The 127801-nt window shown below is 40.0% G+C and overlaps 1 protein-coding gene and 1 long non-coding RNA gene across 6 annotated transcripts; one reads left to right on the top strand and one right to left on the bottom strand.

The window, feature by feature from the left end:
* Positions 1–70426: 70426 nt before the first annotated feature.
* Positions 70427–114116, bottom strand: EMB (embigin). 5 transcript variants are annotated; one of them, XM_041120885.1, is made up of 11 exons: positions 113612–114116; positions 108577–108663; positions 106302–106391; positions 102329–102427; positions 99902–100076; positions 98594–98682; positions 94908–95035; positions 93464–93746; positions 92638–92671; positions 90572–90645; positions 70427–70450 (listed from the first exon to the last, which is right to left on the bottom strand). In XM_041120885.1, exons 1-10 carry the CDS (start codon positions 113697–113699, stop codon positions 90588–90590), a joined length of 1131 nt encoding a protein of 376 aa, XP_040976819.1. In that variant the 5' UTR covers positions 113700–114116; the 3' UTR covers positions 70427–70450; positions 90572–90587. The 5 variants fall into 5 exon arrangements, with proteins under 5 accessions (XP_040976819.1, XP_040976818.1, XP_029861350.1 ...); XM_041120884.1 differs by lacking the exon at positions 70427–70450 and adding an exon at positions 84800–89952; XM_030005490.2 differs by lacking the exon at positions 70427–70450 and adding an exon at positions 84800–89341.
* Positions 114117–114206: 90 nt separating this feature from the next.
* LOC115337490 lies at positions 114207–127086 on the top strand. The gene is made up of 6 exons (XR_005931578.1): positions 114207–114376; positions 114663–114780; positions 117958–118522; positions 119346–119513; positions 121742–121838; positions 126365–127086. It is a non-coding gene; the product is annotated as an uncharacterized LOC115337490 (long non-coding RNA).
* The last annotated feature ends 715 nt before the right edge of the window (positions 127087–127801 follow it).

Raw genomic sequence — 127801 nt, 5'->3', positions numbered from 1 at the left:
TTAACAAATCAACATGCCTATGAAATCTCTGCTACAGCTTGCTTTCTTAAAAGAGTACCTGCAAAGCTGAACTCTGATCTTTAGTGTCATCTCAAATCCTCCTTTTCTCTTTCATTGCATGGCATTTATCTTAGCCTTGTGAAGTGGGTCTCGGGTTTGCTAGTTTCTAGGTTTTCTCAGCGATCTATTATGGTTCACATTCGAAAACGGTTAGAATTGCTCTCTGGAGGTACCGTTCTGTCGTGGTCTAACCCCAGCCAGCAACCAAACACCACACAGCTGCTCGCTCCCTCCCCCTGGTGGGATGAGTGAGAAAATCAGAAGGGTAAAACAGAAAACTCGTGCGTTGAGATAAAGACGGTTTAATAGATAAAGCAAAAGCTGTGCACGCAAGCAAAGCAAAACAAGGAATTCATTCACTGCTTCCCATGGGCAGGCAGGTGTTCAGCCATCTCCAGGAAAGCAGGGCTCCATCACCTGCAACAGTTACTCGGGAAGACAAACACCATTGTGGGATATCTGGAAAGCAATGGACACATAGTGAACAATCCAGACACAATGGAACTGATTCATCTGTGAGCCAGAGGCCTCTGCAGGCAGCAGGCCTCAAGGATGTAGCGAAGGTCAACTGTTGCTACAAGTTTGATGAAACAAGCACAAAAAGTAGAACAAGGTTGGGTATACGTGACTGAAAGCAGGATTCAAGACAGGACACAGGCGGAGGGAACCATTCGCGTGATCAAAAGGCCTTATCCAATCAATCTATTGCTTTAGGCGCGTGGACAGCACATGCTAACCAATCAACAAATGGCTTGCACATGAGCAGGAACTAGAACTACTACTTAAACCAAGTTATTTGGGCAATAAAGTGGCATCTGCTTAATCACATTGATTGTGTGCAGTGTCTGTGACTTCCGCGTCGACAACCATCACTCCAAATGTCCCCCCCTTCCTTCTTCTCCCCCCAGCTGTATATGCTGAGCATGATGTCCTGTGGTCTGGAATACCCCTCTGGTCAGCTGGGGTCAGCTGTCCTGGCTGTGTCCCCTCCCAACTCCTTGTGCACCCCCAGCCTGCTCGCTGGTGGGGTGGGGTGAGGAGCAGAAAAGGCCTTGGCTCTGTGTAAGCACTGCTCAGCAGTAACAAAAATATCTCTGCATTACCAACACTGTTTTTAGCACAAATTCAAAACATGGCCCCATACTAGTTACTATTAAGAAAATTAACTCTACCCCAGCCAAAACCAACACACTTTTCCCGTGACTGTAGAGGGCAGGGGGTCTAGTTACTTAGCTTACACTAATTTGCTACCGTGTAGACAGCAAACATGAGGAGGGATGAAGCCTCCACTTCAAATTTGCAGCTAAATGTACTTTCTGATGGATAAAGGCTTTGTTTTTAAACATGGGAATAAGCATTCAGAGTTAGATGAAACTGATATGGTTGGAGATTTTTTTTTTCCTTTATTTGATAAGGGGATGCTCATTCTAAACCTGCAGATGTTTGGTAATGAGGTAAACTGGCATTCATGTGCTTTCCCAACAAAAGGAGCAAATTAAGTAGAATTTGCATCTCTCTGCTTGTTCATAGTGTTACCGTTCTGGATTTTTCTGTTGAGGTGGTAATGAGTGGTAAATGAGTCTTTTTTGCATGGTGGTTACTGAGAATCCACATTAAAGCTTCCTTCCAAATCCAGCTATTTCTGAAAGCTTTTTCAAACCTATTTAAAGACCTTGTTGCAAAATGAATGAGATAGATAAGTGACACAGTTGGAAGTACCCCAGTAGAGTTTCACAGCTATTGCATTTGTGAAACTGTAATGGTTCATCTCTACCAAGAAGACAAATTATAATGTAAAGCTGTTAGCATGGGAATAAAAAGCACTTAAGTTAAAATCATGATAACTAGTTATGACATAACACTATGCTTAGTTAATACAATCTCCAGAATGACCAGCAGTGGAATCCCACAGCTACCGTGGAACTGGGTAGTGTAGCCTCTGTTGTTTTCCTTTTTCCAAAATGCTGGAGTGCTTCGAAATTGTATTTATGACTGCATCAAGTTGCTGACCAGTATAAAGTAAAAACTCTCTCTAAACTGTAAACTCATAAATCCATGGAAAACAAGATTAAAATTCTTAATAGAGTTTAATGTTCTCAGCATAATTTTTTAAATAGAAAATGCTTTTAAAAAGAGGAACAGTGGATAAGGAACTACTCCACAATAACAGTAAGTTCTTTAAATCAGCTACTATGGAAATACTGTATAAATAAAATCAACTTACTGGATTCCTGTATTAGATAACTTCTAAGCAGCACATAAGAAATGAGGGAGGGAATGTTTTATTCATGTGATAGATGCAGCGTTCAGCTTTGGATAACAGGAAGGGGAAAAAAAAAGGTAAAACATTCCTTTGTTTCCAAAGCGAACATGTGGATGTAGACAATTCTTGCTGTAGTGCAGGAGTTTAGAAGCTGCTCAGATGATTTAAATGTCATGGAAAAATTCCTAAGAAAAATCTCCTTTTCAGTCTTCTAGCATGTGAGTTGTTTTTGAAGGATACTCCTGGGTGAGTATCACCAGGTGTGTTGCCAAAGGAGCATCAACAACACTCCAGGCAGGAGAAGGAAGTAATAATCTTGCTAAATTTGTTTCTGGACACACCAATTTAAAGTCACTGACTGTTACATACCTTCTGGTAAAACACATTTTTTGACTGCAGCTTCTTTTTGATGCTGTTTTCAGTGATCAACAGCATCAAACTGAGTACTGAAAGCTGGCAGAGCTTTTGCATATCTTTCCCTCTCACGCTATGACAAGAGGCTTTTTAAAGTACTTTCAGGGAAGTCCATTTGTATCCTTTAGAATGCAAGAGAAATCATTCTTTTGCTAGTATGCAGATAAATGCATGGTCCAATGTATAATCAGCCAAGAGACTTTTCCTATTCCCTAACTTATCTAGCCAATGCAACTTCTGTTAATTTGGGTTTCAGGAAGAGGAAAAGTTGAAGTCATGCTACATAACCAAGTCAGATAATGTCTATAAACAACAGCCCCCTTACCTGCCCTTACAACTCCCAACAGACTGTTTGCCCTCCTGGCTGGAACACTACCTGCTCTTCATACTCTTCACATTTGAATTGCAAATCTGGATGCTTTTTGCATGATAACAGTACTGGGAAAAATATTCTTTGCAGCTTTTTCAATCTTCTATGTACTCAGAGGCACTTGCAATTTAAGCTAGTAAAGAGTTGTTTGAAGGGTATTAACCAGACCAGTATGCCTGTTTGAGACTTGCTATTGAAAACTGAAGATGTGGCATTTTTGTTTATATATGGGTCCTTAAAATAATAGAAACGTTGGTTGAAAAAGACATGTGGGGCTATTGGACCTTACTTCTCCAAGTAGGGCTAGCTTCAAAGTTGGATCAGGTTGCTCAGAGTCTTGCCCACGTGAGATCTGAAAATCTCCAAGGGATAGAAATTATAAAAATCTTTGTGTAGACTTTTCTAACTGATAGGTTGCCATCCTAGTGAAGAACCTGTTTTTCTGATGTCCAGGCTGAGCCTTCCAAGCAACAGCTTGTGATTGTTGTCCCCTTTTAGTTCATCTGGCATTACCAAGAAAGACATTGGCTCTGACACCTTTGTAACTAGCTTTAAAATAGTTGCAGGGGCCTGTATAATTTACAATAAGATAGAATCCTGAAGGGTTCTATATCATCTTACACATGCCCATAGAGAATTTCAGAAAGAAACAGAGAACTGATAAATGAGGAAATGTGCACAATTACTTTTGAAGAGAACGAGTTTGATGGAATTTTTGTTGGGATATCTGCAACACCATGTAAAGGTTCCATTGTCTCATGGAATTAAAACTAATTAGAGTTATATAACTAGAGCTAAAAATAGAGAAGAGTTATTTCTTAAATTTTGGCTTTCATTAGAGGTTAATAATGAATTTATTTTATTCATTAGAGGTGGATATTGAATTTATTTTATTCATAGCAATCATGTGTTATGTAAGTTAACATATGATATGGAACCGCCTCAGATTGTACTGTAAGCTGATGTCATGTTCCTGAGCCAAGGGGATTTAGGTGTAAAATTCAGGCCAAAGTGAAAAAAAATGACTGTTCTGAATGCTGTTTAAAGGAATTTAGAGAAATGAAGGCAACTCAAAATTTCAGCTTGCTGGCTGCTAAGGATATTTTTAGTGTGCTCTGGTGAATTGGTTTGGTGAAACTCATGGTAGCTGATACTGGTTGTAATGAAAAGATACTAATAATTTAAAGATGTGTGGGGTACAACTGTGTATGCAATTCACTGTCTGAATGTATGAATAAGAGTCACCTGCAGGGAAAGTATGAAGTAAATGCTGTACGTGAAGAGCAAAAATAGTCAACACTTGGTAGGAAGATGGATGACCTCAGTGAAGTCAATATATATAATCAGCATAGAAATCAGCATCCAAGAAAAATACAGTCATTGCTCTGTGCAGACTACAAAACATAATGATGACAGCACAAAGCATTATGGCATTAAGTCATCTGAATATACATCCAACTCTAAGATCTTAATTTGATTTTACTTAAATAGGTAACTTTATAGGTTTTGTTTGGATGGAATGATGAGTTGGAATTTAGACTTGCTGAAATCTAAAGTTTTAGAATTTGTTTTATTAGTTTTTTTGGCATATTATCTTTAGCATAGATTTCAACAAAGTACTAGTTATAATGAACTATTTCTATTAACACTATAGAGCCAAACTTCCTCGTATTTGAAGCCCCCCAATGGAATTATTTGAATTAAGTTTTAAATCAGTACTCTGCTGCAAATCTTAAATTTTAAATACAAGGTGCCACATTTTTCTAAAAGCTCTATAGTCCTTTAACTTCTGCAGCTACAATTAGGAAAGTAATGATCAGCTATGATTACAGCTTCTCTTCATGGAGCAGACTTGTCTTAAAATCAGAAGATGAAATCCACGCATAGCCTACCAAACTGGCTCTCATAAGATCCAAGAAGGCTATCATTCAGGGCAAACAGTGCTTAAACAAGAGAAAACTTCAAAAGGATACAGCAGTTGCCTAAAGCTTACATTTCCAGTTATAAGGAAGTACAGATGAAAATTGGAGCAAAATTACAGATGGAATTTTTTTATAATCTGTTCATTTTGTGCTGACTCTTTTTCAAGAGCGAAGTGTTCTGAGGAATGAAATGTGTTAGTGCAGTATGGGATGAAAAAGTGACCTTGAACTAATGAGTTAGCTGGCTACAAATGAGGCCACATCTATAAGATCTGCCCAAACATATGTAACCTACAATGGAGCCAACACTGCTAGCTTGCTCCCTTCTGCTGCAATGAGCATTTAAGTTCAAACCCATACTAATCTGAAAGTGAATCTCAAATGTATTAGTGACATTTGCAATCACTTCAGTCAATGTAGTTAGATTTCAAACAATGTAAACTAGGATTAATTACATTTGGCCCAATGTAGTCTGTTAGATTTACGTAATATCTGTCACTTACGCTTTATATTATATATAAGGAGAATTAAGCTTTTTTGAAGAAAAATCCATCACTAACCAGTATGTTGAAGTACAATAAATATATTTACAGTTCAAACTTTCCAAGTTTTAGTTAAATGTAAACCATTGTTACTTTACCTGTAATATGTTCCACTCAGCCATTAATTATGTTAGTTTAGTAGCACACTTGAAATACTATTTAAAATAAATGCTGGCTGTTGCAGATTATCATGTAAAAGATGTTAAATATTGAATGGACAACACTGCATATTATTGCATATGAGTGAATGCACAATATTTTCCTGTCCTAAGCAGTCTTTGAATGGCAAAATAACATTCTGGTATTTTAGTTATTGAAAAAAAAAAAAAAAAGACTGGGATGCTAGAGATCATACTGTGACTTCCTTCTTTTCATCTCTTCCCTAATAAAAAATCTGCAAAAAAAGTTTGCTGAATCTATTCAAAGAGTAGCACACAGCCCCCCTGGTGAATGATTGTCATATCTGGGATTCCCTGGATACATTTTTCTCTGCTTAGAAATTTGGGCAGAATTTGAGGTTTATATGCACTTGTGCCTGAGTGCTTGTATTTGTGCTCACCTGGAGGTCCTTGTCAGCTGCAGACTCACAGAGGATTATTGTAGTGTGCACCAAGAGTGAATCAGATGCTTCTGGAAAGTATTGACACTCAGTGCCTATACTATACTATACTATACAATACATAAACACATATGGAAAAAACAAAGACAGAAATGCAATGAAACACCTTCTGCAGCTTCTCATCCTTGAACTCAACATGAATAAATGTCTGTGAGAGGCTGAAATGTAACTTGAGGCTGGAGAAAAGCTTTAGGGGAGTCAGTACTGCCCAAGTCCATCTGAGAGAGACACAAGGTGGTTTGGTTTTGTAGGAGATAAACTCCTTCTTTGGTTAGGTATGATAAGAATTGTTAAATGGGAGATTTGGGATGGGGTGGGGGAAATCAAGCTAGTCCTAGGTGGTTCAGAAGACTGAAACTAGCAGGAAATAAAATTTATTGAAAAATGGGTCTGAAGATATGTAAGTACTAATGGTTTAGTGTTTTGAATATTTAAGGATTACTTGAAAATTTTTTTCCTGGTTTCTGACGGTCAAGTTATGTCTTTGTTGCTGTGCTGCAGAGCATATATACACTCTCCGGACCCAGTTCAGTGAGAGTTTCCCCTCAGCAGCAGGTTCTGGACATCTCCTGGAGCTGTTGGCTTCCATTAGTGAATAGAACAGTTTGGAGACCATTTGTGAGCAGAATTGTGACTTAATATGAGTTACTTCTATCTTGGGAGCTTTTAAGTGTGCTTGTTAACATTGAAAATGGCTGTATGTAAACATAGGTAAGCTGATTCTTAATGCATTTATAAAGAGTGACTGCTCCTTGAGGGAGGCAGAACTTAAGAAAATATTCAGAGTAAATCTCCACTAGTAAAGCCTATTTTAATTTGAGGTTCCTTAGATCAGCATAAGAAAACATCTGCTCAAGTGGCGATCCCTCAAACTTCAGCTATCTGCTGCAGCAAGGCAAATACCTTTGAGCTTGTTTTAACTCAGTGCCTACCTTTTTGACTGTTCCGTGTGCTCCAGGATAATCAACACCAGGGCAGAAGTATAATTTTTATTGATAGAACTCATTATCTCCTTTTAACTGAATTTACATAAATGTCCTGTAATTGGTGTTGCTCTGTCTCAGCATGTAATGAGAACTTTGAGGGTCTCTATCAGAAGACACTGTTCTTTGTTTTCTAGAACATGTAACCCTGAAATTTCCTCTAGTCTTCTACCCATAGTAGTAAAAATACTGATAAAATGAAGCTAAAACACTGCTGCTGTCCAGACTGAAGCAGCATCACATTCTCTCACAACCTAGCTGTTCTTTAAGTGTGTCACCTGCATACTTTCCAATTACTCTAGCAGTGTGTGTTTTGTGTGTTAGGAAAACTTACTTTGATGCAGGAAGGTCTAAGACCTTTTAATCATAGGTATTGCTCATGAACAAATGAATCTGGCTGAGTAGCAAGTCTAACATAACCCAAATGCATTGGCTTGGCTTGCATGTATGTTCATCCATCATTTTTTGTTTAGTTTAGTTTAATAGTATATTTTAAATCACACAGAAGATAATTTTTGAAGTAAATCAGTAGTGGTTAGTAGCTCAACTATCACCCAAAATAAGATCCATTCTACAGTTACTAGGGAAGGTGTTTTCCTGGCAAAGTTTTAACAGGAGAGAAAATGTTAAGTCAAGTCATGCACTTCATGAATCAGCTGAGAATAAAACAGGCAAATTTCTGTGCAAATCCCACAATGGAGTGGTTGGGGAGACATAGTCAAGCTTCTCAGTCTGTGAGAAAAAGCAATGAATTGCAAAGGAGGGATCAAAGCGTGAGCTTAGGGGCATGACTGCTGTAGCAAAAATAAGCTTAACTTTATTTGATAGATCTTGTTTGGGGATTTTTTTTTAATAAATAGAAGCAGAAGCCATTATAACACTGTTGTGCCTTTATTCTGTTCTTTGTTTTTTAAATAGAAGTGTCCTGGTTTTGGCTGGGATAGAGTTAACTTTCTTGCTAGTAGCTGGTATAGAGCTATGTTTTGAGTTCACGAGAAGAATGTTGATAACACACTGATGTTTTCAGTTGTTGCTAAGTAGTGTTTAGACCAAGTCAAGGATTTTTCAGTTTCTCATGCCCAGCAAGAAGGCTGGAGGGGCACAAGAAGTTGGGAGGGGACACAGCCAGGGCAGCTGACCCAAAGAGGCTAATGGGGTATTCCATACCATGTGACGTCACATCCAGTATACAAACTGGGGGGAGCTGGCCTGGGAAGCATCGCTGCTCAGGAACTAACTGGGCATCAGTTGGTGAGTGGTGAGCAATTGCATTGTGCATCACTTGTTTTGTGTATTCCAATCCTTTTATTATTGTTATTATTATCATTATTAGTTTCTTCTTTTCTGTTCTATTAAACTGTTCTTATCTCAACCCACAGGTTTTACTTTTTTTCCAAGTAGTGAATGAACAGCTGCGTGGTGCTTAGTTGGTGGCTGGGGTTAAACCACCACAAGGTATTGGTAACTCGTGTCCCAAAAGGACTAGGAGTGCTGAATCACACTGGGACCCTCTTTGTTGGTATTCCTAACAGAGTAATAGTCCTGTCCTGTGAAGTTGCTAAAGACAAAGCAGCACCCAACAAGTGGGCTTAAGGAACAGGAGGGTGAGAATGGACAGCCAAGTTGGGGAAGAATGCCTTGGAAATTCCTTCTGGATTGTTGCAAGCATCTACCATAATAGGAAGTGTCTGGTAACGGAAAGACATCTCACATTTTATCACTTTTAAAACTTAACCTTCTTCAGTTCCTGTTCAAACACAGCATCTGTGTCCCATAGGTATTTGCATGTGACCAATCTGACTGCCGTTTGCAGTCAAGAGAGAATTCTCTTCTAAAAAAAAGTGAATTGCAGCCTTTTTAAACATTGCTGTACATTATGTACATCAGCAGCCCACTCCATATGGCTTTTACAATGGTGAGAAATACTGCTGGAATATGTAGTGTTTCAGGACCTGTACACTGTATAACAAAACGGTTTCTGCTACTTGTCATGTCTGATATAGAACACAAAGATGGGGAGCAGGAAGGACAGTAGAAGCTATGTTTCCTTCAGCAGCGACTTTTACCAGCTATAATTCCTTTTCTATGAAATGCTGGATACCCTCCTGTGTCTGACAACATCTCAAACTTGCTGATAATGTCCGAACTTTTGACACTTGCTGCCTCTGCAGGCAGCAGGTCAGTCTGGGCTGTGACCCTAAAAACCTGGGGCATGAGGCATGCTGGATGTGATCAGGACACAAATGTGGCTGAAATGCAAAGGAAGGGTTTGCTAGAGCTGATACAGAAGCCATCAGTAGATGTGCTCCAGAGGGCAGCAGCGACAGAAAGAAATGTGCAAGCTTTGAAGAACCAGGTCAATCTGGCTATATTCACTGAAGTTGGCAGATGTCACCATGGTATGTTTTTTTGTTCCTTTCCTGTGAAAACTACAGAATGGTCTTAAAAATGCCAAACCACTGCAGTCCAGATCGGTGGCTCTAGAGCAAGACCCCAGAATGCATAATCTTCATCCATTCCAGTTTTATTAAAAATTACTAGGGTTTTGTATATTGAGAATTCAGGACAGCATGTTTCTGGATGGGTATGTTCCCGGTTATCTGAGTTCATCTCTCTAGTGGATCTCTGAGATCAGCTGTAGACTAGAAGCAGTCAGCAGACTGTAATCTATGTAGTTTTCGGGTTGGAAGATTTTCAGAAGGGACATAGTGTTAGCTTCCATGGGGCTGTGGTTGAGGAAGTCCCCTGATGCTTGCAGGTATTTGTGCAGTGAAGTGCAGGCTCTCTGCCATACCACCTGCAACAAAGGAGGTTGTGAGTTGGGGGAACTTTTTTTTCTGAAAGAGGGAAAGTCTGTTACCATGTGACAGGATTCTTAGAAGTTAAAGCAATTGGATCAGCTTTACAGATTCAGCCTGAGTCCTGGTGAATACTTGCCTGAAAGGACAGAGGAAAGCTGTGAAGTCAGCTTAATTTGACACCTATGAAATTTTTGTTCACTGATCTTGCACATAATAGTTTAAAATAAATGCTCCAAACCAAAATTTATTCCATGCAGAATGAAGTGTATAATTTTCATTCTGACAAGAAACGCCTTGAAAAGGAATGATTTAAAATTATGGCTGTCAGTTATTTATAGGATGAAAACATACTTTTTTCTAGTAGCTCAGATATTTTTTTTGTAAAAAATGTTTGAGACCCTTCACGTCCCACATGTCAGAGAGACTTCCATTGTCATGATGCAGAATATCCATGCTTCCAGCTAGACCAGACTTTCTCTACAAATTTCATAGGTATTTGGCATATGAAATGGGAACTTAGATGTGATATCAAGGCCACATAAATGAAATTATGTAGAATAAGTACCATGATTATGCAGCTTTCAGATGAATAATGGATGAATATTAGCTTATAGCAGTAAAAAGAGGTTTTATCTCACAATATCTTCCTAAGGTATATTTTAGAGGTTCTGACTTGTCTACAGTACTTGAGTATTAATGACTTTCAGTGTGTGTTGGTTCCTAGTTTTACAAGTTATATAACATAGCTCTGTAAATGCAAAGTATCTTCAGACACCTGGGGGTTTGGATTTAAGCAGCTCTAGAATTAATCAAAGCAGCTCCAGAATTAATCAAACTCTGGTCATTTGGTGAGTTTTGCTTATGACATAGTCTCTAGTTACATGATTCAATACAGTCAAATGCTAAAAGCTAGATTATAGGAAGAGGTGAATGGTTTAGCACTGCTGTAAAAATAATAGGCTCAGACTCTGCCTAATCTAAAGCTTATGTGGAATGGTTGACCCATCAATACTGTTGTGTTTCCTGAGGCCATACCTATGCACTACTCATACTCTACTCTTGACTTGACTAAAGTATTAACCTCTGTTTTCTAGAGACTAACCACAACTCTTGTAACCTAAGTTAGGAGTTTGAATTTTTAAATTGTTCAGCTCTTCTTCAGCTTGATGTTCACCTTGATGTTTTTCATCATCTTGACATTTTCTGCTTCATATACCTTCAAACATTTGCAACTGGAGACTGCATTGAAAGTGAGGTCTGCACTTCACACTTGTCAATATACTAACATTAGCTTATGTATGTTTTCATATACATGACATTGGCTTGTAACGCTGTACATAGTTGCATAGTCCATCTAAATCGTATTTGGAAAACCCAAATCTAGAGGAGTACCTGTTTGAAGCCATTTTTTTCCATCCAACATTTTTTTTTCATGTTCACCTTGTTGGTCTTTGTCATTCTTGTACTGATTTCTGTAGTAGCAGAAAGCATTTGTAACAAAAATAGCAGAATTATCTGAATTGAACTTTGCCCCATTTTTACATAGTCAAATCAGATAATGTAATGGCTTTTTAAGATTCATTCTCAGCTGTTTCCTTTCACACTTGATTTTGCAATGGGTTCAGAGAATACCACTGCAGTTTACTGGACATGTCCTACACAGTTGATTCGAGGCCATATTCTGTCACTCGTCTGAGCAAATCTGAGTAACGCTTGCTTCACATTTGCATGTGCTGAATGTTGTGAAGTTCCTCTGAAGTTTTTTGCCTTTATGCATAGATGTTAGTAAATATGGGCTTGAGTTTAAGACCTCTGAAAGTCAGGTTGTGTCTGTTAATTCTCTTAACAGTGAGTCTAGTCTTTCAGCATCTGCACTGCAAGAGGCCACAGAAAAGCCCCAAGAATACTTGGTGAAACCACTTTCTTTACACTGCAACCAGCATTTATTTTTTCTTAATACTTCTTGCTTCTCATTTACTTCATATGTTCTATGAAAATACCTGTCATAAGAACTAATACCACTGCACGGATTTTATCATACATACAGAAAACAGTACTTAGATGAAAAGTAGTTGACTCAGTTGTAACTTGAACAAAACTAAGTGATAACCAAGCTACTACGAAGAAAGTTCATTGAACCCATGAGACTTCTGGTTTATTCATGTATTGTGCTTTAAGGCTACTGAAAAGAAATGTTTTGATCCCCAAGAAAATAGATTATATTAATAATAGAAGGACTAAGATAGCCTCCTTGAAGTCTATAAACACTAAATGTCATGTTTTTCCTTATACTTCTGTAATAGTCAGGCTGCAAACTTTGTAAGTACTCTTGACAACCCCATCCTGAATCAGTTCAGACTACTTGTCACACAGTGCTCCAGTTACGAGAATCCTTACTTGGTTAAAAGAATATCCATAATACAATGGTGGCAGACTTGCAGGCCGGCTGATCAGGTTTGAAGTTCTCAAGAAGTGAAGTTCTCAGGATTGAAATGGGAGTTGTTCTGTGTGGGTAGAAGAATTATTCTCACCTTTTAACCCCTTTGGGAAAAAAATGTAGTGTTTTTTTGTTCTGAATTCTGGTAACCTCACTCTTTAGCTTGTTTTACATAATTGTTTACTTCCAATACTTGTCAGTGAACATACTTCATTCATACTACCTTACACAAATAGGCTTTATGTTGATCTAATGGTTGCTTTTCATTTGTCACCTAGGATCAAAACAAATTGTTCCTAGGAGTTATGTGGCTTGAGAAATGATTTTGGTTTGTTTATTGCCTATGATTTTTACTGGATTTGAAGTGTGTTTAGTTTGATAAAATGGACTTCGTGTTTTCCAGATGCATTTAATAAGGTATTCAAACAGAAGAAAAAAGCAAGACATTTCCACTTTATTAATCCATAAATCTAGTAATTCCTAATGTCAAATAGTTGTCTTTAAATAGTTGCAAACCCTTTCTTGGCAATTTAACAATTTGCCAGAGAAGGATTATTTCAAGAATTGCCCAATAGCCCCTATTACTGTTGCCATGGACATGTTGCATGAACTACAATATTACACTTCTAATTTTAATTAGGATGGGTTTATGCCTTACATTGTTTCAAGAATTGTATTTGTTCTCTATGCATTGAAATATTATTTTTACTTTTATTTAAAAATAAATCTTTATGCCTTTCTTTAATGTGACAGCATTCTTTACATTATATGTATTTTTCTGATATCCGTGTAGCTGTTTGGTAAAAGTGTATGTAATAATCACTTTTGAAGATAACAGAACATAAAAGTAAAGATCTCTGGATTCACAGAATTCTTCCTATACTGGCAAAAATTGTGTCAAAAAAAGTTTTTCACCAACTATGATATTTATAGCTCACTTCTGGATAACAAACCCCAAAGGATGAAGCAGAGTTTTCTTTGACATAGTTTCATACAATGCTGCTAATTGTGTTATAATCCAGTTTTGCAAAAAGCCAGGTTGTTCTCCTCAGTGAAATTAAAACAGCTGTGTAGATTTTACAAACACAAAGTTGAACACATTTCCAAGCAAATACAATGAACTAGAATTGAGTCTGTTGTACTAACCAGGCTATATTAACTAGTTTCATAACACAAAACATGTGTGAAATAGAATCTTTCTGAGTGTTTTGGTCTCCTAGCTAATCACTTTGGTGCCCTCGGGTTTTTCGTGAATATGTGGGATTTTATCATTGCCCTTCTTGGTATCTTCTTACAAAATGAAGAGGTCTGGTCTCTCTTTGTAGGGAAGGCATTCTTTATCCTTGAAGCCATTCTCTAAAGCTTTTCCACTTTTGCTTCTTGTTTTAATTGGTGAGAGGGAGGGTTGGAAGGGTTGCACCTGAAAAGCTATGAAAAATATTTGAATTTGAAGGTTGGGCATAATGCTCTGACTTAACTCTACTCACAGACTTCAACTATAAACTATACAGGTGGGCATAATTAGGACACCTGACCCTCAGTGATACTACCAATGCCATCTGGTTTGTCACATGCATATTATGCATCTTGAGACATTTTTGCATTTTTCTGAGGAAGGTATTCTGTTATTTTGCTAACCTTGATCTTGATGTATATACTACAAGCAATTAAATGTTTCTGTCTTGTTTCTTCTTGGTATAATTACTTTCCTTGCTGGATGTATCTGTAATAAAACATGATGCTCCATTCCCAGACATCTTTTATTATCTGAGCTACAGAACTTTATTTTCCAAAATATTTCTATTCTGAATTTCTTTTGTTTTCTGTGCCCTTATTTATTTTGTTCTGATTATAGATGATAGCCATTCACTTCTTTTGAGTGCATCATACAGAAGAGATAATTTAACTGTGATACTTCTGAGAAACTCAGTATATTAAATACAGAACAAGTCTTGGCATGTCCAGGGCAAATTAAGTCTCTTGCAGAGGAGTAATGTGAAGTACTTTATATTTTTATTTATGTATTTGTCAAATTATATAGAACACCTATCATGACAATGAGAAATTCCTTGAGCAGGATTACTGAATACATTAAAGCCTTTTAGAAGCAAGTTTTACATCTTTCTGAACCTTAGCTGCTGAAGATGCCAGCACTGTCTCTGAGAGAATGGGAACTAATCCAGGATGTTTGTATATCCATACAGTTTAAATTGTAGTTTTCTTTGGAAAAAATGTGTTCTGTTTATGCTCAGGCTAAGGTTCTAGCTCACGACAGAGGTCTTGCATGGACTGGGGAAGCTTCTGAAGGTACTGCATAACTATTTTTCCCCTTACAAAATGTCAGCCTCATGTGGTTCTAAGGCTTTTGGTATGCCTTTTATTTGTGATCTCAGGAGGATTTGCTTTGTCTTGTTTTGATCTGTTTTGGGTTTTGTTTTGTTTTGTTTTTTAATGGTATGTTGAAATGAGCAGATAATCCTGGCAGAGCATCTGCAACAGGATATCAGCTGGTAGGGCGTTATTTTAGGTGGTGGGTAAAATGTAGTGAGATGCTACCTTATGCCTGTGACTGCCTTGATAGCAATAACCCTTTCAGAAAGACCTCAAGTCTTGAAAGACTCAAGTTGGTAATTTGACTGTAGTTGGCTTACGTCTGACTGAAAGTTATTTAAGAACTTAAGTCCATATAAGTTTAGGTATTGATAAAAGCATTGCGTATGTGCCTAACACCTTAATCCCTCTGCCTACTACTTGTAGTCTTTTTCATGGATAGTATATGCATAATCATGCAGTTAATGTTGTAAAGCCCATCTTGGGTTTCTTTCCCTTTCTGTTCTTTGAGAGGAACAGTACTTTATTTTTGTGGGTTTTTTAAGTGATGTTTATGGATGTTGAGCCATAGGGTAAATTGGAGTCTTCCCAAAAAGTGCATAGGAGAGACTGTTCCTCTCTGGTGAGCAGCTGAACTTACTCATGTAATAAGGCAGCTTGGCAGGTAGTTGCGGTACAGAGGTGGGAGACTGCAGGGAGCAAACAACCAGGCTTCAGAGGCAAGAGGGGGCAAACCTCCAGGATGGAAAGGGAGAGAGGAGTTTGTTACTACTTAGTTACTGATTTAATGTTGAAAAACCTTGAAAGGGAGGCTTTGCCTGCAAGGGCATAACAGGTAGGAAGCTGTCATGGCATCCTGCAAAACTTGGATTTTAGCCCTGTGCAGGCTCTGTAAGCCAAGCCTCTGGTCCTCCCAGGAGAGGAGGCTACCTGCCCATGGCTACCTTCCTCTGTGTGATGACCACCACTTCCCCCAGATTGCTGTTTCTTCATCCTGTTTGCTGGAGTCTGGTCCTCCTTCCCAGCTCCCAGGGCCATGTGATGGGTTTTGAGCTCAGCAAACAGAACTGCAAAGAGAGACTGATGCTTCCTGTAAAACAACTTGCTGGTCATCCTTGGAAAGCCACCTGGCTTCTGGAGCACTGGGTGTTTATGCAACCTCTTTGAAGTTCTCTTGCTGTTGCTTTTTTTTTTTTTTTTTTTTTTTGACAGAGCTATCTCTTCCTGCAGCTCATTAACTTCATCATTAAGTACCTCACACCATAGTGGTCTACTAGCCTTTTAGTAGCTCTGTAAATTCATGGTGAGTCACACATAGCCAGCAGTAGGCTGAGATTCTAGGCTGAAAAAACAGATTACTTATAAGGCTGAGAAGCTCTACCAGTTTCCTAGTACTGAGCTGGAGTATTGTATACCTTCAGCCATTTAGTGGTGGTTGGATTAGCCTATATCTATCACTGAAAGATTCTGCTGGTTTACCAGATACCTTAGATTTCATTCTTATTTTTTCAGCCATGTGTAATAATGATTACCACATGAATACCTATCAAAAATACTAGCATAAAACCAAGATGATTCTGTTGATTTCAGAATGCTTAGTGAAGCCAAATCTTGGAAAGGAAATACAAAATGTTGTCTATTATTTGGGAACATGCTGTATTTTTAAATTAAAAACTTTAATGTTTTATTAAATATTTGGAACAAGCTTCCCATTGAAATGAAACATTCTAATCAAATCCAAAGTATGATGCATTTTTCTTCATTGACTTTTCACTATGTAGGTGTTTTCGCATGTCCCACTTTGCACTGAAGCCTATTTTTTCTGGAATAAATATGATGTATCCGAGATATAATTTTTTTCTAAATTTATATTATACTTATGTATTTTCTAGATATAGATACATATTGTCTACATATATTTAGATCTAGATATTTAGATATTTTATATACATAAATGTATAGATATCTATATAAAATATAGATAGATTTATATAGGTATATCTAGTTATATCTATATACATGTATAGATAGCTGTATAGAAAAATAGATATCCAGTATATCCATTTTTATATGTATCTAATACATAGCTACTACATATCTAATGGTATCCACTTTATATATAGATATTTCTATGTTTATGTATCAATGTATCTATGTATTTTCTGTTTATATTTATGTATATATAGTTAAGTATGTCATCTATATATAGTTAAGTATGTCATCTATATATAGATATATAGATAGTTTGCTATGTGTAAATGTGTATTTTTTTCCCCCGTAAAACTGATCTTGCAGTTAGCAATGTTTCACGTACTCTTATTTTCAGTTGACACAGAACCATATGTCATAAAAAGAGATTGTGCGATAGGCTCATCAGTTTGTTATTGCTCTGAGACGCCTAGGCCAGCTGTAGATTTTGATTATTCACTGGAGAAGAAGACTTTGTAATTAAAATTGAGATGGATTTGTTCATTAGCATTAAACAATTTCATTTTAGTTCAAGCACTGTTAGCCAGGTACAGTCTCTGGTGTCTTTTTTTGGCTTGAGAACTGATGTCCCCTAGGCTAGTTACAGAGCATAGGCCAGACGTGCTGAGAAAGGGTCCTTCCTCCGTTGGACTCCCCAGAGCGAGGTGGGGAACTGAAACCACAGCTATGGTGGGAACATAGCTGAGAAGCAGTTAGTGGTACCTTCCATGTCACAGCTGTGGAGTCGGCCTCAGACCAGGATGCTGCAATGCAGTTAAGGTAGAGGGGACGATGCTTAGAGGTGGCATGTTCCTCACCCTAACTGCAGCAAAGGGCCTGAAGCCCCTCCACTGCCAAGGGAGAGAAGCACCTTCTGCCATATGAGTTATGCTTATTGCCAGAAGGCAGGAAGCAACAGGAGAAGTCGCTGCCCAGACCTGTGTTAGCTCTGATCTGGGCTTTCTATGGTGCGTCCCGTTTCTGCATGGTTTTAGTGTCATTAGTGCTACAAGCTAACATGGGGCTAGTGGGACGCCAGCTAGTACTGGCGTGAGTTGCGTTGTTTAAAGTAAAGAGTAAAGTTGAAAGACATATACTTAAAAAAAAAAAAAAAAAGGCAGGCCAGGAATTTATGAAGGGTTAAAAACGGAGAACTACGGCTAGGAAAAGTTTATTTTATTCATATAAAACTCTGCTTTTTCCTTCAGAGAGATGATTGATTTAGCGTGGTTTGTGCTAATGATGAAAGCAGTCAAGACCAACCAAGAAAAATACAGCTTCTGATGCTGTGATGCAATAAATAGGATTGTTCTGTCACCTACTCAACAAGGCTGTTTACATTTTCCAGCATGTAGCTCCACCAAGTTGTGACATACTGAAGATGCAAGAAAACATTTACTATTTTCTTTCCTTGGTTAGGGTGATTTGCTCCTCATTCTTGGCCCTTCTGATGGGTTCAGTGTAGATGAATAGCACTTTTCTTCTTTTCTAGGCCTGACAGAGCAGGGTCTTTCTTGTCTCTTAGATTCTTATAGAAGAACACTGAAAGGATAAAACAATGTGAAAATCAATGAGTCACAATCTATAATTTAAACATAATTCACCATGACTCATTCATGAAATGCTTTTGCAGAGTTTCATTTGACAAAACAATAAGCATAAGCATAATCATCAGCGCCTACTCAATCCTCTCTTTACAGCTATGCAGTTCTGTGATTCAAATGATTTTGGAGAGTCTTAGCAGATATAAATCAGCACAGAACTGTCAGAGGCAAAAGAACTCAATGACTTAGAGCAGCTGCAGGGTCATACTTTTTTATGGGTGTGGTAAGTTCAACTGACACAAACATCTTCAGTTGTCACACAGGGAAAAAATAAATCACGGACTGCTATCAGTTTTAACTTGCATGTAAAGTGTGCTGCTGTTAGTCTGGCAGAACAGATCATGACAGCTTTGTTAGCAATGGTTTAATTCAGTTATGTCTGTGGCTAGCGAGGGCAGTTCATACAGTTTTTCTCTGATTGCACTGTCCCCAGGACTCCCTTCGGAAAACAGGCTGCCACCATTCCCATCTGCCCTTGTCATGGTCACCATGTTGTTACCCAGACCCCATTCCACTCCTTAAGCAAGCGGTGGGACTTGTCCTGGCAAGGGCAGCCTAATCCAGGCTACTGCCTCAAGACCTGCCTGGGTGCTTCCAGAAGATAACAGACCTTCTGTAATGTCACTCAGTGTTGCAGCCAGGGATTTTGTCTTATTCCAGAGGCAGGTTTGCCCTGAAATAAGATCTGTGGGTCTGCTGCTAACAGAAGTTGGTGGTGTGGCTTCAGTGGTGCCTGCAGAAATAGGTAGCAGTTGCAGAGCTCTTCTAACGAGTGTGTCCTTTTGTTATAAGGCCTTGATTTGGTGCTTCATTTTCTCAGTGCTTCTTGCATGGAGTAGCTTAAAACACAAAAGAGAAACTGAAAAAACTGAATAAACAGACTTTCGATACAGGGAGTGTTGGAAGGGATTAAAATACGGAGCCATATCCTCTACATGAGCAAATTCTTTTATAAGTGTTCCCACTAAATTAGGGGAACTACAGCAAATTACTAAATCAGAAGCTTTTAAATAAAAAGGGATGTATGAAAGAAACATGGAATATAAATCAAAATCCAGTATTCCAGAAGAAGCCAAGGTAAAGAAGGGCTTGTGCAACTGTGAAGTGGTTTCTTTTATTACTGGGGAGGGAAGACAAAGGATTTATCCCATCATCTGCCATAAATCCAAAATGCTAGACATGGGACAGAGCCTTCTCAGTAGTTGTTAGGAGTGCTGTCCTTGTAAGAGAAATTTGCGTATTTGTGGCTTAGATTAACAATCTGATGTATTCAATCATTGACACAAATATATTCCAATATATTAAATGGCAAATAATTAATCATGGTTCTCAGCCTCTGTCACATGAAAGTCTTCATCAATTATATGAAGTAGCCTTCCCAGAAGAAGGTTTATGATTGAGGTTAAATGATAAAATGAATCTAGCTTTAAAGGTTTTTTTGTAACAGGTTTCATCTGACCTTTCAAACTTGTTCAGAAGGTTTTTGACAAGTTAACTTTGTATTTTAAACTTACACTCTATACCAAAAGACCTAACAGAAATGTGGCTTTATACTTCTGAATAAAATGTGTTGCTAAATAATACAGTGAGGTCTGGGACTGGTGCCCTTGGTTGAGGGCTATCCCTTTGCTCTGGTGATATTGCATCTTTCACAATCCAGTTCAATGCAGAATTTCTTTTGAAATGCCCTATAAACTTTTAAAGTGCATTGAGTTTCATATCTGACTAGCACCAGTTGACTAGTGCGGGTCGAAGTTGAGGAAAATAAGCAACAAAATTACAGATGTCCTTTAAAACAAAGAACTCTCTGGAGTAGCACAAAAGCCACCTTTACTACCTTAAATAATCTGTTCGTAGACAGGTGAGAAAATTCAATAATAAAATACAAATCAGATTAAGAGCATAAATTCTGATAACTTGATTTAAATAGTGTGTGATACATAGTGATGTGAAATTCTTTTAGGGCTGTAAAGCACCAACAACTCAACAGCCAAAGGAGAACAATTTAAGGGGATGATGCCATAAAGCAGCAGTTCCACTGACTCCTGATGAAGTCAATAGAATGGGGAATCCTAGAGAGGAAAAAGAAAATTCAGGAATTATCTGTAGACTCTATAGCTAAATCTCTTTTTAATAAAAAAACCTTAACTCATTAGACTGCATTAATATGAATTCATTGTTGTTTATGACTTACTTGTTCTGCTGTCTTACTGTAAAATCAGTCATTAACAGGGAACAAATATGTTAAGCAAAGGAGTCTCAATAATTTTATATTTAGTCCTTAAAATTTATTCCAGCCCTTAAACTTAATCTGCAATCTTCAAACTATAAAATAAACCAGACTAATATGGAATCATTGACTGAAAGGGATCCTAAGAAATTGTCTAATGCTTCCATACCCAATACTACCACTAATTTATAATTCTCGATACCTGTGAAGTATCTGTGAGGTATTTAAGAAATTCTGGATATTCCACAGCCTCTTCAGGCCATCTGTTCCATTGGTTCTGTCTTGACAGAAACATTTCTAATAATCTAGTCTGCATATTTTTAACTGCTAAATCCATTATTACTTTTTGTCCTACTGTGACCATGAACTGATTGCTTCCTTTCTTCAGATACATAAAAACATGCTAAAAGAGGCTTATGTAAGCTTTGAATAGCCTGGGATATTTCCTCTGAAGAAGAGAACAATCTTTCATACAGGTTCTGCATGGGTCTCTATCATTCTTCCTGCTTTTCTCCTGTTCTCTGTAGTTGGCCCATATTTTGAAAATTGCAACTGAGGTCTTAATCTTGTTGACTAAAGCACAGAGATAAACTTGTGTGTATTTCAGATAGCTTTGGCAAATTTATTTTTATTTTGATAAAGATGTTAAAAGAGAAAATGCAAATTTCTTGTGTAATAGACTTATTAGAATACATTTCTCCAACTGAAAAAGGATAACGTAAATGCACAAGGTATACTGACACATGTAAATCATGTATGAAATAGTAATGTGCAAACTTCTCATTTCAAAAGAAAGATATGCAAAAGGTACTTGTTTGGGGATATTTTTTTTTTCCTAAGAAAATGGCATTGATTATAAAGTCCTTATTATGCCATCTTTATTAATTTTTCAATACCGTAGGCATGAAAGCTTTTATGAAGCCCATGTCACAGGAACCACAAGCGTAGGTCATGCATTCTTTCTGCAACTAAAGTTGTCCTGTAACTACTAAACATCTTGATCACGCGGACTGTGACAGTTGTTGAGAAGATTTAATTTTCCCCAAATCTGTTTTCACTTCCTCTAGTTTACTTGGCTCACTTCCACTTCAGCAGTTTTGCAGTGTCAGATGTGTGGTGTCAATTCAATCTTCAGAGGAAAAATAAAGATTTGTCCTGGAAAAGATAACATTCCTGAAGGAAACAGAAAATGAGCATAAGGTTTTCTGAGGTGGGCTAGGTTAATTGGTGTCTCTGAAAATCAGGCTGTAAGTGGATATTGTTTCAGTTAGAAAATAGATTGATTTTATAAGACAGTTCCTTTTATATGATTGAATTAACTCTAAGCTTCTTTATGAGCTATTTATATTGATGTACAAATCTTCCACTAGCAAAAACAAAATACTTTCTGAGGATGTAATTAATTTGTCTTGATCTATTCTGTAGTTTAAATTGAAACAGCGCATATGCATCACACTTGAGTAGCTTGCTAAGACACCAGCTGAACTGATTAATAGTCTTCTAGATCAAATGTCAACTTTCTTCCTAAATAAAATAAATTCAAGTGAACATCTTAATATAGAAATACAAAATATAAGTACTGTGCTTCAATATGATCCATTAGGTGCAGCCCACAGTAATGAGAATTGAAGATTCCAGATGTTTTAAGTTCAACCATAAGGCAAAGCCTAAACCGTGCAATCAGTTTGTCCTAGATTCCCTCCAGCATAGTTCAGGATGGTGTCTGAGAAGCGTACATAATCCTCGGAGAAGCTCTGTATTGTGAAGTTCTCTTTTAGATCCAATTTTAAATAGATTAAGCTTTCTATTTTGTTACTTAAATCCCAAGACTGTAAATACAAACACACAGAAATTATGTCAGAAAAGATGAATATTCTGTTACTTCCAGAAAGTCTGTCTGAACTTGGCTTCATTTTATGCATCTGTAACATGTTACAGACAAACAGGTTGTCATACAGCTTTTCCTGAAGGAAAAATCAGATCCCAAAAAAGTCACTTAAAGAACTACAAGAGCTATGGTTTGGTGGTCCATATAAGGCTTTGGTCTTTGTATATTAGTCCCATTGTATATTATTGTTGTATATTAAAACTTGTATTGGGTTGTGTTCTCTATCTGAGAACAGACTGCCATGTCTTTTGTTCATTGGGTTGTTTAGCTTTTTCTGATCCAGCAATTAAAATTGCTGTTTCTTGATCTTAGTCATCATACAATCAGCTTGCAACTCTCTGGCTGTTTGAAGTTAATCTGTATGACTTCAGTGAGTATAACAGGAGTATCCCATGTAAAACAGTGTTGAAAACTGTTTAAGTTGAAGTTTACAATTGGTTTTCTTCATGAATACTCCGGCAGTATCTGGCACTATTCAGTTCCCATAAGCCTGAACAATAGCCTTCAATAATGGAGGTGATAAAGGTGTTAAGAGCCAGTTCTGTGCCAAAGTACACTGACTGTACTGCATGTTCTCCGTCGCAGTGGGCTCTTCAGACTTCACGCAGATGCCAAATGAGCAGGTCTTGAATCTCCGTAATGTAGGCTGGGTACTGATGAAACGTATGGGGAATATAGGTGACCATCTTTGGCTCTTCAGAGTTTATAAAAGGCTGGGTTTTAAGAAAGTGATCAAGAACTTTTTAGAGGCAGACAGCAGAACTTTGATCAAGATTATGTTTTGAGCTTGATACCAATACTATCTTGTACACTCTAAATAGTCCTACTTTTGTTGGTTCTTCTTTTCCCTTTTATTTCAGTGAATGCTGTCTATGTTTGTGTTTTATGATTGACTTTTTTTATGCTTTTCTGAGGGGTGAAAGCTACATGGAAGAGGAAAGTTTCACATTGCTTCCAATGAGAATTTGGCTAGCTACAGCTGAATTCAATTATTGTTCCACTCAATTTTCAGGAATATCCGCTTGCACCACAATTTGATAGAAAACCCCAGGCCTTTGGCCTCTGGAAATGAAGCCTGCTGTGGTCTAAGAGCATAGAGTAGGTTAGTTTGCAATCATTGTTTACATACCTTTTGGATTCCTGAAATACATCACCCTGTGGTATTGTAAGGTCAGTGAAACTTCAGTCTACAGAAAAGGCAAAGTCTACAGAAAACTGTAGTTTTCTTTCGCTTCATTTAAAAACCTAATTATTTGGATAGTTCCGTTTGAGATTTCAATGTTGCTTTCTCTTTTCCCAACTCCAGTTACCATCTTCTTGAATCAGAATCATAATTGGAGTTACTGTGTTCGTTACACATCTCAAATTTGGAGGTAATACCTGGTAACTTTTTGATTCCACTGTTTAACATTGGAGATGATGGCTTTTCCAATTTTTTTCTTGTACAATACTTTCAAAGTAAATATCTTTAAATATGCATGGTACTAGAATTAAGCTGTAGTTCTATTCTGATTTTTTTTTTCTCCTGTTTCTCTCCCTTATGCTTTCTAGTACACTGCTGTTTGTGACAAACCCCCATAGTTTAGGGTAAAAAGATTGAAAACTACAAAGTCTGTTAGGTTTTTTTTTACATGCGAAGTGCCTACACAGCATTCAGCATTTAGGGTAAGAGCCTGCAAGTTTATAGTGCACTTCCATGCTCCCTGGCCTTGTTTTCCTGCACCGGTGAATGCTATGGAGTCTTTTCCTCTCTTGTAACTTTAGCTGCTGATGTTTTAAGCTGTAAATCTTCTCTCTTCTACTGCAGAGAGGTGTCTTTGAAATTGAGTAAATCCTAAGTTACTGTGACAAATAAATTAATCTTTAAAAATTTTATAATTGTGTAAATCAGTTATTGGACAAGTTAGTAATTATGTACTGACTTTTCTTTCTAGATTGTCTTTATACTCATTGAAAAGAAACTTTTAAGTAAGCTCTGATTTATGGGCTAAAAATCGTAGAATCATTTAGGTTGGAAAAGACCTTCAAGATCATCGAGTCCAACTATTAACCATGTCCACTAAACCATGTCCTCAAGTACCCTGTCCACTCGCTTTTTGAATAAAAATGCTTTGATCTCTTCCGGGAGTCTGTAGTAACCCTCCTTTTCCATGACTGAGTCATTCAACCAATATTTGAGTTATTACAGCCTGAGCCTAATGTAACTAACAGTGTAGCTAAACTTGCTTTATGTGCCCTGTATCAGTCTGCGCTGCAATTATGATGTTTTTGCATAACAACCTGAAGGACATCTGTTTGCCTGCATCTTACTGTGAAGAAAGAGATCTATAATACTGGATGTACTCCAGGCACTGTTATCACTTGTTCTTTCTTTTTCATTCTTTTATATCAAGTAAAGCACCAAATATGTGTGAACTTGGTAAGAGGGAGGAAAAAAAAATAAACTGTCAAAGCTCTTAAGAACAAGAGAAGGCACTCCTAAGTCTATTAATGGCATAATAGGCTGTGGATTTTTAGCTTTTCATCAAGACAGTTTTGTCTAAAAGCTTATTTTGATTCACCTGCAGAATGAAACCTGAAATGAGAAATATTCAGTTCTGGCCCCCTGTCTTGATGCTTGTTAACAATTGAAGACATCTAGCAAACTTAGGACTTGTTGGACAACATAATTGTGTATTAAGAATAAAAGTAGCAGAAGTAAAGAATTTGATGTGAAGTCTCTTTTTATTTCACCTCACCCATAGAATTATCCTCAAAAGCACATTAGATGAAGAATAAAGACTGAACAGACATTCATCACAGGCTCCATATCAACAAAAGTTTGAGTCACCTAAATAATTCAGCAGGCTTCTGATGCATTTTGTCCATTCAGGCTTGCGACCATTTTGGACAGCTATGAATTTTTGTTGTGGTTCTCCTATTTTCCAATATGATCATGAGATGAGTGCCTGCCATTTTGTTTTGCTTTTAGAGCAAAGATAAATGTGATTACATGTCTAAGCATATTACTAGGTGTAGGAATTACCTTGCCTTTCTGAGAGCTTTCTACCAATATTTCTTGTCTGCTTGAATCTGTTTAGGTTGCTGGTTTGGGGTTTTGGGTGGGTTTTTTTTTTTCAAAATAAACTCATCCAGTTTTCTGTACCAGTTCATGACAATCTGAGCAAACAATCACACTTATTTTGTGGACAGGCATACCCACAGCTTAACAAAATCCATAATTACTTCTGAGAAATTAATGTGTGTGTGACAAGCTACTCATTACAGAAGGGTAACACCAGTCCATGTATCTTGTGCTGTAAAGACCAAACTATTAAAGAGCAGTAATCACATGTGTTTCCTCTTATGGCTGTTGCTACTAACAAAGCTCTCTTCACCAACCTTGTGCACCCTGTTACCTCTCTCTTTGGTGCTTGCTGGTTTTGACTAGGCCCTATGTTTCTGAAGAAATGGGCTCCATTTATAAATTGGTAACTGTCACAGTAAACAAGCAGTTGATCATCCTTTTACTAGATACTTTTTCTGTGTATAGGGGCATGCAGCTAGTGCATCCCTGGCACCATGTGGTGCTCAGTACCACGGGAGGATGGTGATGGCAGTGGAACAAAGTCCAGGTGCCTGGAAACTTAATCGCTGCTCATGCTGGTTGCTAAAACTCAAGTGAACAGGAAGGTCTAACACCTAAACTAGGGAAAAATATCCATAATAGGACAGGACTGTGAAGGCATATTCAGCCAGCTGTACTTTTATATTATGACAAATGTGATAGGAAAAAACATGTATTTCTTCATACCAACAAATTTTATATTTTAAAAAAAAGAAAATCAACAGACAAGAAATCTGTTTCTCTCCTCCTCAGACTGGAAACAGTTAGATCATGTGAGTAGATGACATGGAATCACTTGGGACTATTGCAGAAGAGAAGGCTACGAAGAACTTGCGGTGCATAATAAAGTTAGGTGCCTGGGAGGCAGATGACAAATGAGACTGACTATTGTCAGTGCAAGCTAATGAACAATAAAAGGGATAATTGTAACTGCAAACATACCTTAGGGTGTGGGTCTAAATTAACTGTACTTTTAAGGGAAAAGGATCTGTGCATAACTCCATGAAATTATTTGCCTAAAACATAGTTGTGCACTAGTAAAGCATGTAAGAAAATAAGATTGGAAGAAGAGGTAGTAAGGATTCCTGTGATCATATTAACCCTTATAGAATGAAGATTAGAATGAAATATTGAGTACAGTATACTAGCTATAAAACTTGATTATTACCCTTTATGTCTGATATTGGTTATCCTATTTAGAAAGAGAAAATATATAGCATAGAAACATGAGTTTTATTTAGGCTTAAATTTAAATATATTAATTTATATGAATTAAGCAAGACCTTCCGTAGCTAAACAATCATATTTTTAAAATCGCTTAAATACTTATTTATTTGCAGAGAGAAATGTGGTACCTGGGGAAATATAATGAGCTGAGGTGACGGTAAAATAAAGGGAAGTTGTAGGGGAGAAAATTATTCCAGTGTTACCTCATTTCTGTAGTGTCATAGGAGAATTTGCATGGATGGGAATTTACTGGTTATGGAGCAGATCATCTTGAGTGCCATCACACAGCATGTACAGGACAACCAGGTGGTCAGGTCCAGTCAGCATGGGTTTATGAAAGGCAGGTCTTGCTTGACCAACCCGATCTCCTTCTATGACAAGGTGATCCACTTAGCAGATGAGGGAAAGGCTGTGGATGTTGTTTACCTCGACTTTAGTAAAGCCCTTGACATCACTTCCCACAGCATTCTCCTGGAGAAACTGTCTGCTCATGACTTGGACAGGCATCCTCTTTGCTGGGTGAAAAAGCTGGCTGGATGGCCAGGCCAAGAGAGTGGTGGTGAATGGAGTTAAATCCAGCTGGCAGGCAGTCACAAGTGGTGTTCCCTAGGGCTCAGTATTGGGGCCAGTTCTCTTCAACATCTTTATCAGTGATCTGGGTGAGGGGATTGGGTGCACCCTCAGTGAATTTGCAGATGACACCGAGCTGGGTGGCAGTGTTGTTCTGCTCGAGGGTAGGAAGGCTCTACAGAGGGATCTGGACAGGCTGGATCGATGGGCTGAGGCCAATTGTGTGAGGTTCAACAAGGCCAAGTGCCAGGTCCTGCCCTTGGGTCACAACCACCCCATGCAGCACTACAGGCTTGGGGAAGAGTGGCTGGAAAGCTGCCTGGTGGAAAAGGCAACCAGCTGAAGACAAGACAACAGTATACCCAGGTGGCCAAGAAGGCCAATAGCATCCTGGCCTGTATCAGAAATAATGTGGCCAGCAGGAGCAGGGAAGTGATCATCTGCCTGTACTTGGCACTGGTGAGGCCGCACCTTGAATACCGTGTTCAGATTTGGGCCCCTCACTACAAGAAAGACATGGAGGTGCTGGAGCACTGCCAAAGAAGACCAACGAAGCTGGTGAAGGAAGGGCCTGGAGTACAAGCCTTATGAGGAGCAGCTGAGGGAACTGGGGTTGTTTAGCCTAGAGAAAAGGAGGCTGAGGGGAGACCTTATCGCTCTCTACAACTACCTGAAAGGAGGTTGTAACCAGGTGGGTGTCAGTCTTTTTTCCCAAGTAACAAGTGATATGACAGGAGGAAATGGCCTCAAGTTGCACCAGGGGAGGTTTAGATTGGGTATCATGAAAAATTTCTTCAATGAAAAGGTTGTCAAGCATTGGACCAGGCTGCCCAGGGAAGTGGTTGAGTCACCATCCCTGGAGGTATTTAAAAGACTTTAGGAACATGGTTTAGTGGTGGACTTGGCAGTGTTAGGTTTACAGTTGGACTTGATCTTAAAGGTCTTTTCCAACCTAAATGATTCTATGATTCTATGATTTGAAGGAAAATTCTGAAACTTCTTGGCTTTTGACTGAATGATGGAATCAATAATGTTACTAGACTCTAAAATATTTAGTCGTACAGGACTGTCTGCATCTGCTCTATATAGTCTCCTGACTTATTACTTGCAAAGCATTTAGTATTATAAATTTACTTTTCAGACTTAGTAACCAGATGCTTTCATGTGTCAGTTTACTTTCTAGAGTTTCAACTACTTTACAATGTTCAGTTGAAGATGACGATAGATTTTATATCTTACTAGATAGATTTTTATATACTACCATGGAAAGAATTTGTGACTGCTTTATGTTTTTGATATTTGACTTTGTTCAAAACAAGTCTCAAAACAATTAGAAAAATTTTTAAGATAATGGTTGAATTTTAATGAGTATTCCTGGAGCCACAACGGTCAATGAAATCTAGCATTTGAATGTCTATTTCATTTTGATCAAACATTACACCCTAAGACTGCAATTCATTCCATAACTCTGAAGCAATTATGTCAGCGTGATCACCATCTGCACTCAGCACAATTTCAGGTCAATGCTATTCTTTTATATTTTTCTTGAAAGAAAGAGGCCTTTGTTAATCTTATATCACTTTGAAAATAAAATAATTTCCCTATGGAGCTCCATCTATCATAAAAGGAAAACAAAACATGATCCTCTTACAATATGCCTTAATTTGGCACATTCTTAAAGCAAATTGTTACAAATATGAGAGACAAAAATGCTTGGATTCTGTTCATACACTCAGCAAGTACCTAGATAACTTATTAAAATACATCATTTCAACTCAGACTGAAGACCTCATCTTGAAAGAGTTCTATATAGACAGTGAACTGTCACAATTTTTGTAGAACCTGATCCTGAAATTAGCAATGTGCTGGAGAACTTCTGTCCTCCTGCAGTGTATTAGAGAAATCAGTAGGTATTCTAAGGCTATAGAGTTCTGGCGTTCTATATAAATTTCAGAGTTGGCATTTCAGAGTGAAAGAGATGCGCTTAATGCTAATAATTTTGACACGTTCCTACTCCAAGCAATTTCTGAAGTGAAACAAAAATGCATGATATTAAGAGAACTATTTATGTAGTTTCCAAGTTCTAAACTAGAAAACACATATCCACATTTGAATTCAACCTGTATTTGAATACTTTGTTAGATTTAGTAAGCAAACATAGAGAAATTGTTCTTCTGATGTGGCCTCCATTTGTAGGGTTTGGACCTTACATTAGTACTGAGGGAAATCTCTATTTGGCCCTGGCCTTTTGGGATACAACTACAGGAAGTATGCACACCTTTGTAGGCTGCAGTTTGTCTGTTTCAATTTTGTACTAACAGCACAAAATCATAAAAACAAGGGGAGGCCATTAATAAACCCAGAGAAGGTATCATTCAGCTCAGAACCTTATCTCTGACAGTGGCCAAATGCAAATTCCTAGGGCAAAATGAAAGAACAAGGATTTTTTTTATTACTTTGTCTGCCAGTGCTGAAATAAAAGTATTTGTAGTAAGAGGCTTAGATAGTGTCTGTGTACTTTATAGATTTCTCTTCCAAACAGAGTTTCAGCACCCATGATGTCCTGCTGCAAAGAATTCCACCACTTACCTAAACTCTGTGAAAACCACTTTCTTATGCTTTTTAAGTGTGAAACCTGAAAATTAGTAAAAAATGTGTACACTGATAAGGTCAGGAGCTTCTCTAATTGAGGGAATTGATCTCAAACTCAGGAAAAAAAAAAAAAGGCACAGCTCTTCACCCCAGTGGTGCTGATAGCTTTATTTCATATCCCATGTGGAAAACTGTTCTGCAAGGGAGGGGAAGAAGCACTGAAAAAGCAAGACTTATACTATGGTTCTGGCATTCTTTTGAATTGTGTGAAGGGGAGATCTCTGCTTCTGTTCTTACTATACTAAAGGAAAAAATCATATTTTGTTAATCTATAGGCTTACTTGGACTCAGGGAAAATCTTTTTTAGCTTTTCATTTGTGGATGAAAGAAGCTCAAACTCTACCATATATATATATATGCCGGATTCTTTAAAAGGGCAATGGTTTCTGTTATCACATCCTATGTTTCAATCAGCTGCACCTCAGACGTGCTCAGCCTGAGGCATGAAAATGTTGTACATAACACACTGTGTCTTGGCTGACCTGTCGTGAAGAATGGGGAAAAGACAAAATTCTGTGATTCTTGAGGAGCGGGCAGGCACTCTTACTATAATGTCAACCATTATTCTCTGAACCAGGTGGCAGGCTATTTACTTTAGCCACCTCTAAAATGAGTGAATTTAGTCTTATACTGAGAAAAAGGGCACAGAGGTTAACCTTGGGACTTGCATGAGGCTTAACAAAGATAAATGTAAAGTCATGTACCAGTATGGAATAATCCTGAGCAGCCATCCAGCTGGGCACTGCCTGCCTGGGCACTGCCTGCCTGGGCAGCAGCTCTGCAGAAAAGTCCCTGGGGGACAGCCAGCTGCACAGGAGCCACCCTGGGGCTGGCAGCAGCAAGGGCCATCAGCATCCATTGCTGTAGGAGCAGGGGCATAGCCAGGGGATGGAGGCATGTGATGATCCCCCTCCACTTGGGACTTCTTGGACCACACCTGGAAAACTGCATCCAGCTTTGGGCCCCTCCAGCTGAAGAGAAACACTGAAGAACTCGAGAGGGTCTAGTGGAGGGCCACTGAGGTGGAACCTTATTGTAGTCTTCCAATACCTACAGGGTAGTGATAGAGAAGATGGAGGTACTCTCTTCACAAGAGACTACAAGAGTGATGACAGGACAAGAGACAACACGCATGAGTTGCTTCATGGGAAGTTGTGTTTGGATAGAAGAAAAACATTTTTCACTATGAGAACAACTAAACATTGGAGTAGACCACCCAAAGAACTGGTGGAATCTGGGAGAGTCAAGACCTGGCTTAACACAGCCCTGGAAAATCTAATATAAACCTCTGCCTTCAGCAGAAGGTTGAACCAGATGATACCCAGAGGTCCCTTTCAGTCTAGACTTTTGTGATTCTGAAAGTAGTCAGTGTCTGGTGGCCTTGCTTATCTCGTTGGTACTCAGTAACACAGCCCCTAAATGGAAGAAATCAGTGTGCAAAATCTGAACTTCATTTCTGTATATGGTCTTGTCTCATCATTGTGAAAATCTGGGAGCAAAACTTAGCTTTGAGTTGGAGCAGTAGGGAACCAGAATATAAACAACATTATACAACTGAGCCCCCGTGTTTTAAATGGTACTCGGATGATTACCTGAAGTACACACTGATGTTCAAAGTATGTCTTTGCAAGGGGATATTGTATTTGTGTTTTGTGTTTTAAAGTGCATTCATTTTACTTCATCCAAAACACAAAGGTGTGGACCATGAGTCACTGACTGGCTACTTCTGCGCATGACTCATTCTTTGCTACACTGCATTACTTCTGTTTATTCCCCACATTCTTCCTCTTCACCATGTTTGTGTTATCTTTGATCATTTACTGACTTCATTATAGAGGTCCATGAAGTCATAAATTATACAGAAAAAACAGGATAAACATTTGGGGATTTTGCACAATACAGAGTAAGGAAAAACAATGAAATAATTAGGCAACAGATGAACTAAATTATCAACAAAGGGGAGAATTTTTCAAACCAAAGTTGTTAAAATGGGGAGCTCCTAGATACGCGTTTGTGGAGATTAAAAATGGAAATACTCCTCTACTAAAATGTTCAAACCCTTTTGTGCATGCATCGCTATTAAACACTCTGTGTAACTTTCTAGCTCAGAATATCTGTAAATCCCTGGTTATCTGAAGCTTGGAGGACACGGTAGGAGAGCCATTTCTTCTTCGCTTTCTGCATGCATGTGGTACTGACCCCTGCCAGTGGTGGGATCCTTGACCATGTGGGTGTCGAGTCTCACCCACTGTGACAATTCTTCTGTTCTTTAGTTGCATTCAAGTATTTGGGGAATCAGCTTTTGTTCATAAACCATTAGCTGAAGACAAAACCACAGCAATGTATGAATGAACAATTGTGGAAGGAATAGCCCTGGAATAGCCTTTGCGGACTGTATGTGAAGTTTTTTGTTTTATTCATGGATATAGTAAGCAGATGCAATATTTGCAAGTAATACGCTGTTATAAAAAGGAAAAAAGTTTCTTACACTAATCAAGTTCATTCATTCAAATAGAAAAATACCATGCAGCTTAGGTGACCTGCTAATTTCCTCAATCAATAATTCAACAGCAAATGTTCAGTTTCCAGTTTGCAAACAATCCATGGCCTAAAATACTTGCGCAAACTTTTCGCTGTGGAATGAGAACAATGACTAAACTTGGGGGGGGTGATGGGGAAGCAAAGTGCACTTTGGCAAAATTCTCTAATCTGTGTAATTTGCTTCCTTGTGTGTCTCAGTGAGTCCTGTATGGCTGTGAAGGACTATTGCAGTAACTGTAATGTTTCTTTCTTTGTGAGGCTACCCTGCCTTCTTGATCTCACATTCCTGCACGTAGAATTTGGATATAGGGAGCACATGGAAAAATTTGGAGGAACCATCAGGGATTAAATCTCCTTAGGTGGGTTTAGGCAATGTGAGAAATAACCATGCAATAAAAATTTCAGGTTTTGTTTGGCTTCTCTTTTTGTTGCAAGCAAAGGGAGGAACTGAGATAAGGCATGAAACCTGAAATATAGTCTAGGAGTTGCTTAAGCAAGTTTGTGCTTTGTTCTTTAAAGTGGTCTCATGAGATTTTCTTTCTGGAGGAAAGCAGTCAGACTTGTGGCTTCTTACATCAGTTTATATGATGTGACAGTACAAATAGCTATGTGCAGTGTTAAGTATTCACTATTACAGTTTTACTTTATATTTCTGGCTAAGTAGTTTAATGTACTGTTTAAAACAGAGTTGGTTTATTGGTTTGTTTTTGTTTGTTTTTTTTTTAAAGGATTCCACTTCTTGTGGCTTCTGTTGATCTTTTTATCATCAAGTCCTCAGATGGACTATAGAGGGCGATACTAATGCCTGCCTTGGTGTTACATTTATTGCCTGAGCAATACTTCTGTTTACCTGGTGGCCTGTCATCCTTTGCTTTTTGGGTAGAATAGGTATGATCTTTGCACTTTAAGTTTAGTTTATTTTAGTGCATTTATGTACTTTCTTACATTGTTAGGGACAAGTTCAGATTTGTATACAGCAGTTCAATTAAAAAATAAGGTGATATATATCTCTTCCCCTGTGTATCATTGATTCAAATTCAGTTCACATGGATAGTGACCAATTCCCAACTATGAAATAAGCAGATACTTTCAATCAGAACAGTTTTAATATAAAATTTAGCACCACTACTTGACTCAGCAGACTGAGGCTTGAATATGAGTTAAAGTGAATTTACATTTCCATCAGTGAGTTTGTCCCCTGGTACCAAGGTTGCATTACTGTTTTATGGAGACACAATTTCAGACTCTTGATGTATTAATAACACTGAAATTCACTTTAATGTGAGTATTTTCAGGTAAAAATTCATTGCTAAAATACCATGCCTTTGGGCCTGTCACCTGCAAAATGTTTGCTGGATTACTGCTGTGGTACAGTGGACTGTTAAAGTTGAAAAGGTAAAGTCACAATCAAGAAACCACACACTTTTAAGAGGATTTCATAGCACTGCAGATTACTTGCAGACTCTTCTAGCTACATGGCATGTTTCATGTTTAATGCTCATCACCTTAAAAAATGCCAGACATGATCTGGATAGCAACAGGAGGTGCCTTAATTGTGAAGTGCTGTACCATAAGTCACCCACGTACTGCTGAATTTAATAATTTTATCGCCTGATTTGGTGTTTCCAAACTTATTCTCTGCTCATTATTGTCATCCCCACCATTCTAACAGTTGTCGAAAAATTCAGCCTACTTATTTTTATTTGTCCTTTTTCCATACAAATAGCTATCAGTGTGATGTTTGGTCAGGTTCAATTAGGTAAATCTTGCAGGGGACTGTCTAACCACTACAGCAGAAACACCTACTTCATTCTGATGTATGAGGAAGAGGAAATGAGCCCAAGTTTGTACTCTCTAAAAGGTATGTGACTTCTCTGATATAAAGCATGAGTCAACAGGGTGGATACAACCTGTTCCAGCCACGTGGTAACTGGGCACTGCTAACAAAGGCAAACAAGTGTAGCCAATATCATGGTAGGGTACTTTAATCTACCACTGGGCTTTCTGTAGATGAATTTTAGACCAGGAGCAATAATTCCATTTGATCGTGGTGCATGACAAATCTTTTTTTCCCAGCTAGACCTCCACTTGTGTTTCTCAAAGATTAGGCTGAATTCTCCAGGTATCCAAACTTGATACCAGTTGCTCTGTATTTTTGGTTAAGTATGCTTTCCAACATCTCTGCCTCTCTAGGTAAGTCCTTATAATTCTCCTCAGGCTCTCTTTACCAGTTACATTTAACCTGCTCTGACATAGAGCATTTTCAAGTAGCCAGAGAGCTGTCTCCAAAACTGTTCTGTGTATTAAATGTTTTCTGAACACTTTTCTTGAGCTGTTTCATTTGTGGGTATAATGGCTGTCCTGGTTTCAGCTGGGATAGAGTTTTTTCTTTCTAGTAGCTGGTACAGTGCTATGTTTTGGGTTCACTATGAGAAGAATGTTGATAATATGCTGATGTTTTCAGTTGTTGCTAAGTAGTGTTTAGACCAAGTCAAGGATTTTTCAGTTTCTCATGCCCAGCAAGAAGGCTGGAGGGGCACAAGAAGTTGGGAGGGGACACAGCCAGGGCAGCTGACCCAAACTGGCCAACGGGGTATTCCATACCGTGTGACGTCACATCCAGTATACAAACTGGGGGAAGTTGGCCTGGGAGGGATCGCTGCTCAGGAACTAACTGGGCATCAGTTGGTGAGTGGTGAGCAATTGCATTGTGCATCACTTGTTTTATATATTCCAATCCTTTTATTATTATTATTGTAATTTTATTATTGTTATTATTATCATTATTAGTTTCTTCCTTTCTATTCTATTAAACTGTTCTTAACCCACAGGTTTTACTTTTTTTTCCCATTCCCCCCCCATCCCACTGGATGGGGGGGAAGTGAGTGAGCAGCTGCATGGTGCTTAGTTACCAGCTGGGGTTATACCACAACAATGGCATTTAAAACTGGGTATGTTTTCACTCATTTCTCTTGCCTTGTCTGCTCTGAGGGACTGATCCTTCTGTTCCAGTTTGTTGACAGTTGTATAAATTCATTACACAGGTTCCTGATTAAGATTATCTTTCCTCCTAATGCCCAAATTACTTCTCCTGTTCTTTTTCGAAGTAAGTTAAGACTTTTTTAGTACCTGCCATGGCTGTGAGCATTAATTGGTCTGCTCTACAGGGTGTTAATGGCATTAGTAAGTATGGTGCAGGAATTCCTGCACTGTTTCACTCCATTAACTGTATCTGGGGCAAGACCATAAAGCTGAAGCCTTTTTAGGATGGGTTGCAAGTCCTCTAAGAAAAGCAAACTCTTGTTGGAGTGTAGTCGTTTAACCCCAGCCAGCAACTAAGCACCACGCAGCCACTTGCTCACTCCCCCCACAGTAGGATAGTGGAAAGAATCAGAAAGGTAAAACTGAGAAAACTCGTGTGTTGAGATAAAAACAGTTTAATAGGTAAAGAAAAGCCATGCACACAAGCAAAGCAAAACAAAGAATTAATTCACCGCTTCCCATGGGCAGGCAGGTGTTCAACCAGCTCCAGGAAAGCAGGGCTCCATCACGCATAACGGTTACTCGGGAAGACAAACACCATCACTCCAAACGTCCCCCCTTCCTTCTTCTCCCCCCAGCTGTATATACTGAGCATGATGTCCTGTGGTCTGGAATACCCCTCTGGTCAGTTGGGGTCAGCTGTCCCGGCTGTGTCCCCTCCCAACTCCTTGTGCACCCCCAGCCTGCTCGCTGGTGGGGTGGGGTGAGGAGCAGAAAAGGCCTTGGCTCTGTGTAAGCACTGCTCAGCAGTAACAAAAATATCTCTGAATTACCAACACTGTTTTCAGCACAAATGCAAAACACAGCCCCATACTAGCTACTATGAAGAAAATTAACTCTACCCCAGCCAAAACCAGCACGTGGAGTATTCCTCTTCCCCTACCATTATCATCCCAAAGGTTTTAAGTAGTGTTACCTTCTATTTTTAGATATTGCATCTTGTTTCCTAGACAGAAGAGTTGTGGATTACTGCCACCTTGGATGACATGCTTTAGAAAATGCTGTGATGTATTAAAGATTGCTAGCCCTCTTTAAGGCTGATTTATCTAAATGCCCAACTGCAAGTGTCACACTAGTCTGTGGAACAATTCAGTGGTTCAAACTACATGTTTCACTTTTTAGGATCTTTGGCTTTCATAAAATGAAATGTTGAAACAGAAAATGTGGATCAAATAACATTCTCATACTAAGTGAAAGCTGAAGTTCTGACTTTTTTTTTTTCTTTCTACTCTCCACTGTAATTACAGATTTCTACCAAACAGATGGACATATATCAACAGAAGAAATATAAAGATCAACTTAGTCCTGGATCAAGTCGTTCTGACCATTAGAATTAGCTAGATATCCTGCTCTGTTAAAATGTGTTAAATTCCAAATGTTATCTCAACAGATTAGAAAGCAATGAACAGAAACTGTCTGTCTATGGCCTTCCCAAAAGAAAGGCCCAGATTCTACTGCTGGAAATCTTGGAAGCACCTATGGGAGTTGCTTGAGGAAGGAGTCACCTTCAGGGGTCTCTGGTTCTATTGATGCTCCTTGCTATTTGTGTAAAAACTCTCAGACAACCTCTTCAACTTGCTGACAAACTGTTCCTAATTCTGTCATGTAACTATTATTTGGAGCAAGACAAGAATCTTTCTTCCCCCTCTTCTCTTACTGTAAATACTATATATGCAAATTGTTTCTAAGCTTCTTACTTAGCAGCAGAGGTAAGAATGAATCCCTCCTTCCTGCTCTTAACTTCCTAAGGAGTGGAATCAGGTGGAAGGTGGAGGGGACGAGGGGATGGGGATGCTTGGCTCGCAGGCCTGTTTTTCTGGCAGCAGTGACTGTCAATGGGACAAGTTACTTTTCTTCTTATCGCAACAGGAGCATTTTGCAGCACGTCTGGTTGCCAGTTTTCTCACATAGTCGCTGGAGCTGTTACCGTTTTGCTACCCATTGCGGTGCGGGCAGGCACCTTACTCTGGCTCCAGGCATGTGCTGGCTTCAGAGAGAAGCAGACATATGATTTTTTATGATCACTTTGTTAGGACAGCCCGCAGGTTGTTTGTGTCAGCAGCAGCCCCAATCAACCATGTTTTCTATGGCCGCTGCCCTGAAGACCGCAGTAGTAGGTGACTTCTCTGCCAGCCCCAGGCTAAGCTAGTCATGCTCGTAACTGATAGAGCTGCATCCCTGGACTATTCCCCAGCTTTCTTCCACAGTAATGAACTTATTCCCATATGCTTTCACTTTTAAAATATTAATGTGTATATGAGCTTTAGAAAACTTGCCGTTTATATCTAAATAAGACTTGATCTTCTTTCCTGAAGGTAGTCTACAACCAAAAGATGGAATCTACATATAAAATATTGCGGGCAGTATCACTCTGTGCTTGTCCTCCTTTTTGCTTTTTTCATAAATGTTTGCTGCTGTCAGACATTAAATATTGAGCTAGATGAACCTTCAGTATGACCTTGCATTGCAGTACAAAATGTTAGTGGCTGCAAAAAGAAACACCACATTTGATTACCAGCCATAAAACACTGAAGTCATTGTAAAATGGATGGAATATAATTGATATACTAAATACTTTTATAGGGTATGCAGTCAGATTCAATATTCTTGTTAAATCTCTGTTTCCAAACATGGAAAATTATGGTAGAAAGCAATAGTTACGGAAACAGTATTTTTTCTTTATTAAACTGAGTGAAAAGACAACTGCCATGCTGAGCTTGATAAAGGAATCATCTAAATTATAGTCTGGCCCAGGTAACCGATTCCTCTGGAAGAACAGAAATCTTTAAACAGATTGCTGAACTAGGTTCCTAAACTCTCATTTCTTATTCTGTAGTTTGTTATGAAAGACTAGTATGTAACCTGAAAAGAAAGGACAGATTCAGGTAAAGTAAAGAGAAGGCAAACGGAGTTGTAAAATATTTAATTCCTATCAGTATAGATGGGTTTCCTGCCTGAATTCCAGATGTTGCAGATATAGCTGCCATTCACTATTACCTATGTATTAGACAGTATAAATTAGATGATCTGTTAACCTGCATGCACACTAAGGAAAAATAAAAATTTAAAAAATAAATTATCCATAAGTATAGTTCATAAAGGGTATAGTTTATATGATAGCTAATAAATGCTGGTTTTAACTGGTCAGTACTAATGTGTATGCATTTTAAACTGCTCATAAATGCAACGTTAGCTGTGGCAGATTGACTTTAAATTATTGAGCTTGATAGAGGCAGGTTCGGCCGTATCTTTCAATTTTTTGACTTCTTACAGGAAGTGTCTTGTTTCAAATAATATTACTTTTCTGATACTTACCTGGTGTCTCCAATTAAATGACAGAAATATCAAATTCTCCAAAAAATCTTGAATTACACTGTGAAATATGATGTGGACTTGTCTGATTTCTTATGACAGCAGGATACATGGCAGGGCTGTCCCCTCTGTGTTATGAAATATATAAAGTGGGTGGAGGTGGCAATGCTTCCTACCAGCCCACCAAGCTGGTAGTTCCAAGCATGTGGAACTAGTTTAAGACTGCATTTGACCTTATAGTTTTCCTGTGTAGGCGGAATGCACTACTCCCTGCTTTAGTAAATAATATTTGTGAAGCATCTTTGTAGATACTAATATTAAGGCAACCAGAGCCACTGTTTGCAAAACAGAACTAAAGGGTTTTGAACACAGGACTGTGAATCACATCTTTCTCTCCCTCTTCTTCCATATAACTTAGCAAGTCTGTGAGTTTACCTTCTGGAGTTTTTTTCCACACTTTTGCTTAACCTAGTATAAGTAGTTTTAATATCTCTGTGGATAGGAGGATTTGAAATTGTATGAAACAGACTGACAGAAAAACAACCTTCTTCCTAAGTTCACAACAAAGCATCCTGCTGTCTGTTGCCATACTCTAGTCAAGACCTTTTTTCTACATGTGTCCAAATGGAATTATATGTAGGAGTACAGTCTCATTTTAACATGCTGAGAATACGTTTAAGGGAAGGATGCTAGCTATTGAAACAGCAACACCATTTGTTATAGCTGAGTATTGTTTCCATTTGATTTTTACTGCATGAAATGAAATAGGATCCCAACAAAAAGGTATATAGAGGGTCTAGACAACAAGTGGAAAAGGGTTAGTAGCTTCATGTAGCCCAGAGTGCTGCACCCTGCAATGAAAGTGAATTCCATGCCAAAAAAGCAACTTTGCTTGTCTTGGACTTTTTTCTGGGAACCAATGCCTTGTTCCCCTGTTTCTGGTAAATGTTAAACCCTGCTAGCCATTGAAGTGCAAATACACATGTTTCTGTGAAAAGCAGCCATACTTCTTCCTTGCAGCACTCACAGCATTCACTTTTCTCCCTTAATTTGGTGGTTATGCACTTGCTGAAGCTTTGTAGCTGGGAACAAAGAAAATATCTTGCCAATAACAGATGGCGGTGAATGGAAATATGGAATGTATTTCACTGAATCATTTGTTCATTAGTTACAGTTTCGATCGAATTATTTTTGACTCAAGTATATCCCTTGGGAATCTAGTTTTTCATTTGCATATTTTTCACTAAATTCTCCTGGGTCCCTGTTAAAAACAAGATAAAATACACTAGAAAAACAACTACATTCAAGCTTATGTGACAGACGTTTTAGATGGATCATGGGAATTCTTACCTTCTATTTCTCCACAGTAGACACCCCCTGAATACATTTTTCTGTATCAAAAGAAAGACTGGAGACATTGATCATGGTTGATGATGTTAGTGAAGTCCACAGGAGACAAGTTACTTCACAGTCAAAATACAGAAATGTCATACAGCTGTTTTGCACAAATGGTATTTCAACCTCTGAAGCAATGAAGTTAAGCTTTATTCACATCTTCAGTGTATCATGAATAAAAGATGCATTCTGTATCACTGCTTTGTAACTTAAAAAAAAAGGACAAAACGTCAGTACTGTACAATTGCCAAAAATAGCTGATTCCCCCACCTGCTACAGGTAGGCTGGAGTAGAGCCATGTGAATCTTGCCAACTCAGTCTTGATTTGAGTAACAGCTCCTGTAGTAACTGAGCAACTCCCAAAGTAGCAAATCAGTAAGCAGATAGAAAAAATGTAATGGAAAGGTGGTAATTCCTCCAACTACAGCCAAATGCTACAAATACCTAAGTTTTCCTCCCTATTTAAGCTGAATCAAAAGATTTTGAGGAGTGTAGTTTTTTACCTCCTTCCTCTTCCTTCTCATTTTGCCTCATTTTGTCCATCTGTTCCATTTTCTGCTATTGTAAAATAGCAAAGTCAGAAAGAGAAGATTCATTTCATGCATAGGCTGTGAGATTAGTGGGTTTTTTCAACTTTTCCAACTGTATGTTACAATGCTTGATTTGATTTTTGGCATAAACTGTCTCTTGCTCTCACAAACAGTCCTTTAGGCTGAGAAATTTCTGGAGAAAATCATGCTGCTAATGGATGTCATCATTGTGACAATGGTTTGCTTTGGTTATGGACCATCTCCATGAGGAACCTTGAAAATTTGGAAGGGACTTCTAAGGAACATTTTATGCCATATTATATGAGGAAACAGAATTGTGAGTCACCAAAGTGCTAGCATAAACGATGAGAATATGCATTACCATGTTTTGTAGTATATGTTGGTACACAAAACAAATGCTATGACAGGGCTAATCTTAGTGTCTGTAGTTCCATGGCGATCTTATGGGACGGGCATAGGTGGAAAACAGTGGGATTGTCCAGATCAACATTTATTTGGTCTGATGCTTGCTCTACTGTTATTTGCCTTTCTCTGCTCTTTCATGGCACATGATAAATCAGATTTCAGGGATGAATGTGTGCAGTAAAAAGCTACCTTTAAATACCTGATGCCTGTTTATGCACACAGAGGGGAGCAAATTGCACTGGAGGGCAAGCTTTGATCCTGCTCACTCTCATGACTTTCTGTAATGCATTAAAATAGTCAACTGTTGCTTCGGGTAGCTTATGTGCTATACAGAATTGCAGAGTATGTGACTCTGCATGAAACAGCAAATGAAGGTGAGTTTTTAAGGGGGATGTGTACGTTAATTTTCTGGAATTAATCTTTTTCAGCAAAGCTCCCATTCATGCTACACAATTGCTGCATAATTTCCATGAGGTGTTCTCTTCTCCTCCATATAAATGAATAGTGGGAGAAAACTACATGGGTTTAGAAAATGACCTAATAAATTTTGAATGCCTTAATTAAATTACAGCTTGTAAAAACATGTTTTATGAAGACAATATTTTAAATTTGGAACAATTGTTGCACATATCTGGAAATAAAAGTGCTATTAGATCAGCTACACGCTTGGTATATTTAAGTGCTTGCTTCTTAGTCTGTGACTTCTAACAGTACACACTTGTCAGAACTGCTTGGGGTTTTTCTTAGTAATTGCTTGGGGAAAATTGCTAATGGATCATAACACTTCATATCTTTATTTGTAATATATTGTCCTTATGTGTTAGGCTGATTCAGAGGCTAAGCCAGTTATTTGTAAATCCATTCTATTATTATGAAAAAGCTCTAGCTCATCAAAATGTAGTAAAATCATGGTAGGCTTACAGTTACAGCTCTATAGGAGAAGAAAAATAGATGCAGAGACTGCTTGAGTATTATTACCAGCAATTTGATATAGCACTATGTCACTGTTGCTCAAAGGTGTAAAAATTATGAAAAAAAGTATATTCAGGTAGATAAATGCCACAGAAGTATTTTTCATCATACTTTTATCCGTACTTTCACCATAATGAAGTTGATATCAAATCTCCAGGACTCTGCAATACTGTCTGAATATTCATGTGGCTGTTACTGGAACTTCCCTGTTATGAAGCCCTTTTCCTGGATAGTGGTCGTGAACAATCTAGAGTGTACTCTGCACTGCACAGTGTCTGATCTGTACGAGTTTTGCTGAACTTGTTCCTGAGAAATGTTGCATGTGGGTTTATGGTGTTTCCCTTGTTGTTTATCATCAGAATGTCGCCAGATGAGAACAGCTTGAGAGAACAGAGTCTGGGCATCTCTTTTGAATTGTCACACAGAGCGATGTCTAAAAATAAAATCTTATTTAAAATAATGTGAAAGACTCAGTTTTTAATACTGCTTGGGGTGCAATAGTCTTTAAATTCCATCTTACCATATGTAGTCTGGCTTTTGGGCAGCAAATATGTTTTTTGGAAGACAGTAATGTCTAATTCGGGCTTGTACTGAAGTTCAAGGTACAGATCGTAACTTCGCACTAAGAGTCACATTATGACAAAAGTTTGGCCTGCAGGCCATCTTCTGAATGACAAACTCATCTTAATCTTATCACTCATTAATAGCTAAAAATTCTCAGGTTGCAATTATGACCAAATGGTAGTTTGAGCCACTCACTAATGACAGAGTGACTTTGTGCTGAACTAATGGTGGATTTTCACTGATCTTTAGCTGAATGACAAGGAAGAGAGTTTACTTAAGGTTACCTTATCCTATTCACTGGGACATCTTGCCTCATGTCAGTTGCCACACTGGGCTTCAGAAAGTGTGCTGATTGATCTTAATTAGCATGTGTGCTTGTCCTATGATGTGCTGAAATGCATAATAATAAACTGTTTAAGTACACTACTTGATCCGGTAACATGCAGTCATCTCAGCTGAAGTGTATATTCCCTTAGAAGTCTTCTGTTGTGACAAAGAGCTGCCTTCGTCTGAACAGTTCTGCTCAGATTGCACAGGAAAAAGCACCTGGCTCATTAAAAAGTATTTTGTCATCTGTATGTAAATGGTGTATTTTCAGGACCTGAAAACATAAGGAATTATTCAGAGCTGTCAGTAGGGGGAATGACTAGATGATTTAATTGGTCTCTTCCATGTCTAATTCTTAAGATTTCATGAATACAGATGAAAATATAAATTAGAAGTATGCAAAAATGTGTTTTGCACTCTCGTCTTTCGTTAGTTTGATACTTTTCAGTCAAGGGCATAGAAATATCATAATTATGGCAACTGAAGAGCAGATGTATTAATCAAGATCTTATAGGCAGAGTGAAGGAAAAAAAAAGACTAAATTTGTCCTTTACTCTTTTTCCCCATGTCTGCTTTTCTCTGCTTAAGACCTTTACTCTATATTCACTCTAATTTCCAGATACCATTTTAAAGTACAATAAGGCTTTTTCATACAAAAAATAGTGCAAAAAATGACTTTTTTTAAACTCTAAGAAACAAGCTCGGAAAAGAATGTAATTGCTATGCAGTTTTTAGATGTAAGAATAATTTTCTTACACTTAAGGGGATTGCTGACAAGTTTGAGAAGAACAGATACCCAAGTAATTATCTATCTTAGTAAACTGTCATTAGCTATCTAATATAGTCATCTACCTTTCAGATTTTTTTGAGTGTATTTATTCTGTAATTTATCCCAATGAATAAAGCAGCCAGCTATAGACTTGTCTTGAAAGTAGTCCCTCTTTTGTCTTGAGGATAGCCTCCCCACAGAATTCAGACTTTGGCAGCTACTGGAGAGGCATACTGTTTGGTGCAAGGATTTTGAAACAACTTGTCATTCACTTTAATGAAAATTATTAAGAAGATAGGATTTCTTATTTTTCTTGGTCATTAGTGCTGTATTCATTTAGGTTGGGGTTTTTTTGTCTGCTTTAATTGCATATGTCTCTGTATGGATGACAAGTCAGGACTGATTATTTTTCTATGATCATTGTCCTTCATAGGGAAAAAAAATCTTCCTGTTCATTTTGTGAGTTTCATTACTTCTGGGTATTGTAAAACAGGCTCCATGAATCTTGTTTTCTATTCTCTTGATACTTGCTTACAGTAGAGATGGAATAATACATTCCATATTTGAAAGTGGATACATGTCCCTTACATCTATCTTTATCTTGAATTCAACTATTTTTGAACCTACCATATCTTATCCTTTTGCACTTGTGTTATTTGTATATGGAAGATAGAGTCATCTTGGACAGCAGTGCCCTTTTTCTTGCATCGCAGAGAATGCAGTCAACATAATCACTACAGAATTTACTTTTCACTGTCATATCCCCAGCAGTATGATCTCCCTCTGTATCATACTGGGAGTTACACATTCTTCAAAAAAGAAGCCACAGCACACTGTGTGTGACATCATTGTCATTTCTATCCAAATGGGAATTATCACTGCAAATATGACCAATGTATTAATGTCCAAAGGCTGCATAAGGCACCATGTAGAAAGAATGTATTAAGTTGGCAGATCCCTCAGTATTTTGCCATGTAAAATATTTTCTTTAGCCTTTTCATATAGAGTTCCTTCCATGTGAAGCTTAACTGTAATTCTGCTTTTAATTTTACTGATATTTATATGTGTGGCTAAATTCTCCCGTTATGTTGTCTAAAATCAAACAGTCTATCAATCAGTCAGTCAATCAAACAGGTGTGGGTGTTCTTAAATCACACAACCCCCTCCATTTTTAATACTTGAAAGCTGTGATAGATATCTTGAAATTGTGTTTGTTTGTATGTGAATTAATTATAGATTTCTATATAAAAATATAATCAAAATTTAAAGTAAAATTCCTCAGAGTTATATAATAATTACTGTGCCAGCCTCAAATTTTTTGAACTAAAGCAGAGATAACTTCAAATGTTGAGCCTCACCACCTAGATTTTAGAGCAGTAATCATTATTATGATCTTTCTCTGCTGTCAAAAGAGGGAAGAAAAAGAACAGAGGATCTGTCTCCTCTTTGTTTCCCTAAAACAGAATTTGACGGACTCAGAACTGTCTGGTTAGGATCTTTTATGTGCCGGTACTTTCTGTGGCAAGCACAGTTCTTACCCATTTTTCTTTCCTTTTGCATGTCATCTGTATCTTAGAAAAGCTATCTAGCATTTGTTGTCTGTATCAATATTGTATTTCACAGGCTATTGCAGTGCTATATTCTCTTATAACTGTGATTTAATATGCAGTCAGCTTTATTCCCCAGCATAAATACATTTTTCCTTCTTCAATGCAACAAGCTATTCAGTTACCATGAAACTGTGGGACCACTAAGTGTTTGCGTATCATTTGTCAAAAAAAGGAAAAGGAAAATAATGCAATTAGAGTCAGCTGTCTTGTTAATCAGGAAAAAATGTAGCCCTCATTTCCAGGACATTACATATAGTGAGAGAATCTAAAACTCCACCATCATCTATGCTGTCTTCTCATGACTTGTGAGATACAGGACAGAATATTCACTCTGGTCTAGCATAAATGTGTGTACCTTTTATGGTGGTGCTATTCAAAGATCTAGTTCATAGACTAATACTCAAACATTGCAATCTCAGCTCTTCTCCCTACAAACAAGAGCAATGTAATCCTCCTGGCTGTGCAGAAAAGCTTTTATGTGCAAGTCAAGTGTAATTAATTTATATAGCCTGGATACTGCACTTGGGAAAGGGTGACCATAATTGTCTCCCAACTCCTCAGGCAGCAGAATGGGACAGTAAGCACCAGATCTGTACTGCTGTGTGTCCCTTCAGGATCCCTTAGGAGAGACCTTTGTGTGTACACAGCTGCTCACACCTCTAAGCAGACAAAAATGAGTAAATACTACAACACAGTGATGGGAACAGCCAGCTTTCATAAATACTTCTTCTAGAGCTTCTAGAGTTCTTGCTGCTTCTGAGAATGGAGGGGACCAAGAGGAGCTCTTCCCTTTAGGGACCTGCAGACTCTACACCCTCTGTTGGCCTGAAATAGCATACGGAAAATGGGAAGAGGCCTTCTGCCATAGGGTGTTTAGAGCCCAGAGAGATTTGTTCAGCACTGTGTTACCAGAGCTCTCTAGATCACTGAAAAGCAGCAGAGAGTAACCAGTACACAGTGACTTCACAGAAAAGTGAGTTAGAGATGCAGTAGATTACCTGGGATGTCACCTTGCAAGGTACTGGCTTGCAATCTGCAGGATGTTTGGCATTCCCATCTCCGAGCAGTGTTCATACAACATTGAGATGTGAAGCCCCATTAAAGATGTGAAGTTCTTGCTAGGACTGGGACCCTACCAAGCTTGCCTAGAGCTTCCAGTTTTATCAGTTTTGGACTGGCTTAATATATTGACTGACGATGCTGTAATTCACTTGGGCTAAATGGCTAATTCTAAAGGCTTAGAATGTGCTACAGTAGCATGATTATGAAGGCTTAAGCTCTTTTTTCACACAAAAATTGCAAACAGGTACAAACAAGTATTAAAAATATTTTACCATTATGTTCTGTAAATACTACTGAAAACATTAATTCAAGAACTTTGTAAGTATGGGTAGGCTTCCTATAAAACTTGCAGACTGCTGAGTGATGATGAGTCTTTATATCACTAAAAAAGCCTTGTCTTTTCAAGAACCTAGAAATACTCTGCAGTGCATATGTACAGAACTTCAAAAGAATTTTATTTCATCAGCACCTCATGGGATAACAGGTAAGGAATTTTATACACAGATTAAAGTGCAGTCTCCTTTAGGAATTACGATGTATTCCTGATGAAAACTAAAATTCTGAGAGCTCATCAAACCTCCTTTCCTGTAGTTCTCAGACTCACTGAATAAGTTTCAATTGCCTGTCTTGCTGCAAAACCCATGTGTCTAACGTAAAGCATACATGAAAGATGAAATCATTCCCTAGCCTTCATTTGAGTGTACCCATTCACATCTGAAACATAATAGTCTTGCCTTGTCCTGATTATGCCATGCTGTGTTTTACTATTCACTAGTTTTGCACTACAGCAATTGGTGCATCAGCTCTTCTAACCAATTAACCCAAATAAATCCAAATGTTTATTGTTCTTCCTATCTCATTTCTGTAGCTGGGGAGTGCAGCTCTGACAGCCTTCCTGAAATCAGAGCATTGTTTCTTAAATCATAAGAACAAAGCTTTCAGAGAAACAGATACAAGACAGGTACGGTAGGGATTCTCAAACCTGAAGTGTTGGTAACATTAACGTACTTGAGTTGTTTCTGAAGTTCATGTGTCTTAGCAGATATCTGGCAGCCACAGTTGCTGTAGGTGTCTTGCACCACTGCTGCTAAGGGAGCACCTGCCAGTACATGCGTGGTCTTTGGCCTGCTTGGACCAAAACCAATTCTTTAGCCTAAGCAAAGGACTGAGTTGTAATATTTAGTCTCTGGTGTTTAGTAGGTGTGTTTGGGGTTATTTTCTCAGATTCTTTCTGAAGTAAACCAGTCTAGTCCACCATAAACATCCTGGTAACATTGTCAGCATACAGTATTTATAGATAATTACCAAGAATGCACAATATACTTATTAATCTTATATTCGGTCAAGTAGTCAAGAAAACTGAGTCTTCAGAGTTATCTCATGCTGTTGCCAGGTACAGCTATATGGATCAGAGGCAAAATGTCAGCACTCCTTTGTCCAGAGTCTCTGAGGCGAATGTAAGAAAAGAAACACAGAGAATCAGATACAGCTGATGACCAGGAGCTTAAATTTCTTTCATCAGCAATTTGCAGCTGCAATTATGATGACCTTATAAGTTTATGGAACGTACTGGCAGGTATTTGGCAAAACCACATGAGCATCGTGAAGTGGGATACTTGCAGTATGAAGAATAAACATTTGTTATACTTCATTACAATGCTTGTTTTTTTCCTCTCTGCCTAACAGTACATAACAGGAAGAGACTTTATCTTGAGAGAAGTTAGGAAAAAAATGCAAAGGCCATCATGTGTCTAATTTGTTCACATAATTACTGCAATTATATATTCAGATTGGAGAGTTGCACATGAAATAACTGTAACTGGCTGCTTGTGCGTCCCCATAAGCAGGCAGCCCCTATCTTCATGCAATCATAGTAAATCCACATGCAAATTAAATGCAGAGTTACAATCTGTTATTCCAGCATGTGTGATGTGTTGGTCTCCCAGGTCTTCCTGAAAGCTGGTCTGGTCTGTTAAAGATAACCAATAACTTCGTCCAGCCAATGGAACCATATCAGCCATGACCACTTCAGTTTGAATATTTGTTAGGATTGTGCTCATACTAATGAGTATAACATCAACATTGTTAAACTCATTCTTAGCTATATTTATTGAATTTGCATGAAAGAATCACCTATATTCTTTGGCAGCTTCTGGGATACATAAGAAAAAGCCTTAGGCTGGATGTAACCTTTTCAAGTTCTGCCTTTCAAATAAATCCATCATGAATTCACAGTCCTTCTCTTTTAAAAAAATCAAGGGGGAGCTTTTGGAGCTGAGCTGATTTCCCTACTACACAAATACACTGAGTTCAGAACAAAATGAGCCTGTAGGATCCTACGGAGCTTGTAAGATCAAGCTGCTTGTATATAACTTTCTTCAGGGCAGGCTTGGATGGCCCTAGTAAGTCTCAGATCACAAAATGCCATTGCTTTCTCTTACAAAATGGATATAGAAGAACTTGCAATTTTCTGTTGCAATTCCTTCAAGACTACACAAATTCTGCCTGTGTTAGAGAGAGAGCAGCTGGCAAAACTGTCTGCATTCTGAAGACTAAAGGTTCCCCAAGCATCTACGTGTACTGCAGACAGAAACCTACCTCTAGGTCCTGAAGCATTTAAGTATGTGATGTAGATTTTGCCCTTCTTCTTGTAAAGAAATATGTGGCCCAAACAACAGGCACTATTGCTTTTTGGGGGAGGAAGGACTGATGCTGATAGAGAAAGAAGGTCTACTTTGCTCAGCTTAAATAATGGTCTTCAGTCTTGGACTAAAAAAACCTTACCCTATTTTTAGCAATAAAAACCTTTTGATGCTATTTCTGTGTATACTAAGAGACATTTTTGTCCTGAAAGGCCTCATTCTCAGTGCTGTGCAAGGTATGTAAGTATGAAAGAAAATCTTATTTCCAAGCCCTTATGGCTGTAAGGTTAGATACAGAAGTGAAAAATAAAATTGTCTGGTGATCTTTGTGAGGTGGTAGCAAGTCCAAGGAAGATCACTTGGTCTGAAATTGTTAACTGGAACTACAAATGGAAGAGGAGTTTCAAACTTCCAAACTGTGCTGCCTCCGAGTGGCCCCTTTGCCTGACATTGCTGGAAACCTTCAACAGTCCAAATGATTTGAAAGTGTCTTCTAAATGGTTATTATTTATGGATAGTCTTAAAATTAAGAAGCTTGGGGTTTTTAACAGTGAATAGTTGTATATGAGCAAGTGCTATAGCATCACAGAATAGCTGACATTGGAAGAGACCTCTGGAAGTCAGCAAGTCCAACTTCTTTGCTCAGAGCAGGGTCAGCTAGAGCAGGTCACTCAGGTTGCATCTCTATTTGTTTTGCTCATTCTGTTTTGGTCTTTTTAAGAAAAAAGTAAAGATTTTAAATAGTAGTACTTCTAATAAAACCAGAGCCTTGCAAAAAAAGATATATAAATGAGAGGCGAATGAGCCCTTTATTAATGAACTGTATCTCTTGCATTTCATTATACTTGCTTATGTTCACTAGATGGGTTCAGGTAGGTAACTTTATTTTGGAATCATGCTATAATGAATAGTGTGAATTCTGTACTGTTGGTGTGAATAACAGTATCAATACTTACTTTGGGAACTATTTTTATCTCATAGCCTCTGCTTTGGAATTGCTGAATATACAGCCCAGCAGTTCAAGTGCCTATTTGAGGTTAACTTGAAACCAGTCTGAGATTGTTAGGGCTCATATGTAAAGTAAATAAAAGTGATCCTGGCCATCTGATATTACCTGTCGTTTTCCTTGTATCTCCTGGCATAAACAAGGGCACTTAGCCACATGATACCCTTTCTGTTCTCTTTTCCTGAGGCTTCTCAGGTCACTGATACTGCTGTCTATAATAATGTGATGAAGTATTGGTAGGATGGGGATTTTAAATGTCCCTCATTGTACTCTTCCCATCTTAAATGTGAAAACATCTTACAGATCAATTCCCTCTCTTCTTTATGATTATATAGGTTCTCTTTGCTTGTGCACGGTATTACTTGGGGTGGGGTGGAGGAAGCAATCACCAATGTGAAAAAGCAACGGCTATATTTATAGCTGCCACAGTACATCTTAGCAGTAAGAAACAAATGCAGTTCAATCATCCAGGTCTCTGGGTTTGCCATAATCCTTGTGATAGATCTGAGAGAGTACTTTTAATATTTTCCTATGTTAGATTCTGAATTTTAAGCTTAGATAATGTACAAAACAATAGAAATTTTCAAATAGTGAGGCTTAAAGCTTTTGTTATTATTTAAAAGGTGAACAGTATTTCACACAATTAATAGAGGATGTGAAACATACAGTGCAGAAACTATTTGTTTTTTAAAGTAATTCAAATACAAAGGCAGCATCCATAAGGTGATTTGCCAATAACTTCTCTTTCACAATCCTATTTATCTGTATAGGACTGTATTAGGTTAACTGAGGATAGTTTGGTTTCAACATTTTTTTTCCTTTTCCCTAAATTTTATAACTTAGCTTTTCAACTCCTTGGATTATGTGATTAGCTGATTAAAAAAAAAAGTTGTTCTATACAGCTCTGGTTCCAACTTGCTTACAGTCCCTTACAGACTCTTCTTTTAACATCTATAGGTTGCTGCTCTCTAAATTTTTGGGCAGGTTGCTGCTCTCTAAATTTTTGGGCAATCTCTTAACACTTACTACTTGCATGATCCTTTGTATTATTTTAATATGTTCAGCCAGTAGGGTATGTATGGATACATAAACAAGCCTCCCTTTCTGAGGGTATATATGCAAGTAACATCTATCTGTGTATCTGTACAATATCTGTAGTTCAGTAATATCATAGATCATAGAATCATGAAATCATAGAATCATTTAAGATCAAGTCCAGCCATTAACTTAGTACTGCCAAGTCCACCGCTAGACCCTGTCCCTAAGCACCACATCTACATGTCTTTTGAATACCTCCAGAGATGGTGACTCAACCACTTCCCTGGGCAGCCTGGTGCAATGCTTGACAACCTTTTCATTGAAGAAATTTTTCATGATACCCAATCTAAACCTCCCCTGGTGCAACTTGAGGCCATTTCCTCCTGTCATATCACTTGTTACTTGGGAAAAAAGACTGACATCCACCTGGTTACAACCCCCCTTCAGGTAGTTGTAGAGAGCGATAAGGTCTCCCCTCAGCCTCCTTTTCTCCAGGCTAAACAACCCCAGTTCCCTCAGCTGCTCCTCATAAGACCTGTGCTCCAGGCCCTTCACCAGCTTCGTTGGTCTTCTTTGGAAGCACTCCAGCACCTCCATGTCTTTCTTGTAGTGAGGGGCTGTGGCAGTACATTCCCCCCACCCTACATCCTGCCAGCAGGAAACAAAACTTCTCCAGGAAGAGAGAAAGGGGAAGGAAACCCTGGAGGCTGCAGGTTGAAATTTGAACTGGCCAGTCGAGGTGCGCCAGATACACCGAGGTGACCCTCCTAGCCAATAGAATTAAATGACCACAGGTCAGATTCGACAGGGGTATAGACGGGGTCTCGCCAGAGGACATGTTGGAATCAGTCCTCCTCGGAGCAGCGGATCTGCAGTCGGGGACTCCCCCTCGGGCCAGGGCACCGCCTGAGATAACTCCTCGAGGGAGAGAGCCCTCAGCTTTTAGGTGAGTGATACACGCATTTTGAGCCACCACTTTAAATCTTGGGGATTCTTAAGTAGGCCGTGTAGTATTAATTCTCTTTACATCATTGAGCCTGTGGTTTTATCAAATGTTACCGGACTTCTAACTAACTTTTGCTGAAGAATAAATCTGAGTTTTAACACCTGTTGGACTTGGTTAGTTGTGCATCTGTAACAGGGGCCCAAAACTGAACACGGTATTCAAGGTGTGGCCTCACCAGTGCCAAGTACAGGCAGATGATCACTTCCCTGCTCCTGCTGGCCACATTATTTCTGATACAGGCCAGGATGCTATTGGCCTTCTTGGCCACCTGGGTATACTGTTGTCTTGTCTTCAGCTGGTTGCCTTTTCCACCAGGCAGCTTTCCAGCCACTCTTCCCCAAGCCTGCAGCGCTGCATGGGGTGGTTGTGACCCAAGTGCAGAACCTGGCACTTGGCCTTGTTGAACCTCACACAATTGGCCTCAGCCCATCGATCCAGCCTGTCCAGATCCCTCTGTAGAGCCTTCCTACCCTCGAGCAGAACAACACTGCCACCCAACTCGGTGTCATCTGCAAATTCACTGAGGGTGCACCCAATCCCCTCACCCAGATCACTGATAAAGATGTTGAAGAGAACTGGCCCCAATACTGAGCCCTAGGGAACACCACTTGTGACTGCCTGCCAACTGGATTTAACTCCATTCACCACCACTCTCTTGGCCTGGCCATCCAGCCAGCTTTTTCACCCAGCAAAGAGGATGCCTGTCCAAGTCATGAGCAGACAGTTTCTCCAGGAGAATGCTGTGGGAAGTGATGTCAAGGGCTTTACTAAAGTCGAGGTAAACAACATCCACAGCCTTTCCCTCATCTGCTAAGTGGATCACCTTGTCATAGAAGGAGATCGGGTTGGTCAAGCAAGACCTGCCTTTCATAAAGCCATGCTGACTGGACCTGACCACCTGGTTGTCCTGTACATGCTGTGTGATGGCACTCAAGATGATCTGCTCTATAACTTTCCCCAGCATCAGATCCTCCATCCGGGCCTTCTTGTATATGTGTCATATTTGCTAACCTCCAGTTAGCTGGGACCTCGCCGGTTAGCCAGGACTGCTGACAAATGATTGAAAGTGGCTTGGTAAGCACTTCCACCAGCTGCCTCAGTACCCTTGGGTGGATCCTGTCTTGCCCGATAGATTTGTGTTTGTCTAAGTGGTGTAGCAGGTCACTAACCATTTCCCATTCCATTATGTGGCCTTCATTCTGCTCCTTGTTCCTGTCTTCCAGCTCAAGCGGCTGGGTACCTGGAGAACAACTGGTCTTACTATGAAAGATTGAGGCAAAGAAGGAATTAAGTACCTCAGCCTGTTCCTCATCCTTTGTCACTATGTTTCCTCCTGCATCCAATAAAGGATGGAGATTCTCCTTAGACCTCCTTTTGTTCTTAATGTGTTTATAGAAACATTTTTTTATTCTCTTTTACTGCAGTAGCCAGATTAAGTTCTAGGTGGGCTTTGGCCTTCCTAGTTTTCTAGCTGCATAAACCTCACAACATCCTTATAGTCCTCCTGAGTTGCCTGCCCCTTCTTCCAAAAGTCATAAACTCTCTTTTTTCCTTGAGTTCCAGCCAAAGCTCTCTGTTCAGCCAGGCTGGTCTTCTTCCCCACCAGCTCGTCTTTCAGCACATAGGGATGGCCTGCTCCTGTGCCTTTCAGATTTCCTTCTTGAAGAATGTCCAGCCTTCCTGGACTCCTTTGCCCTTCAGGACTGCCTCCCAAATGTCATGTCCCAATTTCTCAGGACAACAACTCAACTTTGCTGATTCCCAGGTCAGGATTAAGGTGAAACGACATCAGGGATCCTTTAACTCACAAAACTCAACTTTTATTCACTCATAACAAGAACTGGCATGCTCACAACAAGAATTGGCATGAAACTACATCAGTAAACTGTGTAACATGTGTTAACCACACATCACCAAACATATACTACAGGCCTTGCTTATTTGGGGATCAGTTTAGGGAAGAGAATAAGGAGATCCCTCCCATTAAGTCACGAGGTTCAGAGCAAACCCCCTTGCTTTCTAAACTTGTTCTGAGAGGAGCCTAGTGGCAGCTGGATCAACTCCTAGTCCCAGATTTGGTCAGAGGTGTAGGGATTGGGGCGGGGGGGGGGAAGAGAGAGAGAAAAGAGAAGGATTTCACCAGTCCTGGGTCTAGCTTAGGTCCAGTCAGCCTAGGAGTCTAGTCAGTGGAGGGGTCCTGTTCCGATGGGCACGCGGATGCAGGGCTTCAGTTTGTGTCCTTTTAGCATCCTTGCCCTTTCTTCGGGCAGGCACTCGAACTCATTAGGCTAATTAGGTGTCATGCAGTTTTTGCTTCAAGAACCTTCAGGAAATGGGTAGGTGGGCTTGGGGGTCGTTTGGGGAGTAACTTCTCCCTCCCTGTAAGTACGACTGTTCTTTGACCTTTGGCCATACATGGTGAGCTGCCCCGCTCAGCATATCAGAACATAGAACTGCGTACCCTCCAGCACACCCTCCTTCATGCCCTGTTGCTAACTGACTTTTCACTTGCCTGTAGTTCATTGCTGTGCAGGGTTTGTTGTTATGCAGAGTGCGCCATTAAGCAGAACTTGCCCCTCCACAATGTTTGAGACATTAACTTCTTCAGTCTCTGACACCAAGGGACTCTGTCAACCAGTCTCCTAAACAGGCCAAAGTCTGCCCTCCAGAAGTCCAAGGTAGCAGTTTTGCTAGCCCCCTACTTCTCCAAGAATTGAAAACTCTATCATTTCATGATCGCTGTGCCAAATATGGCCTCCAACCACCACATCACCCACAACTCCTTCTCTGTTCGCAAACAACAGGTCCAGCGGGGCGCCTTCCCTCACTGGCTCCATCACCAGCTGTGTCAGGAAGCCGTCTTCCACACATTCCAGGAAACTCCTAGACTATTTCCTCTCTGCTGTATTGTATGTCTAGTAAGTTGAAGTCCCCCACAAGAAGAAGGGCTAGTGATCATGAAACTTGTCCGAGCTGCTTATAGAATATTTCATCTGCCTATTCATCCTCGTTGGATGGTCTATCACAGACTGCCACCATGATATTGGCCTTGTTGGCATTTCCCCTGATTCTCATCCATAAACACTTGACACTTTCATCACCATCATCAAGCCCTAAGGAGTGAAAAATTTCCCTAACATACAGAGCTAGTCCTCCTTCTCTCCTTCCCTGCCTATCTCTTGTGAAGAGGTTATACCCATCCATTGCAGCACTCCAGTTGTGTGAGTGTCCTGGTTTTGGCTGGGTAGAGTTAATTTTCTTCGTAGTAGCTGGTACAGTGCTGTGTTTTGGATTTAGTGTGAGAATAATGTTGATAACACACTGATTTTTCAGTTGTTGCTAAGTAGCGCTTATCCTAAGTTGAGGGTTTTTTGGTCTCCCATGCTCTGCCAGCAAGCGGGTACACAAGAAGCTGGGAGGGAGCATGGCCAGGACAGCTGACCCGAACTAGCCAAAGGGATATTCCATATGGTAGAATGTCATGCTCAGTATATAAACTGGGGGGAGTTGGTCAGGAGGCCTGCATCACTGCTCGGGGACTTCCTGGGTATCAGTCAGTGGGTGCTGAGCAATTCCATTGTGAGCTACAGGTTCACAGTACCTTGCTGAAGCTCTTGTTCCTCTTCTCCTGTTCTCTCATTCTGTCATGGTTTAAGCCCAGCTGGTAACAAAGCACCACAGAGCTGCTCGCACACTCCCCTCTGCCCTGCCCCAGCCCCCATGGGATGAGGAGAAAATATAAAGAAAAGCTCATGGGTCGAGACAGGGACACGGAGGGATCAATCCCCACTTATGGTCACAGGCAAAAGACAGGCTCAACCTGGGGAAGAAAGAAAACCAGTTGAATTTAGTACCAATCAAATCAAAACAAGGAAACTGAGAAGTAAAACCAAACCTTAGAACACCTTCCCCCTACCCCTCCCTCCTTCCTGCCTCAACTCCACTCCCAGTCCTTTCTCCCTCCTCCCCCCGGCAGTGCAGGGGAACAGGGGAATGGGGGTTTATGGTCAGTTCGTCACACGTTGTCTCTGCTGCTCCTTCCTCCTCAGGGGGAGGACTCCTCACTCTCTTCCCCTGCTCCAACGTGGGGTCCCTCCCATGGGAGACAGTCCTTCACAAACTTCTCCAACGCGGGTCCTTCCCACGGGCCGCAGTTCTTCACAAACTGCTTCAGCGTGGGTCCTTTCCATGGTCCACAATCCTTCAGGAACAGACTGCTCCAGTGTGGGCTTTCCCATGGAGTCACGGCCATCTTCGGGGACATCCCCCTGCTCCAGCATGGGCTCCTCCCCGGGCTGCAGGTGGGCCTCTGCTCCCCCGCTCCCCTCCCTGGGCTGGGGGGGACAGCCTGCCGTCTCACCACGGGCTGCAGGGGCATCCCCTCCTCCGGCGCACCTCCTCCCCTCCTTCCTCACTGACCTCGGTGTCTGCAGAGGGGTTCCTCTCACATCCCCATCTCCTCTTCCTCTTCCATCCCAATCTCCTCTTCCTCTCACATCCCAATCTCCTGTTCCTCTCACATCCCAATATCCTCCTCCGCTGCAGGTTTCCCCTCTTAAATCTGTTCTCCCAGAGGTGCCACCGCCGTCACTGATGGGCTCGGCCTGGGCCAGAGGCAGGTCCGACTTGGAGCTGGGGGAGCTTCGAGCAGCTTCTCGAGGAGCCACCCCTGCAGCCCCTACCCCGCTACCAAAACCCTGCCACACAAAACCCCAAACACACTCTCTGGAAAAGACCTGTTGTCCTCCCTCCTTTAGGGGCCTCCTAAACTGGCAAACTGTCTGGTGAATGGCAGATGTTAGTTCTGTCTAAGGGGACTGAAGATCATCGCTACCACCCTCTTGCTTCAGTTTCCTTCAGCCTGCTTGTGGATTGCTACTGAAATCCAGGATGCCTGGGGTCTGGAGTTTTGTTTCCCTCACAGGGATCAAGCCAAGGCAAGGGGCTCAACAAAAGGGCCTCATTTGCTTGGAGTGGTTTTTAGGAACCAGCGATGGGGTTTCAGGTTGGGGCTACTGTTGTAGAGAGTTGTCACAGAAAGGCTCAGACTGGTGTGACTGGCAGATGATGAAGGGGCCGCTGGGTGTGGAGGCACCAGCAGGAGGACCCAGCAGGGACAGGGTTGTCAGCCAGACAGTGGTCACGGCACCTGGATTAGCAGGTCTTCAGAACTTCAGGCTGTGGCCTGGCTGCTGCTCAAAGGGCTTGGACACTCTGCCCTCAGTGCTTGGAAGGGGAGGCTGGGAGAGCAAGAGCGACGCCTGCTCTCTTGCAGCACTTATGTTAAATAACATGGCCGCACGCTCCAGGGAATTCTCATACGTTGTGGAGACAATGTTGGAGAGTATTCCCGGCAATGGGTTGTTCTTTGGTTTTGAAAAAACACCCTGTGAAAAGCAACTGGATGTTTATTGGGGTCTCCGAAAGGAGAGCTGCATGTGCAGGGCTGGCAGTGCCAGTGTGCCAATGCAGACGCAGGCTCCATCCCCAGGGCTGACCACACGCTCCCCTACGCTCGGTGGGGTTCGTGCCCAGGAAGCACTGGGTACAGGAGCCTGCTGGGAGGTGGTGTTTGGGGGCCCTGAAGCTCTGTCACCCCTCAACGCTCGGTCGCTCCCCACAGGCCTCCTCCTCCGAGCTGGGGGCTCGTTGTTAATGGCAGATCTGTCCAGGACGTAGCGCCGCCGTGGGGATTTGCTCCGGGACCTCTCCCGGCCCACGTTCCTCTGGCGGCAGGCAGAAGAGCCAGCTCCGTCCTCTTCCTCCTCCTCGTCTGCTGGCAGCACCCGCAGGACACGATCGAAAGGTCTCCTGCAGAGTGGGGACACAGCTCTCATCGCGGCCCACCGCTGGATGCAGCCAAAGCAGAAGCGATGGAAGCACAAGGCCACGCAGGCGGCATTGTTGATTTCTCCCAGGCAGATGGGGCATGGGTTGTCTTCTGATGCCTCTGCCTGCCCTGCCTGCTGTGGCTGGCTCCCGCTGGCCGTCACGGCAAAGCCGGTCTCCTCCAGGGCTTCCTCAGCATGTGACACCTTGTCCTGCAGAGAGACGCGTGCAACATGCCTGAGCTTTCCTCGTGCTAGGGGAAGAGAAGAGCAGAGCAAACGCGGCCAAGCGGTGGAAGAGGGGACATAAGGGCCTCCCAGAAGGTCTCCTCGAGGGCTGAAAAGCAGCAGCCGCCCTGTGGGGCAGCCAGCCCCAGGGGCTGCCCTCCACACCTGCCCCCTTAGCTGCCCCCAGGCACGCTGCCCACCAGTCCCAGACCCCCAGCTCCCAGGTGACCAGCACGACTTGAACTAGCAGAGGGTACCTGAAGGAGGAGGTGCTCAGGCAAGCCAGAGGAACTCGCTGGGAGTCTTCAGCGCGGCCTGTGGCCCTGGGGCGGCCGCTGTGTGGGACCCCCAGCACCCCACAGCCGAGCAGCGGGGAGAGGAGCAAGGGAAGGGGCAGCCTTAGCTCAGTGCCCAGAGCTGCTGCTGTCCTCAGAGCCAAGACTCAAGCCCAAGCCCACGGTCCTGCTTGAGCGTGCACACCATGTGTGTGTGCCCACAGGAGCCCTGAGCAAAACGCGCCGGGACAGCGGCAGGGGCTGCTAAAGAGCAGCGCGGTCACAGGCGGTCACAGGTGCTCCACAGTGGTGACATCACAGGGGTCTCTGGGGCTGCCTTGTTGCAGCCTTTCAGTACTTAAAGGGGGCTTATAAGAGAGATGGGGACAAACTTTTTAGTAGGGCCTGTTGCGAAAGGGCAAGGGGTAATGGTTTTAAACTAAAAGAGGATAGATTTAGGCTAGATGTAAGGAAGGAATTTTTTACAATGAGGGTGGTGAAACACAGGAACAGGTTGCCCAGAGAGGCGGTAGATGCCCCATCCCTGGAAACATTCAAGGTCAGGTTGTACGGGGCTTTGAGCAACCTGATCCAGTTGAAGATGACCCTGCTCATTGCAGGGGAGTTGGGACTAGATGGCTTTTAAAGGTTCCTTCCAACCCAACCTATTCTATGGTTTCTCTACCATTCTATCTAATTGCTACAACTAAGAATAGCTAGAAATCCATATTGGTGAGTGATGTTAATTATCCAATTTGTATGTGGTTATCTCTTAATTAATGGCAAGGTTTTGAAATTGCATTTTTCAGGTTATTAACTGCATTATCTCAAGGCTAACAATAATTTAATCAGAGACTCTACAGACTTGATCAAAATATCAGAAGTGTGAGAATCAAAGGTATAGACAATTTGAAAGGAATACAAAGTGCAGACTGAAGAAGCAAATATGTTGTTTCAGAGCTTGGGAATTTTCTCACATCATTCTTTATATTGTCTGAGCCTGGTTATTTTAAACAGAAACAAAAACAAAACCAACAAACAAAAAAAACCCAAACAAGCAAAAAAATCCGAGCATAACAATGCCTAGAAATCCAATGAGAATCTGTGCTGATAAATGAGTAACTCGTTAATATTAGATCATGTTCAAATCAGTCATTCTCACTTTATAGCACAAATTCTCCAGAATTGTCTGTCATTGTTTCTTTTTGTCTATGTACTCAGAAGGTGATGGAACTGATACAGTACAATAAAGTTTAATGCTATAGTAACTAATATTAACTCCCAAAACTTATTTTTGCTTTACCTTTTCCATTTGTTATGAAAACTTTAAGCTTCTTTTGACTGCATGTAAGTGTCTATACCATAGGGATTTCCTACATTTATAAATCATACTGTATGGTTACTGGGATTAAATACAGAAAGTAACATACTTAAGATCCATACAGTTGTTCTAGACCTGCTGCATTCTGAAAGTAATGGATCTAAAAGAAGACGTTTGCAGAAAAACTATTAATGGTAATTTCTGAACACCCCTCAAACACATTAAAGAATTTAATCTTTATTATATGTCTAGAATATTGGTACAAGTCAGCTTGGTTTATAAGGAGATGAAGCTTTGTAATGAAAGAGCTACAAAATCTTTCAAAGGAGGCAATCCTCTAGTAATGATGTCTTCAATATCAGCGTATGGGGTACACTGACGCGTCACCCCATTTTTACCTGGAAAACAGTGCTTAAGGGGAAAAGCTGTACTTAAGGGGAAAGCTGATGATTAAAGCACAGCGGAGCATATATGTCTATCAGGAAGGTTAAAATTAAGAATAGGTCATGTAACATTTAAAGGAACGTGAAGTAATTTCTTGTGGATCTCATGATAGGCCCTAATATATTTGAACCACCTGAAACCATTTCAATGGCAATAAAGGAATGCATAAACATTTTATAGCTACCTTCAGTAGAGTTATTACAAATAATGTGACTGCTGTGCGTGATTTAGCAATGATATATCTGTATCCTGTATGCAAAATGACTATGGATAACGTAGTAGTTTCCTTTTTGAGTCTTTTTATTTGTCTGGCTTTGAGTGAATAAGCATAAATTAGAAAGACACATAGTGAAGACTTACTGCCCCCAGGTGTCTGTATGAGGACTCATTTGATTAGGAGGCAGCAATATCCCTGAAGGAACTATCTTCCTCCTTCTGTCAAAGAAATTGGATTCTACAGTTTTCTATTAGGTGTTCAAAGACTTTCACTTTCGTTTTGCATGTAGAGTATCATTGCAAGAGTTAGAAATAATTAAGTTCATGCCTCAGGCACTGACCAAATACCTAAGCTGAGTTTTTCTCAAGAAACAATTTGTTTATATTTTAACTGGGAATGGGCAAACTTTGAATACATAATCTGCATACAGCTAATGGTTTTGAAAAAATCAAATCAGATCTTACCCAGGTTACTTACAGTCACTCAGAGAAGAAAACTGGGGGTAACTGTCAAAGGTGAAATAGGAAAACAACAATGAAGGACACATGATTTACACCCCCAGAAGCACCGTAACAACAACAACAACAACAAACCAAAAACCACCAAAAAGCAAAACATGGAAAAGAAGGTATTCCCATTTGATTCTTTAGAGGCTAGAGGAGTAATGGGAACTACTTATACAGTGGAACCACTGGAGAACTAGTGCTTTATGTTCTTTATTCTGCATATCTATTGAGTTAATTCTCTGAACAAGACACTTCCTGCATTTCCTGTGTGACTTGTGGGTCACTGAGCAGGGAAGTCCTACTGTATGACTGAAGCAGGTGGGCTTCCAGTGGGATCCTGTGCTCCCTGGAAGGCCCATGAAAAGGGCCTAGATTTTCATGACAGCTGCACTTCACTACCTCAGGACTCTTCCACTATCTTCTGGAGAAACATCTGTTGTATACAGACCCAATGTGACAACAGTCTCTCCCACCTTGTGTGGTATCTTACAGGTCAGTAAGCTGAAGTGCCTTTGCCTCTGCTCATGCTCATAGACCCCACTAATTACTCAAGTAACAGAGGTTTGTGCTGTGAGGTGTTGAGGGTCCCTGCCAGTCCCATCATGATAAAAGGTCATCAGAGCAGTATACGATTTTCTTAAATTAAATATACATGTATATTTATTTAAGATAACAGAAGCATACATGAGTAGCACTATTCTGAATTACTTTAGGACAAGCACTTTGTGATGCTTGCAAGATAGCCCAGATGACGCAGGTCTTGAACAGAAAGACATAGTTTGCAGGAAGCTGTGATATATTAAGTGGCATTCTTCCCTTGAGATATACAAAACCTAATACATTCACCAGCATAAGACAGAGCGCGGTAAATAATTTGCTATTTTTTGGATGATAGATTAATCCATGCTCTTTAACACTTGTGGTTACTGAAGATTTAGATATTTTAAGGTTGGTAATTATTAAATCATGTTTCTTAACCTAGAAGAACACGTTATGCTGAGTATGATCCTGTCTGCAGAATTTATAGTACTTGTCATAGTGACCTGACTGAATTACATACGGAGTGTTTACACACTATTTAGCAATTTATTGGCAGTTTCAAATGGATACAATAGTCTTAGTTAATTCTTTAACTAGCCTATTAGGAGACCTTTCATAAAAGCAGTGCTATATTCATTCTAGAAGTATTTCCACCTAAAGAATCCTTAAACCTATCCTGTATAGAGTAATTTGCGATTTCCCTGGGGTGAAAGGTACTGCCTATATGGAAGATTTTATTCCTTAGTATCTCTAAATCTAAATAAGAAATGATACATACATATTTAATACTAGATGAGAAAAGTGAAGGCAGTAAGGTTAGTAGAGGATAAATCCCTACCTTTAAATTTTTAAAATGAGAGAAACAAAAAGAAACTCTATATTGACGAAATACAGTATTAGAGCTCTGATGCCTTTATTTGCCAGCAGATTTATGCTTTCATCATCCAATTCAGAACTTCTGTAGCTCTTTTTAAGTGCACAAAATTAAAGCTCTAGCATTAAATGTAGAACCCAACAGATTATACAAGTCCCTTTTATAAAGTTCACAGAATCACAGAATGCTTGAGGTTGGAAGAGACCTCTGGAGGTCATCTCAACCAACCCCCCTGCTCAAGCAGGGCCACCTAGAGCCACTAGCCCAGGACCATGTCCAGATGGCTTTTGAGGATCTCCAAGGATGGAGACTCCACAACCTCCCTGGGCAACCTGTTCCCATGATCATTCACCCTCACAGGAAAAATTGTTTCCTTATGTTCAGGAGGGCACTCCTCTGTTTCAGTTTGTGCCCACTATCTCTTGCCATGTCAGTGGACACCACTGCAAAAAGTCTGGCTCTGTTGTCTTTGCACCCTCCCTTCAGATATTTGTATAGCTTGATGAGACACCACTGAGTCTTCTTTTCTCTAGGCTAAACATTCCCAGCTCTCAGCCTTTCTTCTTATGGGACGTGCTGGAGACCATCATCTTAGTGGCCTTTCTCTGGACTCTCTCCAGTAGCTCCATCTCTCTCATGCATTGGAGATGCCAGAACTGGACATGCTGCTCCAGAGGTAACCTCACCAGTGTTGAGGAGAGGGGAAGGATCACTTCCCTTGATGTATGGTTAAGACTCCTCCTAATGCAGCCCACGATATTGCTGTCCTTATTTGAGGCAAGAGCACATCGCTGGCTTATGTTCAACTTTGTGTCCACCAGGATCTCCATGTACTTTACTGCCAAGATGCTTTCTGGCTGTTAGGCCCCTATCATATACTGGTGCCTGGGGTTGTTCCTCCTCAGGTGTAGGAATTTGCACTGCCTTTTGTTGAATTTCTTGAGGTTCCTGTCAGCCCATTTCTCCACCCTGTCGAGGTCCCTCTGGATGGCACCACAACCCTCTGGTGTATGAGCCACTTCTCCCAGTTTTGTATCATTAGCAAACTTTCTGAGGGTACACTCTGTACCATCATCCAGATTAGTAATGCAGATGTTGAATGACATTCGGCGCTGGGGTGCACTGCTAGGTACTGGCCTCCAGCTAGACTTCATGCCACTCATCACAATCCCCTGGGCCCAGCCATTCAGGCAGTTTTCAGTCCAGCTTGCTGTCTGCTCACCTAGGCCATACTTCAGCAGCTTCTCTGTGAGGAACTTACAGGAAATAGTGTTAAAAGCCTTAATGAAATCTAGGTAGTGAAGTGGACGATACCCACTGCTCTCCACATATCTACCAAGCCAGTCATTTCATCGTAGGCTACCACGCTGGTCAACCATGACTTCTTTGTGCATCCATGCTGACTAGTCCTCATTAGCTTTTTGTTCTTCGTGTGCCTGGAAATGTCTTCTAGGATTTGTTATTCCATCACCTTCCAAAATGTTCACAGGAGTTGTTTAAATAAATACAATCTAAAGGCTGATGTACGTCTGGGTGCAGATAGAAAACTTGCATACAATAGTATCCTGGTTTCATCTGGGTAGAGTTAATTTTCTTCCTAGTAGCTGGTACAGTGCTGTGTTTTGGATTTAGTGTGAGAATAATGTTGATAACACACTGATTTTTCAGTTGTTGCTAAGTAGCGCTTATCCTAAGTTAAGGGGTTTTCGGTCTCCCATGCTCTGCCAGCAAGCGGGTACACAAGAAGCTGGGAGGAAGCACGGCCAGGACAGCTGACCTGAACTAGCCAAAGGGATATTCCATATGGTAGAATGTCATGCTCAGTATATAAACTGGGGGGAGTTGGTCAGGAGGCCTGCATCACTGCTCGGGGACTTCCTGGGTATCAGTCAGTGGGTGCTGAGCAATTGCATTGTGCATCACTTGTCTTTCTTGGGGTTTATTTCTCTTTTTTTTTGTTATCTTCCTTTTCATTACTATTATTATATTATTTTATTTTATTTCAATTATTAAACTGTTCTTACCTCAACCCACAAGTTTTACCTTTTTTTTTTTTCGCAATTCTCCTCCTCATCCCACCGTGAGGGGGGAGGGGGAGGCACGATCGAGCGGCTGCGTGGTACTTAGTTGCTGGCTGCGGTTAAACCACAACAGTGAGTCATCCTACCATGTTTCTGTGATTGCAATTACATCACAGTATTCCAGCTGCACAACGGCTTCCAACTCCTCCTGTTTGTTGCCCATGCCGTGTGCATTGGTGCAGATGCAATTCAGTTGGGCTACTGATCCTGCCACCTTTTTGGGGGTTGAAGTCCTAATTCATCTGTGTGAGTGCTCTCAGGTGCTTTCATGGTTGCTAACACATTAACAACACTTGCATCTTTGCTGCTGCCTGGATCTCCATCCCCTACACCCATTGACATGGCTAAGGTGCTGCACGCATTAGTACAGGGATATTTCAAATGTGCGCCAGTGTACTCAACACATCGTGGAGCAGACTGAAGGACCTCGCTAGCACACTGTCCATCAAACACTGGCGTGCTGCCCCCAGGCTTATCACTAGTGAGCCTCGTTTTACCCCTTTCCCCCTTCAAATCTAGTTTAAAGCTCTTTCAATGAGCCCTGCTAACTCTAGTGCAAAGATCCTTTTTCCCACTTTGAGACAAGCATACCCCATCTGTCACCAGCAGGCCTGCTGTCATGTAGACTAACCCGTGGTCAAAAAAAAACAAAATTCTGTTGGTGACACCAGTCTCGGAGCCAGGTATTGATCATCTGAGTCTTCATGTTTCTTCCAACATTATTCCCTGCAACTGGAAGGATACAGAAAAAACTACTTGTGCTCCTGATCCCTTAACCAGTCATCCCAAGGCCCTGAAGTTGGTCTTGATTTCCCTTGGACTTCTTATTGCAGCCTTATCTCTGCCTACATGAAAAAGCAATAATGGATAATAACCTGAGGGCCGTACCAGGGTAGGAAGTTTTCTTGGAACATCTTTAACCCGGGCCCCATGGAGACAGCAGACTTCCCTAAGAAGTGGGTCCGGTCTGCATATTGGGCGTTCTGCTCCCCTCAGAAGAGAGTCTCCCGTGACAATGACCTGTCTTTTTTTCTTTATGGAAGTGGTCTTGATGCGGGGCGTAGGCTGGCTCCACCTCGGTGACACCTCCGACCTCGACGGACCGTCGTCCTCGTCACTGTTTGGTTCCACTTGCAGAGCCTCCTGTCTATTGCACCAGGGCACCTGGGACGGTGGGGCAGTCGCAGAGGAGACGCGCCTGCTGCCTGCTGGGCAGGAACTTGTCACCATTGCCCCCTACCCCTTAAGCCACCGCGTCCTGCCGGGTGGAGGGAGGACAGGGAATCCTCCGCATTTGGGTGCCGTCTGCCTGGCAGGCCCGTCCCAGGGACGGTAGGGTGCAGTTCCACCGGTCGATCTCCTCAGGCTCCCCGATACTCCGCAGCCTGCTCGCCTCCTCCCGGAGCTGTGCCGCGCAGCGGAGGAGTTCCTCTGCCTGGGCGCACCTCCCACAGGCGTGCTCCCTGCAGCCGGCCGCTGCTGGTGTCAGAGCAGGGCACGGCCGGCGGCCTGACGCCGGGGTGGCCGCGTGTTCCCACGCGAGCTCCGGCTGGGCAGCTGCGTCAGTGGTGGCGGGCGCGGAGTTTGGAGAGGACGCGGCCTTCTGCCGGGCAGATGCCACTGCTCCCTGACAGAGCCGGCAGAGCGGCAGCACCCGTCCCGCGCGCCCTGCCGCGCCAACCGCCGTGCTGCGCCCTGTTTGCCTGCCCTGCTGGCTAGCGCTCCCCGGGGGGTTGTTTGATAGGGGTGGGGGGCTTGGCTGCGGTTGCTCCTGGCCCCGGCCAGGTCCCTTCAGCTGCTGTCGCGCGAGCTGCGGGCTGCTGGCGGGTCTCTCGGCTCCCCGGAGGTTCCCCCGGTTGAGGAAACCCCCTCGTGCACCGCGCTGGAGTGCGAATTTGTCCTTTGTGTGTAAACAAAGAGATTAATCATCTAAAAGGGGGGAATTAGGAACATAACAGATCAATGTACCTGTTAGAGATTTTGTGTGCTTATGAAATACCTGATTTTGACTTGATAATTTTTTTGTTTAGCACAATTACATTCACAATAAATGCTTCTCTCACCGAGTTTGCTATCAGTACTGATTGCTTATTATAATATGTAATATTTTGTAGCGTGGTTTGGGGAGATTTTTTTACTGACTTTAAAAGAGCTTAAAAATATTAGTAACTTTAATGAACATGATTGTGAGATAAAGAGAAATATCATCTAGAAACTGTGAATTTGTGACCAAGCTCTCCTAGTATTAGGTGAATATCTCGGAATAGTCATGAGAATATGTGAGGCTTTTTTTTTAAAACACAGTCATACTTCCTTATTTCTTTTGAATATATCTAACCTGGTTTATTTAGAGTTGATCTTTGACTTTTCTACAGCTCTGTTGTCACCTGCTCTGAAATCTTTCCTCATCTTCTTACTCCCAAGATCCCAGGTTTAGTCCTTATGTGTGCACCCTCTTACTTTATATTATAACATTTATGTTACTCCATTTCTAAAGATCACCCAGTTCTTCTGTGTTTCAGAAAAATTTGTAGTTATGCTATCTTTCCAGACAAAATCTTCCACCTTTACAGTCTATTTCAGTATTACTGCTTTTAGCAGAAACTTCAGCCCCATTTACATTTGAGCATTAACCTATCCAGTGTACATCATGTTCTTTTTATTACAGGCTATTAATGTGATTAATTGCAAAGTAATTGTATCTTGTCTCCTATCAGACAAACCTTTTCAATATAAGTTGCATTACATGATACAATTCTGTCTCTGAATAAATGAATGCAGTGCTCACACCTAGACTATCTACCTATTGCTTACAGTCAAGAAACTGTGGAAGGGAAATTCTTTACTTGTTATGAAACAGTTTATTTGCCTGTGATTTAGCTAAACTTCTTTCTGAAGTGGCCCTCTCATTTCATTTGTTCATGGTAAGATTATAATTCAAGAGTCTTTGCAAGGACATTTAACCAACAGTAATCTTCCTCCAAGATCTCTTACCTCATCATCTTATACTTCCTAACAAAAGAGTATGTAACAGGAGAGTCCTATTAAAAAATTTAGTTCTGCAGAACTACCAGGCATGTTCCTGGTACATCCTAGCTGCTTCTCAGAAAACAGACAAAAAATATGACTCAGTTTCTATAGCTCAACATCTTTTAAATAGGTCTTTGATTTGAAGTAGTTGCTTTTGCTTTTGAACTTGAGTCACACAGTAATTCTAAAAGAGATGGAGAAAGAATATAAATGTCTAAACAATTTACTGTCCTAGTTGCAGAACTATAAGGAGAGAGAATTTGAAAACTAACCAATGATTTTTTTTGTTTCTGCAAAAAGTGTCAAAGTATTGTCTCTCCCATAAAGCATATTATGCTAACCTTCATATTAAAATGAATTTAAAAAAAAATAATTGAAAGATAAGATGAAAAAGACAACTAAAGGATTATGTTTACATTCTTTATTATGTACCTTCTCTACTAACTTTCAATCAATGCAAGAACTATGTGGTCTCCTAATGTCTCAGTAGGGATATATAAAGAAAGAGGTCTGACATAATCCCTTCTAGGGAGGAAGGACCTCCCTCCTGTTGAGATAAACTTGATAAGAGACAACATATACCATAGATAGAACACGGTTCTCAACTTACGTGCTATTGTTTCGCACACTATTCCCACAAATGATCAAGAAAATTATGATGCATTAGGCCCTGTCCTTTTGTGCTCTTGATAAGGTTATTGGTACTTCTACTCCATGCGTGCCTTGCTTTAGCATATTTTAGTTTAGGAAAGCAAGAGAAAAATGGTCAAAGTATATCACTATTTAGTAAATTCATATAAGTAATTCAAAAGTATTTGAGGTCCCAAAGAGCCCATAACCCTGTAACACAGGTTATCAAAAGGTATTTCTTTCTGAAAAGAAGTTAACTGTTTGAGAGAACCAGACAGACAAATAATGAGAGAAGATACAGCATGTATACCTTTTTGCCTTAATATCTTTTTTTTTTCCTTTGAGAAATAGTAAATCCTAGCTCAACAGCAAATGCCAATGGGAGCAAAGAAGAAACAGAATGAAGACTGGGTAGCAATTCCGCAGGACACACTCGCAGTGTTTCGTAATTAAAGGTCTGTCTGATTCAGTTATACTATCTTGATGAATTTTTCTTGAACAAATCTTTCTTCAGCTGTTACAGATCCTGCATAAGCTTTTAGCATCTACAGCATCTTGCATCAAGAAGCTTGAAAGCTCAACTACAATTATACAATGACTCTGAATTTGATACTGGAAGAGACTATGAATAGTTGCTCTGTATTTGCCGCCTTTGTGCCACTCACAATTCAAGCTTCACATAAAGGTCTCCAGCAAATCCTTCTAACAGTCACTTCTGGACTGAAGAACCCTAGTGTAAATACTTTCTACTGTTATAAATCCAGGAATGGGTATACCAGGGACAACTAGGTAGACTAGAACTCTCCAGCCTATGGAGACCTTATGGTGGGTTTGTGAGGTCGTGAGAGAGAGTGAATAAGGAATGACTGTACATTTTATCTTCCATTGTACCTGCTAGGAAACATTGAATGAAGCTATTGTGGAAAGGCTGAAAACAAATAAAAGGTGGTGGTCTTTTGCATAATGTTCAGTTAAACTATGGGATTTCACTGCCACAAGCTGCTGTGAACAGTGAAAGTTTGCATGGATTCAAAAAGCTTATAAACAATGCAATGGGGAGAAAATCCCTTGCAAGCTATGAATACCGACATTGCATTTGGTCAGTAAGCCCTAGACCTGCATGTTTTTGAAGGTTACAAGAGCATTTGGAAAATGTACTGTATGCTCATTCTGTTCTCATTTTCCTCCTTCAGCATCCACCATGGTCAGCTATTAGAGCATCTATAATGGTTTAGATGGACCTCTGATCTATGCAGCCCTTTGGATCAGCACTCTCATGATTTTAGTTTGGCATCATTTTAGTTTCTTCTGGCTTTACTTTCCGTAAGCTTTTGCGAAAATTAAAAAAACATGAAAACTCAGATTAGCATCATAGTCTTTTATCAGGGACATCTAGGATGACGATTGCCTTCTAAAAAGTGCAGAATTGTTTTGGTCTGTTGACCCATAAAGTGGGAATACTCTTCTAGCTGATGTGGAAGTTGCCAGCACAGTTAATTTGAGGTCTTTTAACTGAAAAATCCCTTTAGCAACATGTGCTCCTCTCTGTGCCAGGTCACTTGCCTGTGAAGTGTGGATGCTGACAGTAATATCTTTGAAACAGAACTGCCCTTCGGAATTACTGCACTAAATGTTGCTGTTTCTTACAATGAAAATTTTCCACACTAGAAACTCTTATCTGGCAAATGCAGCTCATATACAGCTTGCTGGTAGTGATTATATCTTCCAAGATTTTAAAATTAATGGGATGCATGTTAACTTGTCTATAGGTCTAGCAAGAACTAAAACATCTACAAATCCAAATACAGATGCTGGTTTCTCAATATATAGAAAAATACCTTTTCTTTCTACACACCTAATTGTATTATTTCTTAGGTACTACTAGATAATAATGTAAGTATAAGTCTTTTTTCAGCTTCATCCTTCTACAAAATTATTTGCTGAATATTTTCAATTCCAGCTGTATTGTTGAGATAGAAAATGACATTCATAAAATACTGTGAAGCCATCAAGTATACTTTGATGTACTATGTCTTCTTAAAACTGCAGTTTGTATGGTGATTCCTCCAGTGCGGGTATTAAATATAACTCAGGCGGCTAACATTGTTAAGCATTGTTTCATTGTCCATTTTCAATTAGATATCCGATCCTGTAACAATAGTTGCTACTCTGAGTGTGGTAGATCCAGGCCAGAGAGCAGAGAATGATAATGTCCAAATAGGTACATGCGATCTGATGTCTGAAAGCCTGTAGCAAAACAAACATCATTATTTTAAAAATAAGGCTGCATTTAAAAACTTATTTACATAAATACTATTAAAATCTTTGACTTACCTGTTATAGCCATTTATGCTAGAACAGTTTAAGAGACTGCAATTCCCACATGCCTGTCAAGCTATTCTGTTAAAGGTTATTGCCTCTGAGAAGTCTGTCATTTAAAAAGTCAAGGCCACGAATGTGACCTTTTTTTTTTTTTTTTCATTCTGTTAACCTCACTAATGAGAAAAGGAAGTGGTGGATGACTATCATGACTGAGGACTGATCTGACAGTGCAGCTAAGATGACCTTCTAGCCAGCTACTGTCAAGAGGGGTGCCAGCCCATCCACGTGGGCTGCACCCTCATTCCCCTGATTTTCATCAGCTGTCCGACTCCTTAATGCAGTGGTCTCTGAACTTTTTGATCAGGCACTCCATCATTAAAATTTTTGAGCACACACCCTGGATGGATGTATATTTATTTTTAATAAATTATATACACTTACTATTGTACTAATATATTATGTACACTATAAAGCATGCACAAAAATAGAGATTAAAAAAGGATGAGATTGAGAGGAAATAAACCCTTGTTTTAAAATAATTTTTTAAAATTTTTTTATTAACAGTACAAAAAATATTTTCTTCCCAAACCTCAATGGACTTTCCTGTTCATGCACCCCACTTTGGAGACCACTGCCCTTGTGAGTCAGTTGACAGACACTTTAAGAAAACTAACCCTGCAACACAAAGTGATTGATTATTTTTTGCTGGATGAACTCTTCGAATGGGCTCACTGAGAGCTCACAGAAGCACCAGTGGGATAGGAACGGTCACATCAGAAACAGGGAGGTCTGACCATCTCATTTGTGGCAGCTAGGTCATCAGAGCCAGAGCATCAGCCTGCACCTTCCCTAACTGCAGGAATTCTGTGAGCTGGCAGTTTTAGGCTCTCTTCCCATTTTCTTCTCATTTGCAAACTGGCTTTAGGTAACCCTTCTCAGGACAAATTTAACTCCCCAAATATGGTACCCTGTGTTATGATATTGCAGCCTTAGTCCTCAAACCTTGGCAGAAACATGTACTGCAGATTTTCAGGGACTTCAAAAATTGGGATTCGTATTGGGAGTGATACAGTATATCTTTATGTTCTGAGCACCCTAGGAAACAGAGCTGTGTATTACAGACAACGTTTAAAAGCATAAAATTAACTTTTTCTATCAAGGTAAAGGTTAGGAACGTCATTCCTCATTATAGGGCTAGAGTATACAGAGACTCCTTTGACTTGTTTCTACCTTCTTTCTTTGGATCTTCCTGCACAGAGAAGCAGATAGCTCCATATATCATCATTTAAGCCAGCACTCCTCTTTTCCTTCACCCTGTACTTTTATGAGCCTTCTACCTGAGTGGCTACAGTGATCAAGGATGGAGACATCACAAGCTAATGAGCAGGACAGGGCTTCTCCTCATACCTGCACTTCTATCATGTCTCAGCATACCTCAGCTACCGCATACACAACAGCACTTCTAGGTGTCACTACTTCTGCTGGCTTTGTTACAATGGTGCAGGCAGCAGTTTGAGCCTAGCTGGAAGCTTAGACCTACAGGAGGGCTTAGTACCCACAGCACTGGATGTTGCAATGTCTCCTTTTAGCATTGACATTACATGCCTCAAAGACATTTACAGAAAAATTCATCATGCTGAGTTAGGAACCACCTACGCCCCATAGGACATATTAAGCTTTCTACTAGGAAATACTGAAGACAGTGGTACTTCAAAACTTGCTGCTACGATATTCAAAATGCATAACTGCAAGAACTGTCAGTGAGATGAGCTCAGACATCGTTATAAACTAAGGTAATCTGTTTAATTTGGATGGAAGCAAATTAGGAAAAAGGAACCTCTGCCTTTGGGAATTGACACTGTCCACGGCCTAATTCTGCTTCCTGACCTGTAGCAAGACATATCTGTTCTTAGAGCCCTACTACACTGAAATAATATAAACTTTCCCACAGAGACAAAACTCCAGTTTTGAGATAATGGCAAATGGAAGTGCAAACATCTTAAAAACAGACAGACAATTTGATCTGTAAACTTAGAAATTTTCTATCTATCTGAACTCTTTTTAATGAAATTAATCTCTGTCAACTGATCTTGCTTCTTCCATTATGCGGTCAGAAAATAATGTCCTTGTTCTGATATTTCAACTTCCTGTCTCAGTTTGTCCTTTTCAGATTCATTTGTTTGGATTGAGAAAGCTATCAATCGTGCAGCTTAATCAATGTATGCTACTCCTTGCAGCTGTCAGCACCATCCGAAGTGAGTCTCATGCATATTAATGTTGTAATTTTATTAAAGCTTTTGAACAAATAATATGATACCTGGTGGGACGCTGAGGAAGAGAATGTAAGCCATCAGGACTAATAAGTGAGAGTGGTGTATACTACAGAATGATGGTGAAAGTCCTTTAATCATTGTCCAATTTCTGTTTCCTCATGGAGAAACAACAGTACAAAAAAACCCCTCAAGCCCATGAGTAACTTCAGCTTCTCTTCAATAAATTATTACCAATTTGATATTTTCCTCTTTAATTGCTGATGCATCATATAAAATATTAATTACTGTTCCTGCATATTAGGCTGGACAGCTGGGAGTCCCTTACAAACATACTGCTCTGAGATTGGGGTCATTTTGAAAAGGCATCTCTGGGCATGTGGAGAAGTTTTTCTGAACTGCTGGTAAATTGGAAAAGACAGTAGAAATTAGAGTGATTTCATTGGTTAAGTCAGCAGAGAGAGGTGGCTTGCAGGCTGCATGCTAGTATCTATGCTGCCTTCAGGTCTGTCAGCTAAAATTAATGGCTCACTGCAAACTGGAAAGAACTGTTTTCTGTGAGCTGCTAGGGGATAAAACAGCTTTGCAAAGTCACATTCTGTGCACACGGTGTTCCTCATTAACCTCTGCCTGACCTAATCATCAGCGAAAAACAAAATCCCAGTGTAGCCATATGATGAAAGGCAGTAATACCTGATTATATCTGGGAGACTAATAGGAGGTAAGTGAGTTTGTTCTACGAACAACATATTTAACTAGATAAGACTTTGGTGGAGCAAGCCTGTTTTTCAGTGGAATTAAAGGACGCAAAATATTAATATATGCCATACCTAAGAATAAACTATGATCCTATGATATTCACTTTATAACATGCATTTCTTTTTTTTTAAAACACAGATTTCATATACATTTTAACTTGCTTTCTTAATTTTCCACTGTCCATCAATATTAGCCATAAAGAAAAGTTTTCTTTATCTAAAGTAGTAGACATCTAAATTATCTAAATTGTTAAGACAACTCTTGTTGTCTTAATTTTATTTTTTTTTCATTTAAATTGCTGAAAGAGAGTTTGTAATGGGAGGAAAGAGAGGAAAAAGAGCAGAGACTTTAGATTCTTCGCCAGAAGAGAGTATATTTTGACCCTTTGCCAGGATACATGGCGCAAACCAAGTCAAAAGCTGTGTTCATAAAAGCACCACATTGTGTCTTCATTTCTTTCAGAAACTTAAACTTGGTGTTAGATTTCCTCAGTTAGGAAAGGAATTGTGTTTCTCTCAAGGGACTGAAAAGAAAACATAAAGCAAACTTTAAAAAAAATTCCACAAACATTTTAGAACTAAAGATACTGCAGACTAAAGAAAAGCTTGAATTAAGCTAAAATAATCAAGATTTATTTCAAATAATAACACATGCTTAGTGAATACAGTAGAGAATATATATTGTTCACACAATATAGATTGGCATAATGATTGTTTCAAATAACACATTCTTAGCTAATGAACTAGAAAATTTATATAGTTCACATGATATACATTGGTATAATGATGCTACGCTAGTTGTCAGCAAATTATGCCAGCCATGGTACATACAGTAACACAGTTCATTTTCTAGTGACCTCACAGACAGCTGCGAAGCAGCCATGTTTTGGCAGCCCTTGGAGCTGCTATCTTTCTCAGAAAGGATGAAGCTCCCGAGGGTTCCTCAGGAGTGTGTGGCTTTCTCTTTTTACAGTCTCCCTGGTGGAACGCTGTGGGGTCAAAATACATCTTGATTATGCTAATATTTTTCAGTTTGACCTTGTACCTTAAGAAATAGATGTCCTAAACTAAGCTTGAGCTATTCATGATTCTCTCTGGAAAAATCATGAGAATCTGATATTTAATGTACTGCATAAGGGCAATGCTTTCTTTGTATTTGTTCCACACCTTTTAACATTTCTATAAAGCATTATTTAAGATAAATAGTGAATTACAAGAGCTCTCTGATATTCTCTTAGTATGAGCTAGGGAAAGAATTTGCCACTTTCTTTATCACATTAGAAAGGAGCAAACATACTCAATGAACTTTACTTTTGTTCCTAAATTTGCTCCTAAATAGGGAGCCATGTTGTTATTTACAAAGAGTGAAAGCATACCAAGTAGCAGGGTTTCTGCATGTATTGTACAGTATATGCTACATATTTCTGCTTTTATAGAACGAGTATGCTTGTCTAATGCTTTGTTAACTCTGTTCTGGAAGGTCATGTCTTTTCTATTAGCACAGCATGTCATGAACTAGCACGGTTAGCAACCATGGGTTATAAAGTTGGAATAACATGGTAGTGTTATTCACAGTGATTCTAATCAGATCTGACAGGGAGAGTGTGTGAGGTCTGTGCAGAAGGTTGTTATCTAAAAACTGCTACTCCCCAGAACATTTGCAAGGGAGTTTGCACAGCTCTGGTACTCACATTTTCGTGCTGGGCACCTGTGTTCCTTTTGGATAAAATCTGTGATGCTGGAAAACAGTTGTGGAAGCAAGTGGAGCCTTACCAGGGAAAAAGAGATCTACACGTTTTATGACTGGTATGAGTTCATGTTTCAAGCCTTTCATCCTCGTCCTTCCTTGTTTCAAAGGGCCAGTGAAGAAAAGATGGTCCAGATTCATCCCGGTGCTAACTTCCAGCATCTTACTGTTATGCCAAACTAGGAGAAATCCTTTAGCTCAGGCTGCTCTATAGACAGAGGGCAACTTCAGGCTATCTTAAATCTGAATTGCCACTGGAAGCATCTCTGTCTCTCCATGAAATGCAGAGGGAGTAAGGTAACTGGATGTCTAAGCCAGGAGGCTAAGTGCCCAAAGTTAGGAAAGAAAACTTCTGGTCTGAGAATCCACTGCTGCTGTTGTACTTCTCTAACATCTTGCTTGCTCCTCAGTGACATTGTTCTCTTCAGTCACACACTTCCCTACCATCTGTTAGCTGTCAAAAGCAACACTATCCCTTGCAGTTTACAACAAAATAAAATGATTCAGAAACTTCAGTAACTTAATCATTTGTACAGAAAGCAGTCCTATTTCCTGTGATATGCGTGTTGCCATTAGCAGTCTCTGAATGCTGACAGAAAGAAAGCTGAGTACTAAAATGGTTATAGAAATTTGGGGATATTACATAATTCTCAGATCAGAAAATGGTAACACCCCTTAGAAGTATCAGGAACAAGAAGGATGGGTGCACTTGCAGTGTGAATGCCATTTCGCCTTTGCTGTCAGGAGGCCTGGCTGTGTGCCACAGGCTGGTGGCTGCAGCCCCGGTGCTCAGGGCAGCCCCGGTGCTCAGGGCATCCCGGTGCTCAGGGCACCCGGCTCCAGCTCCCGGACCGGCTGCCGCTCTCGAGTCGCCGGGCTCCCAACATCGCTGGGCTCCGCAGAGCGGCACCGGCTCGTCCCGAACGTGAAGGGCCGCAAACAACGGTGGGAAAGTGACACCTCCCGGCCAAGGAGGAGACTTGCACAAGCCGCAAACGCTTCTTCCAGCTCGGGTGGTGTAGGGACGGTGAGGGACTAGTTATTGTCTCTCCTGCAGTCTCCGTTTGCTTTTAAAATATTGATACCTAATTGCTTTCCACTGATATCGTTGAACCTCCTAATGGTGGCGATCTTAATGTTCTAACTGCTAGTATTTGGCCACTGATGGTTTAGAATGGGCTGAACTAAATAAATGAATTCTTGAGAAGTGAAAAACACTTTTTTTCAACCATTTTTGTTTAAAAACAAACAAACAAACAAACAAAACGCCAACCCTCCTAAGGAATATTCATTACCTAAGGGAACGGAGAGAATAATACATCTCTAGTGATGTATGGTAACAGTATCTTCATTACTTTGTCCTAATGCTATGTGGCAAGTAAGAGCTCCGTGTGACACAGACTGAACTTCTCATGCAATGCGGAGTTTCACAGATTATGACACAGATGGCAAATTCCAGCACCCAATTTCTTTCACTTTCATCTGAAAACAGATGAACAGGTTAGGCTGCTGAGTGTTTGAGGAATGCCAGGCTAATCTAGTTCAGATAAACTTTATATTATTCTTTATACCTACTGAATTTGCTGGAAGCCTTTAGAAAGTCACAATAAGATTTTCTTGATTGAAATGTTACCTATCAGTATAGACATTGCTGAACAGAATTGGTGGTGAGAGCAGAGGGTATCAAGTAACAGAGGGTTTTGTTGTTTGACTCAGCTGATGTGTCAGTTCTGTACCTTTAGATCAAATGAGACTTCATGAACCACTGTAATGGAAAAATACTACTCTCTTCAAAATGTCCTGGCACTTAATAACTCAGCCACGTTGGTGCTTTTCTTTAGAGTACTTGACCTGATGTGACAACAGAAAGGGGGAAAAGTAAATAGACTGGCACCTCACTTTTTCACAAGTAGGGTTGTTGGGGATATCAGTGATGAAAAAAATCCCTCCCCAAATAAAAAGAAAACTAATCAATTTTAGTAATATATTGGTAACCAAATAACAGACCTTGAGCATGCTCCTAGTTAGATACATCAGTGCTTTGCCATTGCCCTTGATTTCAGCAAGGTGTATCTTATATACCTTTCCCCTTGGGGATCTCCAATTATTCACCAAACCACTGTATGAAAATCTCACTCCTGCTTACAGGATTTTTTTCAAAAGCTATGTTAATATTGACCGCTTCCAGAAATCTCTTCTGCTGTATTATTCTCAGCAATAATGTCTATCATCCGCTCTCTTTCAGTAAAACCACTGCACCACATCTCATCCTAGGCTGCATTTTTGTCTTTGGACTGTGTTTCTGTGATTCCTTCCATTCAGTGATGATGATGGGTAAGTCTTTATAATTAAGTGATATTGGATGGTTTCAGTGAGAAATTGAGCAGGTGTGCAAGTGAAATTTCATCAGATTTTTCTTCACCATCAATAGTGTTACAGTGGTAACAAGGAAGTAGTGTTTTTACTTCAGTTACCAAGTTTTGATAAACAGGATGTAGTACTTCCTTGTATTGGTACTTTTCGTTTAATTGTCCAACAGTTTAAACAATTTCCTAAGAAATTCACATCAAGTGCCATATCACGTTTCCTGACTGGCTTCACCCTGTCGAAGTAATTTCTAAGCTGTCTCACTTGGTCCCTGCAGTTTGGGAACACACAGTTTGCCATGTACCCTCTTGCAGCATTCATCATTGTGCTATGGGAACTTCCTTTTCAGAGGTTGGGAGCCACCTGTTAGACTCATGGCTAGCAGTGGCAAGGCATGAGAAGAGAAAGACCTGGTTCTCTTTACAAGTGAATTTTTGTGTCTTTTTGCCTATTGCAGAAATAGTTCTCCAGTTTCTCCAGAACAACAATATATTTTTTTCTGGATAAATAAATTTACACATAGGGTACACTGGCCAGTGAAACCATTGGATTGACAAACGAATCAGTAGAGTTACACCACTCAGCTCCAAGCCTGAATTTATCTTTTGATATCCAAGGTCTAGTAAGCTACTTATGACCAAACACATGTTGTGCCAGTGCTTCGGGTGCCTTTTCCGTGATTTAATTATAATCAGATTTGAAAACCCACTTACAAGGTCCATCTTCAAAGCACTGTGCAACGTGAGGTAATTTGCTTTTATGCATAATTTTATTAAAGGAAATTATAATCTTGAATTCCCATCTGTGGAGCACAAAATTATCAGAAGTTTATTTTGCTTGATTCCCTCCCACATATATGGATAATAATTTAGCTCTTTTCTTGTGCTGACTGACTGACAGGAAGGTACTTAGGAAATAACACATTACAAGATGGACCACAGATCAATCTCCCAGTTGGGCCTTAAATGTAGAAAATTGTATTTAATCTTCTGCTAAGGTTTGTGGAAGAGAGATGAAAAAGCAAGTAACAGGCTTAAATCTGCTATATTGCTTGGATTAAAAGTGTTTAGTTCTAGAAATCCCTCAAATCCTGAAAACTACCAGTGGCAAATACAGATTATTTGAAAAACTGTAAAATCCCAAAAGAAGCATGTTTGCCTTACCTATTGCCAAATATTGAACGACTTATGCTTTAAAGAATGATACATTTTACATTCAGTGTTTTCAGGGGAAGGGGAGGAATATTCATTGTATTTCTTAAATACTCATTGTATTTCTTGAGTACTCATTCTCATTACTTAGACCTCTGGGTTTTTGACTGCTGCTAGAAATTTACTGTCAATTAACTTGGATGGCAAGAAGCTTGATAAGCTTATGAGTTATATAGGAAAAAAGATTTTGTGGTGTGTTTCAGGGCAAGTGTTGGAAAGGAGGCTTAGCCTTGTAAGATGTTGGTGTACTAGGTCTGGCTGGGATGCAGTTAACATCCTTCATAGCAGCTCATATAGTGCTGTGCTTCAAAGTTGTGGCTAAAAGACTATTGATAACACAGCAGTATTTTGGCCATTGCTGAACATTGCTGGCACAGCATCAAGGCCTTCTCCTTCCCATTCTGCCCCAGCAGCAAGTGAACTTGTTGTAGGCAAGACATTGGGAGGGTACCTAGCCAGGACAGCTGACCCAAACTGACCAAAGGAATACTGCATCCCATGTAGCGTCCTTCTCACCAATAAAAGCTCAGAGAAAGGAGGAGGAAGAGGGGACATTCATAGTTACAGCATTTGTCTTCCCAAGCAGCTGTTACCCATGCTGAGGCCCTGGTTCCCAGGAAGCATTTAGACACCTGCCTGCCAATGGCAGGTAGTGAATTAATTCCTCTTTTTGTTTTGCTTGCATGCACAGCCTTTCCTTCCCCTATTAAAGTGTCACTCTCTTGATGCAAGAGTCTTTTTGCCTTCCTTCTATTTCCTCCCCGTCTCACAGGAGAGTGGAGTGAGTGGGCAGCTGTGTGGTTATTTGGCTGTTGGCCAGGGTCAAACCACCCCCACAGCTGGCTACTTACCAACATGAAAAGTGTAGACTTTGGGGGCATGTACTCCTAATACAGCCCTTCTAACGCAGGAAAGATAATTGAAGAAAAGAAAATCAATAGCATTTTAACTGTGTCTTCTGAAATATTTAGTGTACCACTTATGTTCATATAAAAAACACTAAAAGTATAAAGTGAATACAGGTGAAGAGTCATACATTAGTAAAAACACTGGTGGCTTGATAACGTACATAAATGATTGCTAGATGGTATGTTTCACTGGGAAAAATTAAGAACTGGGCAAACTGTACCTTAGTTTCTCTTGATCTCAAGAGTCTTTTAATCCTATGTGGTGACAAACACAATCTTGAAACAAACCAATTAGTATTATGCAGTTCTTCTATAATTATTGCAATATTAACTGCTAAGAAAGAGAACAACCAAAAATTCAGCATGTTTCTGCTAGTAGCCCTTAGCAGATCACCAGGAAAGGGTATGAGAGCATGGGAGGCTTCAGGGATACCTGCCATGATCTGAACCATCTTTGGATTAGACTGTACTTGAGACAAAGGATCTAATCAGTACTTGATACTGGCAGACTTTTCATTTGTGAATTTACATAATTACTTTTTAAGCTTGTCTAAACTTTGATATTCACAATATGCTTCAGCAGTTAGTTTAATGACATCTCATGGGGAAATTACAACCTAACAATATGTACATAAACTATCTGTTGTTTTGCTTTTATAAACTTGTTATCTGCCACTTAATCTCATTTAAAATGTTATTCTTCTACAATTCTGAGAACTCCTTTTCAGATTCTTTGTTAAGAATTATCAGCAAACTTTCTCATCTCATTAAGCACCCTTTTTGCTTTTATTAATATTTTGAACAACATGGATCCATCCTTACACTGTGAAAGCTGAACGTCATTCATGTTTCTCTGTTTCTTGTTAAAGCAACTATTGGTCTGTAAAAGGTCTATTGCTTTTTCCCCTAGTCTTTTCAGACTTGGCTGGTATGGGATCTTGTAAAAAAATTTTTGAAAGTCCAAGTACACCATTTCACTCTTTCCACAAGTTTATTGATTCCTTCAAATAACTCCTAGTGTGGTGACATTGCTCCTATGCTGACTTCCTCATTGTATCATTTATACTCATGTCTGCTGATTTTATTCTTTACTGACGTATCAACCAATTTACACATGAAGACCTGTCTATCACCTGAAAGATTTCTTTCCAGATGCTTTCCAAACTTTAATTAATAATGAACAGGGCAGGCCCTGATCTGGAGGACAGGTTTTCCTATATCTGCCTCTTACGTGTCTCTTCGAGACAGATGCGCTGCCCAGATGTCTTACCTGGTTTATTCCTTCTTGCATTCCTGAGTGTCGTGGTTTCAGCCCAGCCGGTAACAAAGGACCACGCAGCCGCTCGCTCACTCCTCCCGCCCCCTCCGGTGGGATGGGGAGGAGACAGAGGAGAGAAAAGAAAAAAAACCCGGAACCTCGAGGGTTGAGAAAAGGGCAGTTTACTGGGACAACACACACACACACACACACAAAAAAAAAAAAAAAAGAGAGAGAGAGAGAAGTTACAACAACAACAACGGTACTAATGAAAGAATATGCAAAACGAGTGATGCACAGTGCAACTGCTCACCACCCGGAACCCTCCGCCACTTCCCCCACCGAAAGCCGAGAGACATCCCCCAAGCCCACTCCCCATGTATATACTGAGCATGATGTCAGTGGTATGGAATAGCTCCTTGGCTAGTTCAGGTCAGCTGTCCCGGCTGTGCCCCCCCACCTCCCAGGTTCCTGTAAAAATTAACTCTATCACAGCTGAACCCAGGACACTGAACTTGTCTGGTACCAGAAAGAACTTTTCTAAAGGAAATGTGCTTGAATTCACTACCAATGTCAGCTTTTGCCATTCATCTACCTAGAAATTTATCAAACATCTTCCGATTTCTTTGGCACACATCTTTGCCCATGCCTGTTCTCTCAGGCTCTCCTTCTTGACATCCTGTCACTTCTGCCCCTCCGCCTGCTTATGATGTTTTAAGTCCACCTTCATTTTCCTCTCTTTTCCTGCAGGTTATGCTCTCTTGTTTGCCTTACCTATCTACTGAAACAATGGCTGGCAGCATGGCTCAGTAGTAGCATGGTTTATTCATGCTGTGATGGATCAACATCACAGAGTATACTTTCCACACGTTTTTTTGGGAGAGGGGTCCCTCTCACTTTTGGGAGAGGAGGACAAGATAAAGGCACATCATCCAGCTTTTGTAGAGGATATCTGTGATCTTGCAAAAGCATACATAAAATCTCTCTGGATTCAAAGGAAAAGTCAAATGATCCACTGTTGTGGTTTGTTTTTCTGTCGCTCAACATACATATTATAACCATGATCTTAAAGAAGGACATTAGGATCCACAAAGATAGCTTTTTGTAATGTACTGTGTCACTGTCACCTAATGTATGGTGTAACTGTATACATAGGATGTGGCAGAAAAATTATTACCCTCATTGTCCAAGTTTGGTATCTATTTCATTAAGTAGTTAAACTGTCACATCTTCTGCAGTAAAATTTTGCACAGAGGTGACTGCTGCACAGCACCTAATGTAAACATTTCCTTCTCTATAAAGCCACAATTCTTCCCTTTATCCCCCCATTTTCTAGGACTTTGTGTTGTACACAGGCTTTCCCTTGTATGCAGTAAGATACAGTGCCCTGAAGTAGCCCACAGATAACTTGACATAATACCCATGCTCCTGTTGAATGAACAATGAGCATGTCATCCTTTACTAGGTCTGATGTACTCCATTATCAATACAAGCTGAAAGAGCAGCTAATGTCATTCTTTCTAAAATGCGAATTAGGAGAAAGCTTGCTCTCCCTTCTCTGCATGCACTTTTGTTACTTACTACCAGTGCCAGGAAACAGCCAAGCAATGCAAAACTCTCCCAAAGGTGTGGAAGTCTGAAGGGTTACAGGAAGCAACTCAGAATATTCATTAGTTCATATGTCTGCACTGTCAATACCTGAGGCTTGGTAGACGTGAAAATCACCTGAACTGCTTTCAACCATAGTATCTTATTTCCTCATGATGGTATGAGGGTGCTATAGACACTTGCAGTTCCTTCTGTCTAGCCTGACATAAGCATCAGTCAGAAAGCTAGTTTCCCCAAATTAACTGATCTGACAGAAATGCTTTTATTTACTTCTCTGAAAGCACATTGTGTCAAATTGCATCATATTTTCCAAGTATTGTCTGTATATACATGGATGGGAAGAGGCCAGTAAGAACTTTTACATACACTCTATTTTTCTGAATTAGTAGTTGTATCTCCTGGGATTTCTTTCTTCAAAGTGTTTTCCCAATTCTTTATCACTTCCTTCCTTCATTTCTGTGTCATAAAAGTCATATGGGCACAGAGATTTGCATGGACAGTTGCTGAGCAGAACCACTGCACCTGAACCTGGAACAATCCCAAATCCCGATTGTGCCATTGCATGCAATGGCTAAACTATGTAGCAAATTGAGATTAGCTCATCAAGAGAACCACATCACCATAAAAAACTCCCAAGTATCAAAGAGTATCTGCATGTCCTTCTGACAGTCTTGGTGGGAGCTGAGGACAACAGTGTAGGTGCCCATCTATGAAGTAACCTAAAGGCTAACATATTTTAAAATGTTGGACATGATTATCAGCTCTTTATCCACAGAAACAGGAGAATTAAAGGGATTAAACAACAGTTGTTAAACAACATGGAAAGGCTATTGCTATTTTATTTGCACTGTGGAGATTATTTCTTTCCAATCCCTTGTATGTGTTTGAGCTGTCAACTTTTTTTTTTAAACAGTATTGTTCTACATATTTTCCTTTATGGTTTTCAGAAGTATGCATACATTTAGAAGACTCTACAGCCATCACCAGCAAACAATATAAATCCTCTTACTCCTTTCTTTTGGAAGAACTCCAAACTTACTCCTAACTTTGCCTCCCTCTGCTATTACTCTCTTTTTTTCTACATACTGCCTTTTAAATTTCTATAGTGGATTTTTTAAAAAGACAATAGAGAACTATTTGGCATTACAAACATACTGCAATAGAATTAAGAGAGTGAGCCATAAGTTGTCCTCCAAGTATCTTGGCTATACATCCTACATCTGTTTAGGATGTGACTATTTATTGGTAGCAGTTAGCTTTAGTCTGATATTTTTGCTGCCTTCTGTACAAGAAATTCCAAGTGGCAGAAATACAGCTAATGGTACTCTATCCTCTTTCAAAGGTCTGCATGCCTATCTTACCATCCTGTGCTAGTGGGAAACAGATGCTCACAAACATTCAAAACAACTGCCAAAATGGAGCCTGAATGTACACTTGCTGCTGTGGAGTTTATTTTAATTATTTAATCTCATTTGAACTCTTCAGGCAAATAGGACAATCAGCAAGGATGAGATGTCACTTCACACAGTAGAGACAGTATTTATACTAAGAAAATGTCACATTACATATATTTGTGATCATAGCAGAAGGCAACCTAATGAAGCATCCTTACATCTCCTTTAAAATGATAATTGAGAGGAGAAACTAGTATATATTTCAATTCCCAAGCCAAGTGCAGAGATTTGTCTTCATGGGAAGACTAACACAATTTTAAATATGTTTTGATACATTGTGCTTTATAAAAAATTAACACTATCTCAGAGGCTGAGATTTACCCTGCCTAACTCCAGATTCCATTTAGGCTGTTACTTTCTACTAGAAGATAATCCTTCCCACCCACCCCTCTTACCCCCCATTAATAGAGGAAACAGAGGGAATAGGTTCTTAACTTAGATGTCCAAATTAGAAGGTATGAATCTAGGCCAGATGCAGTATGTGCATTTAGAAAGGAATTACTTGGACATCACTTGATCTTTGGCAATTTCTACCTAGAAGATTATAGATCTGAGTAAAGACAGTTTGTACTCAAGCAAACAAGCAGTTTAGGTCTAAAATAAGATCTGTGAGTATGGACAAATACAAAGAAGTGAGAGAGTCCGATTGTTTCTCTCAAAGACACCAGGCATAATTTGACTTTCCACTTTATGGATTCTTCATGGTTAAATTTATTGGAATTATTTGTAAGTACAATATTATCAATTCACACTACTCATAACCACTCTCCTTGTTATTTCATATACATCAAACATACAGAGGCTATTGCGTTTTCTGTATACATCTTACTGCTCAAGCAAAACAACAGAACAGTTGAGTGAGCACAGAGTATAAAATCAGAATGTAAAATAAGGCAAGCGTGATAAAAGCATTAGGCTTAGTAGTCTTTCACTAGAAAAATAGATTTTGCTGTCAAGTTTCCTCTGAAACTTTTAACAAACATATTGCAAAAGAGAAAAATGAACTTAACTACAGTAAACAAATTCCTTCTTTCAAGGCACTGTTACATAACTTTTAATGTGAATTCAGAAATAATTCCAGAAGTCAGTTGATAGAAATATTGCCCTAGTAATAAAAAAGAACAAAAATCTTTTAGTTAAATAAAAGGCTGAATGGAAAAACAAATCAGATGAAGTTTCTGTACAGAAGAAAAACAGTCATTTTGGCTAAGATGGAACAAACATTACAAGTTTGAAGTCTCATAAAATTCAACTACAAAAATGAACTCAGTTATCAACAGTAAATTCAAACAACTCAGTTTCAGTAACAAGTTGTAAAGTTTTGAACTTGGGTTTTTTCATAAAGAATTGTTTAATGCATTATATAGGCATGTTCTGGCATAAGAAAGTAACAAGACTGCAAAACTATTTAAAACCAGTGGAGAAAAATTTTCCAAGGGTGTAATTTCCCATTCTCTTATGAAACTTATCACTTGGCTTTGTGTTTTCACCTGTGCAAGTGCTTAGCAATGGCAGATTGGTTTCAGTCACTGTACAGAACTTCCCACACAAACACTGAATGGCACAGATAAAAAAAAAGTTTTCTCCTACAGATTTGCACAACCTTCCCTGTACACATCTAATTGCAAGTCATCTCAGCTCCTCCTGTCTGTCCCTCAGGACCCTTACGGGATACTTGCAGGTCCTTCCCATGTCCCTACAACCATTCTGAACTGGTTTCTTTCTCACTCCTTGCCCCTTATTATTTTTGGGAAGCTCCCAGCTAGAACTGCCAACATGATGTGGATAATTGTGGTCAGCCTGCACGTGCTGGGTAGCTCAACACTTGGGGAACCACTCAGCTGAACAACTCCCCCTACAGTGAAGATGCCAGTCAGTTTCTTTCTCCTTTTTATTGCTCAGCAGTCAGTGTTGAAAAGTTTTGAGGGTGTATTTAAAGCCAGAATATAAACCTTATTTTCTTTGGCTGAAAAACAGAGGCACATGGATGCTGCTTCCAGTGTTACCATCAATACTGATGGGTTTCTCCTCTCTTCCTCAGGATTGTGCATGTCAAATGACCTGTAGCTAATCACTTAATTATCTTGGCCCAATACGGGGTAATTCTTAGGTCTCCATCCTAAGGAAATATTCATACAGTTCTACCTGAGCTCACAGCTTGGAAGCTCTTCTAATATTTGTCAATCTTCACTAGGAATCTGGTCTCACAGCTGCTTGTGTCTACTTTGGACCTATGGAAAGGAGGAATTTGCAGTGACCAATTTGAAGCATTAGGATACAACCCTTCAGGATTCTTTTGCAGACTTCAGTCTTTTCCTCTAAGAAATGATAAGGCTTTTGTTGGTATAGAAACAAGTAACATACCACCTCTTACAAGAAAACAAGGATTTGATCTTGGAAGACAAGATCTGCCAAACAAATGTAATGGTTAGACTCAACCTACACATGTAAGTCAATTATTACAGATTAATGTTTGTTATTAAAACTAATTTTTGGATCCTTACACTTAGCTCTAACTGCTGTTGGAAGGAATTATCTTCAGAATTGTTTTGGCTCTCATTTGGTATCTCTTGGCTTGAATAAGGTAAAAATCATTGCCTAGACTTTTTTTTTTTAAGGTTGCCAAATTTTTGTTTTATTGAAGGCTATGTTTGCATAATAAACAGATATACAATGCAACTGCAGTAGGAACGTTTTGAACATATACAACATGTTATTTCTCATAAAATACATTTCTAGATTTTCAGGGCTTCCTATGTGGTATCTGGACTAAAAAAGTAGGGTTTATGCCTTTGAAGTTATGACTGTTAATTATGCCAATTATTTAATATTTATCATTTAATATTATTTATTATGCCCCTCTGTAGGGGAACCCAAGAAGGTTTGAACTTAGGCAGACATATGAGGAATAAAACCACTTACCAAGATGAAGTGACTACTTGCCAACCTAAAAATAAAACACAAATCCCTGCAGATATGACAAACAGAATGTGCTAGAGGCAGGTGAACACAAAGCTACAGTTACAGCAGCCAACTTTACCAAACTGTAATATAGTCCTGATAGGAGGAACACATCACAGATCTAAAATCCACGCTTAATCCAGGTTCTCCAGTTCCTGTCTGCCTTCAGTGCAGCCCTTGTTTGCCAACACCAAAAAAGCATCTATTCATGTAACTTGCCTATGTTGGCCCAGACTTCATACCACAATGTCAAGATCAGATAGCAATGCTCACTGAAGATAGAAATAAGTTGTTACCATTTCTGATTAAAAGGTGGGATTTTTTCCAAATAGTACCTAGCCTCCTTTTTGTTGCAAAAGATACTAATTCTGCTTTATTTAGAATCTAACTTAGATCTGTAAGTAAGCTTACTTTTTTTACTACTGAATTTCCTACAAAAATCTATTTTCTACAAAAAATAAAATTATATGTTTCAAACAATTAATATACAGGAGTAAATCTTTTTAAACCACAAACATTTACTTGCTACAACAAAGATGCCGTTATATCAATGATAAATTCATATAAAAACCTGTAAATGCATTCTCGTTTTTTACAGTGCATAGAAACTCCAAGGCAAAATATAATAAACAGTTTTCTAACAAGGGAAATCTTTATCAGTGTGCAGCCCTTACAGTCAATCACTTAATGCTTGTATTTCCCATTTTTTATTTGGACTTTTAACTTGTAGTTGTTAAAGCTGCAAAATAAACTATGAAAACCAAAAAAGCATAGATCAGACTGGATTTTGTCCCCATCTCCAACAAAACAGCCAATGCTAGGCTTTCTGACATTTTCAAACCCATAAGAACAGTAAAATAAAAAAGAAAGGTAATTAAATCTATTTTATGCTTTATTTTTCTGTATTCCTTTATGATCAAAGAGAAACGACCAGTTGAGGAAATTCTATTTAGATATTTTTTTCCTTTCACTTCGCTAAGGAGTTTGCAAATGCTGCATTTTTCCTTACATTTTTCTTAAAAGAAGAAATTCTTCTGAAGACTTTAATTTTCCCTTTCTTAAAATGGAAGTTTTTCTTATTTTTCTTTTGGATTGGCAAAGGCAACCAATGCAATCAACTCTTTTTCTATTAGCTGCACATTTTTCAATTTCTGAATGCATAACGTACCAAATGGTATATTTAAAATTATGGCAACTAGCTCTTCTAAAGCAATATCCTAAGTCTTAACAGCAGCGTCACACAATTTTATGTATAAGAGAACTAGTGGTATTCATGTTGCTTTATCCTATTACCCTGAAAATTTTAGCTGTTCAAGACTGTCTCTGTGCTCTGGGAGGAGTTTAAGGAACAATACAGTACGCTGCAAGAAGTAAGAGTACCAACTAGACAGGATGTATGGTAAGAACCATATAGGTATATTTGTGAAATTTCTGTGTTCTGCATAAATTACAAAACTGGTTTTGCAGCTCTCAGATCCTGTAGTAATTTCTGCAAGTGTAAGGAAGTATTTCAGTTATATTCTGATATGGTACTGTATCCCCTTTCCTTCCTTCATCTACACCAAAATACCACTGAAATATCTGATCTGTACAGTATTTAAGTATTTAGCCTATTCAGAATTACAGTATAGTACCACAGACATATGGCAGGACTTCTTAGGAAAATTCGTATCTTAAATATTCAGAACATACCTATATTGCTTTCTCATTTAAATGAAGCTAAGAAAAGTTAGAATGAAGACATTTTACTGTTCAGAGCAAATTGCAAAACTGTTAATGTTTCATTTAAATCATGACAAAGATTTCCCTTTGACAATTTCTTTGGTAAAAATAGCTGTGTCACGATTGCTTCACCTGCTAGTAAAAGGCATTTTCTTTGGTGGAAATACTTCTTTGATCTTGCGAGTCCAGCTTTGTAACACTTAGGTAATAGGCCCATTCTGTATTACCTGTTCATTCCGTGAATGCAAGATTAGTTCCAATTTAGGACAAAATCAAACAGGTCAGTCATAAACCAACAGGAAGTCTGATCATGTAAAAACTGCCTTTTAGTAGTAAAGTGACAATGTTACAGACAGCAAAGGTCTAAATGCAGTACATCAGAATACATTATGATCTGTATAAAATGAGCAGTTTCACAGCTATTTTAAAAGCATCTTATTTCTTGTATGTGTAGAGGAGTTTACTTGGAAGCATAGTGGATGTTTAAAATGCATAGTCATATACATCTTCTGTAGCTTTGTGATGACTTCCACTTCTGTTGGCTTAAATCTGCTGAATTAAAAAAGTATAAACAAGTTTCCTTATAAAATGAATTCTATTATTTTGCTGCCTAATATTTTCCCATATTTCTTTGAAAATAAACTTCACTCCAGTTTGTATTTTGCCATTTTTTTGAATAGTTCAATTTGCAAATCTGAATCCCTAGTAATTCACTGAGTGTCATGGGCCAAAAGGACTTTACAAGAATGGTACCTTAGATCCAATATGGGATAAATCCTTGGGAACCTAAGTCACAGTAATCAACAAGTACAACAACATGCAGGAAACAGAGGAGAAAATATATTCTTGGAGAGTATTTGTTCTTGTTTTCTGATTTGTTACTTTCTTTACATGAACTTTACCTGACACTTCTCTTTCTGTCCTTTAAAACAAGGGGTATAGAAACAATCTTCCTTCAGGTAGATGGCTTGTGATGAGGAAAAACAGTACCAGCAGTGACATAAATGCAAAGTCACTCACACCTCTGATCTTGAGATGAGAGATTGGGGTGCCAGCTGCAGAGAGGGAATAACAAGGGGAAATAGCTAGAGTGTGTAGGATTGGTCCTCAACTGACAGACCATCCTCTGACAAGCATTTCCAGCTGGCATCAGTAGTAGCAGCCTGTAATTAGACTGTAAAGAGGGCAGAGAATCAGGGAAGTTCATTATATAGCTTCCACAGGGCTACATATCCTCTGCTTGTTTCTTCTACCATTAATCGCTTTGGTCACCATCTATTAAGCTCTGCCTTCTTTCCTAGACTCCTATAATCCTTTGTTTCATATCTCTGGTGCTGTCACATTCCACACTTGCTATTACACTTGCATCCTTTCTCCATAAACTCACCTGACACCCAAAATACAGCCTGAAAGAGTAGGATTTTGGATATATCAGCAATTCTTATGCATCTCAGCACCTACCCTGGCATTCACAGAAATGTTACATAATCAGGAGCCAAGTTATTAACCAGGTTAATCTATGACCTATTTTAAGGACTGCATGGGTGAACAGAACTATTAAACCACAATGACAACAGCATTGAATTAAAACATTTTGGACTCACTGTCTTGCTGATATTACATCATGAATGACTATATATTGAATTATCTAAACAATGGTTCTATTACTATGTGATTACTATGTGAAAAAAAGATTGGGATGGCACAGTGGATTTCTTCATCCTTGCATTAGGCTGCCCAAGAGAAAAGTAAACTCTGCTCTCTGTTTCATCTCTTACTTACCTTTTTTGGAACCAGATTAAGTTTTTCTGTTCCTAGCACTACTGTTTTCCAGACCATTGCTTTCTTCTGATTTTCTATAAGAAAGAGAGGTTAAATTCCAAAACTCAACTTTTAAGTACAGGATGAGCACAGTCACTCCAGTCCCCCAATCCAATCACAGAGTATATCTGCAATGTATTTGATTTTATCTCTTTTAGCATATGAAGTTATAAGAAAAAAAGAAGATTAAAAAAAAAGCAAGCAACCAACATACTGACTCTTGAGGTCTTTCAGCCAAGTAGTAAAGGCTCAACTCAATCCCCCTCAAAAATCCCACAAAGTTCTAGGCAGAATTTATAATAGTGATAGTATACCCAGAAATGATTGCTATGCTGTCATTTCATTCAGTGTATAGAATTTGTATACAAAGTGAATGCTCAAATAATATACAAGCAATACACAGCTCAACATCCTCAGAACATGGCCTGAAACAGTCATATGATTGCTCCTTCTGGAGTACCTACAACTAGCTATATGGTGTTGGTCACAATCAAGACTAGAATTAACAATTCTCTTGCTAAAAAAAAAAAATCTGTTTCTGAATCACTAGCCTCCCACCTAATACATTGTTGGATGTGACATTTTAATTTTAGCCTCAACCCAGTTCACCTGTATATTAGTCATCACTTGACATAACAGACCAGAAAAGTTCCTTTGGAGCCATCTTCTCTGGTACACAAATCTATCTTCTGAACAGCCAGTAGTTGAAATAATGTTCAGTTATTAAAATATGCAAGAAGTACATGGTTTAATACATTTTCCTCATACATGTTTATCTAAGATAGAACTCCAAAGTAAAGATCAAGCAGCTGATCAAAACCACATCCCACATCTCGCCAAGCATGAAAACATTATTTTAGTGCACTGTACTGTGTTATAATCCTATTGTAATACAGTTTCAGCATGTTTATAAGAAGCAGGGCTGTGCGACAAGGGCAATTACTCAATTTTCAACCCAAGACATATCCCCAAACACTCAGCAGTATAATAGCAGCCTATATTCCCAAGACATATCCCCACTTTATAGTGTAATTGAATTACAGCTTTAAAGCTGTTTAGATAAGGGGAAAAGCACTAAAATCTATTTTCAGCTAGCCCTGGAAAAAGGAATGGGAAAGTGAATACAACACAGGGAAACAAAGAAGGTCACTGCAGCAAGAAATTCAAAAAGGGAAAAACAGTGCTACTCAGAAGGACAAAAAAGGGGAGATAAACATAGGAGGAGAGAAGGGACTGAGGGGAAGAAAACTGGAGTAGACTGGACTCCTAAAAAGAGGAACTGCTAGGCTGCATCTTAAAAGTAAAAGTTAACAGGCCAAATGAATTGACCGGGCTTCAAAGGATGGGCAGAGGGAGAGAAGCAGAGCTTATTTTAGCAAGCAAGCCTTTAGAAATGCATCATCCTAAGGAGAGGGGAGCCAGCATGGTAGCACCAACCCTCAAGCAGAAAAACAGCAACAGAAGTGCCTAAACCTGCTCCTTTGGCTCCAGTAGTGCAGCTGTTCCCATGCCCACGGAGCCCAAGCCATCAGTGCAGTGAGAGTCCCCCCCCCAGAGAGGTTGGAGTTACCACCAAAACAGCCAACACCACCATCTCCCAACACCCCAACAACTACAGGCTAACCTAGGACAGTTATGGCTTTGACCACATGCAAATGAGAAAAATGTATGTTAACCTGGACAAATAAAATACTTACGAGAAAAAAAAAATTTGAAAGCCTCTTTTGTAAAATTTCTACCTGAAAGTTATTTTCCTCATAGTTACTGCCTTTTACAGTCAGTTTATAATGAGGACACACAGTGCTCTCACAAGAAGGTGAAATATCTTCCAAACACCAGAATTAAGCGCCAGGTAGAAAACAGCATTTTGCACACTCTGCAACTAGGAAGTCTTAAGGAAAGGAATAAACTGTACTTTCACATTCATCATTAACCCTTAGCAGTTGAGTCAACAACAGGGTATAATTTTATATAACAAACTGTAATATGCAAATATTTTAACTATAGTATACATATTGTTTACTTACAGTTGCTCAGCTTGGTCAAATTCTTTCTCGTCTTCTGCATAACAGAAAAAGCATTACATAAGGTCTCAATTTAACAAATGCTAGGAAAGTTCTGTTTAATTGTATTATTCACTCCATATCTAAGCAAAACAAAAACTTATTTTGTTTTATTAGTTTTCCTAATTTGAATTACAAATTTATCTTGTTCTTCTATTCAGTGGATTACCTGAAAATTTGTCAAAAACCTTACTTTGATCAAGTTTTATGAATCTGATTTTAATACATATATTATATAATATATACATATATGTATAAAATACAGAAATATATGCATATTTGTATAATACATAGACATATATATTTTTATATATATATATATCATTTCTGTTTCATCTTGCACATCTAGTTCGGCTCACCTATGTGTGCCTTAGGTTCAGCAACCAACACTAGCGCATTCTATTTTAATGGACTTTTCCTTGTTATTCAATTCTTGACAGAAGTTTCTCCCATCAAGACTACTAGCAGTTGCTTCCATTCCTAAGCATTCCCCCCAGAAGTATAGCCTCTAAATTCCTTTGTCTGGCAAGGAAAAAAATAAGGACTCTATCAAACCCTTCATGGCAAAGTATTGCTGACTGAAAGCACTTTGTACCTAAATTCAAGACTCATGGAACAGATTTTTTTAAAAATCTAAAATAATGCAGTGTTCTAGAAGAAAGTATTTTATCAGAAAAAATACAGATGTGAAAAATCACACTGAACTTCATATACGAAGTGCTATGGGTCACACCTTTCTATCTTTGGCTGCAATTTCAGTGGAAACATAGAAAAGACTAAAAAGACTTACCTGCACATTTCTCTTTCTTTTTCGAATACATCTCATAAAGGAAAACAATAGTTACTAAAATAACAACTTCAGCCACAATTGCTAAAAAGGGTTTGAGAGGCACCATGAGGGATAGGACTTTAAGCTTCAGGTTTCCTTTACTTCTCCCTAATTCAAAAGCAGCTTCACACCAATATACACCATCATCTTCCTTGGTGAGCTTCAGTATCTTCAAATGGGTTACATTGGCAGATACGCTGTTAATTACATACTTGTCTGCCAGTAAAGAGTCATTAATGGCAATCTAAAAATAAAAAACACAAGTCTCATTAATGCAATGAGAAAGTGTTTAAATCAAATTTATATTGTCAACAGGTAGGTCTATATAGAGAGATGTAAAATGAGTTAAGAACAAGTGGCATTTGTGAAGCATGTTTAGTCCGTCTCCAAGGGAAGGATTTATTTTAGCTGGCCAACCTGGTTCCCTTTACATTCAAGGGAGGAAAACATGCACTTTCAGTGAACAAGTTGTCTGACCTGTTTGAGTCTAAGATCAGATGAAAGGTACTCTTCACTCTATTGACTCTCCACTGACAAAGACCGCATCAAGTGTCAGGATCTAACATCCAGGTTTCAAAACCGCACAAAGCATACACTTTCAAGGAAGCTGAACTGGGAATGCTGCTTCACTAGGAACTATGTTGATAGTCTTAGAAGTCAGTGCTACTCTCCAGCAGTATAGAGGAGACAGATCTATGTACCTCCTCTCAGTTGACAGTGCTTCCCCCAGAAAAGGGCTAGAACAAAGCGGCTATGCTTCCAAGGCTAAGGGGGAACCTGAAACGTGGGTATGTGAAAGAGGGAAATTGCTGAGCAAGATTTTTTCCTCACAGACTTTAGGGCAAGAGCTGAAGTAAGAAGACATTTCAGCTCCTTCAAAATCAAGTGGCACAGCAGTCTCTACCACAGGATGACCTCCTTCAGATCCAGTGCCCCAGAGAGGTCATACAAGCTGGGAAATACAGAATTACTTGTATCTGGAGGGTGAGGAAGAAAAGGGACATGCTCCTTTTCTCCCTCAAGGCTCCAAGACCTTACATGCCTTTAACAGTGTCCTACTATAGTAGGATTTTTTTTGGTATCAAGTAGTAAGATTTGAGTGACATAATCATCATTAATATAGTGAAAACAAGGATCTCAAGAGTAAAACAAATCAGGGGAGCCTTATCTGGGCTGTAAGAGTATGGCAGGGACTTTTTGGGAAAGAAACATCATACAAACCAGAACAAAAAATACATCCCTGTAATAACGAATACTTCTAAATGTAACAGATTTTTTTCCATGTACAGAGAATTACATTAACTTTAATGGAAATAAAATTTGTAGAGCCTACAGTGAAAAGTCATTATACTTTACAAAGGGTCTGTACTTGTTTTTTTGCTTTGCCAACAGATGGAAACCTTACCTGTTCACTTCCATTCATCATATACCAGGTCCAAGCAATGGGAGTATAGCCAAAACTTTTACAAATCATTATAGCTGAATCTCCTTCATAACTGACTATGGGTTTTTCTTTTCCTTCAATTTTTGGTACTAAGAACAAATAGGAAAAAGTTCATCAAGTGAGAGCTACAGGTTTTAATTACAGTATTACAAAAAGATAAAATATATTTAGATACATGTTTACAGCAGTCCATTCACTTCCTTTTCCCTTAAAAACATGGATGATTCTATCATTCATGACATGACCTAAATGAAGAACCATGTCAGGCTGGTATTCCATATACAGAATTTGTGCAGAAGACTACAGGAATTCTGTTCTCAGTTGCTGTATGATCTTAAAAGTTCCCAATTAATACTGAAAAGAAAGTGATAATCAGACTGTGACTTCTACCCTTGCCCATTTCCTCTTTCCCTCCCTTGACAGCTATGAGCTACATGCTTCAGTTCTAGTACACTAGAAACAAAGGTACTAATTTTTCTGCAATTTCACTTAATCTACAAAAAATGACAGAAGTCTATTGCAGCCATAATGCTGCCATATATTGGTATCTTGCAAGCTGTGCATGCAGAGAACGTTTTTTGTAATTAAGAAAAAACTGCAGATTGAGAGAGCTTTGTAGTTACAAACATTTTCTGAGCTGAAGTAATGACTTTTGGGTGCATGCCAGTAAAAAGGACTTTTGGTCCAATCTTGCTAAGGAAAGAATATGGCCACAAGAAACAAGACATCAATTTATAACTTCAGAGTTACTTGTCCCAGACATTATATGCTCCACAGCCTTCCAAGAGCAAAAGCCCAAAAAAGGCTGTTGAATATATTGAGGCACCCCACAGATAGTTAGACCTGTGCAAATATATCATGCCAGAGTATGTATTTCAGCTTCCCCCTTCTTTCCCTCTTTATCAGGATGTTTACCAGCATGTTTTCCTCACATCCATTTATTTTAAATTTTACTTCAACTTTCATTGCTCCATCTTGTAAGTACAGAGCCAGTACATCTTTTAAATTATATTGGTCACACTAGACTAAACAGGCCAAGAATTTGTTTTCAGCAGTTATGATGGAACAATTTGGTATAAACTAAGATTGTTCTTGTTCCCTCCCTTTCTTGACTGTCTGAGCACAAATTAATTTTTCTGAAAAGTTCACTTCTCATGAGTATTCAAACTTAAAAATTTCCATTCCAGAAATATATATGAAACCAATTTGTTAACAAGAACACTGCTTACAACCTCAGAATTTGCTGCACCATACATCAATCCAGCCTCATTACTAGTGAAGTCTTCTCACCCCATATGTATTTGTTTTAATCACTAAACACTATCCTTCTAAAGAGTAGTGGCAGAGTATCCTCACTGCTGTCAGTAAAAGGGACAAGTTTACTAATAATTGCTGCCACCTCCTTTGCAATTTATAGAAGAGAAAAAACAAAAGCAGGCTGGGAAAAAAAACCAATGGAACATGTGAAAACAAATAAAAACCGCTTATATCCAGCACAACAGGTTTATGTGGTAGTCTAAAGGATTTAGCCATGCTGATCAGTGGCAAAGCACAGCTATAGACATTCCAGCAACACATGTGAACACATTAGCCATGATTAAGGACATGAATGTTCTGGTATCTGGCTCTGTAACAGAGTGGTTAATCCTTGAATGCATGCAGTGAAATATGCTGTGCACCAGGTATTTTTGCAAGTAGATCACCCAGAATTTGGTGTCAAAACACTGCTGCTGCACAGAAAAAAACAAGCTGTTGAAGAGATGGACAGGTGATCACACCAGCATTTATACCAGTCAGATTTCCACACTGGTTTGAAGACCAGAGTTATTTCATAGCGCATGTACCTGGACAGCTGCTTAAGGATCCCTGAACAAAGGGGAAACACAAATTAATTTATTCTACCCTTTAATATAGCTATTACAACACCATATCACACCATTTAAAAATATCCATAAATGGTCTCCATGTTTAATTTGAACTTCCTTCAAGTTCAAATTTGAAGCATCTCAATGTTTCCTGCAGACCTGGGTAAAAGCTTAACTCCTCAAAATCTGCAGGGTTATGCAAGCCAGGATGGGGGAGAAGGGGAAGAGAGGTAACACATCCAACAATGCCTAACTGCCTAGCAGAAAAGCTACTGCAGTTAGTTACAGTGGTGATGACTTTAGCCACTGAGTCTATACCAACACATTACTCATCTTTCAGTTTGAGAATTGTTCTCTCTGCATTATTGACTAGAAGATTCAAGGACTTCTCATTCCCATTTCCTTCACTCTTGCATTAATCTTAAAAAGTGTCAAGCCAGTACTTTTTATGGCATCAGAAGTGGCAGCATTCAACCGTTATGAAGCAATTCTCCCATCTTCTTGTAATAAATCAACCAGTCCTATGCACTGTTCTGGAAAAGATGACTTCCCTGTTGAGTCATTCCTGCCCTTACTGAAACAGTTGTATACTTTCAAAAGAATAAGGTCTCATTTGACTTATTTTTTTAATCTAAACAGACTTGGGTAGCCATTCAACTAAACTTTACCCACATGTTGTCAAGAAAAATATATAATCATTTTTAGAGATTAAAAGGTCTGAATAAACTACAATTTTGTCTTTCTTCAGCATTGCAAACTAGTCTCCCCTGACTGAAGGTTTGAAAGCAGATATCAACATTGCTATTCAAGATTTGAACATACATGAATGTGTTTCCTCAAGTCACATGACCAGATATCCTACTGAACAAAGGCAGCTTGCAGAACTGAGAATTACAGAGCCCTGCTGGTTAGTTCAGCTGTGGCTAGGGTAGTTATTTGAAGAGTTAAGGTTTTTAGGAGCTTGTGTTCAGGGAGAATCTTTCTTATATATCACAGTCTGTGGAGCTTTCACAGATTAAATGCCTGCCTTATTCTTTGCAAAGTTTGGATGGTGGGAAAAGTGAAGGGAATAGCTCCCATTAGAGATCAAGGTTGTCAGCAGCTTGTATTTGTTTCATTTCCACATCTTCCATTCAGCTGGATTTTGCCTACTACTGTCAGGGGCAACATTATTAGAGAAGAGAATACAAGACAGAAGAAAGGGCACTCATACTGCTCAAAGCAGCACACTAACTTTAAATATAAGTGCTGTTCTTATATTATATAGAATGAAAGATGCACTAAAGCAATAATTTGGTGTTTCAGAAATACAGCTGAATTTGTCCAAATCCCTGCCTCCATTCTGACAACCATTGCTCCTCTTGTAACACTAAATCTCAGGCCAAACTTTCAAGTCATTGGCTCTGCTTTTTGAAGAATTTACCTGAGGCACCATCCTTTCCTCCCACCCCCCAGTAAGTGTTGAGTATTCACTCCTGCTGTAGGGATAGAGAGGGAACAGGAAATCAGTTACTCATTTAGGAAAAAAGTAGGCTTACATGCTCTTTTGGTTGTTAGCAAATTTTGCTAAAAAGGCTTTTAGATTTTACTTCAAAATTCTTCTTCCCTCCAAGCTATAGAAATGCCTTTGATAGTGACCCTCACTTAGCTTGACAATATTAGTCACAGCTTATCAAATTAAGTGCCATTTCCATACTATCCAGAAACCATATTAACACTTTCAATGCTCAAGTGAAGCAATATTTAAAATAAATAAAATAAATTAAAATTAAGCACAATTACCTTGTAAATAAAACACAGCACTGATTTCTTCTTCACCTTTCAGAGTACAGCTGTAACTTCCCAGCTTACTGCTATCCAAGATCTTCAATCTTAAAAAAAATTCATCAATTTGCTTTTTTGTTTGTATTTTTTGTCCTACAACTATCAGTGACTGCTAATCAACATTCTAAATAAACCAGCAGAGATTAGTAGTGGAGCAGGGAACATACATTGCTGAAACACTAGGATTCAGGTTTAGTGCAATGTAGAAACAGCATATTTTTAAGAAAACAGAAGAGCACAAGCACACCTCAGAACATAAATACCATTTTCACCCTTGTTACTCACAGAAGGCCAAACATCTTTAAGCAGTACGATCTACAGGTTACCAAATTAGACATGGGTTCACCATGTGAACTATATAGGATACCCACGCAGGACTGAAGAGATTTTTTAAATGGTTTGTTCTTTCTAAAGCCACTCAATGGCTAGCATAGCTTCAACGCTGAACAGTTTTAAAGAGCTGCCATCTAATGAAGTCCATCATCTCTGCTGGCAAACTACACATTTCACAGGTGCTTTGAATAAGATTTACATGGTTGTGTTTGCCTATATGGAATAGCAGAAAAGTGACAGAACATTATCATCACATTTTCTATCATAGAAATTGTATACAAATACTATTGATGTTAAGAAGCCAAAGCTATACAGAATCAGCTGGAGACTACATGGTTAAAATTAGCCCATTTACAGATTTTTAAGTCCAACAGTAAATTGTATCAATTGAAGAAAATTTTCTACAGCATTTCTTGAGTCTCTGTAGAGGTTTGAAAAAGTTAAGGAAACCTTTAAAAAAATACAACACATCTTTACTGTAAAGCTAATCTTTTCTCTTTTGCTTATTATGAAGGAAAAAAAAGTGGCCATTGATGCCTTTCAGACATGCAAAGCAGCACTAAGGTGGAAAAGAGTGTGGAAAGTAGGGGAGTAGAAAAAAATGGAGGTATTTTAGCAATCTCAGACTGGGATTAGTACTTCACATACTGAACAGAATTACTGGACCTCAAAGAACTGTGTCCTTATTCTATATTCCTGTCTTAAAGAAACCTTGTTTTGCCAGCACCAGAGGAAGAACAGGAGCTCTTCCTCCAGTCTTGAGGTAACTGCAACCTTTCTCCTTTCCTGCACCTTCAATATGTTGATTATGGGCATATATTGATCAGCACATTTGGCTCTTTTCTAATATATACATGACTAGTATTGGGCAGTGTATATGCATGTGATAACTCATTAGAACCTGCAAGTCAAACTGTAAAGAGTGCCACTTACTGGATGCTCCAGCTGTTTTCAGTTTTATCAATGTGTCTGATTGTTTCATTTCCCCTCTTCCAAGTCACTTGAAATCTTTTCAAACGAGAATATTTATTGTCCAATCTGCATGAAAGTTCAATTATCGTTGCACTGTCCAAAGTGATATTTTTTTCCATGGAAGTACCAGGAACACCTAAAAGTTTAAGAAATTATTTATGAAAAACATATTTCTTCATTCTGAGGGAAGAAGAGATTCAAAGATTGTGTTTTACATATGCTGGATTACAGGTAGATAACAGTGTGCTGCTGTTATACTTTCCAGGGTAAAAAAAAAACCTGCAAAATCAGACAGTGTTTGACAGTAATTTTCTTAAGCCATTAACTGAGGTATGATACACATCCATTACAACAATTACACAGTCATTCCATTCTGTAGGTAAACTTCCTAGAGAGCTCCAGTATAGAAACATAAGATACTCATTTCACTGAAAGCAAGACAGACTTATGCTTCTATGTAATTTAACCCAAACCAAAATATATTAAGTACTTAGCTCTCACCAGAAGGAACAATGACGGCTCTCAGTCTAAACTTCCTTTTTGACTTCACATTTGGTATTAAAAAAGCAGGACTTATTAAAAATATTAGTAAGTATATAAGAAGCTATATAATCAAAAGAGAGTTACACTTGTAAATATCTATGAGCATTCAGATTTTAGCCAGTTGCAGATTTGTATGATACTGTGAGATCACAGTGAAATTGTTGATAAAATCCACAGCCTTAACATTGTTGGATCTGGCCTTTCATGCTACAGCTACTCAACTTGAAACTAAATCATCTTCAAACCCATTCATGGCTGCCTTTGCCTTCCTAGTGGCAAGCCAGTAGAACTACAACGTGAAAACATTCCAATACAGTAGAAAAACCTGACACTTTTTTGCTTTTAACAAACTCCCTGAGCATAAAATGAGCGTATCCAAAAGCAGGTTTCAACAGCAGGTATTTTTTCTGATGCATACAAATAGCCTCTTTTAAACACCTCTGACTTTGCACCCGTCAGCACTGACATTTTATTTCGTAATTGACCTTTTCTTTCACATCTTCTAGATACAAGTGTGGCTATGCCATCTGAATACTCCACAAAAATTTATTCCAGGCCTCATCTCAATCCTAGACCTACCCTGTAGTACTTGATGGTCAAAAAGCACAGCTGTGCTGCACAGCTCAAACTCCTTCTGAGAGAAAAGGAAGTTCTGAGGTACAGCTCACTGACTCAGTAATGCAAGTCATACCAAAGGAGCAGCAAAGTCTGGCTGAAGTGGAAGCACCAGATACTCCCATAGAATATTTGAACTTCACTGGGTCTGGCAGAGACATTTACAGCCTGCAGAACAGCATGCCCAGAACTCCAAGTCCCAGCCAAAATATTACAGATCTGTTGAACTGGAGATAAACTTAGAGGTGCAACACCTCAGTCTTTCATAGCAGAGCAAAGTCAGTTACTGCAACTCATTTATTAGAGCCATTACACTCAATAAATGAGCAAAGCATAACTCACCTTGTTGAGGTCACTTATGATCAAAGTACTTTAACAAATGCAATTGGTTTCAGAGTAGCAAAAGTTTTACAGTCAGATTAATTACACTGGCTAGAAATAGAATCCATACCTTTTGAGATTTCAAAACAAAACCACACTTTAAATGAATGGAGCATGAAAACCCTATGCTGTTGAAGATCAACCAGTAGCAAGACTGATATCTGGTGCACCTCTGTACCAAGAGTACATGTGCCAGAACAAGGAACAGACACTACCTTACACTACCTTAAGTTTCCCGCTAGAAGAAAATACAGCATAAATGCTGTGCAATTATGTCCTTAAAATATCATACCAGTACTCTGGAAAGGAGTGCTAACTGATCTCCTCCAACTGAGAGAGATTTCAGTTAGATCAGTTTTTCCAGTTGTCCAAGAAATTAGTTATACATGATTACTTGGCAACTGAGAACTTCACACCTATTTTAAGAAGATGCTTATCTTGCCTATTCTCCATACTTTAACTCCCTTAACACTGCAAAGCTGACAAAAAACTGCTGGTTAGTAAGTACCCTAGCTTACATGGTCTCTCCAGGAGGATTCACTAGTGCAAAGAAATTGTCACTTGACAATTTGGGGGAACAGATAGCTGTGAGTTGTTTTTATCTGTGGTTTTAATAAAAAAAAGTAAGAATCTCATTCTTCACTGCAAAATAGTTATTACAACACAATACTCAATAGTGCCAACAAATTTACTCATCTCTTCTTTTACTAAGCTCATCACATGCTCACTATGAGCACCTTAACTTTATCAAGAAGTTGCCATCCTAGATACTTCTACAACTCATATAAAAGATTGTGTGTAATCATAGACATTCAATGTAACATAACTGGAAGAGAAAATAACACTCACCAGGTAGGAGTACCTCATACTCCACAAAAGTGACATTAGACACGTTCTCTTTGGTTGCCTGCTTGAACTCTTGTGTGGTAAGATCTGGACCTAACAAGGCTGTGGGGGAAGCAAAGTGATATGTTATATCCTATAAAGGTAATCATACAGCAGTGTCAATACGGTATTGCAATTGTTTCTTATAGTAATCTTAGGGGAAAAGAGGAGCTTGCCAAATGCTGACTACTGTGGAGATCCTTTCATATACCTTGTGTGTTAACAGCCAGAATTTTAAAGCAGCAGTGTTGTATGGTCACTTTTAGAAATTATGCCATTTTAGAAGATGGTTTCTAGATTTAATATAATGTTGTAATTGTGAACGTCAATACTCTAAAGAGGTCAAAATTATCTATTTCACAGCCTGATTCAAAGAGTGACCTATAGGTTACAGGTGGGTCCTAGAACTGTATAGGACTACATCAGTGTTTAAGTAGAGCTTGGGAAAGCAATAAACTTTAGAACAATAAAAAAGAAGAAACAGAAGGACAGAACACTGCCATTCTCAAAGCCACTACAATTTACAGAACAGCCAGAAAGCCAGAGGTAGGCTATCTAATCTAGATGCAGCTCTAATGAATGCAGAGGCAAGAATGCCCTGTGCTGCACTGGAACATGGTCAGGGTCCCTCACTGCTCCACAAAACTCCTGTTATACTGCAGGGAATACCCTTCCACACACAAAGAATAACAACAATGACCATCTGCCTCAAATATACTCCCTTCCTTCTGCAAGGGAGAACTACATTCTGACAGCCTCTGAAAAAAGAAAAAGGAGGGTAATTGTCATAGGCAATTCCCTTCTGAGGGGGACAGAGAGGCCAATATGCAGACCTGACCCATCCCACAGGGAAGTCTGCTGCCTCACTGGGGGCTGGGTAAAAGACATTCCTAGGAAACAGCCTGGTCTGGTTCAGCCCTCTGATTATTACCCACTATTGGTTGTGCGGGTTGGCAGTGATGAGATCACGGTGAGAAGTCCAATAGCAATCAAAAGGGACTTCAGGGAACTGGGGTGATTAGTGGAAGGATCGGGAGCACAGGTAGCATTCTCCTCAATCCCTTCAGTGGCAGGGAAATATACTGAAAGGAACAGGAAAACACACCTGCTTAATACATGGCTCAGAGGCTGGTGCCATTGGTGGAATTTTGGGTTTTCTGATCATGGGGAGGTTTACACAGCACCGGGCTTGCTGGTGACAGATGGAGTCCAGCTATCTCAAAGGCAGAAAGGGATTCTCACTCATGAGTTGGCAGGGCTCATAGAGAGGGCTTTAAACTAGGTTCGAAGGGGGAAGGGGATAAAACCAGGCTCACCAGAGACGAGCCTGGGGGTGGATGCCAATGCTGGGGGTGGAATCGATAGCTGTCCAGCTCAAGTGCATCTATGCCAATGCACGCAGCATGGGCAATAAACAGGAGGAGCTGGAAGCCATCATGCAGCAGGATAGCTATGACTTAGTCACCATCACAGAAACATGGTGGGACGACTCCCATGACTGGACTGCTGCAACGGATGGCTATAAGCTCTTCAGAAGGGATAGGCAAGGAAGGAGAGGTGGTGGGGTGGCTCTCTATGTTAGGGAGTGTTTTGACTGTACAGAGCTACATGATTGTGATGACGAGGTGGAGTGCTTATGGGTAAGGATGAGAGGGAAGGCCAACAAGGCAGATATTGTGCTGGGAGCCTGTTATAGACCACCCAACCAGGTTGAAGAGACAGATGAATCATTCTAACAAGCAGCTGGCAGTAGCATCAGAATCGTGTGCCCTTGTTCTCATGGGAGACTTCAACTTTCCAGACATCTGCTGGAAATACAACACAGCAGAGAGTAAACAATCTAGGAGGTTCCTGGAGTGTGTGGCAGATAACTTCCTGACACAGCTGGTAGGTGAGCCTACCAGGGGAGGAGCCTCGCTAGACCTACTGTTTATGAACAGGGAAGGACTGGTGGGAGATGTGGTGGTCAGAGGCTGTCTCAGGCTTAGCGACCATTAAATGATAGAATTCTTGATCCTTGGTGAGGTAAGGACAGGGGGTCAGCAAAACCACTACTATGGACTTCCAGAGGGCAAACTTCGGCCTGTTCAGCACACTGGCTGAGAGAGTCCCTTGGGAGACAGTCCTGAAGGGCAAAGGGGTCCAGGAAGGCTGGAAGAAGGAAGGAAGGAGGAAGGAAGTCTTTAAGAAGGAAGTCTTAAAGGCCCAGGACCAGGCTATTCTCATGCGCTGCAAGATGAACTGCCGAGGAAGACAACTGGCCTGGCTGAACAGGGAGATTTGCTGGGACTCAGGAAAAAAAGGAGAGGTTACCATCTTTGAAAGGAAGGGCAGGCAACTCGGGAAGAGTACAGGGATCTCATTAGGTCATGCAGAGAGGAAATTAGAAAGGCAAAAGCTCAGCTAGAACTCAATCTGGCCACTATTGTAAGGGACAACAAAAAATGTTTTTACAAATATGTTAACAATAAAAAGTTAGCCAAGGAGAATATCTATCCTCTAATGGATACAGAGGGGAACATTGCCACCAGAGATGAGGAAAAGGCTGAGGTATTAATCCCTTCTTTGCCTCAGTCTTTAACAGTGAGACCAGTTATCCTCAGGGTACTCTGCCCCCTGAGCTGGAAGGCGAGGATGGAGAGCAGAACATAACCCCCATAATCCAGGAAGAAATAGTTAGTGAGTTACTACACCATCTGGACACTCACAAGTCTATGGGACCGGATGGGATCCATCCAAGAGTACTGAGGGAGTTGACAGAGGAGCTTGCCAAGCTACTCTCCATCATCTATCAGCAATCCTGGTCAACAGGGGAGGTCCCAGAGGACTGGAGGCTTGCCAATGTGATGCCCATTTACAAGAAGGGTCGGAGGGAGGATCCAGGGAACTACAGGCCTGTCAGCCTGACCTCAGTACTGGGGAAGATTATGGAACAGTTCATCTTGAGTGCGCTCACATGGCATCTCCAGGACAAACAGGGGATCAGGCACAGCCAGCATGGGTTCATGAAAGGCAGGTCCTGCTTGACCACCTTGACCTTCTATGACCAGGTGACCCGCCTAGTGGATGAGGGAAAGGCTGTGGATGTTATCTTCCTGGACTTCAGCAAGGCCTTTGACACTGTCTCACATGGCATACTCCTTGAGAAGCTGGCGGCTCATGGCCTCAAGTTGTGCCAGGGGATGTTTAAGTTGGATATTAGAAAAAACTTCTTTACTGAAAGGGTTGACACATGGGAACAGGCTGCCCAGGAAAGTGGTTGAGTCACCATCCCGGGAGGTGACAAGGCACTTCAGGACATGGTTTAGTGGGCTTGGTTGATGGTTGGACTCAATGATCTTCCAGGTCTTTTCCAACCTAAATGATTCTATGATTCTACATTTAAAAGGTTTAATATGGCCAGCAAAATCCCTTTTCTGTAGGGCTGTGGATAGCATACTATTCAGACTACCTTTCTAAAGCTCTACAAAGCTTGATACAGCTATCAGGCAGGCAGCTGTAAGTATAAACAGTTGATTCCCACTGCTATACTTGTTCTCATGCTCTGTGCCTTTCAAGAACAGATCAAGAAAGCAAATTAATAAGCTACAGCTTAAACAACAGATGTAGCTAAGGAAGCGTCACTCTTCCACATCTACACACAGAATTGTTTCATTAGTATTGTACTATCTGCATACAAGTTCCCAGTAAACGGAAGCACACTGTGGGAGATGTAAGAAATTATGCTTAAAGGAAAGGTCCTTTCAATACAGTTAATTTTCATTTTTTCAGTTTCCACAGTTACTTTCTATACAGGTTTAAACATCAAACTTTGTCCTGGTAATTATCAACTAATATAAATCTTCCATAACCACTTGATTAAAAAATATCAAGGTAGAACCTTAGGGTAACCAAGATTTAACAACTGAAGTAGAAGACAACATGTGACTGCTTTTACCAGGTGTAGATCCATTATGTCCAAGTGTCAAATGATCTGAAGGGCTCCCCTGAGTTGGCCAGTTGGCAGTTTGTATAGTTGTCATGGGCTCTGAAAGGTGAGAAAACAAGCCTGTTACAAAAAAGTTAATTTCCTTTCTATTTAGTGATGAAACCAAAGAAATAGAGATTTCCTCCCCCATGGTATACACAATACACTAAATGTTTTAAGCCACATGTTTTACATGCTTGCAAAGTAATGTTATTGTCCGTTATTTTATAATGCATCTCAGAAATATATAAACAGTAATTATGGATAGAATCTGCCTAATCATACAGCATTATAGGAGAAAATTAGTCTAGTTTTTGTAGAAGAAAAGGGGCTTTACCTCTCCTGTCCATGGATTGAAAAGCTTCCCACTCACAGCTGGAAAGAGAAAATTGGGCTACAGCTTCAGTCTTCTCACTGAGAGAAGCACTGGGTGGCAGAGTTGATCACTGTGCAGTAGAAATAGTATTTCTGAAAGCCTAGATCTCTCAGAATTACTCCTTCTCTTTTCCTGCATAAAATACTGAACTTTACCTCAAAGTTCTTTAACACATGCCTCTTGGCTACAGTTGAGAGAATCCAGCTGTGCTGAAGGAGGTCCCTGCTAGTGGTTTGCATCTATAGGTCTCTGACCAAGCACAAGCAGAGGTACCACATGTCTTCCAAGTTGCTGGCCCGTTCCATAAAGCAGTGTTTTGCTTTATCAACATCAGCTCACAACACAAGGAATGCTATGCTACAGGCAATCAGCCTTTTGCCTGGCTTGTTCCATCTGCACTTCCATACCTTCCCTCATGCTTCAACCAGTTTAAGAACAATAAACCTGTATATGAAGGTGGACAATGCGGAAGAACAGAGCTTCAGGCTAGTTCATTTGGTGATTGATGACAGACTGCTCTCAGTCTCAACTACTAGTCCAAAATGGCTTTTTAAGAAAAAAAATTATAAAGCTGTCTCCTAGCACTAGACAGTGAGTCCTGCTCCTCTACAGAAGAACACAAGCCAGCCTTGATCTCTGCCTGATGGAGAAATAAAGTAGTCCAAGTGTTTACCCCTGAAACAACACATGAAGGCTGAAAGTTCTGGGGAATCTTCCTCTGTCTGTGTGTGCAAACACCTTGACAGCATGCCAAGGTTGTCATAGATCACGTAAGTTTATGTCAGTCTAGTACACGCATCACCGGGTTTGTTACTGAAATCCCTCATGATGATACATTCAGAAGGCACCAGTGCGAGTTCATATGGTAGCTGTTATCCATCCAGAAAAAAATAGACAATCTTTAAAATGTCTTGTACGCTAACAGGATCCTCATACTGACTTTCTTAATTCACATATCAAATGAAAATAGTCAGGTGAAGTCATATTATAGAAAATACTTTGTGTATTTTAGCTCACATGTATATGTGTGTTTATGTATGGAAAGAGTTATTGCATCTATTAGCTATCGCACTCCCTCTAGCTCCCACGCACATTGTGCTAAAAAGCCCTGAACACCAGGTAAATAGCATTATCTGTCCAATGACAAAACTGTAGATGGAATAACTTGTCACAACTTGTCCAAGTCAATGTATAAATGTAACTTAGCCCATGTTTGATTTGCACTAATCAACACAAGCTTTGGTACACTGCTGAATTCCTGCTTCTCTAATCTTTATGGAGAAAGGAGAGGTGGAATCAACAATCACTGGTTTCTTCTCCTGCCTAGAACCTATTCTCTGCTCCCTATCAAAACCACAGTTAAGATCCAGAATATGGTGAATAAAGTGTGGGGACAACAGAAGGTTTTAACACATCCATAATTAAAAAAATAGATAGATGAAGCTAGCAGGCACAGTGATGCAAGGGCATTATTATACCTTTCACTAACACAAGAGCATAAGGAGGAGTCCTCACATGGAAAATTGTCAGGTGTTAGGGGCCAGAACAGAACCTCCTGCAATGGTTCTAGTTTGGGAATTTTCCCACCTCCAGGGTCATTGCCTGCTTTTATGGCATATATGCATAAGGGCAACAGATCACACAACTGGCAGTTGGATAGCTTTCTCCACAGTCCTTGAGATGCTTACAACACTTAAGCTCTTGCAGTAGCTTTAAAAGACATAGATGATATATTTACCTCTGTTCCTTCTGAGAAGTCACAATCTTATTTCCAAAGACTTTAGTATGAAAATGTAAACTCTACATGGTGACTTAATATCACTAGGAAAAAGTATTATAGCTTTAGGTGTACTGAAATAAAACAATTACCAGGAAATGATTCAGTAAGTCCAGCTTGCATCTTAGTCAAAGAGTTTGCCAGAGACTGACTGGCATCTTGTGTTGTCATAGTTGCATCTAAAAAGGAAAAAAGGGTTTAAAGAAACTTTATTCTCCGAGTTGAACTGAGAAGTATTTAGTTCATGAGAAGAATTCAAACAGAACCTCCTCACCTCAGCCTACCACCTCCCATTTTTTTTTCCTCAAGTTCTGAGCATATAGAACCAAAATGTGCAAGAATTACTTTTCATTAGTTCTTTAGCTTATTTTAGGCAAGAAAAGATTAAAGAACAGAGGCAGTATTTATTTGACCTCTGATTTCTCTATACAGATCTTTTCCTGTAGTTACTCTGTAGTCAGGGAAAGCCATTCTTCAGAATATTCCGGCAGACCTGTAAACTTTATAACCTGTATAAAGTTATAGTTTACTCAAATCCTGTCTTGTTTGTGGGCTTAGACCACTACAGCTTATGACACTGACACTAGCTGATTATTTTTAAACATAGATTAGCAGATTCACTAATAGAATAAGGACCTCATTACAACCTTACACGTCTAGCCTGTTTTGTGATGCAGTGAACAACCTCCTTTCCTTCTATTATCACCCTAGTGAGCAAAACAAAAGGCATCTGTGTCAAACATGGTCTTCACCAAGTAATACTAATGACTATTTCCATTTTCCTTAACACCACTGCAAATTGATTCTGCTCCTATAATACAGTTTGTGTAAGAGCCAGTCAAAACTCTATGGTTTTGCTTTATGTGCTTGACTAGAGAAAGGACAGCAGGGGAAGAAGACGACGACTTGCTTAGTTTGAGTATGTTGCTGTGTCACTCTTCTATTAAGAATTCAAGGTCCCTAGATGTTTTATAAAAATCGAGATGTTTGCTCTTTCCTTTCTGTTCTCACATTTGGGTAGCAGAACTAGTTAGCACAAAATAAACACTGCTTAGGTAATTCACATGCTTAGATATTCTAGGACATATTCTACTGACATAGCAGCAAGACGCACTCTTCCTCAAACTCTCGGCAATCTCACATTAGTAGCTTTTAAACTATTTGGCCAGTAGTTACATAGAGAAAAGATGACACATCTTGCAGTTGTAACTGAAGTCCAGGAGGGGTAGTAAGCTCTGCTAGACATCCAATACAGCAGCAAGCATAGATGAAAAGTGAAAAGCTACATCATACCTCAAGTGTGTTCAAACTTCTTGAGAATTGTGTGCCTTCAGCAAAAGGTGAAGTCAGCACCCTGCCTACAAGTGAACAACACTACTAACACTCCTACCCCATTTCAGCACTATAGGCATAGATGACCTACAGACTCTCCCACTGGCACCTCTAGCACACAGCTACTCCAGACTATGTCAGTCAAGCCCAGCTTGCATCATCTGCTTTCTCAATCTGCCTATCGTACTTCAACCAGTTTGGATCAAGAGTAAAACAAGGTATTTACAGGATATGATTAAAAAATTAAGCATTAGTGGTTCTTAACAACAGGCTCTTAATTTTCGTACTTTTTCATACCAGTCCACTGGTCCCACAGTCAAGTGTTCCCTCCCAGCCCTTCACCCAGGCAAAGAACTTAAGAAATCTGTTCTGTCTGAGTATCTGCTGGCTTATGACCCAGCCAGTAAGAAGACTGAGTCTTATTCTCTGCCTGACAGAGGTGCTGAGAGCAGGGAGAGCTATTATGCATCTGATATTCATGGTAAGGTTGAAGAAAGGTCCATGAATTTTTATATCTGCAGCATCTTGAGGCATTCTAAGGAAGTCATGGATCACCTGACTGTCTCAGCTTAGTAGATGCATCACCTGCACAGTAATTAAAATCCCCAAAGATGATAAATTTAGAAGGTGCTGGTGCCAAGCTGTACAGCAGCTCTGTTCATCTCTCTGCAAGGAAAGCAGATAACCTACAATGTGGTTTGCATACTAACAGGGTTCTCATCTTGGCTTTCTTCCTTGATTCACACACCAAGGGAAAGCAGTCAAGTAGCATTATTTCTAGTCACCACTGCTTCCAATTCTTGGCTCTTATCTGTCTATATGTCAAACTACATAGCACAGATATAACATTGCACTGCTCTTCTCCTCTCATATACACCTGCTGAATAGCAGAGATCAAGATGACCCAGCACTGCATGATTAGTGTCATCAAGCCAGGCAGTGATGTAAACAAGTCAAGTGGAATAACTTCTGACACTATTGAGTCATGGCTGCATGCCTTAGCCTACAATTGATTTGCATTAGATTTAATCAATAGTGTGGTAGCTTGCCGAGTTCTTGTTCCCCGATCTTTACACAGGAAGGAGTAGATGAGAGAGTATGAGGTCATTCCCTTATTCTTCTACCTTACCTCTGCTCCCTACTGCAGCCAATATTTGGGAGATAAAGTGCGGATGTACCATACTTGTCATCACCAGAGCAATTTCAGGCTTTAAAATCTATTTGCTCTCTTTTTCAGCCAGAAAAGTAGCTGAATAGGAAAAGGTTGAGATACAATTTGGTTGAATTTAACAACATTCATTTGATGTTTAATGTAATGTCAATTAATTTAATATCAATTTTATACTCTATGCAAGCACACAAGCGTTCAGTAGCATCTAACACCAGCTGCCAGAACCTCTTAGTGCCCCTAGAAAAGGGAAAAGCTGCAGGCTGAGCTCTCCTGAGGCAGCAGGAGCCACATGAAGGACTTCCAAATGCCCTGATAGAAGACCTTCCCTCCGGGCAAACCAGAAAAATCCAACCTGGAAGCAAAGTCTGTAAGAAATTAGGTGTATCCTCTACTCATATAACTCCTTGGTATCTTTAGAGGCATAAGCTGAGAGATGAGATGTTGGGTTTGCTTTTCCTAAAGGAATCTGGCAGCACATGCTGCAACTAAATTAGGCAACCACAACAGTAACCAGATGAAGCAGCAAACTCTGAAGAACAATGTTCTGATACTTAATTAGAAATTACCCTCAACTCAATACAGAATATAAGTGATGGCTTAAATTTTTCAAAACAATAACTGAATAGTTACAAGACTAAAAGATAAAATTAACAGAATAATGAGAACTCTTCTCAAGCTGCTTATCTCAAAATAGAAATCTAAGAGGCCTCTTGTGGTATCTGCCTGACCACCTGCAGAAGGCTATGCAACCCGCCTTTCTGCAACTTAGTCCTTGCGCACCTAGTACTCCCTCCAGTCACTTTTACTGCAAGCATTTCTTTTGATTGAAGAAACCTGCTGAACTCCCACATCTCCAGAATGCACACTGTTTCCAGACCTCACTAGAAGACAGTTTTAGTTCTCCTCCCTCCAAGGGAGCATGAACTTCCTTGCTGCACCTGTGTAGCTAGTCCCTGTGCTTGGCTAGCTTTTTGCACATTTGGTTAATAACCAATGCAAAAGTAAAATACTCTTCCTCACATTTAAAGCATCATGAAAAAGGTTTTTTTTGTTTGGGTTTTTTAGTTTTGTTTTGGTTTTTTTTCAGAAGAGGATATTATTTCACTGAGGGCTTTATATAAACCTAGAATTACTTCAACCACCATTAGGTACGGTTTTCGGCAGTAATATTCATCAAAAATAAATATAACGTGGCTAACTTGCCATAATGTGACTCACATGTTCCTATAAATATCAGGCCATTTAAAGTCACAAAACTTTTTGATCAATGAAATAAACTGTTAGAAAGGACTCCAAGTTTTATGTGTGTGTACATAAATACACATATATATTTTAAAGGAGCTTTAAGAACTACAAAGTAGTATTTTAAACAAGCCTTGAGAACTGCAAAACACTTCTGTCCTTTCACATTATGTGAAACTACTACAAATTCTACAGAAGTTATCATCACAGAAGGAGCACTATTGCTCCTCTCAGTATTAGGAAGACCAACAGAGACACAAACAAACATGTAACTACTTACATATCACACACTGAAAATGTGGCTAAACCACTGATGGTTAATTAAAGCCACAGCAATAATGTTCACATATATGTATTGGCAGAACTTTCAGCCTTAGCAAGACATGCTCCAACAATCGCATCTTGCACAGCACATATCAGCAATCTGGTATTTCCTTCTGTTACCATTCTGTACTACTCTGTGATGCTTCATAAACAGGGACTAACAACAGAAACCCACTAGTTGTAGAAAAAAGCTCTTATTTCCTTAGGAGTGGCTGGCCTGCTCCTGAACCACTGAAAACTACTAGAGGAACAATAGGCCCCAGAAGGCTGAAGGCCCTCTTCCTTCATGGATTGTAAGTGTCATATTTAGCAATGCAATAGAAAACCCTCCCAGGAACATCCCTCACAACCTGCTAGGCATACTGATATTTTACCGATTTGAGTTTTTTCAAGGTTTAAACCATGCTTTACTTGATAAGGACAGGGCAGCAGTAGAATAGTATGCCTCAACATCCAAGCCCCGCACCTGCAAACTAATAAATCCTCCCGTTTACGAGGCAGAAAGCGGGAGACGGCGTCAGACCACAGGACTGAACACCACGGGATGCGGCTCAGCACCGCAGCCTGTCTGCTGCCCACCAGCGCGGTCAGACACGCGGGGAGGCAACGCTAACGTCCGCGTTACCGCTCATTAGAGGACAGCAGAGAAGGCACCCCCACTTTCCAGCAGGCCTACGAGAAACCCGAACACTTTTTTGAAGCTAAAGACGAGAGAGCAGGGGGAGGCAGGGGCAGCAGCCGCCCCCGCAGCGGGTGCCGGGGAGGAGGCAGCGCTGGGGAGTTCCCAGCCCGGTCGGGGCCGCTCAGGAGAGGAAACGCCTCAGTCGTTTGAATAGGCAGGGCCGAGAGACAGCCACCTAACCGGGCCACCGCGCCCTGGCTCCCCGGGGGGATGCTTCGGGGCAGGGAGGACCTTTGCTCCGCCGGAGCTCCCAGGCGGTGCCCTCCCTGCCCCCCTCGCCCCAGCCCACCCCGACGCCGAGGGCGGACGGGGCGTCCGCGGCGTGACAGCCGCCCGGCGCGGCCCGGCCCGGCCCGCGACACGAGGGAGCGTTTACCTGCGGGGCTCCCGCCCGAGAGGCAGAGGCAGAGCAGCAACAGCCGCAGCAGGCGCCCCGGGCGCTTCGCGGAGAAGGCGGCAGGCATGGTGTCCCGGCCGCCGCCGCACTCCCAGTGCCGCTCGCCCCGCCGCAGGCGGCTGGCTCGGCTCGGCCCCGCACCGCCCGCGGGCAGCGGCGGCTGCTGCTGCTGAGGAAGCCTCGAGCGGGCCGGAGCGGCTCTGCGGGAGAGCCGGCTGCTGCAGCTGCGACGGGGATCAAAACCAAAACAAAGCGGCCCCGAATCCACGAACAGGGCAAGCGTCAGGCACGGACCGGCAGAAAAAGGCCGGGAAGCCGCTGCAGGCACCACCGTTCCTCCTCACTCGCGGGAAGGACGTGCCGCCGCCAGCATGGTGGCAGCCGGCGCGGCCCCGCCGGGCTTTATGCGGCGGGAGGAAGGGCGTGGGTGAGCACCGGTGGCTAATTGGAGAGGGGCCCTCGCAGCCGCTCCGGCTCGGAGCCTGGCTGGGGACACCTGGAAGCGTGTCGTGTCGTGTCGTGTCGTGTCGTGTCGTGTCGTGTCGTGTCGTGTCGTGTCGTGTCGTGTCGTGTCGTGTCGTATTTTTGGCTAAAAGCAGCTGTTGCTGCAGGACTGCCTCGGCTCGACCGACCCTCGGAGGCAGCTGGCTCTGGAAGGGTTTGCCTAGAGAAGATTGCCTCGGGCAGAGAGCAGCCTGTCTCTGCCCTTTGGCTGGTGATCTTCTGGAGAGCCCAGCTTCGAGGGTCAGTGGCTCCAGGGCCAGCTGGGTTATACTGTATGAGAGCTGCCGGCTTTTTACATCTCTTTTTTTCTAAATCTCCAGGCTTGGGCAGCAATACCCAGGGAGCACCATTTCTAAGAAACTCATCTTGGGACTTTGACTACTGCTTGGTGCCTTTAAAATCACAATTTAGTTGCTTAGACTGTTTCAGCTTGTATGTATAAGCACTTGTATACTAAACCCACTCATATATCTAAATATTTGTGCATTTCTGTTGGTTGTTTGATAAATGAATTTGGATTTTGCAGGATAAAATCTGGCAGGGTGGTATTCTCTGAAGGAGAGTCTCCACGATGGTGTGCTTGCTGCTTCTTCCTATTAAGACGCGGTTACTTCAGCTAACGCAAAAGTTGAATTGTGTGTAAGGTTTGTGTCAACAATGCGAAAAGGTCACTGCAACTAAGCCTGTACATCATCTTAGCTCTCCCATGCTGGCAGAGGTGTAGGAGTTTATTTGGAGCAGGCGTAAGTCAAATGCCCTGTGTGTTGATTTTTCCAGCATGGCACATATTCATGCTGCCATCCGTGTCCTCCAGTAGCAGTACAGTGGCCATCATAAAACCTCCCCATAAGTATAACTCATGGTAAAAGACTGGGAACAGGATTGTTTCATTAAGCCTTTACTGTGTGTTACAGAAAGACTCGGGATTCCTGCTGGCGAAATGGGACCATGTATAGAGAGGAGCCTTTTCTGTTGTTGAAAGAATGAATGCCTTTCATATACTTGGAGCAATGGGATAGAGCCTTCTGTGCTCCAGCTCTGAGGTTGGTTAGCTCATGTACAAAAAGCAGGAAGTCACATATATGAGTAGCCAATGCACAGTGATGCCTACACAGCTGTAAATCCACTGCTTTTGAAATTTAGCTGCAACCTATAGTTTTGTGGCATGGTGTGATAGACAGACAGTACCAGTGTGCTCTAAGGAGAGATTGAACACCCAGAGTTCCGTTAATCTGTTAGCCTGCTACAATTGCACAGAGCAATGGCATTCAGAGAGAATCCAAGTCAGATAAGGCTGTTTAGGAATGGCAGAAGATCTTCAGCTTTTAATGGGAAAAAAATCGGCTGGAGCTTGAAAGCTGTTTTATTTGAACCAGTTAGGCCTGAAGACACTTACCTCTTGGGGGAGGAGGGGGGGCAGGGCGAAGAAAGGGTATGTTGACTGCCTTCAGATATGAAGGGGCTGGTTTGTAGTTCCAGTTAGCTCTCCCTGGAACGGATGAAAAAAAAAACCTTCTGTTCACCTGATTTAGCAGTTGAGTGTGCAGTACCTTTTGGTGAGGAGGATTTTATCCACCTGGAAACCACATGGATAGGTTAGCGTGGGGCAAGTTAATGTAGAAATCTATGGCTACTCTGCCAGATGGCAGGAATGGAGCTGACAGGACAGTCTGATGTAGGACCTAGCTGTAGCTTTATCAGTTTTTGCTCAGTGGAAATTGTAGAGGTTCTAATGGAGATGAATTGTTTTGAGTGACTTGACATTATGTCCTGTATAGGACTTGCTTCTGTCTTTTTCACCAAGTCATCTTGGGTAGAGCATCAAAGCAGTCTGAAGACATGGTGAATACCTTTGCAGGATTCCTTCTCAGCTCTTCTTCAGGGCTTGTCATCTGCTAATGGTACAACCCACACTTACCTAATGATGAATGGGAGGAAAACAAAAAATTATTAAACTACTCCTGAGGGAGCTGTTGTTTCCTGTACTCATGGTATGAGATACAGAAGCTACAAAGCAATGGAAGGGGAGAGGCAAAGAGGAAGCAGAATTTAGAGGAACTGATCGAGCAGAGAACCGAACAGCCCTTTAAGCGTTTCAGTGCTCCAGAGTTTGCCTTACCGTAATAATATGCTAGTACTAGATTATTCCCCAAGTACTGCTGCTGGATTTGGTAGATCATTGAAAGCATAGGAATGAAAGATTTCAGAAATAATAAGGTTAGTGATAACAAGCTATGAGAAAGTAGAATATTGGGGATATTAAAAAAAATCAGCTGTCATATTTGCTTCCATTTGGAAACACTGGTGGGTAATTAGGAATTTCAGGAAAGGTATCTCTATGTAAATTTTACATATGACAACTAATCTGTTCCATCTATTAATTTTACATCCAGTATATTTTCCTCTTCTTTCTTGAGCTAATTCTCTTCTCTCACTTCCAGAGAGAAACTTTGAGTTATTCTCACACGGTAATTACTTGGCAAATGTGACAGTTGTTTTGGAACAAGGATTCGTATGTTGAACCATACTCTGGCTTATAAGAAAATTTTTATATTTAATAAAACCTCTGATAAAGGCAAATTGCTGGTTTATGAATCTGGAAGATCTTTGCCAAAATTTTTCATGGTAGAAGGAAAGTAAATGAAACTCTGAAAATTGCTATGACATGTTGATTATTGGCGCAAGAAAAATCTGGATGATAATTTTTTCTCCAACAGCTCTTTTTCTCCAACAACCAAGTCTATGTTCTCAAAGCCCCATCTTTGGCATTCATTTATTTCTGTTAATAACTAAAATAGTAAAATAACCAAAGGACATATCTGATCCAGCAGTTTCCTTGGCTAGAGGTTTGCTTTTTATAAAATCCACTGAAATTGTGAAAAGGTATCTAACGCATATGTGAGAAGAACTGGGAAAAGGAAGCAACAGTCAAAAGGGACTGAAACCTTTGAGGTAGCAGTTCAAGTATGTTTCAGGGATGGTGCTTAGCAGCTTTCAGTATCTGAAGCTGAATCATCAGGCTTTATTAGACTCTAGCTAGGTTTTTCTAACATTCAAGGAACTTTAATGAGGAGACATTTGTTTATGGGTGTGAAATTTTTAATTGGAAAAGCATGAAAATAAACAGTGGGAAATAGGAGGAACAATTTAGAATTATTTCAGAAATGACTTGCAAGCATGGCCAGGAGACAATTTTGCAAGGCCAGGAGATAATGTGTTACAAATCTATGGACTGCTATCAAAATGATGTGCCAGAGTAGATGCTACGCAACATCTCCAGGGGTTCCCCATTCTATGGTAACAGGTAATAATAAAAAAAAACCCCAATGCAGAATGCACATGTTTGAGAGCCAAAGCAATATATTGAATGCTAGTACAAGACTAAAAAAATGGAATTTTATTGTCTTCCTGAAACATTTATCTTTTGCTTGCTTTCTTTGAAGGCTTTAACTAAACTGACCTCTTGGCTGGATTTAAAATTACAGGCCAGATTATGCAATCTGCATACTCTGCAATTGCCTACTCTGCAATGTCTGCATCCTGCTGAGTGGCTGTAAATCCCAGTATCTCCTGTCACCTCCTCAAAGGCAGTTTGCAAGATTAAGCATATAATCTCTATTGAGAATTCTGCCATTTATCAAATGTTTGATGTTGTGTTCTAAGATCTGAGCTGTTGATGAAACAAAAATTTGGGCTGTCGTGCTTTAGAAACACATTTCTTAAAAATCTGTTTGCTGCCAGTACCGATTATTGAGTTTGGCAATACTGATCATACAAGATACAATATTGATTGTTATTGTGTGGGGGTTGTTTTTGTGCAGGGTTGCAGATGATGCAGCATGGCTCTGCTCAGACAAGAGCATGACAAACACACCATCATCAGGAACTGGCAACCAGAAAGTCAGCCAAGTAAGATTTTTGGCAAATAGTTCGTTCTGTCTTTCTGCCTGTGCCGCCGCCGCTCTGTCCCCTCCAAAGCCTGAACAAAACTGACTTTTTTTATTGGAAAATATAATGAAAAAACAGTATTTTGTTTAAAACACAATTTAGATTGAAACCTTATGTACAGACAGCTAAAATTTTCTACAATCTGTTAGTTTAACATAGAAATAAAGTTCACTGTGATACCAATGCATGCCACCCCATCACAGGGTTTGTTTTGCAAGCTGTTGCTTCAAAATGTGCAGAAAATATTTTAAATGTCTCAAGCAAGACCAGACTTTGAGGGATGTAGTATCTTTCATTACAGTAGTGTACTTGGAAAACGTAAGCCAGCCTGTGATCTGAGTACAATTTCAGAACAATTACTCTGTGTAATTGTAATTATGCTGAGGGCATGCAGTCTCACCTACTGCTTTAATATCAGGAAGAAGAAGATCACCTTTGGTAAGTCTTTCTTTTTCATGAATTCTTAATTTTCCAACCTTTCAAACGCTTAAAAATAGTTTCTCTTTTGTTGCAAAGATAAAAAAACATGAGAGGCCTTGTATACAATAAACTATACAGGAAAGGCTCCTCCATTCTGCTACTGTACTTGCTCAGTTATTAGCAGCAATAAGTGGGAGCACTAAGTTGTGTGGTGAAACAGGGCTTGTTTACATCATTGAAGTTGGGCTATGTGGGGCTCCTGCTCTACAGGGGAAGTAACCCGTGTGCTACACAAGATAATGCTTTTCCGTTTTTTTTGTGGGTGTGGTGACAGAGTGTAGACTTCGTCTCATTCTGCTGACCTGTTCTGTGGTTTTCCTCTGCTGTGGTTTTTTTCCAGGTAGTTGACACAAACCTAGTTTCTCTGATTTTTTTTTATTTTTTTTTTTAAATTTGGAAATACGTTTGTAATCCTGAAGATACGACAGCGTAAAAAAAAGTAACAAGTAAAGTGGCCTAAGCCTTATTGATCAAATTCCTGGTGGAGAGAAGTCATTCAGTTAAACACCACTCCATGTATTTATTAGTCAACTTCAGTAAACTTTAGAAACTCTACCTCTAACAGCATCCTTTCACCTTCAACATTGCTTTTCCTTGAGTCTTATGTATTATTTTAGAAAGAGAAAAGAAGGCTTCAGGAAAAAAGTGGAGAAAGCTATGTAACTGAAACTGTTATTTGTAATTTAAAAATCCTGAGTTTTTAAACAGTTTTTATTAGTCTTTTGCTTTTTAATTCTTTTTTCTCTTAAATGAAAGCTAAGTTTTTTTCCTGAAATCACAGGACTCCAGGAAGGGAGCAGAAAAAAGAAAGAAGAAAAAGGATTCCAAAAGTTGCAATAAAATCTTCGGCACTTTTCCTGGCTGTAGAGTTATCATAGCCAAAACTGAAGAACTGAAGTGGGAAGAACTAGGCTGTCATTTGATCACTTCATAACTTTGCAGAACACAGGTAGGATACATCCCTGTACTCATCAGCACAGAGGCAGAGCCCTGAGTCTGTATGCATTAGAAATACCTAACAGTAATAACTCTGAGTGAATGTGAATATTCAGTCTCCTAAAACTTAAGAACCTGTATACTTGTTGGCAGAACCATGCTGTCTAAGACAGTGCAAGCAAATGTAACCTAGAATCTGCATGTTACAGTAATATACCCATGTTTCTTGTACCATACTATCTCTGTTAAAGAGAAAATTCAGTTTCAGGGTAAACCACAGTGATAATTCTCATAGCTTTTAATTCACCCAAACACAACATTTATGCAACAGGAACAGAACTATTTAAATACTCTCTGAAATGATGCGTACTCAGAACTGAATAGCTTAGTACTTTAATAAAAAAAAGTATGTTGGTCCAGAGAGAGGTGGTCTTGGATATTTTTCTTTGGGTGGGAAAGAAAACACCATTCTAAAACAAAACAGCCTGAAAACATTTCTAGTTCTTTGCATGTGGAAGAGCTTCTTTCAGAAATTGATTATTTTCCAGTCTGCAAATACTTTGTCTGGAGAAGCGGAAACAGCATGTAGCAAACAGAGTTCAGGCAAAGGAAGGAAAGCCACCAGAACTCTAATAAAAGAAACCTACTTGTCTGCAATAAGGAGTTTCAGGAGGCAGGCTTTGCATGTCTAGAATTTGTGGAATACTTATTTGTACAAAACCATTTTCCCTCATTGGCTTTTTCAGTCTGATTGTGTGTCATAATCCTACAGTTTCTCTGACGCCTAAAGCGGTACGCACTCTTTACTTCTGCATGGGAAACATTTTCATCCAGAGCTGTAAACCGCCCCATTAGAAGTGTCCAGTGAGGTCTGTGAGAGAAGAACTACAGGGCTCTGAGACAGTCATCATATGTATCTTTTTAGTCCTATTAATACATAAATTTTATTTGACACTGGTAATAATGGAGTTAAAATGCCTTTTTCAGCTGAGCTTATGTCACACTAGAAGGGTTCAAAGATGAACTTCTGAAGGTGACTTTTTAACAGCCGATTTGTTCTGCGAGGCATTTCCACAAAGGATTCATCAGGGTTATAATGTAACTTGGACAATGTTATCAATATTTCCAAGGGAAAAAAAAAACCATGTATTTTTAAGTGAAAGAAGCCTAAAATATATTAGTGTGTAGAATGTGAATTTCAAAGTGAAAAAGAATCTTAAGTAGTTCTTACTTTTCGGTCTGATTCAGGAGTTGTTAATAATATTTCCAAATACTTCTGCACGCAGTAAGCTGGGGAAGGATTATGCAAAGATAACTTACTCTGAGTTTTACCTTACAATACAAAAAAAAAAAAAAAATTCCTCATGAAGAGAAGAATGTGCAGAACATTATCTGTAGTGAAAAATCTACAAAGAATCTACAAAGGTAATGTAAAGTTTTTCAACAATAACTGATATCAACTTATCCTAGCTAATCTATGAAGTTTATTTCAGGTTTTGTAATTTATTTCAGGTTTTTCATTCTTCAGTGTTCCAGCTTCCTTTGCAGCTTTTCACCTTCTTTTGGTTATGAGAGTTACTGGAACCAATAGTAAACTGTAAACTGTTTTGTAAAATTTCAGGTTTTAGTATAAGAATTAGTTTATTGTAGTTATTGCACTTTGATTAATTCAGCCATAAGTCAGAGCTAGTAACACTGAAGGCAGCTTTTTAGAAGAAAAAAAACATTTTGTTGTTTTTTTTAAATAACTCAGATAAGAATAATAAGAATAATTACATCTCACATCAGTAAGACTTTACAAAGCATATTGTTCAGGGTTGCATAATTATTTACTGGAAAATAGAATTCCAGAGAAAAATGTAAATTGGTCTACTGTGAGGATGTTGAGTTATTCTGACTAGATGACATATATTCCTCTGATTTCTCATAGTGTTTGAAACAAGTCTGTCGTGTGATCTCTCCATGTGGACCCTATTCCCATGCTTGACAACATTTAATGTGTTTGTCCTCACATCAGCCTTGTGGGTATGTTAACTCCAGTGAGACACTAAGTGACTCACCTGAGATAACCCAGGAAAAGTGTTACACTTGACTGTTCTTTTCTAGCTTGTTCTGCCCTGTGCCAGGTTCTTTTTGATTCCCCAGGATAAAGCTGAGTAGATAGAAAAGGCTACTCGGGGTGCACTGAAAAAGTCAGAGGCATTCCATGCTGACCTGTTTTATTACTCCTCTTTCTTTTAGGAGAGAGCAAGCCATGCCCTTTGTACAGACAGCATGTTTGGACTTGGCTTGGGAAGAATTTGAGTTGCCCCCTCTAACACACAGCACAGATTGCAAGGTGAATATCTGAGACTGCAGACAGCTGTGTGAACACAGTGATTTTGATGCAAGTGAATGTTTGAGCACTTTTACACATTGGCATTATGTTGGAAATTAGATTTCAAGTACGAGTGACCTGAAAAACTGCTGTTGTGCAACAGGTTCATTATGCTTTAGGACTTCTGCAAGGGATTTGATTGTTTGTAAATCTCTAGAACTTGATGGTTACAGGTCTCCTGGACTTAGAGCTAGTGTAGTATATCAACTAGGAAAACCCCTATTTTTTAAGCTGAAGCTTCTTACAGAGGTGTCTTTTCTAGGCTTTACAGATAAGAACTGTCCAGTCGTAATGTAAAAGTGGTGTGCTCACTCCTACATTTGAACTGTCCTGGGATATTCAAACCAGAAATAAAACTTCAGTTACACTTTCTTACTGGTACACGCTTCTTTTAAACATGCTTGAAAGTTTCATAAAATTACTTAAAGTTTCTCACAAAGTTGCTAAAACAAAGCTTATTGATTATAAATTACTTTAAGGTTTTTTTCTTCTCTTGATAATACACCCTTGAGGATGATCGTGCCTCACTATTACAATGCATCAAGCCAGGGGCAGTGGAGGTGTTAATTACTTTTTTAAAGTAAACATTAAATAGTTTGTACTTCACCCAGGGACCATGACCTCCATGCAGTAAGTTAATTAAACTTAATAGTAGGAAAACAGGAGAATAAATCTGGATTGCAGAAGTCACTGCCAGAAATCTGTGATTAGAGTGGTTGGAAAATACATGATCCTCTTATCACATGCCTTTCTTAGTCACTGTTCCACTGAATCTTGATAAGGGCAGTTGGACTCGATGACCTTTAAAGGTCCCTTCCAACCCAAACCATTCTATGATTCTGTGGTTCTACATGGGTATGGACATCATCTAGTACCTCCCAGTTTATCAGTGCAGCATAATTCATCACTGTTTCTACAGCTTGTTTCTCTTTCACTGTTCAAGGATGAGGCTGCAGACCAGTTCTAAGGCAGCTCTCATGATAGTGCACTCATTTTTACAGCTGTTGTGTGCTGCACAAGTTGCTCTGCCCACTGAAACTGCATGAATCTCATCTTTCCTTCCTAGTAGGAGAAAAAATTACTCATGTGCATTTATTACTTTTTTGGCAGTTTCCCCTTTAGGCTACATATTCATTCTTGAAAACTTTTGCACTCTTCAGCAGACCTTTAGAGCATGCTCTGTGATGTCTTGGGCAGAAGCAATACAGGTGTTATTACTAGAGAAACAGAGATCCTTGCAAGGAAAGCCCATCTCTAGATGGGCTTGTAACAAGGAATATGATATGGTCCATACAACACTTAATTTAATCTCATTAACAGGCTGAGTGATGACCTTTCAATTACCTCATTTCACACTTTTTTTGCAAAAAAACTGAATGTCTTTTCATGTACTTTTTGGTGGTATAACTATGTCAGAAGAAAGGGGGACATTTTTACTGTCTACATTTTTCCTAAAACACATACTGGGTAACATTGTGTAACACACAAAAAAACCCCACATTCAGAGCTTTTCAAAAGAGACAGGATCTTGTAATGGCAGCCTGAAGTCAACTGAAGCCGGAAACATCACCATTTCCAGTTCTTTGTCTGTATGCCAAGTATGCAGCTTATCTGATTCACAGTATGACTGTCCACATTTAGTCCTAAACAGTCATCCTCTGTAGTTCAAAAAATTAAACTTCTGGGCTTTTAAAAAGGAAGCAAAGTACAAAAGGGAGATACCTCGCAAAAGGACTGGATTTCTCTGGGAACTGAGCAATCATTTTTCCAGAAGATTGCTACTGAGAACAGCAGTGCTATCAAGTAGCACTTTTATGTCTCTTAGATGCCTTTGTGCAGTGTTTGCTACTTTTTCACTCTTACAGCAGAAACTAGGGAATAATGTTTATCAACTTCATGTTTATTTCTTACTCTCCTGGCATTACCTACCTGCAATAGCTTTTGCCATTTTTTGTGTCTGTGCATATGAGTATAATCTGAATGAAGAAGAATACAGTTGTATTTCTTATTGGAGAAGATGACATAAGAAATATATCATCCCTTTAATGCTAAGTTTATATAGTATTTTTTTTCTTATCACTATTCTTCTTACATAGACCGAGAGGGAGAATACTGTCTGTAGAATACTATCAGGTTGTGAACTACAGGCACAGAAAACTGGCTTGTAGGAAACATGCATTAAGTTCTTCACAGTGTGTCTGAGCTGGCAGCTTTACTGTCAGTAGGCATTGATCAGAGAGCAGGCAGGAACGTGCTTGGGATCATACTAAACGGTAGTGTGTGACTCACTGTCCTATTAGGAATGGTCGACTCTAGCCCAGAGTCCATGGACTTCTGGCATGGATGAACTGGGACTTGAGTGCAGGTTTGGGTCTGTATCTGGAAGGCAGTGTAGACATACCCAGAACAAGCCATGTTTATGTAAAGCACAACAAATGAGGAATATGCAAATAAGGCTTAAAGCAAAACAAGAAACATTTCTCCAATGCAAAATTAACTTTTTGTATGATAATAACAAGTCATTAGTTTCCTTTCACAGAAAACAGTGATCTGCCCTGGGGTACAACTCTGCAGGAAAGAAAACCTCCTCTTTATAGGTTCTGCCTCATTATCCCTAGACAATTTACTGCCAATGCCAACGAACTGACTTGCCAGCGTGCTGGAATCAGTGACGGCAGAGAGAGTAGATGGGTGGTGGCAGCTATTTCATTTTGGGGAAGAAGGTGATCTCTGCTCAGCTTGGAGATAAATTGAGTTTTATCACAGTGTATCTTCCACTATACATATTTTTAAATCACAGTCTCTGTTTTCAAATCCATAAGCACTGTTAAGCTAACAAGCAGAAAAGTGCACATATCTGCACATACCTGCAACAATTCAGTTGTGGGTTAAACTCGTGTATAACAGAAATCACTGATACATATTAAGAAAAAGCTTTCCCTGTTAAAGACAACCAAGAGTAACATCCATCTTAAAATCATACAGAATTTGCCCTTCTCTGAGTTCTCACCAATTCTTGTTATAAATATTTATTATTAGAAAATTATTAACTAGAAAAGAAAATTGGATTTGTTTTGACTTCTTTGTTCTTTCTGCTGCACTTTACATGGGGCACATTTATGCACTCTGGCTAGGCGAGTGCATGTCTGAACTTCAGTTCTGTCTAATGAGCTAGAGGAATATCCTACTCCTGGCACGCCATCTAGTTTCCTCTGTATTTATGACTAGAAATCTTCTCAAGGGTAGAGCCAGCCCTCTTGGGGGAGCACAATCTCCCCCTGATACTCAGTATAAATTGTGACTCTCCGGAATTCCAACTCCGAACAACAGAGGCGCAGTGCCTTGCAGCAAATATCTCTACAGCCAGGCTGTGTTTGGATACCAGACACCAGCAGGCTAGGAGCTGAGGCCTTTGTAGCTGGTCCATGCTAAGCAGGCGCTGTGAACACACTTTTGTATGGTAGTTCCCTTGTTCGTGTTTGACTTTGAGGCTGCAGAGAAACTCCTGGGACTACAATGTCTGGTAGTATTTTAAACACAGCTAAGAATCTGATAGCATTCCTCTATTGCAATAAATAACTTTCTTGTAGTTCTTTGTGCATAGTCTCCAAGCAGTTCTAGATTCCTACTGTGTTTTATTATTGCATTGGACACTTACGTATTTAGTCCCTTTATCCCTTCATTTTAAAGCCATCTTCTTTCAAAAATAGATGAGCAGCCTATGCTTGTTTTTCTGAGCTTACTATTTCTTCTTTTAGGTAGGACATCTCTAAAAGTGAATTTTCTAGTTGTTCTTAAATGTGCTAAAATTATCTATATAGAGGCAATATGGTTGCACTCCATATAGTGCAATAATGTTTTGGTGTAAAAAGCTCAGAGTGCAACATGACTTTATAGTGCATTATATAGAGCACTGAATACTTTTATGAAGGCAACAGCATTCACTCATTGCTGAGACAAGCTAGTTTTGAACTGCTGACCTGTAAGATAAAAGGAGAGGTGATCATTCTCTGGAGACACCTAAACAACTCTGTAGTTTTAAATGTAAAAAGTTTTCATTGATCCTTGCTAGAAGATATGGCACATTTGGTTGTTTTGGGAGATCTTGGTTTTTTGAGTGGAGGTGACAGGAGTCAGATGAGACTGGTTGTGGTAAATTATATGTTTAGTGAAATGTCATAGTCATTACATCAATGTTCCTAATAACTGAATTTTACTGATAGTATTGAACTGCTGAAATATTGGTTTTCTCTGACTTGCATTATATTGTTCTGCTGACTACTGCATAAAAAAATCAAAGCTGTGATACAGTGTACAAGACATACTAAAAATGAGCACTTTATTGTGTGGGTGGTTTAAAAGGAGGTGTGGAGAGTTTATGGTCAGAACAGAGGGGAAAGGCTAGAATAAGAAATGAGCTGTGTGTTTTTATAGGGGTCTTTTATTCCTAGATTTGAGTGCCATTTCAATATTGATTACTTCCACAGTCACCTCTAATAAAGAAACAGAACTAGCACTTAAGCTTACAGAGAATTTCAAAGAAGCATCAGAAATACCATGGTCATGAAGAATGAGTACAACCACAAAGAAACAAAATAAACTTTAAAGAGAGTGTTTTCAACAGAAGTTTGAAAAGGAGAAGGATTTTCAACTGTCATCAGTGTGTATCAGACCCCTGCTTCTTCCTCAGTCAAGAGAAATGGACATTGTAAGTATGCAGGATTGCATCTAACAATGTCTCACTTCCTCTTGATAGCAAGCTTGAAAATGATTAATATTGGTCATGTGACTAGATCAAGAAGTGTAAATGTTTTAACACTTTTTTTCTGTTATTTCTGATAACACATTAACTGAACTTTTCAAATCATTATTCATCTCTGTAATGCCTATTATAATAGTAGGTTGGATGGTGACAGTGTTCGGTCTTAGAAGTCTGAGAGGATGCTGAATAATGAATGTTGGCAAAGAGTTCTTTTGTTGCAGTCAACACAAAATGAGGAGATGGCCTTAGAAAAAACAATGTCTTGGCTCTTCCTTGTGAAAATTGAAATGCATTATTTCAAACATTTGAATGCAAAAGTTAATCCTGGCATATCTGCCTAAAAGCTACTGAGGACATCCCTGTAATCTGGTAACTACAAAAGCAAAGCATTAGTGTTTTGGGTTTGTGTGGCCGGGTTTTGGTAGCGGGGTAGGGGCTGCAGGGGTGGCTCCTCGAGAAGCTGCTCGAAGCTCCCCCAGCTCCAAGTCGGACCTGCCTCTGGCCCAGGCTGAGCCCATCAGTGATGGTGGTGGCGCCTCCGGGAGAACATATTTAAGAGGGGAAACCTGCAGCGGAGGAGGAGATTGGGATGTGAGAGGAACAGGAGATTGGGATGTGAGAGGAAGAGGAGATTGGGATGGGAGAGGAAGAGGAGATTGGGATTTGAGAGGAATCCCTCTGCAGACACCGAGGTCAGTGAGGAAGGAGGGGAGGAGGTGCGCCGGAGGAGGGGATGCCCCTGCAGCCCGTGGTGAGACGGCAGGCTGTCCCCCCCCAGCCCAGGGAGGGGAGCGGGGGAGCAGATGCACCTGCAGCCCGGGGAGGACCCTACGCCGGAGCAGGGGGATGTCCCCGAAGATGGCCATGACTCCGTGGGAGAGCCCATGCTGGAGTAGTCTGTTCCTGAAGGACTGCAGCCTGTGGAAAGGACTCACGTTGGAGAAGTTCATGAAGAACTGTCTCCTGTGGGAGGGACCCCACACCGGAGCAGGGGAAGAGTATGAGGAGTCCTCCCCCTGAGGAGGTAGGATCGGCAGAGACAACGTGTGACGAACTGACCCCAGCCCCCATTCCCCATCCCTCTGCACAGCCGGGTGGAGGAGGGAGAGAGGACCGGGAGTGGAGTTGAGCCCAGGAATGAGGCAGGGGTGGGGGAAAGGTG

The sequence above is a fragment of the Aquila chrysaetos genome, chromosome Z (assembly GCF_900496995.4).
Source record: "Aquila chrysaetos chrysaetos chromosome Z, bAquChr1.4, whole genome shotgun sequence".
Lineage (NCBI taxonomy): Eukaryota > Metazoa > Chordata > Aves > Accipitriformes > Accipitridae > Aquila > Aquila chrysaetos.
This window is presented reverse-complemented; position numbering and strand designations above follow the sequence as displayed.

Excerpts from the sequence above, each read along its gene's own strand:
- EMB (XM_041120885.1), bottom strand. The coding sequence starts at position 113,699 with ATGCCTGCCGCCTTCTCCGCGAAGCGCCCGGGGCGCCTGCTGCGGCTG. Across the intron at positions 98,683-99,901 it reads GAAAACAGCTGGAGCATCCA|ATTGAAGATCTTGGATAGCA; the intron begins GTAAGTGGCACT and ends ATTTTTTTTAAG. Across the intron at positions 93,747-94,907 it reads TGATGAATGGAAGTGAACAG|ATTGCCATTAATGACTCTTT; the intron begins GTAAGGTTTCCA and ends TTTTATTTTTAG.